This window comes from Marmota flaviventris, chromosome 12, assembly GCF_047511675.1.
Source record: "Marmota flaviventris isolate mMarFla1 chromosome 12, mMarFla1.hap1, whole genome shotgun sequence".
NCBI classification, from domain to species: Eukaryota; Metazoa; Chordata; class Mammalia; order Rodentia; family Sciuridae; genus Marmota; species Marmota flaviventris.
This window is the reverse complement of record NC_092509.1, coordinates 46365413-46509591: the sequence shown is the minus strand read 5'-3', so window position 1 is coordinate 46509591 and position 144179 is coordinate 46365413. Positions and strand designations below refer to the sequence as shown.

General features: G+C 35.9%; 1 protein-coding gene across 4 annotated transcripts; it reads left to right on the top strand.

Annotated features, from left to right (window-relative positions):
* Window positions 1-38640: 38640 nt before the first annotated feature.
* Wac (WW domain containing adaptor with coiled-coil) lies at window positions 38641-109004 on the top strand. 4 transcript variants are annotated; one of them, XM_027928434.3, is made up of 14 exons: window positions 38641-38725; window positions 39712-39748; window positions 41257-41452; window positions 74688-74794; window positions 81512-81627; window positions 82204-82316; window positions 86959-87267; window positions 97216-97461; window positions 98846-98968; window positions 99811-99959; window positions 101974-102092; window positions 103694-103880; window positions 104719-104846; window positions 107547-109004. In XM_027928434.3, the coding sequence occupies exons 3-14, from the start codon at window positions 41314-41316 to the stop codon at window positions 107614-107616; spliced, it is 1806 nt and encodes a 601-aa protein (XP_027784235.1). In that variant the 5' UTR covers window positions 38641-38725; window positions 39712-39748; window positions 41257-41313; the 3' UTR covers window positions 107617-109004. The 4 variants fall into 4 exon arrangements, with proteins under 4 accessions (XP_027784235.1, XP_027784234.1, XP_027784233.1 ...); XM_027928433.3 differs by lacking the exon at window positions 38641-38725 and adding an exon at window positions 39205-39329 and having other exon boundaries at window positions 103697-103880; XM_027928432.3 differs by lacking the exon at window positions 38641-38725 and adding an exon at window positions 39205-39329.
* The last annotated feature ends 35175 nt before the right edge of the window (window positions 109005-144179 follow it).

Genomic DNA, 144179 nt, shown 5'->3' with positions numbered 1-144179 from the left:
AGGGAGAAAGTTATGTGGTGACAAAGGCAGAGACTGGAATGGTGTGCCCACAAGCCAAGGATTGCTAGGTCTTTGTCAGATTTTTGTTGGCTAAATTGTGATAAAAACAACTTAGAGGAGGAAAAGTTTAGTTTGGCTCACTGTTTTGGAGTTTCAGTTATTTGTCAGCTAACTCCATAGCTCTGGTCCCCAAGCAATGCAGAATGTCATGGCAGAAGGGTGTGGCAAAGGAAAGCAACTCAGGACATGGCAACCAGAAAGCAGAGAAAGAACTCAGCTCACCAGGGACAAATTATAAACCCCAATGTCACACCCCCAGTAACCTATTTCCTCTGGCCACACCCTTCCTTCCTATAGTTACTGCCCAATTAATCCTTATCAATGGATTAATCCATTGAGTAGGCTATACTTCTCATTATCTAATTATTTCACCTCTGAAAATTCTTACATTGTCTCACATATGAGCTTTTTGGGGAACACCTCATATCTGAACCATAGCATTGGTCATCATCCAGAAGCTAAAATAGGCAAGGAATAATACTTCTGCAAAGCCTTCAGAAATATTATGGTCTGGCTGGGGATGTGGCTCAAGCCATAGCGAGCTTGCCTGGCATGCGCAGGGCGCTGGGTTCGGTCCTCAGCACCACATACAAATAAAATAAAGATGTTGTATTCACCGAAAACTAAAAAAAATAAAAAATAAAAATATTAAAAAAAAGAAAAGAAAAAAAGAAACATCATGGTCCTGAAGACACCTTGATTTCAGACCTCTGACCTCTAACAAATACATTCCTGTTGTTTTAAGCCAGTTCATAATAGTGTTCCTGCAGCTCTAGGAAATTACTACACCTTCCTAATTAGACTTTAAGCTCCTGAGGATGATTCAAAGGTCAGGATTACATCATATTCCTCTTTCCAAGCCTGCTGAACTTCTGGTGAGGTCCTTTCCCAACATTCAACTCAGTACTGTCCCTTAAGGAACTTTTAGTCTAGAGGTATTTGATCCTTATTGAGACCACCGAAATCAGAGGTCAGGGAAGAACTGGGAGCCAACCTCAGGCAGTTGCCTAATCTTTTCCATGATATTACTGTTTTAGTCTCCTCTCCACAAACATTATTGGAAAATACTTTTAAAAATTGCTACTTGTTTATCTTCTGCCTCTCCCACCAGAATATAAGAAGCAGGGGAGCAGATACCTTGTTCACTTTGCTCACTTTATGTCCAACATCTGGCCCACAGTAAGTGCTAGGGGAGGAGTTAGTTGTTGGATGGACAATATGAGTGGGAAGGAACTTGGCATTCTGGAGGAAGGAGAGAAGGCCAAGGGCCTACAGCAAGGCCAACAAGAGTGGTGCAATGTGGTGCCAAGGAGGTAGGCAGAAGCATCCTGCAGGGCCTCAGGGACCGCTTAAAACTCTGAATGGAGCTCCTTCACACCACTGTTTTCACTGTCGAATCAACCTTTGTGTCCTTCAGCTCCCCCTTTAAATGATTCTCCACCTGCCAAGCAGAATGGCGTACGTCCTGCTCTAGCCACCCAAGTCATTCATATCTCCGTTTTAGGACATATCACCAGCCTGTTTCCAAGCCTATCTTGCCCCATAGGCTTGAGCTTCTTAGGGTAACGCTCTTGTCTAACCTTTTTTACATCCAGGGCCCACCAGTGTGGGTACTCACTGGTCTTCAATGTATGGATGAGTGGACAGATAACAAAGGACAACCTATCTCTCAAAGCCTAATCACCTCTAGCCAAGCCCTGAGGCAGGGTTGTGGTTTCCAGATTGCACAGCCTGCTCTGCAAACTCATTGCACTCCACCTAGCATGGGAATTGGCTCATTCTACCTCTTTCTTTTTGGCTCTTCCAATAACTATTCCAAAATATAGGTCCTTGCTCTAGAGATGTTAAGTTATTCAGAAGTGAAATACTTTTCTACATGTGTAGATTGACAGAATTAATTGCTCAATAGAATGTGTGTGTGTATGTGTGTGTATAAAATACACATATATTCATTGTTAGTTCCTCCCCTTCCTAATGAATAACATTCTCCCCTGAATTCAGAAATGATGTTATTTGGTCCTAAACTACACATGCAAAATAGTTAAATAATTATTTAATTCAGGTTCTTTGAGAAGCAGCTGGTAAAAAGGGTTTAGATGTATAAGAGATCTTTTTTAAACATGTTTATTTTATTTGTAGATAGACACAATCCCTTTATTTAATTTTTTTATTTTATGTGATTCTAAAGATCGAGACCCAGTGCCACACACACAGTAGGCAAGTGCTTTATCACTGAGCTATAGCCCTAGCCCTTAAACCTTTTTTTTTTAATAACTTTTTTTAATGTCATGCCAAGGATGGAACCCAGTGCCTCACATGTGCTAGACAAGTGCTCTACCACTGAGTCACGACCCCAGCCCCGGTATAAGAGATTTATTGGGGAAATTCTCTGTGAGGGGTAATGTGGAGGAAGCAGGAGGAGGATGGGGGAGCCATTAGACTATGATGCAGGCCCGACTGGCCCCTGTGAAGGACATGGAAAGCAAGCAAGGAAGAGAGGAATGAAGGGAGTGAGGGAAAGAAGGAGGGAAGGAATAAAGGTCATAGACTGTAGTGTAGTTCTAAGAAAGTTTCAGCAAGGTCTAAAGGGAGTCCTGGAAATTAAGATACCCACTAGAGGAACCCTGTCTTCCAGGAGTGGCCCTCCTGCCATTGGCTGGAAGAGGCTATGGGAAGCAAGAGTGGCCTCAGTGCTGATACACCAGCAGCTAGGGCTGGACATCAATAATAGTTCCTGCAGCTTTTGTGGTGGCAAACACCTGTAATCCCAGCAGCTCCAGGGGCTGAGGCAGGAGGACTGCGAGTTCAAAGCCAGCCTCAGAAAAAGCAAGGTGCTAAGCAACTCAGTGAGATCTGTCTCTAAATAAAATACAAAACAGGGCTAGGGATGTGGCTCAGTGGTTGAGTGCCCCTGAGTTCAATCCACAATACCAAACAAACAAACAAAGACTTATCCTGCAGATAAGCACAGGAGATTGAAAAGCAGATTCCCAAGGCTGCTACAGATAAGGTTTGCATAATTTAGGTTTATCCATCCTCTGAATTTACCCAAAATAATGGTATGTGTGGGAGACCAACCTCACATGTGACTAAGTCACACTCCCTGGCTGGGTGCTGAGGCGCTCAGTCACAGAAATGTGGCAGAGCTTTCCCCACCCTTCTTGGGTCCGAGGGTCAGTGTCTCGTGCATGGGTGTGTCTTGCTACAGCCCATGGGTGAAGCTACACTCACCTGTTCCTTTGTAATATAACCCCTTGCCCTGTTTAGGATAGAATCTTCCATGGAAGTGCCTTGTGTGTGTCCCCTTCTCTTACTGTGCCCTTGGGTGTGGCCTACCCAGGTGTCAGTCAACCTGCTGACAGTGGACATCATGAAGATAGACTCAGCCCCCTGAAACCTGACCCCTTGCCTCATTTGAATAGCTTCTCCTCAATAAAAGGGGGTCAGTGCGTGCTGTCTCTCTCTCTTCCTGTGGACCCTTAAGGTCAGAGAAGCCGTCACAGTGACCCCAAAGAAAAAGGTATTTGTGTCTCTTGTGTGGTTATTTTGCGCAGCCCAGTCAGTCCAGTTAACCTGGAGTGACCCCTGAGCCTTTTAGTCGCGAGAACAGAAACCCCGGCAGGTATGATCAAAGGTAAGTTTGGGGTTTAGCTTCCAATCATCCTTCTGGACTCTCTTCTCAATTCTACTTAACTTGAGCAGGGAGTAGTAGGCAGAACAACCTAAACAAAGATTGAAAAAAGGGTTACATATTTTGCTAAAAATGTCAAGCTACAGCTCTGCAGCAAAATAACTTCTGCCTTCACTTTAAAATACAACAGGTACATTATTTTCCTTTGTCTCTGAAATACACTGACTCAAGATGCTGAGCATTGGTTGAATGGTTGATGCCCCTAATCTAGTAGCTATAAGTTTGAGATGTTCTTTTTTACAGGCTGATTTATGGAGCAAAAAAAAAAATCTTCACATTTCTCTGTGTTGCCAGATAAGAAAGTGACCTTATGGTGGGCCATCTTTAGCTCCCATGCTAGGGGAGAATATCTCATCTTGAGCAATAGCCCTTCAGTAACACCGACTTTGACTAGACCATGAGAGTTGGCTTTGCCCCTATACCATAACTGTTTAGGAAGTCAGTGTTCTCAAGAAGGCTATTTTTTTTTAAGTCCCCTGTGACAAGTCTCTTATTCAGAGAACCTTTCAAAAATGTCAGTATAGATAGTAGTAGGATGTAGTTCAGATAAGCACAGACTCTGGTGGTGATGAAATCTGGGCTTGAATCCTAGCTCTGTCACATTGTTGTCAGCAAAGGCAGGTGACTGGTAGACATCCAATACCAGGCCTTTGGAAAAACTCCAGAAAGAGATGGAAATACTGCCAGAGAAATTTTGGAGGAGCTCCTGGATATTTAATCACAGAAAGTGGCATTCAGAGGAGTAACTCACTCATCAGGGTAGATAAAATTGGGAAAATTTTATCTACCAATTCATCAATTCACAAGAGATAAGGGCCAGAGAGGCACAGAAAGAAAAGTAACAATTAGGTTCCTTATCTCCTTATATAGAAGACAAAGATGAAGACACAGAAGATAAATGAGGAATCAGTTTCCGGACAGATTGGATTAGACAAAGGATTAGATCCTATCAGTATTGAGTCTGACTAAAGGTTGAGCTGATGATCTTATCTACCATGTGCAGAGGATCTGAATTATCCCAGAGTCTGTGCTGGAACCATCCTACTTCACATATATAAGCTTTACAGATGTAAGATACAGCTATATTGCTAACTCTGGATAAAAACTCCTGGGAGTCAGAATTAGTGTGTCAGTCAGATTTCCATTAAATTTTTTTTGGGGGGGAGTACCAGGGATTGAATTTAGGGGCACTCAACCATGAGCCACATCCCTAGGCCTATTTTGTATTTTATTAGAGACAGGGTCTCACTGAGGTGCTTAGCACCTTGCTAAACTGCTGAGGCTGGCTTTGAACTTGTGATCCTCCTGCCTCAGCCTCCCGAGCCACTGGGATTACAGGTGTGTGCCACCATGCCTGGCCACATTAAGTTTAAAAATACCTGTGATAATTCAGTTAGAAAGAGAAAAGGTTGATTTTGGCTCACAGTTTTGAGTTTTTTAAGTTCCAAACTCAGTTTATGGCTGGTTGACCCATTGTTCTTGGGCCTGTATCAAGGTAAGTACAACATGGTGGGAGAACGTGGCACAAGATGTGACTTCCTTCATGGACAGCCAAAAAGCAAAGAGAGAGGAAAAGGAGGGAGCCAGGTTCCCATCCTCCTTTCAGGGCACACCCTAATGACATAATCTCTTCCAAGTAGGACCCACTCTTTAAAGTTCTACCACCTCCCAATAGCACCAAGCTTTTAATATGTGGGCCTTTGAGAGACATTTAAGTTCCAAACTCAAACGAGTAGCTCCTAGTCTCAAGGAGCTGCAAGTATAATTACATAAGTTCCTACTTTAAGATTTCAATCTTGGGGCTGGAGTTGTGGCTCAGTGGTACGGCGCTTGCCTAGCATGTATGAGGCACTGGGTTCAATCACCACATTAAATAAATAAATAAAAGTTATTATGTCCATCTACAACCAAAAATTTTTTTAAAAAAAGATTTTAATCTTTGTGATAATATTAAATGATAGAAGTAAAGAGCTAATAAATGTTAGTTTACTCAAAAGCATACTTTTAAAAGCAATAACACACTGGGGACTCCATTATGGAGTCATCATGGAATAACTATAAATTGGCCTGTACTTACCTGTCATTAATACAACTGAGAAATTTTCATTTTTCATTATCTTTGGACTACATGATGAACATGAATTGTTCTTTCAGGTTATTGATACATTGGTTACAACTGCCATGCCCAATCTAATTGCTAAGTTAATGCTATATCAAGATATGGGGTTACATACAGTGGTCCCCCTTAATCTATGAGGAACATATTCCAGTAGATGCCTGAAATCACTGATTGTACCTACATATCTTCTGTTATTTCCTATACATACATAACAATGATAAATTTAATTTATTTAATTTATAAGTGAGACATAGCAAGAAATTAACAAGAACTAGTAGTAAAATAGGACAACTATAACAATATATTGTAATAAAAGTAGTTCTCTCTCTCTGTCCCCCCATCATTGTATTATAGATCCTAGCAAACTCAGCATGTGATACCCCCTTTTCCTTATGAAGTTGAGAACTTTCACCTTTTCATTTAAAGGTAGTACTTAATGATTTATCTTTGGCATGTCCAAATTACCAACATTACTAATCTTGTGCTTTGGGAGTCATTATTAGGTAAAATAAGGTTTACTTGAACAAAAGCACTCAGATACAGCAACAATCAATTCGGTATCCAAAGATGAATGGATGGGTAATATATACAGCATGGATACACTGCACAAAGGAATGATCCGTGTTAGGAGTAACACAGAGATGATTTCATCACACTATGCAGAAAGTATGTAATTTAAAACTTATGAATTTTTTATTTCTGGAATTTTCTGTGTAACATGTTCAGACTACCGTTGACTACTGATAACTGAAACCACAGAAATTGAAGCCACAGATGAGTTGGCTGTTGTATTTATAAGAAAATACATAGTAGGAAAAGAAAGTAGAATTAGTATGATTCTGCTATTTTCTTATTTCTTTTCTTTTTAAACCTACATCTGGTAAGTTTACTGGATAACTTATTTAAATGTGTTTAATTCTCTACATAGCAAGTTTCATAGAGATGTACCTCTCTCTATATATATGTAATATATGTGATATGTACATATTACATATATATGATATTCAATGCTCCCTTCATTTTTCTTCAAGTTTTTTCCCCCAAAACATGGACCAACTAAGTGCATAGTGCAGCAACCCTACAATTTTTTTTTATACTTGGGATTGAATATAGGGGAGCTTAACTATTGAGCCACATCCCCAGCTCTTTTTAATTAATTAATTAATTAATTTATACAGGGTTTCGCCAAATTACTTAGGTCCTTGCTAAATTGCCGAAGCTGGCTTTGAACTCACAATTCTCCTGCTTCTGCCTCCCAAGTTGCTTCTATTCAGGGCTGGTGCCACCTGCCTGGCAAAAGACCTATGATTTTTTTTAAAGAAAATATTTTTAAATTATCCTTAAATATATAGGAAAAATTATTATATGGTTATACTTAAGACAGTCTAAGAATCAGGATTTAGAGCAAATTAGACTGCTTACGTATTTCCATATTTTTTACCCTTTTCTCTACCAGGTTAAAAAAAAAATTATGGTCACCAGGCACAGTGGTGCACTCCCGTAATCCCAGTGACTTGGGAGGCTAAGGCAGGAGGATTGCAAGTTCTTAGTAACTTAGTGAGACCCTGTCTCAAAATTAAAAAAAAAATTAATAAGAAGGGCTGGGGATGTGTCTCAGTAGCTAAGCAACCCTGGGTACAATCCCGAGTACCAAAAAAAAAAAAAAAAAAAAATTATGGCAGTATAATTTGGTTAACATAAGCTAACAATGGGGGTGGGGTTGTGGCTCAGCGGTAGAGCACTCGCCTTGCATGTGGGAGACCCTGGGTTCGATCCTCAGCACCACATAAAAATAAATAAGTGAAATAAAGATATTGTGTCCAACTACAATTCAAAATAAATAAATATTTTTAAAAAACATAAGCTAACAAGGGGAGCACTGGTGGGAAAACAAGATAGAGAAGGGAAAGAGGCTTGGAGATGTTAAATGAGTAAGAGAGAAGGGATGGCTTTGAAGTTCCTTTGTAGTAACAGTTTACATTGCTTTTCTTAGTTCACTACCTCTGAGTTCAACTTTTTGTATCTATGATAGATTGGGCCCTACAGTGTTCATAGTGATCACTTTGATGTGATTTATTGAGAAGCAGTTCTGTACACAAGTATTTTCTTTTCTAATAAGTCTGGCTTGCTACCAGGGCCACCTTTTACTGTCACCCATCACAAATCAAGCTGATGGTTAAGACAGCAAACTGTACTTTAATAAGGTAAGGATCAAGAAAACCTGTTCCTAGCTGTTATCTTAGACAAATCATTTAATTCTTGTGCTTCAGTTCTCTCATTATTAAAATGAAGAGATTGAACTAGATATCATGCAGTTTAAAATTTTGTCTATATGTACTTAATAGTTATCCTTTCTTGGTAAGGCATGTATTTGTTAGTAGTTATTTCCACCACTTGGAGCTAAGATAACGAAAATAATGCACAACAGTGAGTACATTAAAAGATACTAACCGATAGTAGTGGAAAGAGAAGTAAAATATACTTGTTAGAAATTGGTACTTCCATTTTGAAGTAGTCTTATAAGGATACTTAACATTATAGATTCATTTAGACCCAATTCAGAATTAATAGATTTTATTTCAACTCTGCCATTATTTTTGTTATTTATATGAGTCATTTATGAAATGATATCCAAAATAAGCTAACATCTTCAGATCATTTTTTTTTGATAGACAATTTCTATAAAATTTATGAAAATTGTTATATAATGTTTATTAATAAATAAGACTTAATTTCTGTTAGTGTATTTTAACTATGAAAAGAGAAATACCAAATAGTAAGCATATATATATATATATATGTATATATATATTTTTTTCAGAAATATTTAAAGATAATTTATTTTTATTTAGATCGTATTTGTGAATTGGAAATAACAGATCAGATCTGTAGGTTTGTGGGTTCAAATTTTGGACAAAGCATACTGACATAGTTAATTTGATGTGTCAGCTAAGGTGTGCCCAGATAACCGATAAAACATTATTTCTGAGTGTGTCTGTAAAAATATTTCTGGATATGTAAGTCAGTAAACCAGGTAAAGAAAATTGCCCTCACCAATGCTATTGAGTATCATCTAAATCCAATCCTCTGAAGACCCAAACAAAACAAAAAGGCAGAGGAAGAGTGAAATTCACTCTTTCTTCTTGAGCTGGGACATTCACCCTCCTCTACATTCAGATTATCAAAGCTCCTGATCCTCAGGTGTTTGGACTCTGGATCTTTCATCAGCAGAACCAACACTGTCCCTCCCAGGTCTTTGAACTAGAAAAGTGAGTTACCACATTGGCTCCTGTATTTCTCAGGTGTTTGGACTTGAACTGAATCATATCACTGGTTTCCTGTGTCTCCAGCTTACAGGTGGAAGATTGTGAGATTTCTCAGCCCCATAATCACATGTGTCAATTCCCATGATAAATTTCTTTTTATTTATATATCTATTGGTTCTGTTTCTCTGGGGAAATCCTGACTAATCCACATATATTTTTACTTTCTCTTCTTTTCCAGTCCTATGAAATAACACTAGAGATATAATAAAGGAATCAATCTGATCAGTAAAAAGAAAAGGAAGAACCCCAGACACTTAAACAAAATATTTGTAGGTGGAAACTTCATAGGTTTCTGGTGGCAAGTTAATCAGAGATCGAGTTGCACCTGAAAACAGCTACAAGAAAAGACAGCAGTGAAGTAGGACCTATCTGCTCTGTGGAGCTTGAGACAAGCTCCAAGTATTGAGTCAACAGATAACGAACCACAGGGGGCTGTGGTTCTGTTTTCATAGTATTTAACGAAATGACTCTCAGCAAACATCTGGGACAAATGATCCACTAACATATACCCCCACATCTAAACACAGCAATTACTCCTAGAATAAAAACAGGAATCTGCTGTCTAAAGAAAGCAAAAGATTTGCTAGAGTTCTAGGCACCCAAAATAAAGCCTTTAAAATATTTAGTCAGTCCTTACAGATAATGGTGAAGGAAACTCATGAAAGCTAGTTTAATCAACCCAATCATACATAAATTTAAATTAACAACCAAAGCTCACACATATTTTGATAAAATTAACAGGGGGCTGGAGATGTGGCTCAAGCGGTAGCATGCTCTCCTGGCATGAATGCGACCCGGGTTCGATCCTCAGCACCACATACAAACAAAGATGTTGGGTCTGCCAAAAATTAAAAAATAAATATTAAAATTCTCTCTCTCTTTAAAAAAATCATTCTTTCAAAAAAAATTAAAAAATAAAAAAAATAAAATTAACAGGACATGTGAGAAGGAGCAAGGTCAACTAACAAAATCCCAGAGGGAAGAGCTAATTCGGGATACTTTTAAATATTCTAAGTAGTGTCCTTGAATAGATTTTAGTATATATTAAATCTCAAAACCATGAACAAGATAATAAGAAAACAAGCAACATAAAATAAGAGAATTATTAGAAAATAAGAATGGGGTTGCCAAATTTAAAAAATGAAAAGACTAAAAGTTAAAATCAAGAAAATGTCCTAGGGCTGGGGTTATAGCTCAGTGGTAGAGTGCTTGCTCTGTGTGTGTGTGTGTGTGTGTGTGTGTGTGTGTGTGTGTGTTTTGCCCTGGGTTCGATTCTCAGCATTACATAAAATAAAATAAAGGTATTTTAAAAAAAACATATCTTAAAAAGAAAGGAAATTTTCCACACATCTTTTTCTATTTCAAAGATAGAAAAATGACCTATAAATTAAGAGTTATATAGGACTGTGATTCAAGAGAATTAATAAAGTTCCAGGAAGAAAAAAAAAGGGGTAAAAAAAGAGTAGTCTTATGTATTACCTTTAAAATATACAATAAATCAGCATAAAAATAATGTTACACTTATTTTAATATAAAAAAATCCTTGCCTTGGTCTGTTTTATACTGCATAACAGAATACCAAAGATGGGGTAATTTATAACGAACAGGAAATTATTGGCTCATGATTCCAGAGGCTGCAAGTCTAAGATCAAGGGGCTAGTATCTGACAAGGGCTTTCTGGCTTCATCACCCTTTAACAGAAGGGCAAGGAGAGGGCAAGAAAAAGTAGGAGAGTAGATTTGCAGCCTCAAGCCCCTTTATAATAGGCATTAATCCATTTGTAACAGTCTCCATTAGACTGTACCTCCAAACATTGTTGCATTAGGGATAAAGTTTCCAACTTAATGGTTCTTTGGGGGACACATTCAATCCACAGCAACCTCCCATTTCATGTAGGTTTGCTAAAGCCCTGTAGCAAAATTTTCTGTTTGAACAACAATAATAGTAGGTATCTACTCTTTAATAATGGTGTTTCACTTTGCTATGTAACAAATCACCCCCAAAATATAGTTGGTTCAAGCAGCAAGCAATCATTTGCTTCTAATTCTGTGAGTCAACGATTTGGATGGTCTGTATTCTACATGGGGTGAGTTGAGCTCACTCTGTAAGTATGGGCCTCATCTGGAGAGGCTGGATTGACTGGGATGGATCTTTCATCCCCTTGGAAACTAGTAGGAGTGGCTGAGTCCACAGCAGTGTGTGTGCATGCGTATTTATCAAGCCTCTGTTTACACTGTATTTGCTAAGGTCCCCTTACAGATAGCATGAATTGGTAGCCTTTTTTTTTTTTTATCAGCAAGATAGTAGGATAACTGCCAAAATGAAAAAGGGAGAGGGACAAATGAGCAGGAGCAACTCAAGGAGTTCTGGAGTTAGGTGGGGTTCATTCTTTCATTACCAAACTTATTGAGGACCTAGTGACCTGTGGAACTCACAATCTGTTTCTGGGAATTCTTGGAATCATGTCTTTTATTCTCTTCCATTCTAGATAAATTTCAGTGTCACCATTTAGGATGTATAAACAAGTTTGCTCTAGTCAAAGCCAATCGTTGGGTGCAAATTATGTACAAAGGAGGCAAAAAAAAAAAAAAAGTCACTTAAAGCCATTTAACTTATGTTCCCACACAGAACTGACTTTTAAATGGTTTCCGGTTTCCATTCTAGCTTACTTATTCCACTGCCAGGCCAACACCAGAGCCATTTATTTAGTTAGTTAGCTTAGATATATACGCTGCCTGCTACTGTGAAGAACTAAAGCAGCTGTGATATGTCTTCTTTCCAGTTCCCTTGAGTATTAATAAAATACATTCCTTTCCAATTGGGCCCTAAGTCTGACCTTTCAGTTTAAGTAAAGAGTGCATTCTTGACAGCCAAATAAACCCCTACCCACTTTAATTCTGATTTTTATTTTCAAATTTTCCTTTTTATTTTTATTTTCAAAGTTCCCTTTTTCTAGAAATTTAGAGCCAGACTTATCTCCCTTACACTGTTCCTGCTTTAAAGCCCTTACACCCATGCAAAAAAGAAAGCATGCTTGCTCTAAAGGTTAAAAAGGACTTTGATTCCTCTTCTCAAGTTTCACCGGCCCATCTCACTTATCACAAATCTCATGTTATGGTTTTCTTAGAAACCATTGTTTTCTGTGTTAAACTTTGCAATCAGCCTACTATACCCAATTACCAGGATATATTCCCAAATCCATTGCTAACGTTTCAAGTAGAATTTGCAAAGCCTACAGATCTCCTTTTAAAAATCTTGTTATTTCTAATAAATAGCCCAATTTTTTATCAAAAATATCTCCAAATACAGGATTGTTTATTTTGGTGCTGTTCTGTTTTTCAAAGAAACTACCTGCTATAAAATGAAGCCTAAATTGACTATTTTTATTCTTCCTTAAGTCTTTGTCCTGATAGTCATTTCCTTTTTTTAAATTTCCATGATTGCTATTTCTGATAGAAAGAAAATATCTTTTTGATTCACAGAATGGAGCAAAACTTGGCCATGGTTTAGACATTGTTTCACAGGGAAAGGGAATTAAAAGGGTGACTGCTAAAAAAAAGGAAAAGAAAAAATATTTTTTTGAGAATACATGAAGTGGGAAGATTTTATCATCATCTGATTTTTTTTCTATCTACCTCCTTTTAATTTTTAACTTTATCAAAATCTTAAGAGTTGTATGCAAATATCTAGGAGCATGTTACTCCTAGACTCTGCATATTTGTCTAATACAACTACCATTTTCAAAATAGACTATAATTTCCAGCTGTATGGACTTTTCAGGACTTTAGTAACCAGTGATTATGTTAATATAAGCTGTTGGTCAAGAGCAGTTCCTTTTGCTTAAGCTCATCCAAGAAAAATTTGAAAATGAAATAGCTAAACCTAAGATCCTGTTTCAGCTAAGCAAAAGGAAGAATGTAATAGATGGTCACAAAGTATTTCTCAACAGATGAGCTTTGCTGAATTTCCTGGTGGGCCCTAGGTGGGCCTTTGAGGTGGGGAACTCTGTTTTTTTTACTGGGTTCTGCTATAGGAGTTGCTTCCTTTTCTTTTGGAGATGTTTGGGTTACTAAAGAAAAAAAAAAAGGGTGGGACAGGTTCTTGGTCACGCCTGTGTCCACCAAGCTTCTGCCCAAACCCACCCTTGCTACTGCTGCCAGCACCACCTTCTGGAAGTTCTGATTTGATTATATTAGGGAAGCTGTATGTGGCAGGAATTTGTTCTGGTTTTCTGGGATCTGAATTAACCTTCAATCCCTATAAGGGGCTTGGAATAGTGTTTGCTTCTGGTTGGAGAGAAGAGAAGGGAACTGATCCAACAATGGTGAAGAGAAGGATGATCAGAGACACGTTAGCAAAAGGAGTGAGACTATCGTAGGGAGAAATGGCCAAAGACTTACCATCCATGTTTCTTACCAATTTCTTCTGTTCTTTTCTTCCACATTGTTTGTTCATCTCTGTTTTTTTCCCCTGTGTACCACTTCTTTTTATTACCTACTCACAATTTTTTGTTTCTTTTTCTTATTATGCCACTTTAGTATAATCAATCACATTCTTTGTAAAGACATGCCTCTACTCAATTTTTGTTTCTTTGATAAATATTGAGAATATAAGAGATAAGCGGTATTTCTAAGTTAATATATTAATTGTGTATTTAATTTACAATTTACTTTAGCATATGTAACTGAACTAATAAATTTGATTAAGACATTTGAGTTTTTAATTTCCTAATTATCCACAAAGAGCCTGAATTGCCAGTGAGATGATGGAAGGCCAATTAGAGTGTGAAAAGTTACTGTTGTTTGGCTGTCCTGTTTGGTATCCTAATCTCTTTTTTGGAGAACACTTCATTGTTTGTAATTTGGGGAGGAGTGGCTGCCCTCCCTTAGGGGAACTCGGGGTTTGGGGTGAGGAAGTAGCAAAGTTGGGGAGTCGAGCCTGAGATTTAGACTTGGACAGTTACACACTCTTTTGAATTTTGGATCAGTGAAGTGCTGTTATGAAAACACATCAATAAAAGGTTGTTACTGTCATATGAATTTTGCTGAGAACTTCTCTCCTGGGCTGGGGATGTGGCTCAAGCGGTAGCTCGCTTGCCTGGCATGTGTGCCGCCCGGGTTCGATCCTCAGCACCACATACAAACAAAGATGGTGTGTCTGCCGAGAACTAACTAACTAACTAACTAAATAAATAAAAGAACTTCTCTCCTGACCCTTGAGAACAACTTGTTTCCTGTTCTTTGTCCAGACTCAGTTTCTCCAACTTTCTAGATTTCTCTAAACTCTTGCAATCAATTCTATTTCATTTAATACAACCAGAGCTGATTTTTGTTGTTTGCAACAACAACAATGTACAAATTCCCACTTCTGATTCCCTTACAAAAAAATAAATGTAAAAAAAACCAATATCCTGGTAAAATTGCCAAGAATGCTCTGTGATGACGACTGCACAGTGTTCTCTTAAGTGCCCATATGAATCATTAATTGCTCTTGGTACTTTATGGAAATATTTAATGTTTTGAGTCAGTTTTACATCTGAGAAAAATTTTGGAAAATTCAGGAAAAAAATTAGAAAATATAAACAAAAATGGTTTCACTGAATAAATGCAACTATTGTGAAAATTATTTACAAAACTATTTCAAAATCAGTATAAGCAAATTTTTTTATTTATCAATTCATTTCTCTATCTGACCATGAATCCGAAGATTCTTCTTTGCTACTTGGTATTTTTCCATTTGTAGCCAGTTCTGTATGCAACAGATTTTCATCTATATTGTGGTCTGTTAATTCAACCACAGAAACCTCACATTTCGTTTGGTTAGTTCAGTCTGCAGGAGAAAAAAATCATAAATGTGCTCAGGCTGTATTGTTTTTCACATATCATTATTAGTGGATAATAAACACCTAATCTACCCAGTGTGATTAGGGAGATTTTGAAGCTAAAAAAGTCCTAGATTTACATTGTAGTTCCTCCCTTCTTCTAGTTGTGTAACCTGAGGCATTTTATGAGATCCTTAGGCTTCTTAGATTCCCTATTTGCACAAAGGGGATAAGAATATCTGCCTTTAAAGGCAATGTGAAGATTAAAGATAAGATGTGAAAAAAGAACACTTAGCCCAATGACTAAGCCATCCATTGTATGTGGAACTTCTACTACCCATATGTCATCTATATCAAATAGGCAGTAAACTAGCCAATATTAAATATAAGAGGAAGGATAACAACCACTTTCATAGTCCTCCCCCTTATCTTAAATCAGTAGTTCCTAGCTTTCATTTTTTCTCACTACCCTTTTAGGATAAAGAAAGCTATAGACCTTCTCCCTAGAAAAACAAACATCACAAAGAAGCCCAAATTTTGGAATAAAATTTTATGGGAGCCCCAGATATCTCAAAGCCATCCCATGGACTTCAAATTAAGAACTCCTTTTTTAAATAAAGTGACTTCCATTTAAGTGGCTGGTGTAAGAGGCAGTATTCACAAATACTCTGTATTACCCTGTAATTGAGATGGATTATTGAAGTAGTTCTGGCCAGAGGACTTGTGAGGGGAAGAACATATGATACCCTAAAGTCCAAAACTGTAGAGGGCATATGTAAGTTCCTCTGTTTTCTGTTTCCAATCTGCAGAGTTGGAAGCAAAGAATTTTTTTATCACATTTTAAAATTTTTATTTATGTTTTAGTTGTAGATGAACACAATGCCTTTCTTTTATTTATTTATTTTTATGTGGTGCTGAGGATCGAACATGCTAGGCAAGTGCTCTACCAATGAGCTACAACTCCAGCTCCTCAAAGAACTGCAAGATGACAAAATTGTAAGATGTAAGTATTTCTAGTCCCACAATTGAAGGAGAGCCACCAAGAATGGTCATTTGACACACTGGATTATGTTGAGGTAGAGGAATAAGTCTTTGTTGGGTTAAATCACTGAGAAGTCTGTGTGCTAAAGCAGATAACATTCATTAACCTCATTAATACATTCCTTATATAGATATATAATCACAAATAACTTGGATTAATCTGGACCATGTCCATATTAAATCAACTCTATATATTAATAACAGGTTTGTAAATGCTTGTTCAAAGGTCTTTCACATATCTCACTGCAGTTTTACAACTTTGTGAGGTAAGAGGGCAAAAATAATAACACATCTTTTATGGCATGAAGTAAAGCTAAAAAAGTATATGAACCTTGCTCAAGCATAGTAATGAAGATCAGAGCTTCTTTTACTATGTTATATTTCTTTTGGAAGATGTCTTAAAACCTTTCTGCAGCATTTTTTGTTTGGTACAAGGGATTGAACTCAGCAGCACTCAACCACTGAGCCACATCCCCAACACTATTTTGTATTTTATTTAGAGACAGGGTCTCACTGAGTTGCTTAGTACCTTGCTTTTGCTGAGGCTGGCTTGCAACTCAGGATCCTCCTGCCTCAGCCTCCTGAATTGCTGGGATTACAGGTGTGTGCCACCATGCCTCGATTTCGGCAGCTTTTTAAATTGGATCTATCCAACCCTGTATTCTAAACTTATTCTACAAAAGATTTGAGGTAGTTGTATTTCAACTAGATCCTGTATATTAATGGGTTTAACTAAAGTAGATGCTATATGTTGAATGTTGAATAATTTGATGGAATTATCTTTCGTTAAATTTACTTGATAAACTGATGTAGTGGTGCACACCTCTAATCCTCCACACTTGGGAGGTTGGGGCAGAGGATCACAAGTTAGAGACCAGCCTGGGAAATCTAGTGAGATCTTGTCTTAAAATAAAAAATAAAAAAGGACTAGGGATGTGGCTCACTGGTATTATTATTATTATCATCATCATCATTATTATTGATACTGGGGATTGAATCCTGGGTGCTTAACTACTGAGCTACACCTCAGCCCCCTTTTTATTATTTCTTCTAATTAGTTATACATGACAGCAGAATGCATTTCAATTCATTGTAAACAAATGGAGCACAACTTTTCATTTCTCTGGTGGTACATGATGCAGAGTCACACCATTCATGCAATCATACATGTACATAAATAATTTATGTACGTATATGTACATAAATTCCATCCATTTACCTGCAAATGCCATGATTTCATTCTTCTTTAAGACCCTCAGCCCCTTTCCCACCCTCAGACCCCCTCCTCTCCCCTCACTCCCCTCTGCCCAATCCAAAGTTCCTCCATTCTTCTCTTGCCAACTGCCCCCCCCAAAAAAAAACACACACATTATGGATCAGCATCCACTTATCAGAGAAAACAATTGGCCTTTGGGGATTGGCTTATTTTGCTTAGCATGATATTCTCCAATTTCATCCATTTACCTGCAAATGCCATAATTTCATTCTTCTTTAAGACCCTAAGCCCCTTTTTATTTTTTATTTTGAGACAGAGTCTCACTAAGTTGCTGAGGCTGGTCTCAAACTTGCAATCCTCCTGCCTCAGCCTCCTGAGTATCTGGGATTATAGATGTCTACCACCATGCCTGACTAATTAATTCATTTAATTTAATAGAAAGGGCTGGGGAGATAGCTCAGTGGTAGAGCTCTTGCCTAGATGCAGGAAGCTGTGAATTCAATCTTGAGTGCTGGAGAAAAAAAATCCTACTGGATGGCTTCAACAAAAATACCACATATATTTAATAAAATATAAATGTGTATTTTATATTTCAAAGTCAAAAACAAAATATTTTTTTCAAAACAAGTGATAGTTGTATTTTAAAAACACAAAATTCACTCCTTTATTATTCTGAGATGTATAATATAAAAAAGAACATAAATGCATGTAGAGTTTAATGAAAAATTACAGAATAAATGAAATTACCATTCAGGTCAACAAATAAAACATTATAACCCTCCAAAAGCAATCCTCCCCAATACAAAATATACTTTTTATTAACTCAACACTCAATCTTTTGAATTCATCAGAACACAAACTACTCACAACACTGATTTTTTCCCCCACAATTGAATTAGATATAAGAACTGAAAGTGAATACTGATTTGTATTAGCAAAACTTCTTTGGCAGGTTTGAATTAGCAAGCTATTTGTTTTTAATAACCTATTTCTATGTATCAAGGCATGCTGTTCTTTCAAAGGAAATGAACATCATATTGAGGTTGTCCTCAGCAAAAGAAATTAGAGTTGTTGTTGTTGTTATTATTGTTATTTATTTTTCAATATTTTTGTGGTGCTGGGGATTGAACCCAAGTCTTGTGCATGTAAGGCAAGGACTCTACAGACTGAGTACATTTCCATCCCCTGTTGTTGTTATTATTATTTGTTATGGTTTGAATGTGAGGTGTCCCCCCATATCTCACCAGTGAGAAAATTGGAGAAGGCTCAGAGTAGAAATGTTTGGTTGAAAGAGTCTTAATCCAATCAGTGAATTGATTCCCTGATAGGGATTAACTGAGTGATAACTGAAGCAGTAGGGTGTAGCTGGAGGAGTTGGGAATTGGGGCGTTACTTTGGGGTATATATTTCTGTTTGGCAAGTGGAGACCTCTCTTGCTGCTTCTTGATCACTATGTGAGCTGCTTCCCTCTGCCACACTCTCCCACCATGATTTTTGCCTGACCTTGAGCCCCAAGGAGTGGAGCCTGCTAAGACATCTGAAACAATGAGCCCTTAAATAAATTTTTCCTCCTCTGCAATTGTGCTGGTTGTGTCCTTTAACTACAACAGTGAAAAAGCTGACTAAAACATTATTATTATTATTATTAGTATTATTATTATTAGTAGTAGTAGTAGTAGTAATAGTACTACTACTACTAATAATACTTACTTACTATGGGGACATTATTCAGACTTGAATATTTTATTAAGTAGAGATGCCACAATTAGCCAAAGCTAAACAACTTAGAAAACAATATACATGTCTTCTTCCTCTTCCCCTTCCTCCTCTCCCTCTCCTCCTCCTCCTCCTCCCCCTTCTCCCCCTTCTTCTTCTTCTTCCTCTTCTTTGTATTTTTATTTTTTGGTACTGTAGATGTATATCCAGCCCTTTTAAAATTATTATTTTTTTATTTTGAGACAGAGTCTTGCTGAGTTGCTATGAGTCTCACTAAGTTGCTGAGACTGGCCTCAAACTTGCCATCCTCTTGCCTCAGCCTCCTGAGTCGCTGGGATTAAAAGTATGTACCACTATGCCCAGCAATATGGTATATTTTTAAAAGGAGATAAATTTTCAATGTATTTGAGAGCTTAATAATTTGAATTAGGTTCAATGAGTAACAGAAAATCCAAAATTACAGTGATGTAACAAAATAGCCCATTAGTTTATCCCTGACATTAAAAAAATCTGGAATTAGTCTTTCTAGAGCTGATATTCCATTCCATGGTGCTAAGAAACCAAGCTCCCACTTGTTGCTCTATCATTCTTGGCATATAGCTTCTGCTTTGTCGTCCAAGATGGCTCTTCAAGCACTAGTCATCATATTCACATTTTCTGATCACAAAAAAGAAAGTAGAATAGCCTTTTCCCTTTAAGCACATTCCCTGGCAATTTCATGTACTAATTCTGCTTATATCCTCTTGGACAGACATGGATATATCAAGTTACAGGAGAAGTGAAGAAGTACATTTTTTTTTTCAGCACAGAGGTAGGACCACAAAAAACCAAGTATTCTACTAAGAAGGAAAAGGAGAAAAGACACTAGGAGAAAACCTCTTTGTGAAAGGGCTTTTTCTATTTGTGGTATTCTACAGGTAAATTCATTCCCTATATAAACAGGTCAAAATTCTTTCAAAGGCAAAAATAATTTTCATATAGAAAAGCACCAAAACTTCATTTTAGAATTTTGCAAACAAAATTTAACTTTTAAAAGTATTAATTTAAAATGGCCTGGTTTTTACTAATATAGCTGATGAATATTCCTTTCTCCAGAGGTATACTTCGCGATTAAATGAAGTATGAAAAGCAGACATAAAACAACATTTCAAAAGGAAAGAATTCAGTACCACCACATACCACCTGGCAGGAAGACAATACTAATATAAATTTGGAGCCCAGCCAATAGAGTCATAAGCCCCTGCTGGGCTGGCTGCAAGGACACATGCAGCTTACATGTGCCCAGCAGACTCCTGGCTTCAAAGCTCTAAATGCAGCTGCCTAGAAGTATATAATATATTCCAAGGTTCGACTTGAAAGAATATTCTCAGATTGAGGTTGTGGCTCAGTGTTAGAGCAGTTGCTTAGCACGTGTGAGGCACTGGGTTTGATCCTCAGCACCACATAAAAATAAATAAATAAAGTTATTATGTCCCTCTACTGTTAAAATATTTTTTTAATCCTTGCAAAAGTCATGTATTCTAAAATGATAACAGCACTTGATTAATTAGAAACACTGGAGATTTTAATGGAATTATTATATTTCCTCTAACTCTGCATGAAAAACTGGGTAACTGGTAATTCTGTCCTAAGTTGGATTAACTATAGCCTATATAATTCCCTTGGTCTGACTACCAGGAATTCAAAGTATGAACAAAATATCTAAATATGCATGTTTGGAAGGTTTTGCAATGGATTCTATCTGATGGAGCTTTAAAGTCTGTAAAGAGAGAATGTTAACAAAGGTAATGGTTGCTAGCAGCAGGAGCCAGGAAAACCCTACTTTAACAAGACTTAATTGCAGCAAGTATTAGACCTCAAAGATTCTACACCACACTCTATGAGCAAATTTTGTTACAGCAAAGATATGTAAAAGTTAGCAGAAGACCAGCAGAAAAGGGCCCCAAGAAACCACTTTCAGGCTTTTATTTTGCTTTGGTTTAAACACAGATAATAGCTAAGGAGTAATTAAGATGACTTTAATAAGCAATTGGAAGCTGGAGAGTTTCCTGCAGTCCACCTAATAACACTATTCATTGGCAAAACAATAGCAAGAATAAGAAAGTTAGGGCTGGAGGTATAGCTCAGTGGCAGAGCACTTGCCTAGAGTGCATAGGGCCCTGTGTTAGATCCCCAACAAGAGGAGGAGGGTAACCTAATGTGAAGGGGCAACAATTCTCACTCATTAATTTGTACGTACCCTGATAATTTGCCCTTCTGCTACTATTTGATGCTGGGAAAGTTGCATGCTGCTCAGAGACTAAATCAAGGATGAAGTCTTCCTCAATGAATGTGGCATTTGGGACAGAAGACAGCATATAGGAAACCAGAGAGGAAAAAGCAAGAGTTATCACACCTAGAAAGGAAAATTAAAGAATGCTTTCATATCTTAACTATTTTTAAAGATAGTTTTAAAGAAAAAGTTGCCAGTTTATGTAATTCCCAATATTATAAAAAAAGTCAACAAAGATTGGTTCACAAGAAAGGGTGACTAATTGCAGTATCTTGGTAAAAAGTAGATAAAATTATAAAATTTTTTTTCAATATAAGAATCATCTTTCGTGAGTTAGGGGTGTAGCTCAGTGGTAGAGTATGTGCTTAGCATGCACAAAGCTGTGGTTTCAATCCAAAAAGAAAATTAAAGGGGGAAAAAAAGAAAAAAGTAAGAAAGGAAAAGAACGCCTTCTATTAACAAAAACAATTTTAAAAGTTGCTTATGTCGACTTAAGTTTTGTACATCACCAAGTACTCTTTGCAAAAAGGAAGCTTGCAGAGGAAATTTTGTATTGCACAGCAAAATGATCCTGATAAACCAGAAGTCTGAATAGGTAGGGCCTGAGCAACTGCCAAGACCGTAACTCTCTGGCCATGTGCAGTTGCATCATGCATTAGTTGGATAACTGGTATTCTGTTTGGGGACAACTTCCTAGCACAACAGGGCCTCAGAGCTTCCTTTTTGGCCCCAGCCTGCTCTCCTGTACTATTAACAGCATTGCAAAAGAAAAGCCTAAATGGGGACCCAGAAAAAATATTTAATCAGTCTAATTCTTAACATGTGCATAGCGTGAGTATGATGTGCAAATTACATTAACTATTGTGGTTTCCTGAGTGGCACCGGTTAGTGTTTTAGGTGTTATCTCTGCAATATCTGGTTATACATTTTACAGTGTGACATATAGTCAGATTATATTTTAAGCAATGTGACTAATAATTCCTCACAGTGTTTTCTTAAATTGTGGATATATACATACATATACATATGTATATATATAATATATATATATATGTGTGTATATATATATTATATATATATCATAAAGTTTACACTAAAACCATTTTAATCGTACAGTTCAGTGGCATTATGTATGTTACTATTGTTGTGAAAACATCTCTACCATTCATCTCTATAACGTTTCTCGTCATACCAAACTGAAATTTTGTACCCATTAAACAAGAACTCTTAATTCCTTCCCTCCCCTGGCAACCACCATTCTACTCTTGTCTTTATTGACACTGAGTACTTAAGGTACAAGTGGAATCATACAATGTTTTTCTTTCTCTGACTGGATTGTTTTACTTAGAATAATATTTTCAAAGTTCATCCATACTGTAGTATGTGTCAAAAAATTTTTCTTAATGCTGAATAATATTCTATTATATGTATCTATCACATTTTATTTATTCATTTATCCATCAATAGGCATTTGGATTGCTTCCACCTTTTGAATATTGTGAATAATATACTGCTATGAACATGGGTATACAGATATCTTTCAAGTTCCTGCTTTCCTTTAGGTATATACCCAGAAGTGGAATTGCTGGATCACATGATAATTCTATTTTAAATTTTTTGAAGAACTGTTTTCCATAGTGGCTGTCCATTTTACAATTCTCACCAGCAGAGCACAAGGGTTCCAGTTTCTTCACAATCTCACCAACATTAATTTTCTGTTTTTTTTTTAAACTTGTTTTTTTTAAATGTTTTTATTTGTTCTTTTTAGGTATATATGACACTAGAGTGTATTTTGACAAACCATACATACATGGAGCATAACTTCCCATTCTTGTGGTGGTACATGATGTGGACTTACACTGGGTGTGTATTCATATATGAACATAGGAAAGTTATGTCTCATTCATTTACTGACTTTCCTACTCCCATCCCCCAATTTTCGGGGTTTTTGTTTGTCTTACAAGAGCCACCTTGATGAAGTCATATCTCATTGTGGTTTTGATTGGTATTTCTTTGATGATTAGTGATGCTGATCATCTCATCATGTGTTTATCAGCCCTTTGTGTTGTTCATCTTTGGAGAAATGTCTACTTGAATCCTTTGCCATTTTTTAATTGGGTTGCTCTTTTGTTGTTGAGTAATAGAGAGTTCTTTATATATTCCAGCCACCAAGCTCTTATCAAATATATGATCACATCATGTTTCCAGGGGGGAAAGAAGTCTGTAATGTTGACTCAGACACTGTAGATTCCCCCCAACAACTACATCAAAGACCCATCCCAGTCAGATGAATGATTTGCTAAGCTCAGAGCAATGCTTCTTAGGCTTCCCTCACTTAATAATTTTTGCCATATTCAAATATTTAATATGTTTACGATACTTTTATTTAAATAAACTCAATTTTGAAAATTAAATTTATTTTTAGAAGAAACTTTAAAATCCGTATTGTAAATGTAAAACCAGAAACATTGTCTCACAAGGCACGGTAGATTACAAACATCAGTTACTCCTTTGTCATTTAGGACATCCATCTGTTGGCCCTAGATAAGCAAGCCCTCTCCTCAATGGGAAGAAGCCTCATTACATCTGAGGTACTGTTCAATGGACAATTCATATTTGTGCACAGGTTTGTGCCTAGGGAGTGCAGATGGGCTGATCTCTTTTTTATTTATTTATTTATTTAGTTTTTTAGTTTTTGGCGGACACAACATCTTTGTTTGTATGTGGTGCTGAGGCTCGAACCCGGGCCACACGCATGCCAGGCAAGCGGGCTACCGCTTGAGCCACATCCTGAGCCCCAAGGGCTGATCTCTTATATTCTTCCACACCAAATGTTCATACCAGCTCAAATGTTTTTCCAGACTACTTTGGGAAACATTGCTCTAGCCTAGAGGACCCTCCTTGAGATTTTATTCTTGTAGGAATAGCCCTAGATTCCCACAGCGTATGCTCTGTGTATGTGAAAGAAATGGAAAGGGAGATAGAGGCGTAACTGACCCAGCTGTCAGTTCTCTGAAGATAATTGTTTAATTCAGTATTTCACAAACTGTGTGGTCTCAGGACCTTTTTACCTTCTTAAAAATTATTGAGGATGACGAGGAGCAGAATAAAAGCATTTATTAAGCATCAGCTATAACCTTTATGATTTGGATATATCATAGTGATTCCTACCCTTGTGGAGCTTACATTAGTAGGCAGGAGATAGACAGTAAACATAGAAAGTAAATTATATAGCATGCTGGGGGGTGGTGAGTGTTATAGGTAAAACAAAAACAGAACAGAGAAAGGGGAACGACTGGTACAGGTGGAAGGGCTGCAGTTTTAAATATGGTGATCAAGGTAGGCACCTGAGCAGGTGAAATTTAAGCAGGACTTAAAGGAGGTGAGGGAGTTAGTCAAGTGGATATAACAGCTTGTGCAAAAGCCTTAGATTAGTGGTATGCCCAGAATCGCAAGGAGGGAAAATTGGATATGAGGTTGGAAAGGTAAGGGAAACCAGTTTATTTAGGGCTTTTGGACCATTGTTATGAATTTAGGCTTCACTGTGTGTTAAATGGGGAGCTATTGAAGAATTCTGAATTGATGAGTGACATGACTTGATGTACATTTTGAAAGTATCACTGTCTGATGCATTGAGTTTAGATTATCGGAAACCACAGTAGAAGCACAAAGTAGGAAGCAAACTGAGCAGTAGTCCAGGTGGGAGACGATGAGATCAAATTCTGGTTCTATTTTAGAGGTGAAACCAACAGAATTTCTTGATAGAATTGTATGAAAAAGGGATGTCAAGGATGTCTCCAAAATTTTTAGACTTAGCAACAAGAAGAATGAGTTAACATAGTGAAATGAGGATGATGACTTAACAGCTTTAGGGTTAAAGATCAGAAGTTTGTTTTGAATAAAAATTTGACACTTTTATTTGACATTCATGTGGAATGTTGAATAGATAGTTATATATAGGAATCAGAATTTCAAGAAAGAAGTTATGGATATGTATAAATTTGGGAGTTGACAGCAAATAAGTAGATTGAAAGTCATGAAATGATAAGATCCTTAAGATGTACAGATGGAGAAAGACAGACTGAGCCACACCAGTGAGGTTGTTGTAGAGACAGACCAAGCAGGACACCAGATAGGAAAACAGAACACGGGTTTATTTGGTTGCAACCAGGTTCAGAGGGCAAAGCTTTAGCTGTAATCAATCAATCCCCCTGAACCCCCAGTTCAGGCAGTTTCAGAACTTTATACCCAGTGTGTAGGGGGAGGGGCTCAGAACTTCACAATTTTCCACACAAAAGCAGCTCTTTCTTTCATTGTTCTGGGCAAGAGAACCCTTCAAGGACAGCACCTGAGAAGGGGAGAGCTTCTTCTGCCCTTTCTTTCCTCCCACTCTAGAGGTTACCATGGAGCCCAATTAGTAACATCTTCTCTTCTCTTTGAAATGTAAACATCTCTGTTAAACCCAAGGCCAGAGGCCTTGTTAAAGGGTCTTTGTCTTATCACACTTTGCATTTGCAAACACACTTCCTGCATGAAAACTTTTACAAACTATTATATATATTGTTACTATACTAGATATATTGTTACTATACTTGATAGTCATAAATGTTTGTGAAAAACTAGTAAAGGGATATTGGAGTGCTGATCTCTTTCAGGCCAAATTTAATTATTGTAAGAGAGCAACAGGAAATAGAAAGTTTAACTACATTGAACTCTTTTGCAGAGATCCTTTTGCGATAGTCCTAAGGTCAATTATGATGAAGATTTCTGGAGATGCAAAATTATTATTATTATTTTTTTTTTTTGTGGAGGAGGGAGTGCAAGGTAGAGAAAACAGTGTGGTGACCTAGAAATTAGGTGAAGAATTTATCAAGGAAGAGGGAGTGATTCATTTTTTCAAATGCTGCTGATAGGTCAAATAATAACAGACTCAAGACCATCCATTAGAACAAGCATATGGAAGCTATTAATGACCTTGACAAGGGCAATTGTTTTGGTAACAGGAGAGAAAGCCTGGTTGGAGTAGGTTCAAGTAAGAATTAGAAGGAATTCAAAACACCAAGTATAGACTATTATTTGAAGGTGCAGGGAAGCAAAGGGAAAACAAAGAAATGGAACGGTAATTACTAAGAGAACTGGTGCTGAATTTTTCAGTTTGATTTGAAGATGGGAGAGATAACAATGTTTGAGGGTAAAAATAGTCTAGTATGGAGAAAATGCTGGTTAAAGTTGGAGAAGAGAGAACTTCTGTGTCAATATTGTGTAGGCGAAAAGAGGTGGGATCTAGTGTAAAGATCAGTAGTTTTTTTTTTTTTTTCCTCTAAAAAGCTACATAGTGAATACTTTAGGCTTTGTGAACAACACATGGTCTCTGTTGTATATTTTTTCACCCAACAATTTAAAAATGTAAAGACCATTCTTGGCTCATAGGCCATTCAAAAACAAAGCAGGATTTGGTTCATAGGCTGTAGTTTGCAGACCCCTAATCTAGCAAACAAGCAAAAAGGCTGATTTTAGATGAGAACATGGAAAGCATGTATAGCTGGTGTATATCAGTAGGCTTGAAAGCATAGAGTTCAGATGTTGATAAGGAGATGAATAGGAGCAGGTTTCCTGATCACTCCATTTTTCCTGGGAAATAGAAAAGAGGGTTATCACTGAGGGTAAGATTGGAAGTAAAAACATCTGGGCTAGTTGGAGAGGAGAGTAAACTAAAATATTCCAAGTAAAGGTGAATAGTCTGAATGTTTTTGTCCCCCAAAATACATATGTTGAAATCCTACTCCCTAGGTGATGGTGTAAGAAGGTACAGCCTTTGGGAAGTAAGTAGGTCATGGTGATTAGGTCATGATCCCTTAAGATTAGGATAAGTGTCCTAGTAAAAAAAAAGTCTGAAAGAGATACCTCATCCCTTCTACCATGTGAGGACTCAGTAAGAAGGCACCATCTATAATCTAGAGAGTAGGCCCTCATCAAACACCCAGTCTGCTGGTGCCTTGACCATGAACTTTCTTGCCTTTACAACTATAAAAAATAAATTTCTATTGTTTATAAACTACACAGTTTATGGTTTTGTTTTGTTTTGTTTTGTTTTGTTATAGCAGCCCAAACAGATTAAAACAGGAAGAGTGAATAAACTAGGAGAAAATATAATTTGATTGTTTTGGCAGTATGCTGAGATTTGTGAGGTTTGTGTTTGTGAATTTAACATGCATTTTTCTTCCAGTCATGTTCAGCTATACAGGAGCAAAAGTGGAAGAGTAAACCCTGGTTAAAATTATGGTTTTGCTGTTTATGATGAATCAGGAGAAGAAAACATGGGGCGAAGATAGAAGGTGGGGTCAGAGAGAGGGATATAGTCAATTGAAATAGACGGCTTCTTAGTTACTAGTAATAAGAAAGTCTCACTATGGAATGACTTCAGGGAGAGTGAAAGAAGTGTCTAAGAAGCTGGAGGTCAGGTACTGGAAACATCACAGGTATGCATATTAAAATCACCAAGAAATGAAGGCAGCCTTGGAAAGACTGACAATGAACCCGCAGTTAAGAACATAGGGATAGATGGTGCGATTAGATGGACATCATTACTCTAAGAACATGCATCATTGCACATATGGTGTGATGATACATCATGTACAAACAGAGAAATGAAAACTTGTGCTGCAATTGAGTACCATGAATCAAAATGCATTCTGCTGTCATATATGCCTAATTAAAATAAAAATTAATTAAAAAAAGAACACAGGGTTAAAAGAGAATCAAGAAATAAAGGTAACCTTTGTTGACTTCAGGTTTTATCACACTGAAATCTAGAGTAGCTTTTACCAATTTCTCCTTTTTGAAATTCATTAAGGATTTCTATGTGGCCAACTTTATGATTAATATTTGAAAACATTCCTTGGGCATAAGAGAAGAATATGAATTCCCTACTTGTGAGATATAAAGTTACATTTAAGGTATTTTTATTAGGTTTTTCATAGTGAATATGGAGAACTTGGCTTAGAGGTCATTGTATAGACAAAAGATAGGGGCTTGGATAATAGTGAATAATAATATTCCAAGTAAATAGTAGCAACAAAAGGCTGGTAACCAGAACAACAAATAGAGTGAGTTACGTAGGAATCAAATCAATAGGGCCCAAGGAGGAATTGGTGTGTAAAGGAGCAAAGTGACAAGGATGACTTCCAGGTTTCTAAGTAAGGTGAATGATATAGCAACATCATCAAGAACATAGGCTCTGGGAAGTCAAGATGCTTTAGTTCAAAGTTAGTTTTACTTAACAAGGTGTGTGATTCTCACAAGTTGTTTTACCTTTCAATATACTCACTGCAAAAAGAAGATTAAAAACCTGGGGTTTTGTAAGAATTAAGTGAATAAATGGATGTAGCACTTATTAAGTCCCAACAAATAATAATTCCTCAATGAGTATCTTTAGCCTTTAGTGAATTAGGAAACATTTAAGATGACCGAGTCTGAAAGGCAAGGTTATGAGCCCAGTTTTGTATGTTTCAAAGATGCATTTGAATCATACATGTGAAGATGTTAGATAAGTAAGCAGTAGGATATTCAGGCCTGGAACTTAGATAAAAAGATGAGGGTTGTATATATGAACTGCCTCTAGTGAGGAAGACACGCATAGGCAGTAAACTATACACAAAAGCCATGGGAGTGAATGAGTGTATGGGAAGCATACACTCATGCATGAAGTGAAGAGAGTATATTTTCTTCTTTGAGGTAAAATTCATATAACATGAAATTTACAATTTTAATCATTTTAGTGTACAATTCTGTGATAGCCAGTGTATCTGTGATGTTTGCAACAATAACCACTACCTAAATATAAACATTTTCATCTCTATGAAAAGAAACTCTATACCCATGAAGTAGTAACTCTATCCCTACCTCTCCATAAGCCCTGGCAACCACTAATTATTTTCTGTCTCTATGGATTTGATTATTCTAGACATTTCACATAAATAGAATCATTCAATATGTGTCTTAGTATCTGCCATCTTTCACTTTAATGTTTTCAAGGTTGATCCATGTAGCAGAATGTATTAGTACTTTATTCTTATTTATAGCCGAGTAATATTCCATTATATGGATATATCACAATTTGTCCATTCTTCTGTTGATGGACATTCGGGTTTTACTTTTTGGCTCTTATAAATAATGATACCCTAAACATTATGTACAAGCTTTTGTATAAGTTTTTGTTTGAATGCCTCTTTTCTATTCTTTTGAGTAGATATTTAGAAGAACTGGGGGGGGGGCATAATTCCACGTTTAAAAGTTTGAGGGACCATCAAACTGTTTTGAAGGACCATCAAACTGTTTTTTTTTTTTTTTTACATATTTTTGTTTTTTAGTTGTAGTTGGATACAATACCTTTTATTTTTATGTGGTGCTGAGGATGGAACCCAGTGCCCCACACGTGTTAGGCAAGTGTTCTACTGTTGAGCCACAACCCCAGCCCCATCAAACTGTTTTTAATGGCAACCACATCTCTTTATATTTCCACTTGCAATTTAAGAAGCGATCAGTGTCTCCACATCCTTGCCAACACTTTGTGATTAATAGCCATCCCAGTGGGTAAGAAGTGGTATCTCATTGTGGTTTTGATTTGCATTTTCCTAGTAACTAAAAATGTTGTACACCTTTTTGAGTTTTTTTTTTTTGTGTGTATATATATATATATATATATATATATATATATATATTTAGATGTAGATGGACACAATACCTTTATTTATTTATTTTTTTAATGTGATTCTGGGATTGAACCCACTGCCTCACGCATGCTCAGCAAGTGCTCTACCACGGAGCCACAACCCTGGCACCCTTTCTGAGTTCTTGTTGTCCATTTAAATATCATGATCCCCAGCACACACCCAGCTCCACTGCCAAAAAAAGAAAGAAAAATATCTTCTTTGGAAAAATGTCCATCCAAGTTCTCTCAAGCACTCTACTACTAAGATAAGCTATGTTCTTAGCCCCCTTTGCTCAATTTTAAAGTGGGATGTCCTTTTTTTTTTTTTTTTCTTTTTGGTGCTAGGAATTGAACCTAGGGCTTTGCACATGCCAAGCACATGCTCCACCACTGAGCTACATCCTCAGCCCTAATTATTTTTAGACATTTGCAGATATTAATTTTTCTTTGAGAACTGCTTTCTGCATTGTGTAAGTTTTAGTGTGTTGTTTCCTTTTTTCATTCACCTCGAAGTATTTTCTAATTCCTTTCATAATTTCTTCTTTTACCAGTTGGTTAAGGGTATGCTAATTCTAGTTTCATTCCATTGTGGTCAGAGAAGATACCTGATATAATTTCAATCTTAAAAAAAATTATTGAGATTATTTTGTGGACTAACATGTTTTAGCTAGAAGAATGTTGCAGGTAGACTTGAGATATTTTGGAACATCTTTTTTGACTTCCTGTGATTTGAATGTTTGCCCACCAAAATTCAGGTGTTGAAATTTAATGGTAAATGTGATGGTACTAGCAGTGAGGGCTTCAAAAGGTGACTAGGTCATGAGGGCTTCTCCCCTCATGGATGAGATGAGGTGCCTTTATAGGGCTTGATAGAGTCCATCCTTTTTGTTTTTTCTTCCACCATATGATGATACAACATTCTTCCCCTCTGGAGGATGCAGTATAAAATCCATCTTGGAAGCAAAGAGAACCCTCACCAGACATCAAATCTGCCAGTGTCATGATCTTGGACTTCCCAGCCATTAAAACTGCGAGAAAATAAATTTATATTATTTATAAGTTATTTGATAGCAGTACAAATGGACAAAAACACCACACTTTTGCTTTCAAACCATCAGTATCTTTGGCTCCAAAGTGAGTCTCCTGTAGACAGGAACTAGTCAGAACACTTACAGGAAAAAAAAAAACAAAAAACAAAACAAAACAAAAAAAAAAAACATTCTGCCAATTTCTCTGCCTGTTAATTGGAGTTTAGTGCATTTACATTTAACATAACCAAGGAAGGACTTTATCATTTGCTATATGTTTTCCATATGTCTTCTTTTTAAATATTGCAGATGGACACAATATATTTATTTTTATGTGGTGCTGAGTTTTGAACTCAGTACCTCATACATGCTAGGCAGGTGCTATACCACTGAGCCACCATCCCAGCCCATCTTCTTTTTTATCTTTCAATTCCTTCATTATTGCCTTCAGTGTTGCCTTCTTTTATATTAGATATTTTCTATCATGCCATTTTGGTTCTCTTCTCCTAATTTTTAGCTATTTTCTTAGCAGTTGCCCTAGGGAATACAATCTTAACTTTTCTAGCTTCTTTTCTCCTACATTTTGTCCTCTCCCTCTAATGTTGCTATCATCACAAATTATATCTTTACATACTGTGTACTCACTGAGGTAGATTTAAAGATTTTTCTTTCTCAATTCACACAGAAAAAGTTTCTAGCAAAAAATACACCAATACTGACTGTGTAGTTAGTGTTATAAGTGTTCTTTATTTTTTTTTATTTCTTCACGTGTCCATTTGAGTTACTGTCTAATGTAAAGAACTTCCTTTAGTATCCCTGCCCTTGTAGGGCAGGTTTATTAGTGACATACTCTTTCATTTTTATTTATCTGAGAATGCTTGAATTTCTCCTTTACTTGTGAACAATAGTTTTGCTGGATATAAAATTCTTTATGTATTATTATTTTTTGCAGTGCTTGGGATTGAACCCAGGACCTCACACATGTTAGTTGAGTGCCTACATCCCTTGGCTGTTTCCAGCATATTTATTTATTTTTGGTACTGGGGATTGAACCCAGGGGCACTTTACCACTGAGCTATATACCTAGCCCTTTTTATTTCTTATTTTGAGACACAGCTTCACTAAGTACCTAAGGACCTTGCTAAATTGCAGAGGCTGACCTTCAACTTCAACCAGGCTCCTGAGTTGCTAGGATTAAAGGCATGTGCCACCACACTCAGCTTCTAGAATATTTTTAAAAGCTGATGGAAAGCCTTTCTTTATCTACTATGTCCAGTGTCTGTGCTTCTTCAGGAAGATTATCTGTTAATTTATTTATTTTCCCTGTGTATGGGCCTTGCTTTGTTTTCTTTGTTTGCCTTATAATTCCAGAAATTTTTACTATAATATAGTAACTCTTGAAGTCAAATTTTCCTCCCTGGGGTTTGCCATTGCTGCTTATGTGGTAGCTGTTATTTGTTTAGCAAATTTTCTAAACTCTGAAAATCTGTACTTCTTATTGTGTGTGGCCAGTGAAGTCTGTTCTTTTGGTAAATGGTCAGCTAATGATTCAACAGAGATTTCCTTAAATGCCTGGAACCAAAAAAAGAAATTTAATACTCCCATCTTTGCCAGTGAGCTTTGTGTATATGTTGGGGCATACCTTTAATATTCAGTTGAACTGTTTTTACAAGTCCACTTTAACTTTCACTTCCCCTTTGAACATAGCCTAAAAGTTAGCCAGAGGTAAGAGTTTAGGGTTTTCTCAGTTCTTTTCTGTACATATGGCCTTTTAGATTTCCAGGTATTTGTGAGTTTTCAGTCTTTATTTCCTAAAGTATTTTAGTCTACAGCTTTTCCTCTTAGGCTTTTTGATATATCTATTGTCTGTAATTCCTTGTCCCAGGTGGCAGCAGTTATTTTATTTCTAATATTTTTTTAAATATAATTTTTAGTTGTTGATGGACTTTTATTTCTTTATATGTGGTGCTGAGAATTGAACTCAGTGCCTCACACATGCTAGGCAAGCACTCTACCACTGAGCTCCAGCCCCAGCCCCTGCCTTGTTTTTTTCAGATGTATTCTCATCACAGAGTGGGTGCTTACTAAATAGAAGGATAAATGTAGGTAGATTTGAAGTTTTGGAGGCAGGAAGGAATTTTCATTTGATGATTTCAGATGGATTATCTTCTGAGAGTGAAGGAAAAGTAGTAAAGTGAGGGAGATAAGTTAGGAGAGAATGGAAGTGTGGAAAACTTGTTGGAGTGGTTGAGAAAAGTTGAAGAGAGAAATGTAAGATTGCCTGGCTATATGAAGGGACCATTTAATTTTGGGGGTCATGTGATTATAGTGGAATCAGTCTGATCTATTATTTTGGTCTTCAGCAGTGTCCCATTGCTCAAATTTACTGAGAAAGTGAATAGTTGGGTTAATCCATATTGAAGTTTTGCCAGAGAAAGGCAAAGAATTTAGGGTATAGAGCTTACTCTTGGCTAAATTTTAGGACCTGGAAGAACTCTAAAATAAGCAGCCACTTTGGTAAGACTAGCACTACAGGCAACACATTAGTCAATAAGTATTTTTCACGTGATCTCTTCATTACATTATTTACATTGTTCCTCCCTAGAAGGACATATCATATTCTGATATCATGTTGTACTGGAGATTTTTACTCCCCTTCTATAAATAGTAATTTTTGTTACAGTTGTCTTATTTTCCCTCATAATTGAATGAATAACATATACCCACAAAATCGAGAATCTAAAATCTCTCCTTTCAATTATATATTGTAACTGGTTAAAATATAAACTCCATGAAAGCAGAGACCAAGTGATATTGCTTAACACTATGTTCTTGATACACAGAAGCTCAAAACAAAACAAAACAAAACTTGAATGAATAATAACCACCAGTAGTAGAACATGTGTGTGACAGGTGCCTTTATTTACTTTATTTCATTTACCTTTCACAAACAGCACTAAACCTTATCAAGCCAAGTTTAGAGGTGAGGAAGCAAAACCTCTGATAATTTGCTCAAGTCACACTACTAACAAGTTGGTAATGTAGCCAGAGGTCTACATTATGCAATGATTCAACCCCCGAATCCTCGTCCTTGGTTCTGGAGATTGAACTCAAGGTCTCATACATGCTAGGCAAGTGCCCTGCCACAGAGCTATACTCCCAGCCGTGCAATTGCTTCTGTAACCCATACTTTTAATTAGTATACTGTGCTGAACTTGAGAGATGGCAAGGACAAAGGAGAGAAATGAAAGAGCTATGTGAAAATTCAGGAGGTATATCCTTATTTTTTGTGACACTTTTTAGAAATTGCAGCAAAGCTTTTTTAAAGTCCCTTTCACAATCAGAGGCTTGAGGTCTTCACTTTTTGATTCTCCTCCACCAACAGTATCACATTAAAACCATGGTCACTTATAACCTATGAGCTGATAGCTCTTTCCCTCTACAGGTTAATATATGCTAATCTACTAGTGGAAACGTGGGTCTTTTATTCACTTGCAAACTTGGTATCTCTCATAAGATAGCAATGCAAATGTCTGCTTAAAACTTGCTATGTACACAAATGTGTGTACACTTTCTAATGTTTTTCAATATTTTGCCTGTATTATGAACGATCCAGCTTTCCCATATCGTATTTTTTGAGAACAGGACTGGATTTATAACTCTTGCTTTTAGAATGTAAGCAGAAATAGAATCAAGTATTTTCTTTTTGAGAATTCTATTTTGCTATTTTCTTTTTGTAGTCAAATATCCATCATTGAACAAGTATTTACCTAATATGGAACTTTCATTCTAGTGGGAAACAACCAACAGACAAAACATAACATAGGGCCTTGGTGGATCATTAGAACTGACTTTTTTCACTAATGAGAAGCCATTAGTCAAAGTTAAGATAGGAATAATATTGACTTTTAAAGGGATCACTTAGTTGTGTGAGAGTAAACTATGTGGAAACAAGAAAAGTGAGAGATCAGTTAGGAGGAGTTTGGCATGGTCCAGGTGTAAGATGATGGAGATAGTAAATAAAGGTCAGGTTCTGGATATATTTGAAGGTAATGCTGGCATGATTTGCTGATGAAGTTGATGTGAAGTGTGAAAGATGATTCCAAAATTTTCAGCCTTACCTAGAGGAATGGGATTGACATTTAATGGAATAGGAATATCTAGGCAGGACTTATTTTGTGGTGTAGAGGGCACAAAATTTGATTTTGGGATACATTAAGTTTTTGATGCCTGCTAAACATTCAATGCTTAAGGGACTGGTGTGGGCTGGAGATTCAGATGTGGATTTCATTCAGCCAGGTCTGTGAATGGTATTGCCTAGGAAGAGAGAACAGAGCAGCACACATTTTAAGATTTAAATCCTAAGTCACTCCAGGACTGGGAAAATGGGGAGGGACCAGCAAGACTAATCAATAGTCATTTAGGAAGGAACAGATACAAGACAGTATTCTGGCAGGAAGATAAGGAACTTTGGGAATATTGCCACCAGCTGTGTCAAATGCAGACAAGTGAAGTGAGATGAAGACTGAGTAATAAAATCAGATTTAAGAACAGGGAGGATACTGATGATCTTGAGCAGGTTCAGGAGTGTGAGAATAAAGTCCAGTTGTATGGGTTCAGGAAGGGGTAGTAGAAGTGAAGATAAAGTATTTCTATAAAAGAGATCAGATTAAAGAGCAATGGATTAATATTTGGAGGGCAATACAGGTCAAAGGTCTTTTTCTCCCCTCAGATGATACCTAGTGCAGGTATGTTTGTAAATTGATAGAAGTGATATAGTTGAAAGAAAAAAAATATAAAGGAAGAGGACAATTCTATGAGTAAAATGCAACTCAATGCAAAAGTGACAAGTTTGGTCTCTGAGAACAACTTGTATAGTCTATTTAGTTGCCACAGTGTTGCACCCAAGTCAGAGGCAAAAAGGTTGGTAGGTACAATGCTGAGAAGAGTTACTGATTTCTAAATTTTTTTTTTTCCCAGAGGTAAGAAGATAATGACCTGAGGAAGTATTGGCAGGTTTAAAAGATATGAAACAGCTGGTTAAGAATCGAGGAGGTGGGTAAGGAACACAAACTAATTTCAAAGTTAGCATGGTTTTGTGGTTTTTCTCCAGCCAAATTCAACTGCTCTGAAGTTAACTAAGTACTGTAACTAAGTACTTAAGTACTGTAGTTAACTAAGGTTGTAGTTTAGGCAGGTGAGGAGAGGAAAAGATTGAGAATACTTTTCAAAGGACTTATCTAGACAGTTTTTAAAAATGAGTGTAACATTTGATATGCTCTGTATTAAATACAAATTGTTATTTTTGGTAGTTATGTTTAATAAAATCATCAGATAAATACAAGGTTAAGTTTCTGATTATATTTTCATTGTCCAATCAATGTTTGTTTTGTGTTTAAAAGATACCTTGTTTAGCTGGGCGTGGTGGTGAATGCCTGTAATCCCAGCAACTTGGAGGCTGAGGCAGGAGGATTGTGAGCTCAAAGCTAGCCTCAGCACCAGTGAGGCGATAAGCAACTCAGTGAGAGCCTATCTCAAAATAAAACACAAAATAGGGGTGGGGATGTGGTTCAGTGGTTGAGTGCCTGGCACCAAAAATTAATTTAAAAAATAAAAAGACCTTATTTTAAAATATAGTTGATTCACTAACATGGAACTCAAAGGGCCTAATTGAGACTTATCACATGTGTCTTTTTCCTTAAGGCTTGTCATTGTCTTCCTCATGTGTGCAGAAATACCAAACAGCATTCAAGCACTACTTTGAGGGTGGAGGGCTTTAAAAAAGAGCAAAATCACCAACTAAACACACACACACACACACACACACGAAAAACATGGCCCTAAATATGACAACTGTTTATAGTATGAGAGCTGGAATAAGGCAGTGTTGCCTTAATCTCAACTTTGACCACAGGTATCAGGCAAGTTAAATATCACCTCTTTGCCCACGGCAATGAATGCACAAAATATGTACTGATTCTAGTTTTCATTGATTTGTATTTTATTGAATAGGCAATTTGCAAATATGTAACGAGGCTTAATAGGACATTGTCTGGAAAGTACCCCCATAGCTTTGCCCAGTTTGCTGCTTTTGATCAAATGGGATAGGGCTATTTCAACAGATATCTTGTTATTAAATGAAAGTAATATTGTTGCCTATCTTCATAGTTTCTGCACAGGACTTACAGATTCCTTTTTGTACTCTTCTAATTTGATGAGGCCTGTGTGTCTCCGCTGGGGATTGGACCTTAGGCCTCTGGAATGCATGTGTTCTACCACTGACCTACATCCCATCACTCCAATCTGATATTTCTGGTCTCAAAAAAACAAACAAAAAAAGTTGTTAGAAATTACACATACCCACCCCCCTTCATTTTAGACACTGGCAATTTCTTAGTTATAGCTTAAGTGGGTCTTTAAAGCCAGTAATAATTGTTTGCAGGTGGAGGTGGCAAATAAAGCTATGATTTTTCAATCACTAGTGATTTCAGGGTCTCCCCCACCCTTCACCAGCATTCCAGCTCTTCATTAGTCCTAGCAATAATATAACTTGTTAAATACCAATTTCGGACAATTGTTTTTTGAAGACAATTTTTTTTTTTCCTGATTTGTACTATTTTGTCTTTTCTACGTTTTACACCGACTACAATCCTTCATTAAGTCACCGTCCCCTTACAGAGGCCACTCACTGGAATACCGCCACATTAACTGTTTGGTACGCTTGACGTTTGGCCTCCCAACCCGTCTACCGCAGGACAAAATGTTAAATTTGTAGCAACTTCACTCAGCACATCCCATGCCTTTATTCACATATTGAATCTCCAAAAGATTGTTCTTTTACCAAAGAACTTCAGTAAAGAGGAGGAACCATAAGGGAAAAATGAGAACTAAAGGGAGAGTGGGGAGGATTCGGCTGGGGATGGAAAATGACGGTCAGGCATCGGTTTTCAAGTGACCCATCCCCAACGTCTGCGGTCTTTTCCGCCGTTTTGATTCACGGCCAGAGCGGCGCTCCCTCCTTAATTCAGGGCTCGCTAGAGACCTAACAGCCACCCAGGCACTCGGCCTTCTCGCGTTCGGCACAGCACCCTCAAATCCTCCACCTTCGCCATTTCCTGCCTGGAAATCTCGCTTTCCTTCAGCTTCCTCAGCGCCGCGAGGGGAGCGCACTCCGGCCCGACGCATGCTAGGCGTCCGGAGAGCTGCAGGCGCCCCCGCCGCGGTTCCGGGTTCCGGGGCCGCGCCTCACCGCGCAGGAGCAAGCTTGCCACTTCCCCGAGGGCGATTTCTGCTGCGGCCCACGAGGCCGCTTCCGTGGTAACCGTCCGCCAGTCGCCCAATTAGGGGGTTTTCGACCACCACGTCTGAGCCCGAAGGGGCGGGGGCCGGCGGCCGGAGAGCTCGCCGAAGGGCACACCCCGCCCCCCGCCCCGCGCCGCCGTTGCGCCTCTGGGCGCACGCGCAGCCGCCGCAGCCTCCCTTATTTAGTCCGCGATGGCGTCCCTCGCGCCCCACGGTCCTCCTCCCAAAGGCAGCTCACACCCTACACAGCCCGGGGTCCCTGGGACCAGCCTCGAGCAGGTCGCCGAGCAGGACTATCCCTAAACTGGAACGGCAGCGACCAGATTTGCGCGTGAGGAAAAGAAGCGGCAACCGGAAAGGCCTGACGGGTCGTGAGGAGGCGAGCCAGGCCTCAGAGGAAGAGGAAGGCCGGAGCGAGCCGAGGTTTGCCGAAGGCGGCGTTCCGGAGCCGCGCGGGGTGGGGAGGGAGGCCGACTGTGGAAGAGGAGGGGCGCGGCGGAAACTGCCGAGGTTTGCCGAAGGCCGCAGCGTCCTAGTTGCCCGGATGTAGTTGGTGGAGCGGCAGCGGCGGCACCGGCGGCGGCGGCGGGAGGAGGAGGAGGAGAAGGACCAGGCAGCAGCGGCGGCGGCGGCGGCGGCGGGGGGAGGAGGGGAGGAGGCGGCGGAGCCGAAGGAGAGGAAGGCGGAGGCAGCAGTCGCTCTCCACAGAGCTGAGCCGGACGCGTCTTCTTACCCCCCTCCCCCCGGTTCGCGCTGCCGCCGTGTAGTTGGCGCCGCTGCCCGGGCTGAGAGTGAGCGTGGTGTCGACCGAGGGAGATGGCCCGGGAGCGCCGGCGCCAGTAACGGGGAGGTGCTGAGAGTCGCCAGGGCGCGCCTGGCCCTGGTGCCGGGGCTGCCGCCCGCCCGCCGCCGCCTGCGCGCCCGCCCGCCCGCCTTTCGCGGCCGCTCTCCCCCCTCCCCGACACACACTCACAGGCCGGGCATTGATGGTAATGTATGCGAGGAAACAGCAGAGACTCAGTGATGGGTAAATTGTCTTTTCGTTTCTGGCCGGGCCGCAGCGGAGGCGGGGGGCGGCGGCGGCGGTGGCGGGGGGGCTGTTCCTCCTTATCTGGAGCTGGCCGAGCCGCCATTTTTGTTGTTAACCCTGATCCGGATCGGGCTGGGGAGGAGGAGCGGCCGCTCGAGGGGCAGGGAAAGAGTGAGTCGCTGTGGAGGGGACCGAGGGGCCGGGTTCGCAGGGTTTCGCCCTCCCGGGAGTCCCGTGTGAGTACGCGGTGTGCGCGTGTGGGGGCTCCGCGCCGGTACGTTTGGTAGGTCTCCCGCGGGGAGGGGCGGTAAGCGGACCCGTTTTCTTCCTTCCCCTCCCCTCAAACTCTAATGTCGCTGTCTTTCTTCCTGTTTTTCAGCTGTCACGACCGGAGGGGGGACTCGCAGCCTTACCAGGTACCAGCCGAGGCCGGGGTGGAGGGATTGGAAGGGGACGGAGGGGGAAGGGAGGGACTACTCGAGCGCAGGCTTCAGAAGTCGCTACAGGCCCTTCGGTGCAACAAATGCGAAAACTAGCACCGCGGGCCACTTTAAAATTTGGAGTTGAGTTTCATTAGCGCTCACCAACAAGGTATAGTGACTTATTTTGACAGGTGATGGAGGAAGTTCCGTTTTTAAGGGGAAAAAATCGTTCGCAGCCAGGAAGATCTTACTTGCTTATTATTATTATTAAGTGAAGAATCCATGCGATGCAATGATAGGTGACTTCGGAGGCATACTTATGCGTTGGCATACTTATTTATTGCATTGAAAGTTAATGTAAAGAGATTAAAATTAGATAAGAGGCCAGGGAAGAATAGTTAAGTGATTTACAACTCTCAAATCAGTGGTAAACTAATTTCTTTTTTCATTTTAATTGTTTTTGGTGCAAATAATTGCCTTATAAGTGAAAGGTGATGCAGTTGTTTTAGTAAGAATTAAAATCTTTGGGTACTTGGGCAGTTCGTTCTAATGTAGATGGTTCTAGGCATGTAGGTTTCTTTTTTTGTCACTGTCAGTTGTTGAATGTAAAGTTTTACAGTAGACATGGTCCCAGTATGTATGTGTAGGGAAGCTTCATAAATGGTTGATAACTCTCAAATGACAATAGAATACTTTGTCTATAATCATTTTGATAAGAGAACAGGTTCCTAACCTCATAGTTCTGTTTTCTGGCATGAGTTAAAGCTCCAGTTTAAAACACTAGGTTCCCCTGCTGTTTAAAACATTGTCCATTACATTTGCATAAGTCGAAGATTAAATCCTACTGAATATGTCCCCAAAACACAATTACCCATCATAAAAGACTGGTATATCATGATTGTTTTAGGATACTTAGAATAAAACTGAACCATTATGTTGAGGTATTTTAATAAACTTTGTTAGCTTTCTTGAGAATGTTGCTCATATATTAATTCATTTTGAACAATATTTTTATAGCTTCAAATTTTATTTTCCACACCTGGAAGAGTAGGTGAGCAAGGTCTGAGAAAGTGATGCCCTTTAAAAATAAAGGTTTGCAGACTTAGCTGCTTTATATGTGTGCCTTTGTAAATCAATAATAGAGAAGAAATTGGTTATGGTGGTACTGTTTTCCATTTTCTTCTGATTAAACTTTCAAAAAGGGATTTCAGATATTTCAAATTTTTTGAGGAATCAGTGTGCCAAAATACTTGATTTCTTATTTTTAATGTGATAATGGAGGGGATTCCTTTCTTTTTTCTTAAATATGATATCAGGAGTCAAACCAGCTCTTAAGCATTTAGATTTTGATTAGAAAGAATTGAAAATGGACCTTTTAATTTTATTGGTATAAATTCATAAAACTGAATGAAGTAAATACATTAAAATTTGTGATTGAATTAGTTAATCGAGTTGTTTAAAGTTTCAATTCTTTCTTTTTTTGGGGGGGTGATGTTTTACAGGCACTTAAGTATTCATCGAAGAGTCACCCCAGTAGTGGTGATCACAGACATGAAAAGATGCGAGACGCCGCAGATCCTTCACCACCAAATAAAATGTTGCGGAGATCTGATAGTCCTGAAAACAAATATAGTGACAGCACAGGTCACAATAAGGCCAAAAATGTGCATACTCACAGAGTTAGAGAGAGGGAAGGTGGTGAGTAGCTTTCTTGTTGAAACTTTCACAGATATTTAACAAATCTAAGTAAAACAGTGAACATAGCTACTTCCTCACTTTGGAAATTTTACTGTAGGGTTATATGTTCTCATGTTTTGTCTTTTTTTGTTGTTGTTTAACAAACAAGTTACTATAGAAATAAGATGCTGACAGAGCATGGTTTCTTGTGTCTGAAAATAGGGAATGCATTTGTGAATAGAGTCTACCAAATGTTAATGATGGTAGAGATACAGGACATTTTTTTCAGGGAAAGAACTTCAAGTTTTCAAGTGAAGATTTCAGTTCACTTTTAAGAACCTTGTTTGCTCCTTCAGTGTATTTCCTAGGGAGTTCAAAATCTGTTTCCTAATGATACTGATAAATTATAAATTTTAAAAACTTAGGTTTAAAATGTTTTGTAATTCAGAAATTTATGTTTGTTTTTTGTTGTAAACATTTAAAATTTTATTTTTTGTATTCTCCAGGGTCTTGTTAAGTTTCTGTACAGTGTTCATTGAGAGTTAATGCCATTTCTTTGCTCAGTGCTAATACCCTTCAGTTATGACTTCAAGTATTTGTGATGAGTGTTGAGAATAAGTAAATTTTCAGACTGCTCAAAATTTCCTAAAGGAACAGATTTTATTTTTAAAATATATATAAAGGAACAAACTAATTTCATTAAGGTAATTAAAACATCCATGTTTTCTTTCACTGTAAGATCTCATATTGCTGAAGTACATAACATACATGGGTTAATTTTAAAATCTTAATTGAAAACTTCCAGGGACACTAAAGTGAAGTACCCTGTGGCTTTCTGCCCCTATTAATAAATAGCTTCCTAGTAGGCTTACTTAAAAAATCCTGCATCTTTTTGGTCTTTATAAATTTTGTCTTTTGGAATAGAACCAGCTTTACTCAAGTGAGAAACATTGGCCTCCTCTACATAATTTCAGAGTTGAGGAAATTATTAATGGTCAGAAGATTCTTTTGGGATGGAGTAATTTGGATGTTTGGGAGGAAAATAGTTCTCTTGAATATAGCTGTAGCTTTGTGCTACTTAGGCAGATAAACCACATTTGTGGGTTTATTAGTGTCAGGTTCTTTGCCAGGATTAAACTTTTTTTTTTTTTTTAAATTTTTTATTGTTGGTTGTTCAAAACATTACAAATTTCTTGACATATCATATTCCACACTTTGATTCAAGTGGGTTATGAACTCCCACCTTCACCCCATACACAGATTGCAGAATCACATCAGTTACACATCCATTGATTTACGTATTGCCAGGATTAAACTTAATGTTTGTAGTTTTGTATGTTAATTTTCCATATCTGTTATGTAGAACTCTTGATAATGTTTATCAGCCACTCTTCTATAGTGGATTTTATTTCAAATGGTAGCTCTTGGAAGAAAGGTACTACCTAGTTTTGCTACACTGTGCTGTATTTTGTACAATTTGGCAATTGTGACAGAATAGGATTTGGTACATCAACTCCTTGAAAGCATAGTCTTAAGTTCTTACATATTCTCAAGTTCTTATTTTAGAGTGACCCAGTTAATCTGTCCATCCCCAGATCCAGCAAGAAGTCAGTTTAGATACCCTAGGAAATGTCTATATAAATGCTTTGCATCAGTTTGTAGTGAACCAAGCCCAATCCTTTCACAGGTGATAGTCCCAAAACAGTCTGTTGCCTATTCATGCAACAAACATTGGGCATCTGGTGTGTGTCAACAATTGTGTGATACTCTGGGAAGTCAAGATAACATGACCCTGGTCCTTAAACCTGTTCTTAAATGCCCTGACTCTTGACAGCTAGTGGTTTAGTTGCTTATTTTTTCTCTATTTGTTTCTTCACTTTGATATTCATTTTCTTACTACATGTGAATTTCACATACTTTGTAGCTTTTAATTTTCTTCTTATTTGTGTTTTTGCTGATATTACTTTCACTCCATTTGTAAGAAACTTTCTACTTATTTTTCTAACTAGTCATTTCCTGAGTTAGACCCTACTTTGTAATTTACTTCTTCACTGCTTATCTTCCCTTTGGAGCCAAATACTAGTTCATTCTTGTCTACCCAACCTTTACTATACCTGGTTGCCATATTCCTTTATATGACACTAAGGAATAATACCACAAAATACCTGTTCATTCCAGAGGTCAGAGTAAATTTTTTTTTTTTTTTGGTACCAGGGATTAAACTCTGGGAGACTCAACTACTGAGCCACATCTCCAGCCCTATTTTGTATTTTTATTTAGAGACAGGGTCTCACTGACATTGCTGAGGCTGCCTTTGAACTCCTGCTTCAGCCTCCTGATCCTCTGGAATTACAGGCATGCACCACTGTGCCTGGCCAGAGTAAATTCTTCATGTTAATTCTGTTTTTTAAGGATATAAAATGGTGATTCTTATTTAATATTTAGTAATTAAAGTTTGACTTGAGGTAGATATGTATCCCATATTTTTTCTTTTATTGCTAATATGTGAAGTGTAATAAACTTTCTGAAGTATGATTTTATTATAGGCATTGTGAATTCCCTTAGATTCTTTAAGTACAAATTTAAATATATGTTAATAAGTGTTCATGTGTGTATACATAGGTGTATATGAATAAATTAAAATCCATTGTCAAAACCCAAATGCAAGTAGATGGGATTATTTGTGCTCTTGGGTATGTATAACAACTAAGAACAGTTACTGTTGAACTATTTATTTCAAATTTCTTTTCAGTTTATGAATTTTTAATCAGTTCTTTTCAGTTTATGATTTTTTAATCAGTGACTTTATTAAAAATATCTAATTTAAAAGCCTATATGCTATGATTTGTAAATTGCATTTAAACAGATAAGAAACTGGTTAAGTATGTTTTATTAGTTTTCCTTAGGCTTGAGCTTTATTGGCATTAGAATATTTTTTTTTTCAGTAATCTTTCTTAATATATTGGATTTTCTTGAAAATTATCAGTTCAGAAATAAGGCATAAAAGGACTTTAAGATACAATGTAAAAAAGCAGAGATTGAGGATGATTGTTTTTACTACTAAAAATCTTGGTTAAAATAAGACTGCAATTTAGAGTTTAGAGAGATCCTTTTTAGCATTTGTGATCTATTATAATTGCCTTTAATTATGTGAAGATAATTTTCTTGGTGAAACATTTTTTATGTACTTGGTTCTATATGTAACCAGAAACAAAAATCAATTTGATTTGTTTTTATAGTTTAGATATATTTTTAAAGATGCATCTGTCACCCAGACCTCAAAAAAAAAAAAAAAAAAGCAGAGTACAGGTTGCTCTATTTTCATTGGGTTCAAAAAGAAGGCAGAAGGAAGTCTTGAGAGGTTCCCTAGTTCACTCTTTTGTTTAATTCTTAAAAGTCCAGCTTTAAATATTTTACCAAGTAATTTTAAATTTGGGAATAATTGTACAAACTTTAGCTTCTTAGATACCACCCCCCATTATCCCTCTCAATTATTGTGAGAAACTTCTTAGAAGGTATATTTGGAACATTTGTTAGAAATATCTTTTCGGAGAGCTGGCTCAATTAGTTAATTGAAGGATATCCTTTTTTTTTTAAAAAATTTCTTACATGACAATATTGGAATGCATTACATTCATAATTTTTTTGCATTACAATTCTTAATATACCTTTATACCATAATTTATCAAATCTCTTTGTATATATGGTATGTTGACACAAAATTCACATCTTCATACATGAATTTTATATAATGATGATTGTCTCCTTTCACTATCCTTGCTATTCCCCTTCTCCCTCCCTTTCCCTTCCACCCCTATTCCCTATCTAGAGTTAATTTTCCACCCATGCACTCCCTCCCTACCTCACTTTGAGTCACCCCCCTTATATCAGAGAAAACATTTGGCATTTGTTTTTTGGGGATTGGCTAACTTCACTTAGCATAATCTTCTCTAATATCCATCCATTTCCCTGCAAATGCCATGATCTTATTCTTTTTTAGTGCAGAGTAATATTCCATTGTGTATAAATGCCACATTTCCTTTATGAAGGATATCCTTTACTGATTCCTGAATTTGGGATTTTAGTAAATTTACATGGCTTTTTAAAATTCTGCCTCTTTTTTTTTTTTTTTGTTAAAAGGAAAATTGCCTTTAGCCTTGTTTTTTGGAAGATTTGGAAGGTTAGAGCTACCTAGTGACATTTTTAAAAAATATTTTTTCTTATTAATTGTCAATGGACCTTTATTTCATTTATTTATATGTGGTGCTGAGGATTGAACCCAGTGTCTCACACATGCTAGGCAAGCACTCTGCCACTGAGCCACTGCCCCAACCCCCTAGTGCCATTTTTATCTTGCTTGGCAGCTAGCTTTAATTTGGTGAAATTTGAAAATGTATTTTTAAACAAACTTTATAACAGATTGAACCTCCTTAATCTGAAAATCTGAAATCATGTTGAGTGTCATGCAGAAATGCTCAAAGTTTCAGATACTGAATTTTCAGATGAGGAATGTCCAATTGGTAGTCTGTATATATTCCAACATGCAGAAAACTTGAGAATCTAAACAGTTTGATTTTAAGCATTTTGGATAACATTTGCATTAATGTTTTCAAGGAATTATTCAGTAAGGACCATTAAGAATAATTTACAGTTTTACGTACAGTTTAATGATGTTTGGATCTTTTCATATTGAAAACAAATTATATGTTTATCTCAAATAAGTACATTTTGAACAAAATGAAATGTGCGTTGTATTAGTAATGTTAGAAAGTATTATAATTTGATCCTCACATTGACACTGAAGGTAGGTAGTTCAATTTTTACAGATTTATAAATGAGGGAAAATTTGTTTTGTAAAATTGAACAAAAAGTGACAGTTTAGAAATTAGTTCTTTCTGCTCTGGTATATTGTATATGTTGTATATGTTAGAGATGAAACGGGTATATTGAAAGTTCACTTGATAGTGTTTACTACAGCACAAATTAAAGGTGCTTTTTTTTTAATCCTATTAATACTTTCAACCAACTTTCCTCAGTGGTTGGTTAAATCTTGCCTAATTATAGTACAATATCAGAATCTGCTTGTACACATGGGTACAATGTATGTGTGCATTTTTAGGCTATGTCTTCACAGGGTAGTGTTTTATTTTGGAAAAAGTTTAAATGCATGCCAAAAAATTTGCTAGGAAGAAGTCATCTTTCCTTAAGATAAGTTCTCAGATATTGTTTACAAAGAAACTTGGGAATTTTGCACAGAATTTAGTGCGTGAATTTCAGTTATACTACTAGTGATAAGTATTTTTCTGTTTAAATAGAAAAATATGGCCTTTATAATTTATTCATGCTTCCTAGTAAGATAGTTAACTAATCAGAAACATTTGAATTGGATTTACATAGGTCAGTTTTAAAAATTATAGGAAACATACTGCATTTCAAGAGAAATAGAATAGGTTAAAAGATTAAAGTCTTTGTTTCAATTGTTTGGTATTTTAATTTTAGAAAACAGTATATATGATCTAAACATCCAAGCATGTAAATTTGTGATATTTGAATACTCGGTATCAAGTTCTTTGTCTTAGTTTCTTATCACATCATTTCAATATTTTTGATATTTTTAGTTACTATATATTCTTTATGATTTAATGGTATTTGTTTTATAGTAATAAAAGTATTTTAGAGTGGTTCACTTTGATCCTTTAAGAGGGTCTTAATTTGAACCATTTTCTACTTGTGCTTGATGTAAAATTTTTGGTGTAACATACTTAGGATTTTTGGTCCATAATTCACAGAAAGTTATATATTCTAGTTTGTATCTTTGAAGAATCTGTTATGTTTTTCTGTTGAATGGTTTTGGAGTAGTGTGTGATTTTTGCTATGATACTAGAAAGAATGAATGCTAGGATGGGTTGGTATGTGGCACACTAGATCAAGTCCTCGAGATTATTTAGGGCTTAATATAGCCAATGGTCAGTCTCCTTTTTAAGGCATGCCTTTGTAATTTTCAAAGCCCTGTTGTATTGTTGCTCATCCAGTCCCATAACTACCTTTTGAAGTAGATCACTCAGTTATTCCTGGTGTATCGATAAAGTTCTAATTCATGTAAAGTCTCCAGTTTACTTTTATTGAAACTGGAAAGCCAATATCTTTACCTAAATTTCTATTTCAAATTGCCTAATTATAGTAGAATATCAAGTGTGTAACTTCTGTGTACATAAAGTACAATCATTTTAGTCCTAGCTACCACTTGCTGCTGGAATTGTGCAGTAGCCCCCCCAAATGGTGGTATTCCTGCTTCTTTTTTTTGCTTCATATGGTTTTCCTACACAGTAGCCATTGATCAGTTAAAATGCCAATCAGCTAATGTCAACTCCCAGGCTCACAGCCCTCCAGTGATTCCTTGTTACTTTTCAAGGCTTGTAATACCATGGTATTACAGTGTAGTTGGGTGTCTAGGTATTTCTTAACCATCTTCTACCACTCTTTCCCTTGTTTGTACTCTTTTGTTTATCCTTATAGGAAAACTTTGTTCGTCCTTATAGGAAAACTTTGTTCTTGCCTTAGTGGTTCTACACCTTATGTTTCTCCTTTTATGGATAATCTTTTTGTATGTTCTGGTGTGCTCTTTCAATTCAGTAATTTGTCTCGCTTGAATATTACCTGTTCTCAGAGGCCTTCTCTATCTTTTATGACTATTCTGAAACACCCATCCCCATTCTCATTTGTGTTTCCCTTGCTTTGTTTCTTCCTCTTACTTCACATGTTTACTTTTATTTTACTGTAACATTGACATGTATTCCTAAAAGTCACCATGCTATGCAAAATTGCACCACAGGGTTTTTGGGAAATGAGTTTTAGGAGTATTAGTCACTATTACTCAAAAAGTATTAGTGACAAATTACATTAAAAAAGAGGAACGTCATAAAAATTACAGCATGATTTTATTTTTATGAACTAATTAAAGATTATTAATACTATAATGAATGACACTTTGATAGAAATCTGAAGTTTTTTTGTGAAAGTGTACATCCAGTGGATGTAAAGCTCATGAGTTACTATAAAATAATGGATGGAGGATTATCTGGAAATCAGATGGAAAGTTGTAACACCATGTGAATGGATAGGACTCATGATTTATGTGATGAACTGAGCTTTTGGATGTTTGAAGTATGTGTATCTGTGTACTTTGTGAATTTCTGTGCAGCGTGGTTCTGGCTGAATGCAGCTGGTATTTCTCAATAAGGGGAAATTTATGTTGTTGTTCCCTGATAGATGATTAGTATTTGAACCAATTTTCACTTTTCAAAACATGTTATAACAGAAGTGACTGGACTTAGTTTTTGTTTGCTTGCCTTCTGTGGAATGTAGGCTCTCACCAGAACAGGGAGTAAGTTTATTTTTAAAGTTTTTATTTGCTTTATATTCCTAGAATGGTGCCTAACAGCTTGTAACATTTCAATTAATTACTATTATTGAAACTGGAAAGCCAATATCTTTACCTAAAACTAAAAGAATATTCAGATGGTTACGATTTAAGGGAAATGAAATCGCAGTTTCCTGGAATAGTGCTTCTCAAGTTTGAATGTGTATACCGTTAAAGTGCATATTCTGGTTCAGTTCTGGGGTACAGCCCAAGAGTGCCTTTTAATAAGAATCCAGGTGATGTCTGTGCTTCTGGCATTATGTGAGTAACAAGGTTCTAGAGCAGCACTCTCCAGTCCAGTAGAAAGCTTAGTTGCAGATGCAAACCATATGTGTAGGCTTATTTTAAAAAATAAAGTGAAATCAAATTTTGGTGTACTTTGTCTAATATTTTAAAAAAATTCTCATTGATACTTTATAGTCCTTATTTTGTACAAGGTCTTTGAGGTCTAGTGTGTGTTTTATGTATATAACACATTTCAGCTTGGACTAATAACATTTTGTGTCTGATTGCAACATGTGGTTGGTGGCTGCTGAACTGGACATTGAGGTTCTGGAGAATTGTTATGTTACAATGTGTTACAAATGTTTCTATATCTTATTTATTTATTTATTTTTTGGTGGTGCTGGGGATCAAACCCAGGAGTTTGTACATGTTAGTAGGCAAGCACTCTACTACTGAACTACACCTTTAGTCCTAAAGAACTTTTTTATGTGCTTGATTTCTGCCAAGCAAGGTTAGAATTATTAGATCCTTGAGGTATATAGTGCTTCTGTTACGAACATTTTTGTTATTACGCATTCATTGGAAAAATAATTAAATGCAGGGGTGTGGGAGTAAAATTGCTTCAAGTTAATCACTATGGCGACATCTTATGCCATAAAATAAGGTTGTATAAATGGTCTTTCCACAATTTTTGTAAAGATATTGTTATACTTTTTTTTTTTTTCTCTGAAGTTTCTCTTTAACATTTGCATAGTGGATTCAGTAGCTACTTAGTGCTGAAAGTACCAATCCAAAAGGAGTGATTAGTAATCCTTTTCAGTTCCTGCTCAGGGAGTTTAACCTATTTCTATCCTTAACTAATGAGTGAAGTTTTCAGTCACCTAAACTTTCAGTATTTTGAGGCCAGCTTTTGATACTTGTAGGTATGTGATCTTAAGCATGCTACTTATTCTCTTAAGTTTTTGGGTCCAGTCCTTCAAGATTGTTATAAAGTTAAATTATGTAAAAACACTTAGAGGTTAGTGTGGGCTGTAACAGTAGGCTTACTCTTACTCCTATGAATAATTAAAATTTGTGTCAGATTAGCAGCCCTGTGTCTCAGCTACTTTTTCCGTATTTAGAATTAGAAAAGAAAATGTTAGGTAGTTTGGCAGGTGAGAGGCATGTGAGGAAGGCCTTGGGGACATTATTTGGGCACAAATCCCTATCCAGGAGTTGGTAATGTTTTGGGACAGAGGAGTTAAACCAAAAACTGCAAAAGGCCTGAATAAGACTGCTTATTAGGATTATGTGAGAAGCTTGCTACAGTTCACTTACAGCCCGAATTACCTTGAATTGGAGTAATAGGGGATGGAGCTTAGATAACTATTTGAAAATAAAAATTGGTTTAAATTAGATATTTATAAATTGCATGTCTAGGAAGATTACACACAGCAGGAGAAACTCCGAATTTAACATCATTCAAAATCTGGATGTTAGAGGGATTATTTGCCAGTGGTGGTATGTTTTCTTGAGTTTTAAAGAATTTTACCTCAGGCTGGGTATGTGGCTCAAGCGATAGTGCGGGGCGCTGGGTTTGATCTTAAGCACCATGTAAAAATAAAATAAAGATGTGTGTCCATCGAAAACTAAAAAATATTAAAATATTCTCTCTCAAAAAAAAAAAAAAAAGAATTTTACTTAACTCTGGAGGCCCTGTTTCAAAACAAAATAAAAGGGTCTGGGAATGTAGCACAGTGGTAGAGTGTCCCTGAGTTCAGTCCCAGTACTGCAAAAAAAAAAATAATAATTTTCTTATCACTTTTTAGAGTCACAGATACTATGATTGATATGGTTTTTAAGTAGCTAACTTAATATCCTGCGCAGAGATGTTTGATGATCATCAGTGGAGCTGATACCCAGCAGTAGAGGAAGTTTTTAATTAGTATTAGCAACTGTATATTACTAGAATCTGCAGCCACTACTGTTCTTGAGATAAAATTGTCCTAGGCACTCTAGTCATCATGCTGTCCTGAGACAATTCAGTGGTAGACTTCACTGGTTTTGGGTTTACACAATAGCCTTTTCTCAAACCAGTGTACATATGCTGACTCTTGGTGTCAGTGATTAATTTATTTTTTATTATTTTTGAGAGAGGGGAGAATTTTTTAATATTTACTTTTCAGTTTTCGGTGGACACAACATTTTATTTTTATGTGGTGCTGAGGATCGAACCCAGCTCTCCGCACATGCCAGGCTAGCACGTTACCACTTGAGCCATATCCTCAGCTCCGTCACATTTATTTTTAGAAGTATTTACATTTTAAAAGAAACTTTGAATGAATGTGATATAAGTTAGATAGGGTTAGAATTTGTTTAATCTTCGATTACTTCTGAATTTGTATGATTGTCAGAAGATCATGACATAACACCATCTTCTGAAAGGTTTTGACCTGTTTTCATTCATAGAACTAGTCTGTTTTGGTAGCGCACACACATACAAACCATAAATTAAAAAAAAATTACAATGGGATATTTTGATTGTGGTGAAAAGAGAATGCATTTAATAATTGATCCCCAAAACTATTCTTCATCAAATAATTTTGCCAAATCTAATTTCATAGGAGTGTGTGCCTGTTGGTGAATAGATTTTCAGTATAATGGAGAGCTAGAGAAGTTGGAACACGGTGTGTGAGAGGCAACATTCTATTCATTAAACTTGTGAATTTTCTAAACTTTGCTGCTTTGTACATATTGCATAGGTTTTGATGCAGAGTGGTGTTTTTATTTTTTATTTAAGCCTAAAAGTAATTCAGTTCTGTTCTTTTTTTTTCTTTTAAGCTCGTAACTAAATGAATTGGCTTTGTGGATGAGACACAAGTGCTCTGCCACTGGGCTACTCTGCCATCCTCTATATATTTTTTGGATATTTGAAAAATTTTTTTGAGGTGGGGGTTTACAAAGGTCTCAGTAGATGAGGCTTTTAATTATGTAGCAAAGTGTTTGTGTTCTCAATTTTTACTTGATCTGCCTTTTTCTCACAAGTGAGATAGTTTTGAAATATAGTTGATGTGACTTATTTTTTAAAGCACTTTTTGCTTTATGTGTTCTATTTTTTAAGTTCGTACAAAGATTTGTAACTTTTTTGTGGATGATAATGAGACTTTTTGTATGTAAGGAAATGTTGTTTTGTCATACTTGAATCTTTTGGCTAGATTTAAAAAAAAATCCTTGAATTTTAAAATTTTCCTGAAGACACTTCTAAATTGAAGATTACCATTTATTGTTGCAAATGAGAAGTCTGATATCAAACCATACATGGGGGAATATTCGTAAATGGGGATTCTTTATGATGTATATCTCCTATTTACTCACCTGGCAACTTCAGAACCCTTAGGATAGTGTTTTCTTTCTCCTTCCATCTTTACCTCCCATTTTTTCTTTATGTATAACAGGTCTTTTTTCATTACTTCTGCTTTGGGCCTTATTTGTCTGAAGCTAGCCCTTCTCCCTTGTTCAGTGCCACTCTATTCCCTGTCCTTCTTTGTTTCTGACTCTTCTCCTATTGGAACTCCTGTTAGATGTGTTTTGGTTCTGTTCTCCTTATTTTTTGCCTGGTAAGTAGTAGGTACTTGGATGGTTTTTGAGCAAAAGAGTTTTACTATATTCTGAGGGAATTCCTTTGGCATGTGCTTCCAGAACACTTAACTAACTATATTGAAACCTGTATTCATTTCATGTACTTAGTGAAAGTATTCTATTTGATGCTTTACTTTTAATTTTTATAACTTCTTGTAATTTCAGGAATCTAATTTACCAGACTACCTAGGCATTCATTTTAGTTTTTTTGTGGGTGTGTCAGTTATATTTCCCAAGAAGATCTTCTGTTTGGCTTTGATACATCTCTTCTATGTTACTGGATTCCTCAGAAGTTTGCTGTTTGTAGTAATCTTTTCATATTTGGGAATGAGATCATAGGGTAAAGCTTACAGTGTTTGTGGGCTGAAAATGTTTAATGTCTGAGTTAATTGTGGTAGCTACTAGCCACATCTGTCTTTTCCAGTGTGGCTAGTGCAATTAAGAAACTCATTTTTAAATGTTGTTTAGCCTTTTGCTGTTGGCTTTCTCATTATGAGATTTCTCTTTGTAATTGCCGATGGTATTCTTGGTTACCAAGTCCACTGAAAAGCCTTAAATCCTTTGAAATTATTTTGCTTATTTTTTTTTTTTTTAAGAGAGAGAGGGAGAGGGGGAGGGAGGGAGGGAGAGAGAGAGAGAGAGAGAGAGAGAGAGAGAGAGAATTTTTTAATATTTATTTTTTAGTTCTCGGCGGACACAACATTTTTGTATGTGGTGCTGAGGATTGAACCCGGGCCACACGCATGCCAGGCGAGCGCGCTACCACTTGAGCCACATCCCCAGCCCTATTTTGCTTATTGATGGTTTTTTATTTTTTAGTTTTTCATGGTGTTGGTTCTTGTTTGTTTGCTTGCCACTGAGAAGTTAGCATTTCTTCCAGTGGAGATCTGTGGTCCACCCTTGGGCTCCTGTGTATGTGGCGCGCGCGCGCGCTCGCTCTCTCTCTCTCTTTCTCTGTACTGGGGATTAATTGAATTTACAGGCACTTTACCTCTGTGCTATATCCTTAGTCCTTTTTAATTTTTATTTTGATATGGTCTTGATAAATTACTGAGGCTGGCCTTGAATTGGTGACCCTCCTGATTTAGCCTCTTGAGTCCCAAATTACAGACATGCACACCAAGGCCAGCTGCTACTTCTGATTTTTCAAACTCTATCTGGGTATAGTCATTATTATCCCAAGACATTACCACTCTGATTTCCGGGTCCACATTCCTTTTTGCTTGTTAGGTAACCACCATCTTGATGTTCCATAGAAAATTTTCCCAAATCTGTGCCTGTGTATTTATGGAAAATTGTCTTAATACCTATTCTTTTTCTCACTGCCATTTTCTTAACTATTGTATCATACTCTTAGAAGATTTGTTACTTCATTTCCTTACCTGTTGCTGTCTGAGTAAAAATTTTAGGTTATAAATTTGAATGCATTGTTCCCTTCATTAACTTTTAAAACCTGAATTTTAGAACTCTTACGTTGTATTGACAGAATTGTCCAACTGATGTGTTTTCCTCTGTACTTCCTGGTATTCTTATCAGGGAAATCTTCCCATCAATGTACATAGAGGATACTGAAAAGAAAAAAGCATTGCTGGGTTCATGCCAGAAATGTTAGCATTTCAGACTGGATTTTCTGCCTATGAACTTGGCTTGAAATTTTGAATTTTAAAAAGTCTGATTAACATTGCCAAGAATCCAAACTTCTCACCTCCGCTTCTTTTCCCCAGTCACCCTCTCTTCCTTCTGTAATCTAGTCATGTAAAACGGCCTGGTCTTAGAATATCTTTCTTATGCTTGTCTCTTTGTATGTGCTTTCACAGATAGAACTGTCCCCTTCTACCTCACCTCTCTTTTCTTGGTAAACCTTTTATTCTAAGATTTCATCCTTTCTTGAATCTATTTCGGTTACAGCTCTTTTATAGTGATTTGTAATTATTTATACATATGGTTCCTGCTACACCATGAGTTTGTGAGTAAAATCAACAATTTATTACTCTAGAGTTCTTCTGCCATGTTTAGATTCAAGTTGCTTTTGTATTATTTATTTAAAAAGCAAATAGTTTATTCAGACTTACAGAAAAAGGCATAAATGATTAGTAAACTTTTAAGAAAATTTTGGATATAATGCTAATTGCAAGCTATTACCAATTACTTATGTAGCTTTCCTTTTTAGACTAGTATTAGTTACCTTATAATCCTATAAAATATAATTTGAATAATGAAATAACATTTAAAATTATTCAGTTCAAGGGCTGGGGATGTGGCTCAAGTGGTAGCGTGCTTGCCTGGCATGCGTACGGCCCAGGTTCGATCCTCAGCACCACATACAAACAAAGATGTTGTGTCCGCCGAAAACTAAAAAATAAATATTAAAAAAAAATCTCTCTCTTTATTAAAAAAAAAATTAAAAAAAAATAAAAATTTTTATTCAGTTCAAGCTTCTTACTAATTTTTTTACTGTTCCTTTCCTAAACCATCTTTTAAATTCCACTACAAAAAGTACAACCGTAGGGTCTGGGATCAGCACTACATAATAAAATAAGTAAATAAAATTAAAGGTATTGTGTCCATCTACAACTAAAAAAAAGAATTCCACTAGCTAAGGAGCTTAATAGGCCCATTTTTTTGTAGTATATTAGAATAATGGAATTTTTAGGGGGATGGTGGATGGTGGTCTGTTTTCCAGATATAACTGTATATTAGAATATTACATATCTTTAAAAATTCATATGTAGTGCTTCATTTTTTTTTCATTGATGGACATTGTTCTGATTATTTTGGACTAGTGATTTATTGTGTTGTGATTTTATTTCTAAGTGACTTAAAGGTAATCGGAAGTCATGTTGTATCAGGAAAAAAGAGAATACAGCTCTTGAGCTAACTTAGCTCTTGAACTTGTGCATTTTGATAGTAAACTATGACTTTGGAAAGTAAACCCATCGAAGGATAAAACCTATTCTGATTCCGTGGTAATGGCTCAGTTTTAAATTCTTGAAGGTTGAATTCGATAATCACATCTTATTTTTATCTGAAACTGTAAACCAGTTGCCTTATTTTCCAGTATTTTCATTGCATTTGGTTTCAATGGTTAAATCTGCCCTCAGTGATTAAAGAATAGCTTATAATGTTTGATTGAAAATGCTATAGGCTCTGAAATGGTTTCTAAGAGTAATAATATTTTGAGGATTGGTATCATTTTAGATTGCTTGTGGTGAATGTTTCCTGTGTACTTTTTTGAAGGTAATATTTTAGTGATGTTCACTTTTCAAAAATAACATTTGAAACCTTTCTAATTTTTTTTCCTTTCAGTGTTTACTTTGAAGATTGTGTGTGTGTGTGTGTGTGTGTGTGTGTGTGTGTGTTTCTTTTTTAAAGCCATCTTCTGGTTTAAAAAAAATTTTTTTAAGGTGCTAGAATGGTAATATCATTTACCTAATTGATTACATGAGGTGGAAAAACAGGCTTGTTGATTCATAATGAAAATTTTTTTGTTAGACCTTCTCCTTCATGGCATATTAGGTGTGTTGTCCCTCTTTAATCCTTTCAATATTATTCATGTTGGTTTTAATGGAGGAAGCCAGAAAATATTTAAAAAGTTTTTGATTTTTGTGCAGTGTTATTTCAGAAGACTTACTGGTTGTCATTTGGGTCTTTAATGTACTTGTCAAAGCATTGTGTTGTGGAACTAGGAAATAAAATATAAAATTTAAAAATGTTGTGGTTGAGTAGCATAAATGAGACTTGTGGAACTAGGAAATAAAATGTAAAACTTAAAAATGTTGCGGTTGAGTAGCATAAATGAGACCCTGGTTCATTTCCCAGCACTACAAAAAGAATAAATAAAAAAAATTTAATTACATAGCTAGAAGTTTTGTATATTCATTGGATTCTTTGGATTCTAAAGCTTATGAGAACATTCCTTTTGCTTTTGGATGTATGGATTGTATGCTTCTAGAGATTAACTTGATATTTCTCACTTTTAATATCAATTGGAAGAGCATTAGATTAGAGAACATCCAGACTTCAAAACTAGTTTGTTTTGCTAATTATTAGCATTGTGATTGTGAATAAATCCTATAACTGCACCCCCCCATGCCTGCTAAAGATCAAGGCTGAATTTGATAACTTCCAAGGTCCTTTCCAGATAAATGACTTGAGACCAATATATGAATTTTTTTTTTTTTTTTAAATCTGTTACCTTGCTAGCAATCATTCATCGGGAACATTTTCATCAATCAATCAATCCATCAGTCAGTCAGAATGAGATTGTGGCTCAGTGCTGAAGTGCCTCGGGTCAATCCCTGATGCCAGGAAAGAAAGTAGAACAGCAAAATAATTCTCTCTGAATTTACTAAGTTTAAAATTGGGAAAAGGGCTGAGTTTGGCAACAGTTCTCAAAGAGTTTTTGCTGTGCGTTTTTTTAATATATAAACACACACATACATATATAGATATATATATGCATACATACACACAGTAAAATATATATGTATGTACTTTCATTTAAACAAGTTTTGTTTGTATAAAAAGTGGTTTAGGTTATAAACTTGTGAATACAGTTTGCAATTTATTACATCGTAAGTTGTCTGCCCCAAACTCTTCATTTTCTGCATTGTCTGGAGCTATTCATTTTGACCCTTGAAATAATTGGGTATTAATTGGTCAAATACTTAATTTCTATTTCTGGTGGATTTATTTTAGTACTTTTTTCTTTTTTTTAAATTTCATATTCCAGAAATTCTTGTGAATTATTTGTATTTTAAGTACCTTTTCCCCCCTGGTGCTTATTGAAAAAAATATTAATGGTACCATAGAAAAAGATATATAGTTTTATAGTGCCATTTAAGATTGAAGGAGAAATAACTGCACTTTTTAGGTTTAGTATGTAAGTAGAGTATAACTTTTAATGCCTAAATGTCATTATTTACTTGTGGGAATTTTTCAAAATACCAATAGCTAGAATGAGTAAATATTTATAAAGTTGTAGGATTCTGTAGCTGGGGAATAGAAGGAGCACTGAGGTTTGATGAAACTTGTTTTGTTTGTATTTTGATTTTAACTTTGCTTAGTTATTGATTTTTAATGTCATTTCCCCCCCTTATCCTCAGTATTCATTGTGTCTTTTAGATCCTCCTTTTGAAGTAGCTCATGAATCTTGTGTTCCATTTCTAGCTCAGAAGATGATTCTCCTTGGCCTGAATTAAAGAAGTGGCATACTATTCCCTCCACATTACAAACCTGAATCTCCTTTTAAGAAAAGCACATTGGCTTATTCTTTATGTAAAACCTATTTTAGTGCCTTCCTCTTGCCCTGAAGATACAGTACAATTTCAAGGCGTAGCTGGCTACATATTATTTTTACTTGTCCAGCCTTTGTACCTAATTCAGTTTTCTAAACACATTTTGGGTATCTTATATATGCTATTTCCTTCTCCCAGAATACTGTTTCTCTTTCAGCCCATTTTAAGTATTAATTCCTTCCTACTTCCTACTCTTCTTGCTTCAGTGTAGAAGTTACTTTCTCTAACCTCTCAATCACAGCTTAGGCTATTTAGGACATCTGTTTATCACATGTAACACTTTATTATTTTTGGTGATTATATTGTAATGTCTAAAAGTTTTCCTTTCCCAAACTTTGTTTTCTCAGTTTTTCTGCCTTTTGTTAAATAGAAACTACAACCTTCCAGTGGCGAAGGGCAGTAATCTTCCTACTTTTTTACCTTCTGCTTTTTTGCCTCTTGACCCTTCAGTGTATATAGCAGCATTCAGATCAAGTTACTCCTCTTCCCAAAACATTCTCAGATATCCTTATTATAGTCAACAAGGCCCTGTGCTGTTTGTTACTCCCCTTATTATTTACATCTCTGACCTCTTGTCTTTGGGTTATTCACTTGGTGAGCTTTAACCATCTGATCTATGCCTGGAGCATTTCTAGAATGTTCCTGCCTTCTAATCTTTCTTACTGGATATTTAAGATATAGTCTTGTCATTCAGGAATTTTGAAAATGATAATATGAAATCTGTGACTAAGAATAATTATCAGAGAGCAATAACAAATTAATTGAAATGGAATAATCAAAGGGTGACATAACCATATTTTTAATTCAGTGCAGGAACAGACTAGTCAAATGTTTGGTTTTTCCTTAATCTTTTCCTTACCAGAGGACTTAGGTACCTTAGAGACTTAAGTACAAATAATTTTGGGGTCTATAGAAGGTGTGTGTGTGTGTGTGTGTGTTTAATAAAAAGTGAATACATACTATAAAATGAATTGCCAGTGATCCTAAGTTCTGTCAGTTTTTCAGTGCTGTTAGAAACATACTTTCAGTTTACTCATAACAAGAAAACAATTCTGACATTTTTGTGTGGTTAGAAACATTATACCATTTGTTTTTCAAAGTTTAATGTAGGGACTGCTTCCCTTAGAATCACTTGAGGTGTTTAGGGATGCTGCAGCGTCCCACTTAATACCAAATGAATGAGAACCTCCGCACATTTAACATGCTTGTAAAACTCGGATTGATAATGACATTTCAAACTTTGGTAACCACTTGGTGCTACTATATGACTGAATTATAATGGAATTTAGGGACTAAGAATTGAATTCTGTGGTATGATTAGTGGTAGGAGGTCTGGGGTAGACATATAATTAAGTTAAAAATTTGAAAATATATTTAAATGTGTTTAAAAACTAGTTTGAGGGCTGGGGATGTGGCTCAAGTGGTAGCGCGCTCGCCTGGCATGCGTGCAGCCTGGGTTCAATCCTCAGCACCACATACAAACAAAGATGTTGTGTCCGCCGAAAACTAAAAAAAAAAAATTAAAAAAAAAAAAAAACCTAGTTTGAGGCCTTGATGGTAAGAAACATGGCCCTTTAAAGTCTGGAGAAGTACAGTCATCTCTGTATTTGGGGGTTGGTTCAAGGACCCTCCCATACATGTGCATCTGCTCATTTCAAGTTCCTTATATAAAATGGCATAAAATTGCATAGTATTTGCATATAACATACATCCTTCCATGTACTTCAGATCATCTCTACATTACTTGTCAGACTTTTCTGCCGTGTTTTCAGTGAAGATGTAGACCACTCTGCCCCAATTTTTTCCTTGATTGGTTGGATCCTCAGGTATGGAACTCATGGATCCAGGGGGCTGACTGTTGCCTCTTCCTTTTTTTCTTCTAAACTGAAATTTTGGATAAGATCCTTTTGACATTTCCAGTACCCTTTGATTCAAACAAAGGAAACACACATGATACTATAAAGATTTCTAGGAACGCCTGCTTTCTAGAGATGTATCTCTTCAAGGCCTTGGTTTCATTAGAATTTTTTACAATGCTTGTGAACTATTTTACATTAGCATTCAGTTTTTAGCATAGATGATTCACGCTATGTTGTGGTATGGAATGCTGTCCACCCCCCTCCCCCCCCCAACAGTCCTTTTACTCAGTAAAAACTTTGCCTGTTTAATCCATTTAATGTATTCTAATTTTGAGTGGAGATTGTTTCAGATGTTAGATAATAGTAATTTGCATACTAATACACTTCTGAAAAGGGTAAGCCAGTACTACTTTTGTGGGGGTTTTGGGAGGAGCTGGAAACTTTAGTTTTATTATTTGAATAGTGAGATATTTTTCCCATCTTGTTTAAAAAGCTTAAAGGTTTATAATAACCTGTAGATTTTTTAAAATTTTAAAATATTTAATTGAAAAAGATTGCATACATTGAAGGTGTTCACTGTGATGATTTGGTAAGTGTGCACTTTGTTTAGTTTAACAAATTAACAGCATTATTTCCAGAAGGTGGTTTGTCTTATAACTGAAAGTTTGTATGCTTTGACCAACAACTCCTCAACCCAATCCCCAGTCACCATTTTCATTATCTGCTTCAGTAAATTCAACATTAGATTCCATATATAAGTGAGATCATACAGTATTCATTTTTCTGTGTTATTTGATATAATGACCTACAGGTCATTACTGTAGGTTCAACTTTGTTGAAAATGGCAGGGTATCCTTTGTATGGCTGAATAGTACACCATTATATATACACCAGTTTTTTTTTTTTTTAAACTGGGGATGGAACCCGGGGGTGCTTTACCACGGAGTTACATCCCCAGACCCTTTTATTTTATCTGTTTACCCATTGACGAATACTTGGGTTGTTTCCATATTTTGACAGTTGTGAATAATGCTTCAATGAACATGGGGTGCAGATATCTCTTAGAGATGCCAATTTATTTTCCTTTTGAGATGTATGTATGTATATATACACACTTATATTGAAGTGGGATTATTAGATGGTGTGGTAGTTCCATTTGAATTTTTTGAGGAACTTTCATGCTGTTTTCTATAATGACTGTACCAGCTTATATATTAACTAACAGTGTACAGAGGTTCTTTTTTTTTTTTTTCTATGCCCTCACCAACATCTGTCTCTTTTTCATCATAGCTATCCATATATTGTGGCTTTGATTTGCATTTCTCAAGTGTTGAGTGATGCCAGGCATTTTTTCATGTATCTGCTGGCCATTCTTAATGTGTTTAGAAAAATGTTTGTTCAGGTTGTTTGCCTGTTTTTTAATTGGAGGGTTTTCTTTTTCTCTTTCTTTTTTTTTCTGTTGGTGCATTCCCTATATATTTTGGATATTAACACTTTATTATATATTGTCTTGGAAGTATTCTTTCCATTGTATAGGTTGCCTTTTCATTTTGTGGTTTCCTTTACTGCATAACTTGTTGGTTTAATATAGTTTCACTTATTTTTGCTTTTGTTGTTCCTGCTTTTCTTATCCACAAAATTAATTTACCTCCATGGGTTTTTTTTTTAAAAAAGGACTTTACGGTTTCTGACCATACATTTAAGTCTTTAATCCATGATCCAGTTTAAGTTAATTTGTGGGTTTATTTATAGATGCTTATTCTGTTCAGTTAATAGGTGTCTGTTTTTATAATATCACACTGTTTTGATTACTGTAGCTTAAGAGTTTTAAGTAAGAACATGCACTACCTCTTTTTCTTTTTCAGAATGGTTATTTGGCATCTGTGGTTCAATACACATTTAGAATTGTTTTATGTTGAAATGGCTTTTTAAAAATAAGAACAGGTAATGTAGGTGCTCTGGCTAGGTTTCTTATGCTAGGTCATGCCTGTCTCCCCCCACCCAAAGTCTGTTTGTACTCTTATCACCCGTTTCTCTGAAGTCAGATTGTGCCATGGTTGTGTCATCATTAAAAGTTCTACAGAGCTGATTTGAGCATACAACAATTTGACTAGACCACAAACAATTTGGGGACTCCCCATCGGAGGTTGTTGAAGGTACAGCACAAAGACATTAATTTGCTAAAGGTTGAGTGGTTGCCTTATTTGGACTATCCCTGTGGAAAGTTCAAGACAATATAACTAATACTCAGTTGGCTGCCTGTGATTAGCTGAGCTTAAGTTCAATTTTGCTTGCATAGGAAGCCAGAGTACTAGAACTGCCTCAATCTAATGGCCTCCAGTTTAATTATTTTGTTATGAGTAGCAATTCAAAAAAGTTTTATGCAAGCAAACCAATCTGTGTATTTTCAGAATTATCACATTGTCCTGTGTTATTGCACTTTAATATATCAAACTAAAATCATTGTATTAACAAAAAAGCTAATACAATTGCTTGCTTTATAATCAAAATCTGCACTCAGGAAGTTTCAGGAATAAGGATATTCTGAAAAGATTAGATCATAGTTTGTTTACACTACACTTGCAAGCGCTGCTTTAGGTACTGTTGACAAGTTGGAAGATAACCAGAAAATCCTAGAATGACAGATGTGATTATTGTATTTGGTACAAAACAACTCAGCTGAATTTGTTAATTAAAAAAGTGGAATGTATAAGGTAAAGCTTTAGTGGGATTGTAGTGGTTTCTGAGATACTGATGTAACATAATACAGTACATACAGATGTCTATATTAAGCACCTGTTGTATGCTAGATAACTGTGGGTATTGTAGACAATTCTGCTCTCAAGAAAGTTTATTATTATTTTTTTAAAGAAACAGATGTTCTCTTGGGAAAGACAACAACATGTAATAAAGGAGTTGGAGATAAGTGCTGCTGTATAGGAAAAATTAAGCTGAATAAGGGAAATAAGATGCATGGGAAGTAAGTTGTTATTAAGAAATGAGGAAACTGGGAATTGTGGATGAGGGGTGAGGGAAATGTATTCTAAGCAGAGAATGGTAAATGTGTCAAGGTCTTCTGGTCAGAGAATTTTTGAAACAAGATCACCTCCACCAGCGTGTTTTAGAGTGAGGAAATGATAAAAGCATTAGGACAAGGACTCCAGCCTATCTTGTCTTCCACTTACTAATTCTGAACTAGGGATTGTTAAAATTTTTGGTATTGTGGTTTTCCTTATTCTCTGTTCTGTGTCTTTTGCCCAAGTTGTGGATGTTTCAGTTTTCAAATTCTTAGATTCGAGAATGTTTTCCTATTGCTGTATACCCTTTCAGTGTACAGATTCAGAACTTACTTTCAGGGAAGTTTTATTTCATTATACCCTTGAGTGTCCTTCCTGCTTTCTGTTCCTTTTTTTTAAACCGTGTCCCTCCCGTCCAGTTTTGCCTTCATTGCCTTCATTTTTCAATATCTGGAATCTTTGTGCTTTCATCTTTGTGCTACTGTCCTACATGCTTTATGATATTTCTCTGATATTTGTTCCTTATGGCTGTTTCAGCAATGTTGATTCTTGTTACTTCTAACACGGTTTTAATTTCTTTGATTTTTATCCCTTAAGATCCGCTTATTTTAGTTTCCCCCTTTATTTTGCACTGTCTTTATGCCTTGTTTCATAGCTTGTTTTTGTTACTCTCTGATTTATGTTGTGCTCATTTGACGGTTGTATAGGTTTTGCATGGGAGGTTTCTATGTATTTGTCTTGAGTAAAGTGATTCTTCTGGGCTTTGTGTGAATAAATTCTTATTGATTCTGACTATTCACCTGGACACTTAGAATTGTACCCTTAAAAATTGGAGGTTTATAATCTGAGAACTTCATCAGTGAAAGTTGTGTATTTAGAGAAGAGTGATAAAGTGAAGTGTTATGTTTTCTCTTTGAACTTTCACTATATTTGATGAATTCTTTCAAGTGAAATTCCACATCTAGAGGTCCAGGAAAAGGTTTAGACAGGCTTTTCTCTGATTCATGCAGATCTCTACTTCATTAGGCAAAAAGAAAAGCCAATCTGATGGGACAGGTGACCCTTCTTTTCTCTCTTTTGCCTACCACATTTTCAAAATATATAGATTTTAGAGGAACTGGAATTTTAGTACTTCCATGCACTTTGGTATGGATTTCATTGTCTCTTGAAATTATGTGACAGTGTTGGTTGGGTTGTAGCTATTCTCTTCGGTTTTGATTGCATGTCCTTTTTAAAAAATTTTTTTAGTTGTAGCTGGACACAATACCTTTATTTATTTATTTTGTGTTGCTGAGAATCGAACCCAGGGCCTCCCACATGTTAGGTGAGTGCTCTATTGCTGAACCACAACCCCAGCCCTGATTGCATGTCCTTTTATGTTTTGTTTTGTTTTTTGGAGGGGGGGGGGTGCAGATGAAGTACTAAAGATTGAATCTAGTGGTGCTATATCCTCAACCCTTTTTGTGTTTTTGTTTTTTAAGATTGGCAAGTTGCTTAGGGCCTTGCTAAGTTGCTGAGGCTGTTGATTTTAGTTACTTTTAATAGTTACTGTAGGGGCCAAATACAGAAACATGGTGTCAAACTGTCATCTTAAAGTCTGCTTTTAGTGTAATTTTTAATATAAATTGTGCTGTATGGTTTCCTGTCAGTAATTTTACTTTAATCATTGAACTAATGGCTTTTTAATTTTTTTTTTTTTTTTTTTTTTACTTTTTGCTCTAATTAGTTATACATGACAGCAGAGTGCATTTTAATTCATTGTACACAAATGGAGCACAACTTTTCATTTCTCTGGTTGTACACTATGTAGAGTTGTACCATATGTGCAATCATACAAATACCTAGGGTCATGATGATGATCTCATTCCACCTTTCCTGCCCCTATGCCCCTTCTCTTCGCCCAATCCAGAGTTCCTCCATTCTTCCCTTACCCCCAACCCCCTATGGAATAGCACCCACTTAACAGAAAGTTTGGTCTTTGGTTTTTGGGGGTTCGCTTAATTTCGCTTAGCATAATGTTCTCCAACTCCATTCATTTACCTGCAAATGCCATAATTTTGTTCTCTTTTAATGCTGAATAATATACTGTTGTATATATAACAGTTTCTTTATCCATCCATCTGTTGAAGGGCATCTAGGTTGGTTCTACAGTTTAGCTATTGTGGATTGAGGTGCTATTAATATTGATGTGGCTGCATTACTATAGTATGCTGATTTTTAAGTCCTTTGGGTATAGACTGAGGATTGGGATAGCTGGGTCAAATGGTGGTTCCATCCCAAGTTTTCTAAGGAATCTCCATACTGCTTTACAGATTGGTTGCACCATTTTGCAGTCCCTCCAGCAATGTATGAGTGTGCCTTTTTCTCCACATCCTCACCAACACTTATTATTGCTTGTATTTTTAATAGCTGCCATTCTGACTGGGTGAGATGAAATCTTCGTTTTGATTTTCATTTTTCTCATTACTAAAGAAGCTGAATATTTTTTTTCATATTTGTTGATGGCTTGTATATCTTCTGAGAAGTGTCTGTTCAGTTCCTTAGCCCATTTATTGATTGGGTTATTTATTATTTTTTTTGTGTTAAGTTTTTTTGAGTTCATCATATATACTAGAGATTAGTGCTCTGATATTCATGTAATAAATATGTTCTCATATTCTGTGGGCTCTGTTTTCATATTATTGTTTGCTGAGAAGCTTTTTAGTTTGAATCTGTCCCATTTATTGATTCTTGATTTTATTTCTTGTGCTTTAGGAGTCTGGTTAAAGAAGTCAGCACCTAATATGACACGATGAAGATTTGGGCCTACTTTTTCTTCTGTTAGGTGCAGGGTCTCTGGCCTAATTCCTAGGTCCTTGATCCTCTTTTCAGTTGAGCTTTGTGCATGGTGAGAGATAGTAGTTTAATTTCATTTTGCTGCATATGGATTTCCATGAACTAATGGCTTTTAAAGTCAATTTGGAAGTAGTCTTTTAAGATAAGTTTTTATGATTACTTTGATATTGTTAATTTCTTCTTACCTGAATTTGGAATTCCAACAGTTAAATAAATGGTGGAACACATAATTGTCTCTCATATACACATGCACACGTAGAAGACGATAATGTCATTAAAAATGACACAGTTGTTTTTATTGATAAGTGAAGATGTCTGGATATTACATAGAAAAAAAAATCACAAAATATCACTTTTATCTTTCGGGATAAGTTCTTTATGTAGAAAAAGAGCCTACAGGGATAGAATTGTTTGCTAATGCTTTTTCTGTTCTGATTATTTTGATACCTATTGTGTATTTTTAAAAAATAGTATTGCAATTGAAAAAATTTGTAGAAATAGACTTTTGAGAATGTTGTTGTTGACAATGTTCTTGCTGTTAAAATACCTGTTGGTAAATTACCATGTAAAAATCATCTCTGTTAGAAGTTGATTATTTTCATGGAAAGGAAATATTTGTCTATTCCTATCGCTGTTATTGTTTAATTCTGTTTGATTTTTCTCACATTCTCTCTGTTGGTACATACACACATACTCTTACTTTTTTTTTGGCACTGGGGATTGAACTCAAGGGCACTCAGCCACTGAACTCGGGAACTCAAACCACTGAGCCACATCTCCAGCCCTTTTTGTATTTTATTTAGAGACAGGGTCTTACTGAGTTGCTTAGTGCCTTGCTGTTGCTTAAGCTAGCTTTGAACTCTTGATCCTCCTGAGCTGCTGGGATTACAGGCATGTGCCACTGTGCCTGACTATTGATAGCATTTTTTTTTTTTTTTTTTAAAGATAACATTCAAGAATATGGATAACATCCATATCTTTCCATTGTGTATTTTTCTACTAAGGCATATATAGTAGTGAATTCTCTTAATCCTTATTATATTGCTCTGTTTTCTTTCTTTCCTTTCCTTTCTTTCTTTTCTTTCCTTCTCTTCTCTTCTCTTCATTTCAGTGCTGGAATAGAACCCACGGCCTTGTGTATGCTAGGCAAGAGCTCTACCTCTGAACGTTGCCCCCAGTCTGATTCTTGTTTTGTCAGAATTTGTAGTTGGTTGCTTTAGATTGAATCTATCTATTTCTGGAACCGATTATAGGAATTACTTAATCCTTGAAAATGTGAAACATCTCTTCATTAAACCTTTTCATATGTAATCTGTGCCTGCCTGTAGCTGTTACTGGACTTACCTTATAGTAAGTAACATTTACATTTGCCTCTTAATGAGTATCAAGTTGTTTTGAAAAATGTGGTAATGTTTTCTTTCCCCTTTAATATATAAGTATATCACAGTTAGAGAACAACTATAAAAGGTGTCCAGTGTTAGAGTTTTCAGTTAGCTATATCCAAAAGTTCAGTCTTTATTTCCTCAAAAACATGATGACTAAACAGCAAAAGCAGATGGAGTTTTAAAATAAATGCTTTCTGGTGTGCCCATGTCTCTATTGAGATACATGTGAGCAATATTGAAAACGTAACTTTTCTGTATAATATGTTGCCTTTTTCTCTTTTAATACTTCATATTTTTTGGGGACAGCACTGTTCAGTTTGTTACATCTGTAATGGAATGGAGGCTAAAGCAGTTTTTAATCAGTAGCAAGTGATTTATTTTCAGTGGGTATTGCAGGTACTGTTCATCTTAAAACTTTTTTGCCTTGCCATAGTAATTATAATTAACTGTTGATGTTGATGTGCCTGCATGTGAAACATAGGATTTGTCCCCAATACCCAAAATAAGGGCAGCTCCCTTTTTACTGATGGGTTTGTTTTTAGAATCTATTAACAAATGCAGGCAATATTGTACTCAGTTTATATTCATGAATATATTCAAGGAGTTTTCTTACAGTGGACATGTGAAGTACATAAACAGGAAAACATAACATTGTAATTTATTCTATAAAGGAAATAGTTGAAATGTTATGGGCTTAATATATGCTTTGGTCAAGGAAAGGCTTTTATAGAGGTTAACTAATGTATAAATACCTAAGGATAGCCCACTCTATAAAGAAAGAATTCTGTGGCTTTAGAAAGGTGGGAGAAATTAAGAAGCCATTTCTCTAGGGGAAAAAAAAATTCTCTTTCGTTTCTTGTGTTGTCTTTAAAAATATTCTTTAGCATGCTTTTTCATGATCTCAACATTTTACACAAGCATGAGAAATATACTCAAAAGTGAAAGGTGGGTTCTTAAGTAATTTTGAGGGTTCCTTGCTGAGAACATGAGGTTCATTTTTCATTAATTTAGCATTCAGGGCCCCTGAGTAGTCATTGGCTTAACTTGGCTTTACACCCTTTACACCCTATTGTCTCTGCATAGGAACTTCATATTCTTATCAAACTACTTTTACTCTTTGTCACCCTCTATCTTTCTACTTTCATGCTGTTGCTTATATTATTTCCCTTAATTAAAGTTTGCTATTTCATTGAACCCAGTTGAAATGTCTTCCATTTGATGGTCATAGTTTTTCATACTGTCTTAATATAATAGCTTAAGTGTGAGATATAAGGAGAGGATAAAATACTTGAAGATTTCTTTATGTTCATTTTCACCCCTTCTCATTTTGCTTTATTTAATAGATTCATGAGGTGAAATTACTTGGAGACACCTACAGACATGTCAGGGCTTGCTGTTCTCTTTGTTGTACTGTACTTTAAAAGGCATCACTTGATTCCAAATCAATTTTAGAACATTACTAAAAAGAAATCATTTAGGGCTGGGGTTGTGGCTCAAAGGTAGAGCGCTTGCCTACCATGCGTGAGGCACTGGGTTTGATCCTCAACACCACATAAAAATAAATTAAACATTGTGTCCACCTAGAACTGAAAAATACATATTATTTTAAAAAAGGGCATCAGCTTGCAAAAGGCTAATTCTTGGTTTCTCAACTTCATTGCTTGCTCATCTTTTTTAGATTGTAATTTGATAAATTTTCCTAAAATGTTTAACTTTTAAAATACTTTATTCTTTTCTCTCAGCAATACGTTGCTGCTGCTGCTGTTTCATCATCATCATCATCATCATCATCATTTTGTAGTGAGGTCTCAATGTGTTCCCTAGGCTGGTCTCCCAACTTGTGTACTAAATGATCTCTGGTGTGGCAGAGAAAAACATTCCTTCTTTAGACTAATCACTTAATTCTTAAAAACAGGAAAACATAAGAATTAATGTAGAATGTAGTCTTAATACATAAAAATATCTGTTCAGCAGGGGTGTGTTATGAGGGCTTACTTTAAATTGGGCGGTCAGAAAGGTGATTTTGAAGATGTGGCATTTTAAGAGACCTACAGATTAACCAAGAAATGGGCAGAATAGAAAATAGAGCAGAGGGAATGGACTGTCTGAAAAGTCAGCAGGGATCAAAAGACTTTGTGGTCTTTGCAATCCTGCACATTGTCAAGCAGTATCTTAATTTGACAAGTGTCAATGACCATAGGTTAGATGCCTTCATTTTTATTTAGTTAAATGCAAAATCTGAACTGAAGCCTACATTGCCTGACTTCTGTTCACTAAATCAGTGGTTCTCAATCTGATTAGACCTGGCTAACCCTTTTAAAAATACTTTACCATGGCTGTTTCAAAAATTTGAGCTATGACATATTATGAATTTTACCATTTCCTCCAAAAGACCTCCATACCCATTCAGCAGTCCCTCTTCATTTTTTCCTTCAACTCCCAACTTCCCAGTTACTGATCTACTTTGTGTCAGTGGGGGGGGTAAGGTTCTTTGCCTCACCTCTGTTGGCCCCCAAATTTTAGGCCATCACAAGCAGAAAGGGAGGAGGATGCAAAATGCCATGGCACCAAGCCAAATGACAGTTCTTTTTGGAAAAATGGTACCACCAATGACACCATCAGCAAAGATACCCCAGCAATACCACAATTCCCTGCACCAACAGATAGTTCACAATGCATGCAAGTGATACATAGTCCAGGCAAGTTCTGCAAACAGTTCAAAGCAGAGGAATCCATTAATATGTCCATTTCTTCCCAAAGTAAATCGACTCCTTGATTGAGCATCACTTGTTGAGTTATTACTCATTGGTGCATCAGTTTATACAGTTTACTGTGATAGCTATCGAAGAAGCTGTAGTTTAGTTTTATCTTTGTCTTCACCGGCACTGGGATGAAGATAGGAATTCTGCCAATGATGGCTAAAAAAAATATTATGTAACATTCCAGCAGACACTAAGAAAACAACTTTCTGAAAAATTTACATTATCCTGAACAGAATTATTAAATATAATTAAAAGGAAAGGTGAAAGTAAACAGATCTTTTAACCACAATCCTTAACAGCTGTTTACCCAATTTAAATTAAACCATTTAAATCACGTGAATAAAAAAATATTCTGATCCATTTTTTTCATGAGCGCTCCTCATATATATGGACATACGCACATACAGACATACAACACATAACATAATAGTAAAGGCCTTGTAACTTTTCACAGGTGAAATCTCCATTGCAATGTTTAAAAACTCCACAGTCAAAAAATAGAACTGATCAGCAAAACATTAACCTAGGTCTGTATGAGCTCAAAAAATAAAATAAAACTTCATGATGTGGGAAAAGGCAATAATAAAACAGATATTGAAAAAAAAGCATCCTGGTTACCACCTGGGTTTGACTCTTCTTATGATATCCCATCCTTCTTCCTGTAACTTGCATATGAGTCTGAAGGTATTCCCACAAGTAAGCCCCAAGGTTTCTTACATTTGAAATAAGCCTTAATGGTGTTCATTATTCATTAGCCTCCAGGTGTGGGAGAATCACTGTCGCAGATGTAAGAATAGCCAAACTGGAGTTCTGAATATCAGCTGTTATGGATTTGAGCCAAATCATCTTTTTTTTTTTGGTCTGTAGAAATCGCTTTACTTAATCTCTCTGGAATCCAAATCGGCTGCTGTTCTCCCTGTGGAAAGTACTATTAATATATAATTCAGTGTGGCAGTACTATTTTTCAAGCTTTATTAATGTAATTCAGTGAGAGCAATATTTTTGAGTTATCTCTGCCACTTTAATGTTTGGTTCTAACTCCCGTTAACAAAGGAATCCTGGTAACATTTATTTATGATGTATACAGTACAGATGTATTTTTTGCATTACTGTCAGAGATGATATTTTTTCCGAGTTGTAAACATTCTGGTAAAAGTTCCAAACAATTTTAAGTGCTATACCTTACAATTTGCATAGCACTTATGTTTCTAGAAAATTCAGCATACTGTCTTAAGGTGGAATGGGTTCTAAACTCATCTGATTACAGATTTTTCTGACAGACATAGGATAGTTCTTTGAATGTCCTGTGCACAGTGGACATCCCTATCCCCTTTCTACTTTATGTCAGTGGGTGCCTTCATCTAGAGCATTTGCTGTCCAATGAGCTAGGTACACAATTTAAATTTTCTAGTAGGCACTATTTAAAATTAGTTTTGATTTTGTGTACTATTAATCAAATATATCCAAAGTAATAATGCAGTCGGTATGAAAAGTGTTACTGAGAGTTTGCATTCTCTTGTATTGAGTCTTTGAATCTGGTGTGTATTTTATACATACAGCAAATCTCAATTCTTAAGCCTTGTTTCAAGTGTTCAGTAGCTATGTGTGACCAGTGGCTACCACTGAATAGAGCACACATCTAAAAGTAACTCCAATAGCTGAATGTCAAATGCAAGTCTATGGTTGACACATCAAATCTGTTCTCTTCTCTCCCAGAGACATTGTCTTGTTATTGTACTTGTTGCTGCCCAGGCAAGGCACCTAAAGAAAATTCAAGTTTGCTTCTTTATCTTTTCATGACTCTGTGTGTCAAATTGCATTTTTTCCTTTGTCCACTGTAACAATAGCTTCAATGCTAAGAGCTTCACTTCCACCTCCATGTCCTCAGCCCCAGCAAGCTGCATTTCTATCCTAATGCTTTTTTGCATTTTTAATATCCCTTGAAGCAGTCTATAACCACTTGGAGCTGTTTGCCTCAAGTTTTCTAGTGCTCTGGTTGCATAATGCAGTGGTTTGCTCCTATTCTTTCACAAGACTTACTTTTACTGTACCATATTGCAGAATTTCAAAAGTTTTTCAAAGAAAACATCATATCAGAAATACCTGTTACACGTGTGTGGCTTTCTTGGCTAAATCCCCTAAGTAGCCTAGGTAAATTTGTTCTGTAGGATGTAGAATCTGGTCCCTATCTTGGAACCTCCCCTCTCTGAAAATGTATTCTCTTTAACAGTGGATTCAGTTTTCTTCTTAAGTTCTGGGGCTAGTGTTCCTGTTGCTTCCGATGGTGGTGATGATGCTGATGCTGCTGTTGCTGCCGCTACCGCCACCGCCACCATGCCCACTGAAAACCCACATATTAGACATTTAGCTAACTGATGTCTTCTGTCAGGCTGATGGAAGACTTTCTGTTTTTTTCAGAGGAAAAAGCTTACTTATTGGGATCTCATTTGAATTTTCATTGATATCACTAAGGGAGTAGATTCCTGGATCTTAACCTTGTGAGAGATCATTAAACTTAAAATCTTATGTTCACAGAGCACTTTACCTATTATGTCTGGACACTTAATTTTCCCCCTTTTGTAGATTTAAGCATAGACCATTATGTTAAGACTGTGTGCAAATAAGTATCAGAGAAGGGTATCTAATCTAGGCGGCTTTAGTAGATTACTTAGGGGTCATTTTAGTCAGTAACATTGACTTTTCTTCCATTCTTGACATTATTTTATGGAAGTTTCCATGAAAATATCAACATGCAGAGTATAAAAGATATTCTAGTAGTCCTTATTATTTCTGAATATTTCTTATTATGATGTAAAACTAATTTTTAAAAAACTGAGTTATAGCTGAAAAGCAGAAAGTTTAGCATAGAGCCAAGATTTTATTGAGAACTTGAGGCAGTAATTTTTGTTACTAAGCATTGGGGATCCTAAGACCAGTCCCATGTTCAATGATTGTCTGAAGGCTCACAGGACCAAGACAGTAGTCATTGTCATGGCTGTGGCTTAATTATAGTATAAAATGAAAAGGGAAAGGCATATGGGGACAAAGTGGAGGAATATAGATGTAGGCTTCCTAAGTTATCTATCTCCTTGTAGCCTGGGACAAGTGATGCACTTCATTTCTTTCAGCAGCAGATTGTGATGATACTAAATGTTTTCTGTTTTAAAATTTGGATTTGGCTAGTTTGTAGGTACCCTCTGCTTAATACACACAAACAGTTTAGATTTCTGTTTATAAAGCAAGTACTTAACAGACTATTTTAGGCACAAACAGCGTAGGTACAAGGAACAGTTAAAACTTTACTGAAATCCTGGTCCCCACATGACTGCCAAGGGCCTGTACTATGCAAGCAGGCCTTTGAAAGGGAAAGTAGTCTTACATCTGTTCTGTTAATTTTGACTGATAGCTTTGTGTTCATTCATAAAGCGTTTATTGCCTTCTATATTAAAAAGGGGGTTTAGGATGTTTTACATAAGTAGATAACATACAGTAAAACAAGTGGGTGAAGAAATCATCAGCCTCTCTCCAGCATCAAGCTTCTTGATAAAATTTCTCCATCCTTACATTGTCCTTAAGTAACCATTGTATGTATTTAAAGTAATTCTCTTTTTGTCTTTTATGACATCTGTAATTTTGTGGGGTATTTGAATCTGCTTATAGCTTCCCTTTATGAAGAGTATCCTTATCCAGGATTAAATCATGGCCATTGCCATTTCTCTTGCCATATATTCTTCCACATGTTTATTGTAAGGCAGTTGGTCTTCTTTTGACCTCTAATGGAGAAGACTTGGGAAGCTAAGTATACCCTTTTTTTCCCCCAAGTTCTAGTTTTATATAGATCTGCTCTTTTATTTTGAGTACCTGAAACCTTACAGTCGTCGTCATCTGTCTCAGTTCAGTTTTCCTTTTAGCCATTTATTTTTTTCTAATGAAAGTAGTTACTTCTTAACTCCTTTCTACTCTTACCTGCTGTGATTCTGACTGCTAATTCATAGCTCACTGGACCATTTAAATACACTCCTCCCACCTTCAGTTGTGTATCATTAACAAGTTTTTTTAAGTTTGGATTTTTATACCCTGGTTTTTCTTATAATACTAGAGAAACCATCATCCTTGACAGTTGTTGAGATGTGTAGATTATTCATAAGATTCAAGAGTTTTTCTGAAACAATTGTTAAATGGAGTTGGTCCTGTTAGAAAATACTGAGTGTCCCTCTCTTGAGGGACAGCTTGAAAACTTTCATGCTATTTCATTTTAAAAATTGGCAAGACTATTAGTAAGCAAGTTAGAATTATTTATAAGAAATTAAAATATGTAAGAACAGTGATAATGGTAACTTTTAGTTTCGTCAGTTGAATTTTTATAAATTTCTGTGTATATTGTGTGTTTCTTTTTTTAAGAAATATTTATTTTTTAGTTGTAGTTGGACAACAACATCTTTATTTTGTTTATTTATTTTTATGTGCTGAATATCCAACTCAGGGCCTCGCATGTGCTAGGCGAGCGCTCTATTGCTGAGCCACAATCCCAGCCCCTGTGTTTTTTTTCAGTAAATTTTTCTTTTTAAAAAATCTAAATTGCTAGCAGTGATATAGATTTTTGTTCATCTAATTGTAAAAAAGCATTGTTTCATATATGTTATCAGCTATGTAACATATTTTTAGTGCACATTCATGATAGGGTTATAAATACTTGATATAGCATGAGAAGTGTAAATTATCTCTATTCCTAATGGTCATATGAAGTGTTGATTTAAAGATATAAAATGATCTCTGGTATGATAAAAACCAGATGAAATAAAGTTCTAATTCTCTTTGTTCTTTATTTTTTTTTTAAGGGACCAGTTACTCTCCACAAGAAAATTCACACAACCATAGTGCTCTTCATAGTTCAAATTCACATTCTTCTAATCCAAGCAATAATCCAAGCAAAACTTCAGATGCAGTAAGTATTATGTTAATTTCCAAATTAAAAAAAAAATTACTGAAACATAAATTCTATAGCAGGTCATTTTTAGATCTAATGTTTTGGTTTTTTAAAAATGTTTTAATCAAAGTTTACCCCCCCCCCCCTTTTTGTACTGAGGATTAAGACTCAAGGGCACTTAACTTTTTGTATTTTATTTAGAGAGAGGGTCTCACTGAGTTTTTTAGGGCCTCACTAAGTTGCTGACACTGCTTCAGCCTCCTGAGAAGGTTGACCTTTTCCTAATATATTTACTTGATACTAATTTTATGAGTATTTCTATACAAAATAAAATATTGCCTTTGTATTATCTGAAAACTTCTAGTTAATAATAAAGTGGTTTAACTTAAGATTGCTCTCTTTCCATAGTATGTGAATTTATTACAGCATGTGTTTATTACTATCATGTACTATACATACTCTATCAGACTGTTGGGGATAAAAGGTCCCTGTTTTCAGGGGCATGAAACCTGTGAAGAATTTCCATTATTTGCAAAAGTTTAGGAAAATGAAGCAGCTATTAACTACTTTTGAATTTTTTAGTGTCACAGGTTCAAATGAAATTTCTAATATATTCATTTGATAGAAGATTAGTAAATTTCAATTTACTAGGCTAGATAATATACATAGGACTAAGATAATGTAGCCCATTGTAAAGGAAATTTTTGACCTATAGTGGAGACAGAGAAGTAAACATTGCAGTGGGTGTTTAAGTTGCTTTGGAGAGCACTCAAGACGGGGATTCCTAGCTTCAATTAGGAAGAAACAAGTAATGCTTGCTGACAGGTTAAATATAACTTGGCCAGTTGAAGACTTTAGTGTTTTGTCTACAAAGGATAACACCAATGTGTGGGGCAGAACAGCATGCTTGGAAATCTACAAAAGTTTTGTGGAAAAATGACAGGAATTTGGTTATAGAGATGGGGCCAGATCATTAAAAAATGATGTTTCTTACTAAAGAATATGAATTATATACAAAGGCAGTGGAGAGCTAGTGAAAGGTAAAGTAACATTTGATTAGCAATTTAAAAAAATGGCATGTATCAAGGTGGAAAAATACATTATAGGAAGGAAAGAACAGTTAGAAAAAAAGGCTATGGACAACACATTTTGCCTTGGATATTTTGCTGATAACCATACCTTAAGTAGTGTTGAAAGAATTTTGGTTCTACTGTTTTGCCACTTGTTGAAGTGGGGTAGTGTAGAACTGAAAACTAGAACGTGTTGATGCTAGGGTTTCCTCCTGCCTTTCAGTCATCTGTGGTACATCTAACAGGAATTCATCTGTGAAATATAAGTATATTTTGCATTTTTCCATCCTTAACCCTCACAGAGCAGACAATAGAAGGGTGGAATTGTGGCTGAGACAACAGCTTGATATACTTTTGTAGGTACATCAAGCTACTTGAGAATAGTCGTGTTTAGTAAGCCGCAAGCTCAAAGATTTTAGAGAATTTCTTGGTTTTCATGAAAAATGGCCCATTAATTTATAAACATTAACATACAGTCCTATTTATCACTGGAAATTTAGATATGGTATTTGTCTTCTGTTATTAAAGTGGCAGCTCATGTAGATTGTGCTTTTTTAAAAAAAATTTTAGGAATAAAACCAAAACCACTTATTCAGGGAAAACATTTTTATTATTTGGGTTATTAACTTGGTGAAATTAGGAAGAATAAATAATGGCATCAGATATGTTTGAAAGATAAACCATTGGGATACCAGGGATTTAACTGTGAGTGGAAACTGAAAGCCATTATCAGAATAGAATGAACATTTTGTTGTTTTCAGAAGGTTCCTCTTTTCTTAGATTTCAACTGTAGGTATGTAAATTACCTTAGAGTTCTTTTAATTTTTGTTTGGTTGTTTGGTTTTTGACATTAATTATCCAGTGGGCATGACAAGAATAGTATTTACAAATTGTTTGATTTACTCTTAACTGAGAAGTTAGCATTTGAACATTTATGACTTTGATTACTTGTTGACTGATATTTTTGTTCTAAAGATCAAGTTTTTGAGTGACTAGTAAACATAAAAATTTTTTACCGAATACTTCAATAACGAACAGCATACACTAACACAATTATGTTTTTCGTATTTCTATGGGTGTGTTGTAACTATACATAATGGTGGGATTTATTGTTACATATTTGTACATGTACCCATTATAACAATATAATTTGGCCAATATTGTTCCTCAATATTTTCCCCTTCTTTTCCTTGCCCTGTCCCCTGGTCTCTTCTACTCTGCTGGTCTCTTTCATTTTCATAAATTATCCCCTCATACACATGTGTTTTTTCCTTCTTCTCTCTAGCTTCTACATATGAGAGAAAACATGACTCTTGACTTTCTTAACATAATGTTCTTAAGTTCCATCTGTTTTCCTGCAGATGACATAATTTCATTCTTTATGGTTGGGGTAAAATTCCATTGTGTATATACCACAGTTTCTTTAGCCAGCCATACATTGATGGACACCTAGGCTGGTACCATAGTTTGGCTGTTGTGAATTGTGCTGCTATAAACATGGTTATGCATGTTATCACTATACTATGCTGACCTTAATTCTTTAGGAATGGTATGGTTGGGTCATATGGTGGTTCCATTTCTAGTTTTTTGAGGCACTGCCATATTGATTTCCATAGTGGTTGTATTAATTTATAGTCTTGCCAACAGTATAGAGTTCCTTTTTCTAAACATCCTCTTCAGCATTTACTATTGTTTGTATGAATAACTGCTATTCTAACTGGTGTGGGATGAAATTTCAGTGTAGTTTTGATTTGTTCTTCCCTGATTGCTAAAGATGTTGAACTTGTTCTCGATATTTGTTAGCCATTTTGAGAAGTTGTCTGTTTAGTTTGTTTGACTGTTTATTAATTGGATTTTTTTTTTTTTTGGTGGGGGTGGGGGGTGGGGAAGTGAGTTCTTTTTATGTTCTAGATATAATCTTCTGTCAGAAGAGTATCCAGAAAGCTTTTCATCTATTTTGTAGATTCTGTCTTTACAGTCTTAATTGTTTCCTCTGCTTTGCTATGTAGAACCTATATGATTTCCATCCCTTTTATGATTCTACGTATTTTTTCCTGAGATTTTGAAATCCTATTGAGAAAGTCAATACCTGTGCCTATATGTTGGAGTTAACACATTATTTTAATCTGGGTTAAAATATACTATAGCTTAAACAAAATTGGGGTGTTTTTCTCTTTGAGGATTTCAGGCTTTAAATCAATAACAATATTATTAAAAATCATTAATAATATTATTTAGTTACTTACACAGACTTGCTTGTGTGGATGAGTTTTTCTTTTTTTTTTTTTTGGTGAAGTTTAACTGTTGAAAATCAAGGTAAAAATCTTTCTTCCATTATTAGATTAAGATATTATATGCAGGTCCTTCCTCAGTGCTATTGTAAACATTTATGTTTAAGATGAGAGCTTGTCTCATGACAAATCTTGAGGAAAAGCTTGTTGAATGCCTCTTTTCAATTAAAATAATGTCAGGCTTATAGACAGATAATCTGTTTTAGATTCATAATGCTTATTTGATTTCTTTAAGATTTCTGAATTTCTTCACTTAGGAAAAAAAAATTGTTCCTGCTTAAAACCACTCTAATGGAACTTCCCTAAATATCCTCTGCCAGTTTGAAGTTGTGGGAAGTGCTTTAAACTCAATTCTGTGTGACTTTGTATTCATATTCCAGTCCCTCTTTATTAGCAGTTAAGTATTCTATGTATTTCAGAGTTTTTATGTTTGAGTTTCCTGAGATCTAATCTCTAACTAATCTGACCTAGAAGTATTAAGACATCAGAGAATTCTTAGAATATCATGAAGTTGTTATAAGAAATACCACCATCATTATTACTACTACTACTACTACTATTGTATTACTATTATTATTATTATTTTGGTACTGGGGATTGAACCCAGGGGCACTCAACCACTAAGCCACATTCCCAGCGCTTTTCATATTTTATTTAGAAACAGGGTCTCAGTAAGTTGTTAAGGGCCTTGCTAATTTGCTGAGGCTGGCTTTGAACTCACAGTCCTCCTGCCTCGGCCTCCAAAGGTCCTGGGGTTACAGATGTGCATGACCATGCCTGGCTACATTTAATATTATTTAATAAGCTGTTATTAACAATTAATAAGATTAATTCGTGAATTATAAGATTAACATCCATCTTCCCTAGTTTTAGAGAAGTGGTAGTGTGACTGAATTTAGGAGAATAGAAGAGAAAAAGGTGTATTCACTTGAGATATTTTGAATTTAGGGAGAGATTTGATATGTGCCTTAACTTTTTTTTTTTTTTAAGAGCATCCATTTTCAGTTTTTTCCCCAAGAAACTTACTTATGTTGTTCACTCCTCACCAGTATTTGCCACATTAAAAATCAAAATGTATTAAGGAAACAATTCATTTTAAATATCATAAACACAATGTTAATGTGTATAACATTTTTATGAAAAAATAACTTTTCTTAAAAAAAAAAGACATTGAACCATCTCTTAATGCCTAACAGTAGAAGACAATTAGATTTATTTTGGTAATATTCTGAAAATAGTTTCAGTCTTGCAAAAGATGTCAGGATTCCCAGTGTTTCCTGGATGACACTTGGAGAATGCTTATGTTGGCCTCCACCTCAAGCCTAATTTAGAAAAGCCTTTTAAGTTTAGTTCTCAGTGTTTTTTTTTTTTTTTTTGTTGTTGTTGTTTGTTTGTTTTGTAAAATAAAGAAGTTAGAAACCTGCCATTGCTCACGAGTATTTTTTAAATTCATTACTTGGAGCATTTTCTTTTTCCTTAACCTATTTGAGTATGGAAATTGGGTAAAGATGAGATAAAGTTATTTAGTTTGTGATTACAATGTAGTACCCTAATACATGTTTTGTTAGGTAAGATATTAGGATTTGACAGTGTAGTTGACCAGAGTTCTTCAGGGTTCTGGTTTGTGAACTTTTTTGGTACTGGGGATTGAACTCTGAGGCACTTAACCACTGAGCATCAATCTCTAGCCCTTTTTTTGTGTTTTATTTAGAGACTGGGTCTCATTGAGTTCCTTATTGGGGCCTTGCTAAATTGCTGGCTTTGATCCTTCTGCCTCAGCCTCCTGAGCCACCAGAGGACAGTGCCCCTTGATGTGAATTTTTTACTGTCCTTGAGATTGTGCATGAATGTAAATGAACTGTTATTTAGTTTACACTCCTTATCTCCTTTAGGACAGGTGACAATTTGCAAACTATGGCTTTAAAGAATGCTGGTGTAGAAATACTATTGTATTCTCTTGTTAGTCTTAAATCTGTCTCTGACCAATCCAGTAACTCTATATAAGTCTTCCTGGGCAATATTTATAAAAGGGATCATTTTGTGTAACTCAGATGTAGGTAGAATTTTTGAATTTGGCCTTTTGTGATTGGTTTCCTAAAACTTGGTTATAGCTTACTTTTGGAAACTAGGGATCAAGAATTAACTCTTTTGCTTTTCTTTAGAGGTCTGGCAGCACAGGGCTGATGTTAAGGACCCTCCTCATTTGAACTACATACCTGAGAGTATAAATGTATAGCAGAATCACCATTGTCCTCAAAATTAACATAGGTTTTGATATTGATTTAGTGGGAGGAAAAATCAATATGGAAATCAGAATTTTTGAGCCTTTCTTGAAATCATCAGTCAGTGTTGTGACCTGTGGGTAACTCCGAAATTCTCTAAGCTTGTTTTCTAGTTGGTAAAATTAAAGCTAGGTGAAGGCACAACAATAAATGGGTTTTTCCCTCAAACATTAAAATTGTATTGTTCTGTGGGTGGTGAACTGAGGATATGTATAATATTATTTCATTTTAATATCAAGCTGCTCTGAAAAAAAAAAGTTAAGAAATTCAACTAGAAGAGTACTTGAGATTTTGCCAGATTTTTCTGGGGTCTTTAGGCACTTAAATGTTATTGGAGTTCCTGGAAACTGGACCTTTCAGATTTTTCTAATTTTATTCTGATTTTACATTGCCTTTAAAACATCTGTAAGAGACTGTATCTGAGAAGTTTTCAAAGACCGGTTTTAGTTATGGGAAAATGAGTGATAACTGCTAGTAAGAGACTGTATCTGAGAAGTTTTCAAAGACCGGTTTTAGTTATGGGAAAATGAGTGCTAACTGCTGGTCTTATATAATATATTAGACCTGATTTTAGTATATACTTGACCCATCTTATGGATTTTGGAGATTTATAGCTTTTAATTATCTTGTATTTAATATTTCTATAAATTTAGTACCATTTTTCATTAACATAAACACAGGCAGGCTGTTATCTATTGTACTATGTATGATTGCTCCTGTTTAGAACTACAGATCTCATGCCATCAGTCATTTGAGAAAGGGTTCTGCACCCATTATTGGATTTTAGCAGTTAAAATTATGATAAGGGGGAACTTTTGTATGATGCTTTGATGTTTTGAATTTTTCATTTTTCTTCCTGTGCCTAATAAACTAATATTTATTAATGTTTACTTTTGATCCTTTATAGGGTTTTCTTATATTTAAAGGTTTTCATAGACTAACTCTTTTAAAATACATATGCAGTTAATTAGATTATAGATCAGGGTACAAGTAAATTTTCTCATGTATGCTTTGAAAACCATTGACATTCTTGATATTTCATATCAAGTGATTAATATTAACATTTTCTAATTTTAAAAATGTATTTTTAAGCCTTATGATTCTGCAGATGACTGGTCTGAGCACATTAGCTCGTCTGGGAAAAAATATTACTACAATTGTCGAACAGAAGTTTCACAATGGGAAAAACCAAAAGAATGGCTTGAAAGGTATTTGTTTTAATCTAATTAAGTAATATTATTCTTAATTCTTCAGTTTAATATCTTACCATTAAATATTCTAATTTTAGTTTCCTTATAGTGTCATTCTCCTTAATTTCAGTGATTGGCCCATTGTCATTGTTATTTCCATAATTTCTCTTTCCTTAAAAAAAAAATTGGGATACATGGGCATCTGTTACTGAGGGGAACAGAGGGGCTTGGAAGCAATCGATAAACTTAATAAAATACTTATATTATTAATCTGCATGTATGCATCATTCTTATAATTTGTAATAGATTCTTTCATATACTAATAGGTTTCTTAATCTTACGTAGAATTTGTAGAGTTTTCACTATAGTGTTGATGGTATGAATAATTGGTATAGTTTTGCCATCAGAGAGACATTTGAGTATGCTGTTTGCTCCATCCATTTCACTGTAGGCCATGTTCAATTCTTTTGTTTTTTCATTTGTTAACAGTGGCAGCTCATGAGGATTGTGCTTGTCTGTCTTTAAAAGAAAGATCTAATCATTGAACATTCAGGCCCTCAATGTGATTTTTATGAGTTTATTTTTTACTTTTAGAGAGCAGAGACAAAAAGAAGCAAATAAGGTGGCAGTTAATAGCTTCCCAAAAGATAGGGATTACAGAAGAGAGGTGATGCAAGCAACAGCTACTAGTGGGTTTGCCAGTGGAAGTAAGTATTAATTTTTTTTTATTTGAAACGGGGTAATTCATCCCTATTGTTCATTTTACAAGTGTTTATATGTGTTGTCATAATACGTGTATAAATTAAGATAAATAGGAACATATACGTGATTTCTTTTTATGTTGACTCTTTCTCCTCGACCTCTACTAGTTTGTTTCCTGAATAGGGAACAAAGATAAAGATGCACAGTAGACTAATACATGAATATATTTCCTACTACTAATATTGGCTACAGTGCCGTTGAATTGGTAAACAATAAGATTTTGTGTTTTAGATCAACTTTTTAAAAAATTAATTAAAAAAAAAAAACAAAACACATGGTGACCCCTGGCTTTTCACTGATAAAGAACAACTTTATTATTTTTTGGCTTACAGCTTTACAGGTTTAGTTCATGATTAGCTGAATCCATTGCTTAGAGCCTGGGGCAAGGCAGATTGCAAAAGGGCATGGTGGTGTAAACCTCCTCAGCTCTTGAAAGCCAGCAAGCAGAAAGGGATTTGAGGCACTAGGGCCAAGATAAAAATTGCAAAGGTATGCCCCCCAGGGATCTACCTTCTAGCCATGCCCCACCAACATTATCACCCAGTGCAGTGGTCATTTTAAATTAATCCATCAAAAGGAATGATCCACTGATTAGGTCACAGCCCTCATAATCTAATTATTTCACCAATTAACATTCCTGAGTTGTCTCATGAGCTTTCAGAGGACACCTCATGTCCAGATTATAACAACCCTTGAGAAACTATTTATCTGCACATAGATGTTCCCTAACTTATGCTCTTTGTACTGCAAAGTTAAGAAATCCTATCAATACAAACATTGTTTTTCATTTTCAGTACCAGTATTCAATAAATTTCATATGCAGTTCAGCACATGTTATAAAACAGACTGTGTTAAGTGATTTTTGCCCGATTGTAGGCTAATACAAGTATGCTGAGCATGTATAAGGTAGGCAAGGTTAGTATCTGATTTTCAGTAGGTTTGGTATATCAAGTGTATTTTTGGCATATTTTTAACTTTCAGTTGGTTTATTGGAATGTAACACCCTTCGTGACTCTAGAATTATAGACCTGTAGTATAGCTCTGAACTAAGTTTCCACAAAACGATTCCCAGAGTGTTTACTATAATACTATTCTAGAACATTTGTTGTAAAGTGCTCCTGTATATAAATCAAATTATGAGCTTACTTTAGTATTCTTTTGAGGCCAAATTTTGTGCAAGTGGGACAGGTTTTTGTTTTTAATGTATTTTTTAATTGGACATTTTACTAAAGGTTTTATTCTTAATGACTTTCCCTTCCTCAAATAAATGTTGAGATTTTGAGATGAATATTTAAGATGGTGTGTTCTGGGAATCTTAAATTTAAGCGTTTGAATACTATTTCTGTAACTCAAAACTCAAAGTACTGGTGTATTTGGTCTCAGCAAGAGACTTTGAATTTTTGAGGGGAAAATTTAAGATGAACCAGTAACATGAATTTCCATGGCTGAGTGTTGCAGTCTCTGAAACATCAAAACTTTAAGTTTATTAGTGAAATTGTACAGAAAGCAGTGGTACCAAGTACTAAAGGTAGGAAGCACATTGTATTTTGAGATGACTTGGGTTCTAGTCACATTTCACTTCTTAAGTGACTGTGACTTTGGTCAAACAATTAAAAATGAAACAGAATTGTTGAAGGAAGTAAATAGCACCCAGCTTATGGGACCCCTGAGCAAATAGAGGATGGGGAAGCAAAGAAGAAGAATGACAGATGAGTATAAAAATAATCTGTTTTAGTTAAAAAAAAAAAAAAAAGTTTCAGGGATGCAGTGTTCTGTTCATGCTAAGTAGTTCCTGGGATTAGGCAGCATTAGATTGGACCAGTTGTCTCTACTTATGCTGATGTTTCCAGTGTTTTCCAAAGAGGAAAAAGAACAAAGCTTTTTATGCCTAGTGTATTCTTTCCAAAATAACCTCTCATTTAAGTCATTCTTCCCTCAGGGTAGAGTAAGAGGAGAAATTAAAGACCTGATTTAGGAAAATTAATGGGAGAGGGAATTTTGTGTGTGTATACAGTGTTTTCTTTCAAAGCTTAAAATTTTTTGATCTTCATGATTTCAAAAATTAAGACATGTTTATTAAGAAATTGGAAGAGAGGTCAAGTTTTTTTATCCTATGACCCAGGATCATTTTAAAACTTATACTTTCTTTCTGGGCGCATATATAAATGTATGTAGAAATTGCATGTGTGTGTATTTTACTCTAAAAAAGGGATTATCTGTTACTGGCTTTAGTCTGTTTCTTTAATACTATTTTAGGGATTTATTTCCATGTCAGCTTGTAATTCTACATTTGTTTTATTGCCTACACAATATTCCAGCGTTTGGATGTACCTTTATAAATAACTCCCATTCATGAACACTTGGGTAGTTTTTAGCCTTTTTCTCCTATAAACAAGATTTTTATATTTGCCCTCTTACCTGAAGCTGAATTCCTACATGTGCAGATTATGGGTAGTGGGGCTATGGCTGTGTTGAAATGTAGTTTTGTATCATGCTTTCTTTTTTTTTTTCTTTTTAATAGATCAGCCAAGCTGGAAACTATGTGGTAGTAACCAGTTGATGTTGTATAACATTGCCTATCCAAAAAATTTTGGCAGTTTTCCTATGTGTTCAGCATATTGGTGTTCATGTAGAGTAATACTTAAAGCTTGATAAAAGAAACAAGAAGGGGGTAGGATTGGAAAGATTTTTACATGTTCTTCACAACTTGATATTAAGAATTATATGGATAAAATTTTTAAAATGATTCTATTACTGGATCTTTTTCTAATCCATCTGACGAGGTGATCTCTTTAAGTTTAAAGAAATTTCTGTTGGGATTTGTCATTGCACTATTGATATATTGGATCAAGTGTTTCATTGTTTTGGATGACTGTCCTTTGTTATAGATTGTTGAGCTTCATACTTATCAGGTGCCATTTGCACATCTCCCCTCCAGTCATGATAATGCACGAATGTCCTAGGGAGAGGGTATGTGCAAATAATCATTTCTTTAACAGTGTTCTCTTTAGAGCTGTAATACAAGGCTTTTGCACCTGTAGTTTCTTAGTTCCTATAATGTTTTTTTTTGTTGTTATTTGAAATATCATTTTTAGTTTTCATTGGTATACATTTACTTGACATATTTTGATGGTAGCTATATAGAAATGAAAGGGAATTTTCTTTGTCAAGAAAATAAAAATTCTAGGCAATCAAGTGGTAGAGGTAGGCCTAGTATTACTCCTTTTCTTTCTATTCTTCAAGGGTTTGTGATAGAATTTCTAATAGCAAAGAGAATACTAGAATTGTAGTTTTATGTCCATGAAAGTTGATAATTTATTAATGTGCCCATGCACAGAAGTTTATTCTGGTGTGATAGTTCAATCTATTTTTTGTTCAATTTTCTAAGGTAACATAGTATATTATAACTTTGGACCCTAAATTTTATACATTAAATCATTGTCAAAAGACCTTGTATTTTTATATGATTGAAATTATTTTTTGGGGATATAGCATATAGTAATGTGTGGTGATAACTTTAAAATGACTTGTAGTTTGAGAGCATTTCTTTGCTGTCTTGGTCTGTGAATAAGGAGTATGAATCGAAAAAAAATTCAATATTAAATGGAGAAGGCATCCTTTGGTAAAATTGTGATTCCTGTCACATGTTTGAATCTTAGGGTTTTTACTTGGAGGTTAGTTTAATTTTTCCGTTCCATAGATTGGAATATTGTTAGGTTAGAGACCTTTTCGATTAGTAATAAATGTGGTTAATGTGATTGTTGACATTTTCTTTCCTTCATTCTGTTTTTTGGAAGCATAGTGCTAGGATTTAAATTGTTAATAGAGGTTATTTTCAGTACTTCCCCGTGTGTTTATAGTATTTTTGTACTTTTAAATTGAAAGATCGGTTTTTACTTTAACTGTTAAGTATGTTGTTCATGATGCAGATGTAGGACTTCTATTTTCAGGTAGCATGTATCATTTTTATTAACTTACTGTCAGCATTATTAAAAATATTGGTTTACTTATTGCACATTTCATGATGAGCTCCAACATCTTAAAATGATGTCATTTAAGCCCTTGCATAAATTACTTCAGAACCCACTACTTTAGTATTCAGAAAAATCAAGCTAATAATAAGCTTAATATTTCTTTGCAGTTGGACCACTGTGAATAACTCATTTGATTAGAATCTATGATCCATATTTTAAAGGAATGGAACATTTCCTTTTTTATTTTTGAAACATTAAATTTTTTTAATAAAATATTTTTAGTAAAATATTATATATCCATGTATTGAATCTTTTTTTCCAAGTGTTTTGTTTGAACTACAGTGTGGTTCTAAGAATCCTAAGAAATTAGTAGCCCACTTGAAACCTGAATATAGATTAATATTTATAGTCAGGTTAAACTCCTCTTCTAGTATTTGAATATTTATGTCAGTGGTAAAACTGCACACACTAATTGGGCTTGCAGTTTTATACAGAGATAAATTAGTACAAGTATGTTGCTAAATTAGCTGATGTTAAAGACAGGATTCTAACGTAATCTTTTTTCTTCCCCCTTCTGTCATTCCAACATCTTTTTTCGAACTGTGAACTAAAGTGGAAGACAAGCATTCCAGTGATGCCAGTAGTTTGCTCCCACAGAATATTTTGTCTCAAACAAGCAGACACAATGACAGAGACTACAGACTGCCAAGAGCAGAGACTCACAGTAGTTCTACGCCAGTACAGCACCCCATCAAACCAGTGGTTCATCCAACTGCTACCCCAAGCACTGTTCCTTCTAGTCCATTTTCGCTACAGTCTGATCACCAGCCAAAGAAATCATTTGATGCTAATGGAGCATCTACTTTATCAAAACTGCCTACACCCACATCTTCTGTCCCTGCACAGAAAACAGAAAGAAAAGGTATGCCATTATTACTAGATGCTGCACGTTGAACTCTAGTTTCTGATATTTACATTATTTCCTTTGGCTTAAGTAAGGCTCAAATTCATTTAAGTCTTTCATAATGTTACTGCATAGACTTAGGTCTAGAGTTAGTCATATTTTAGCCTTTAAATTTTTAATATCTAGACTCAACTGTTTTTTGCTTTAGATACCGAGGTCAAATCCTTGATTTGTAATTTTTGGCAATGGTTCAAACAACTTATCAGAGTCAAATGGCTGACTGTCCTTTTATATTTGATATTTTAAAATTTTTATTATTATCTTGTTAATAGTTTAGAAATTGTGTCAATTTTTGTGAATAGAAACATTTTGAAACATTTCTCTATAACATGTAATTACTGGTTTCAATTTGTGAATTAGAAAACTTTTGAGTTGTGAGGGCCACAAAATAAGCCCTAATTCAGATATTAACACTTCTTAAGTTTGAAAAGTATAAGTGAACATTATAACCCAAATTGTATTTATAAGACTAGGTGTTAATAAGCATAGCATGTTCAAAAAAGTCTGAAAAGTTAACTACAGCTGCTTGGGAGATGACACACAAAAGAAATAGCAGTGTGATAAGTATATTTTGCATAGAGCTTTCACAATCCCAAACCTGAACTTTATAGTATATATATGTATTTAAGAATCTAAGAAAATTAAAAGGCAGTGAAGAAACAAATTACGGGTAGTCCCATTAGCAAACTATTTTAAGTGTTGAGAAACTTTTCCATGCTTGGTGGGTTTAGGTGAAGATAATTCTTTAAGTCAAATCTATTGCTTGATCCATTGCTTCATATTGATTTAATTTGTTGTTGAGGGGTTTAAATAATTGGATTTCTTTTACTTCTAGTTTCCCCTCTTCTTTTTGTGCATATAATTTAAATGTCTCTTGTTACTGTGGCATTTGTGTTAGATGTTACTAAACCATATGCTTTTATCATACAGTTAAAAAATACATTAAACAGGTTAATGCTTGTTCCAAATACTATAAAACTTCTTAATGATGGTTTGCACCAAATTTATTGCATACATATCAGATTTACCTGTTGTAGAATAAGTTTGCGAAAAAACTTGATGAAATATGAATTAATGCATTAATTATTAATTAATTTCTGAAGAATGTTTTGGTTTTTTAGTTACTGTAATTTCCTTTATTTGGTCACAGAAAAAATTTGTTTAAAAACCCTTGCAGTTAAAAAAAAAAGTGACCTAGGTACAGTGGCATCGCCCCATTACGGGGAGGCTGTGAGTGAGAGGATCACTTCAGCCCAGGTATTCACTAGACTACCCTTGGCTAAACATAGCAAGATACTTGTCTCAAAGCAAAATCTCAACCTTGTAGAAGTCTTTATCTCATTTTACCTTTACTTTTTAGCTCTTCTCTTTTTTGAAATTTTTCTCTTTTATATGATATGGTTTATATGATACTACTCTCCTCCAATTTCCTAAGTATTTTCACTTTGCACTTCTTATTGGTATCATCTACTTTTTTTTTTCCTGTTTTGTCCTTTTTTCTTGCTTAAAATGTCTTCTTTTTCCTTGTGACCATCTTGACACCCACATCTTTAATTCCACTTCACAATAATTTTTCTACTTCTTTCTTGGTATTTGTTACATTTTCTCACATACAGTGTTCAAAATTTTCTCCCTGTTCCATAATTTAGATTGTTAGTACTTGACAGCATTTTCCCCAAAACTTTTCCTTCCTTGTTCTTCAGCATTCTCACTACTTCTACCCATCCTTTCACAAATCTTAAGACTCTTTCTAGATCTCATTTAGGTATATCCTTTCTGCTGTTATTTACCACCAGCATTTTTGAAACTGGGATTGAATGACCTTCTTATTTCGTTCATTTTAGTCTGTCCTTAAAGTGGCATTGTTATAAAATTTAGATTAGATCGAGCCATTTCCTTGCTTAAAAACTTTCTATGTAGTGATTTTATCTTAGCTAAAAGCAATCAGAACTTAGTAAGATTGTAATAAGTACTGAACAGCCTGGTTGCATTCTCTTACTACCTTGATCTCTAACCGTTTCACTCTTGCATCCACTTCATCTGTTGTGAACATGTGTATTTCTTAGAGCATGTTATGTTCTTTCATGTTCTGAGCCTTGTTAAATTAGATTTTTTTTTTTTCACTACATATTGAACTCTGCTGTTTTTTAGGGCTGAACTCTGATGTCATGATAGTTTTTGTATTACTTCTCCCACTGTTTCCCAAATGATTTCTACTTTTTTCTAAAATTGTATTTATAAATTTAGTTTTTTCAATAATATATTCTCTCTCGGGTTAGTCTGTTTTACTGCATTTTTTACTTTGTTCACCTTCTACCCTCTCTTTCCGTGCTTTTAGCACCATTCCTGATAAACTTAACACAATTAAAATTTATAGTAACTTTAAGCTTATAAGCTTAAAGAAGAAACACAATTGCCTTTGAAATTATCAAATTTTTTCCTGCATGTTAATTGAAGACAATATTAACTGTCTTAAAGAAATTATAATAGTTTTGATATTTTCTCGTCATCCTTCAGTTAGTTTAAATTTGTGAAGTGTCCATTAATTTTAAATGCATTTCTAATTGAAAGTCAGTGTTATTTAAATTAAATTTCCTGTTGAATCTTTGTCAACATCCTGATTTTCTTCAACAGTTAAATAATTTAGGATTTGGGGGTTTAGTTCCGTGGTAGAGCACTTGCCTAACATGAGTGAAACTTTGGGTTCAATCTCTAACAGAAAAATTTTAAAAAATTTATATGATGACATAATTTATGTTAAAAGATTGATGGTTCAAATAAGGTTGTTGTTGGTCTTAAGTGATAATATGACTAAGTATTTTTATAATATTTTTAATAATATGTCTAAGGGTGTTACTTGTAGTTTGCTGTATCAAATAATACAAGAGCAGAATCTTACCTGCTGCTCTCTTCCTAGTGCTTGACATAGTAATAAGCACTGTGTAAATATTTGTTGCAGATGAGTAAACAACTCTAACACTGTTAATGAATGTGTTGTGGGTTGAAGAGCACCTGTATTGGTCACGGCAATGTAAGAAAAGTTTACTAATTTAGAATTATAACAGGTAAATTTATAAATAAAGTAGTCACAAAAGCAGACCTAAGTGAAGTCAAGCTCTCAGAATTAGTATATCTACATGATCAGATCATTAACATACTTGTTTCTCAGTGGGAGAGGGAAGAGAAATCAGTCGTTTATTAATATGCGGTGACATTCATTTGGAATAGAATTCCCCTGTGTGTTTTTATGGTATCTGCAGACTAAGTAAAATTTGAATAAACTCTTAAGATTTTAGTAATGCATTAAGACAGCTGACACAGAAGGTTATTTACTGTCCAGGTGGACCAACTTCAGCTGTCAATTGCTTTGTTTTTGAAAGTTTTTAGGGTTACTAAATATTGAGGAAAAATAGGTTGGCCATAGTTACTCAAATGTTTGAATAGCTGAATACATAAATTAGAGGAATTTAGTCTTAGTAAATAAGTTTAAATTTAGTCCAGTGGCTAAAAATGGTATTTCAAACCGTAGAACAGGAGAATCAACTATGACAAAAAGAATATTAGGAAATATTATTGTTAATAATTTGTGAATAAGGGTGACCTTTTAAAATCAAGACCCAGAATGCATTTAGCTTTTAAAAAGTTGATAAATTTAGCTAGGTGTGATGGTGCATGTTTTTAGTAATCCCAGCAACTCAGGAAGCTGAGACAAGAGGATCCCAAGTTTAAGACTAGCCTTAGCAACTTGGTGAGTTCTAAGCAACTTGGCATGACCCTGTCTCAAAATAAATACAAAGGGTTGGGGATGTGGTAAAGCATCCAAGGGTTCAGTCCCCAGTACCAAAAATAAAACGTTGACATATTGACCACTGAGATATTTAAAATTTCTGGGACAAATATAATAATCAAGATTAAAAAAACAAATAATGTTAGGAGAAAATATTTACAACATACATAGCAGTGGGATACATTAAGAAACCATGCAAAGAATGTGAACAGGCTATTAGAAAAAAGGAATTTTAAGTTGTCATCAGACTTTATATTTCATACAAAATTAATTTTAAAAATGAACTAAAGATCACATTTCAATAGCTAAAATAAGATTTTAAAGGAAAAAACGGGCTGGGGATATAGCTCAGTTGGTGGAGTTTTTGCCTTGCATGCACAAGGCCTTGGGTTCAATCCCCAACATCATAAAACAAAAAACAGGAGGAAATCTTCAATGTTGAAGTTGTCAGTGACACCAAAAACTCAGGCAGTGAAATAAAAAATAGATATTGGACTTCATTAGTGTTAAAAGATTTTATAAAGAAAACTACCAAGTGTCTATACAATTAGAGAAAATATTTATAAATTTCATATATTATAAGGAATTGATACTGAGAACATCCAATTTAGCAATAACAAAAAATCCAACTCAAAAATGGACAAAGGGCTTGAATACATTTCTCCAGAGATGATATTTTGATTGCCAATAAGCACATGTAGAGATGCTCAACATCAATTCATTAGTCACGAGGGAAATACAAATCTAAACCACAATTAAATAACATTTCACACCCATTAGGATGACTTGTGACCTTTAAAAAAAATCATACTTTTGAAGTTGTGAAGAAATTGGAATTCTTATACTTGCTGGTAGGATTGTAAAATGGTGTAGCCACTAGGGGTTGGTTAGTTCCTTTAAAAGTCTTGCAGAGAATTACCTGCAGCATCCAACAGTTTGTCTTCTATATATACACCACAAAATATTGAAAGCCAAGGATTCAAGATTTTTCTGTTCCTAGCAGTTAATTATTCATTGTAGACAAACATGAAAAACAGTAAGTGTTCATCAACAGATTAAAGACTAAAATGTGATGCATATTTACATACAGTGCAGTATTATCAACCTACAAAAGGAATGAAAATTCTGGCATGTGCTGTAGAATGAGGATGAAATGAGAACATTAAGACGTAGTAAGACTTCATTTATGGATTGATTCATGAAGACAGAAAATAGAATTGTGGTCCTAGGGGCTGGTGGGAGTATTTGAGGAGTTGCTTAATGAGTAATTTGTAAGATGAAAAAGTTTTAGAGATGAATGATTATGAAAGTTGCAGAGATGTGAATGTCCTTAATGCTGCTGCATCATACACTTAAAATGGTAAATTTTATGTATAACATATTGAGTATTAAGATGAAGTTGTGAGTTCATTTTTTCAATTTTTAGGTTGGACAGCAATTGGATATGGGGAAATGTGGTTGGTGAATGGGTTAGTGTTAGTGTTGGTCAGTTTAACAACATCTGTTAAAAATTGAAAAACATACTTTTGTAGTAGAGTGAAGATTCTCTTAGTTGAATAAAAAAGCAAGTTGCAAACTACTTATAAACATACATGAATGTTGATGTTTTCTAACTGCATAGAAGTTTTAGAAGGATATGTGATTAAAAATATAATACATAATTCAAAGCAAATTGATAGTCATAGTAATATTTTTAATAGGTATCATTGCCTTACAACCATGTGGTTTTTTTCTGTTATACCTGTATACTGTGTTTTCTTTTATAAACTACTTCATGTACCACCACTATTACAAAGTGGAAAAAGCAGATTGTCTTTGATATAGTAGTTGTTTGAGATACGTGTGTTCATATCCCTCTTCGTATTAACAGCAGTTGTCAAAACGCCATAGGAAATTGAATAGAAATGCAGTTATTATCAGTATCTTTAAAAATCCTAAGTGTATATCAAAAAGAGTTATTTGCTATCCTAGAAAAATTTACTTTGGTGTATGCCCTAGGTGACTTGGAAGGTTGGGTTAGAAAAGTTGCCTGATAAAACAATTTTTTCTTAATTTTCGTTAAGTTACTCCCCCTTCAGGAAAAGAAGTGTAAATACAAATCAATAACTCATAAGTATAAAGAGAAGGAAGGTTGTTTTATCTTAAGGCAGAGAGACTATTTAAAAACGAAATTTTTATGAACTTATTTATGGTTCATATTAAATAATTAAATAATAAACACTTCTACAAGTTGTAGAAGTGTAGGGAAGTGAATAGAGTTTGAAATAGCTTAGGGTAAAGATCTGGATATCTCTAAGTCAAAGTACTAACAGTTTAAAAGTGTATACCATTCCTTTGACAGAAGAATGTTTAAGGTAGCCATGATTTATTAGCCTCATATCCTAACAAATTAGATTCTAGCTTAAAAGGTTTCAAAGACTGTTAATTAAAATTACATTTGTGTGAACAGCACAATAAGTAATTGTTAAGGTATTCTTAATATGTTACCCTTTTTAATGAAAAAAGTAGTTTAGTTTTTCAAGTATTCAAAATAAGCCTAAGAAAGTGAATATAGCACGGAATAAACGGTTTATTAACTCCTTTAGCTATTTATTATATTGTTGAAAACAGACTTCATCCTCCCAGCATCATCATTTTTTTAGGCCAATTCAAAAGATTGTCCTAGAAGTAAAGAGAGAATGTGCATCTTTGCTTATATTGCATCCTGTTCACAAATATATGTTGATGAGGCCTAGTCCCATTTTACTCTAAGGCTGTGAGATACATCACACAAAAATTTCTCTTCTGATAGAGCTCTTATTTGAGTAGAACATTATTGTATAATAGAAGATGCTTGGTACTATGAAGAAAGAGGAGGGGGGCATAAGAGAAACCCCTCAAATGTAAAACTTATACATTTGTAAAATGGAGATTACTCAGAATAGCATTTGTAGTAATTATTAAACTCAAATTAGTTATTAGTTTCCAGTTACACAGGTAGACTGAGGTGCATAATATTCAGATATATGAATACGCTATCATATGGTTTGGAAAGGCATTTGTGTCTTGGAAGGGGGAAGGGCTAGTAAAAGAAGAGTATAAAAATGGGATAGTGAAGGCCTTCCTGGAAAACAGTTTTAGCTTTTCTGTCTTTGGTCTTATTCTCACTCCACTCAAAGTCATAAGGAACCTTCAAGATTCTCCAGTCTGTATTTTTCGTTACCAGCAGGGGGTGCAGAACATTTACAAGTTGTACATATGTGTAAGTCTCCCAGGTTCAGTATTTCTAAGTTGGAGCCCAAGTATCTATTTTTTTAAAATATCTTTTTTTAGTTGTCAATGGGCCTTTAATTTGTTTATTTATATGTGGTGCTGAGAATCCTACCCAGTGCCTCTCACATACTAGGCAAGCACTCTACCACTGTATTGTATTAGAAAAGAGGAATTTTAAGTTGTCATCAGACTTTATATTGCATACAAAATTAATTCTAAATATTAATTTTAAATTAATGAGGCACAACCCCAGCTGCAAGTATCTGTATATTTTTAAGCTTCAGAAATGATTATATTCCTTTAAGCAGTGTATTGAGAACTAATACTAAAAGTCAAGGCTTTGTAATAGAGAAATTCTGACCTTTAGAGATGTCACTTGCCTGGGGGGTCCTAATAGGATTAACTGGTTTTTATGCTGCTCATCTCTCACAACTCTGCAAAGGCAAAAAAGGGAAATAAACCTATTTAAATTAGAAATCAAGAATGTTTAGTTTTTGTCATTCTTTATGGTGATGTGTATTAGTATTCTGTTTTATAGTGTTTCTTTTGATTGGCTTAAATCTAGGACAACATTGAAGAACTATTAATCTCTTAATAGAAGACTTCCAAGTCTGGGGGCTGGGGATGTGGCTCAAGCGGTAGCGCGTTTGCCTGGCATTCGTGCGACCCGGGTTCGATCCTCAGCACCACATACAAACAAAGATGTTGTGTCTGCCGAAAACTAAAATACATGTATATATATATATAAATTCTCTCTCTTTAAAAAAAAAAAAAAAGACTTCCAAGTTTGAATGGATTTTGCAGCACCAAACAGAAATGAAAATACCTCATAGTTTCTTTTCCAACTTGATTCTGCCTGTCATTAAGAGCAGAAGGAGGGCTGGGGATGTGGCTCAGTGGTAGAGCACTTATCTCACAAGTGTGGAAGTTGTAGTTGCCCCTTAAAATAGAATGACTGATGGATTTTTCCAAAGGGGGAAAAGTCAGTCATTTCAATCAAGTTTCTTTGCTAGTCTGGATTAATGGATAAATAAAGTGGGAAATGATAGTCTGTCAAACTCAAGTATTTTGCATTATAAAAATAAAAAATCTTAGGCCTTCTGAGTTGGTTGCAGTTTTAATCAACATATCCTTGAAATGGACTTAAAGCAGCTATGAGATTCCTACTTAAAAGAGGTTCTACCCCTGGTTCTTTGACAATTATAGTAGTGTAAACAAACTGAAAGACTGCTGGTAATTCCCAGCTTCTCTGGGACCATGAAGGTTAGTGAATGCTTTGTTCTAGAGTTAAAGATGAAGATTTACAATGATTAGATTATAAAATTGAAATGCAGTTGTCCTGAAATGTATGTGTGACTTCATAACAGCAATTTTTAATTCAGTCGTATGACATATATATAATCTTGAAAATCTTGAAGTGGATATGCATGGGAAATTAAAGGTGCTTTCCCAAATGCCCATATTTAGTCTTTAGATCAAAATTACAAATGTATGAATGTTGTTAACCTTTGGATTCATGTTTCTAATATTCTTTCCTGCTTTGAAGTCACTATATTAATACAATCTCATGGTATGTAAAAACCACAGTTGTTTATTTTCTTGTTGGTGGACGTCATTTAATTCTACTTTTAAGCTAAAATAAAGGCAACACAGTGCTGTTGTTGAGTGTTTCCACAGTTTCACTGGGGGCAGTTCACCTAAGGGCAATTACTGGGTTATTAAGTGTATTTATCCTCACCTTTTTAAGATAACACTGAATTATTTTCCAGAATGGTTGTATCAGTGTAGTTTCAACCAGAAATGTTAAGTAAATATTTTCATTACTCCTTACCAACATTTAGTATTTATTATCAAACTTAAATTTTTGCCAATGCAGTGTGAGTAAATGGATTCTTGTTTTATTTTACACGTTTCTGATGATCAGTGAATAGAATTAAATATCTTTTCTTGAGTTTTTAGACTTCAGATTTCTTCTGTGAAATCTTTTTATATCTTCCTCCAGTTTTCCTTTGGATAGTTTTTTTTTAAATTCATAGAAATTCTTTAAAATATAATGCTTGCTAATATTTTGAATTAGTTATCTTGCTTTTTGTAATTTTAGAAATCTACTTATGTCGATGATACCTTTTTATGTTTTCTTCTAATAGTTTTAAAAACTTATAAATATACTTACAAAATTTGGTCTATCTTAAATTATTTATCTGACAGGGCATCTCATGTGTTGCATTTTTCTTCAGGAATCTTCAGAATTTTTATTAGCAATTTATCAAATGCTGTAAAGATACCATTTGGGTCTTGATTACAATTGAATTTATATTAATAATTTGAATAGTAGCTTTGCATACTTTTTTCATGCATCTTTTATTTAAATACTGAGTCTGGGCTTTAGTTTTTAGGATTTGAAAGAGTCCTTTTTATTGGTAATATTTACTATGTTATCCTAAAGAGTCTTTCCTCATTCATCACATCCTTAGCCCATCTTTGAGGGTGAACACCATGGTGCCCATCCTGTTATGTATTAAGGCCTTGTCTTAGGTTATTACTATGGTCATAAATTTTTTTTACCTTATTTTATAGGGCCTATAAATTAAGGTGTATAATATTGTTCCTTTTTTCTAATGGAAGCTGTTTGTGTGGTTAATATATAACCATGTTGGAGACAGCATTACTTAGTGTGGTACTTTAAAAAAAAAACAGATATGAATATGGCTTATTAGCTTTTTTAACTTGCCATTTCATTATTCTAGTCAGGCAGATATTTACTGAGCAATCTTGTGAACACTAAATGGGAAGTGCTTTTCTGATTTTTGTTCATGTTCCAACATTCAGGTAATTTTTTTCGGTTTTATCATCATCTTTTTATTTAGAGTCTACATCAGGAGACAAATTGGTATCACATTCTTGCACAACTCCTTCCACTTCTTCTGCCTCTGGACTGAATCCCACATCAGCACCTCCAACATCTGCATCGGCAGTCCCTGTTTCTCCTGTTCCACAGTCACCAATACCTCCATTACTTCAGGACCCAAATCTGCTTAGACAGTTGCTTCCTGCTTTGCAAGCCACGCTGCAGCTCAATAATTCTAATGTGGACATATCCAAAATCAATGAAGGTAAATTTTTTATAGCAATAATTTAAAAAAACATTTGTTTGCATTGTGCAAAATTATGTTATCAATGAAATTCCCAACTAAGGGATGGTCTGTTGTTTCCTTTTGAAACTAATGTTTAAATTTCTTCTTTTTGGAGTTTAAAATTTATTCTCTTTCATAGTTTAAAGGCATTGTTAGTAAAATTGAGTTAGTAATACTTCTATATAGATTTTTTTTTCTTTATTGTTTTGTGGTGTTGGAAATCAAACCCAGGGCCTCAAGAATGCTAGGCAAACATTCTACCATTGAGCTATAACCTCAACCTATTTCTATATATTTTTTAAAGCTTCTGTGTGTCTGGTAGTTACTGGAGATGAGCTCTTCTGTGTGTTAAGTATAGAAACAAAATATGAAATATTTGTTAAAATTCATATAAAAACTCAGCATTTTAAAAATATTTAAATATGTTAAGTACTAGAAGATTAAAAATTCAGGTTGTAACTTAAAATACTTGTAAAAGATTCTCAGAAGGGAGGGAGGTACTGAATAAAATTTTTCCCCTCCCTTCCTGTCCGATTAAGCACAGTAATTCTAGCTTTTCTTTTCAGTATGCTACTGAAGTGAAGTGTTCAGGCAATCAACTTGAAGAAATCTGAATAAAAGTGGTTGTGGTTTTAATTTGGAAATCATTCAGATTCAGACATTAATTCTAAGAGCATTACATAATTTTCTGATAAGAATCATCAATTTACATTTACACATAATATATTTAATAATAGTAGTTAATTCTAAAAAGAGCTAGACATGAGTTTTCTATTGCTTTCTTCAACTTTATTTTTGTTGTCTGAAATTTGATTTTGTAGGTAAATGCAAAGTAAGCTTTGAATAGTTTGAGGTAATAGCATAAAATGTGTAAATTATGTCTTACGCAGCAAAAATACATGGTATTCCTAAGTACTGGCTTTTTAATTTTCATTGTTAAATGTTTATTGGTGGATGTTGATGTATAGTGGTCAGCTTTTTTAAAAAAGCAATCAATGAAATAACAACCATTTATTCAGTTAACTCCAAGTAATTAACTGAGCATTCTACTTATATATGGATAGTCTTCTGACACAGAAGCTCCAGTGAATGTTTTTTGGTGCTTTAAAAAAGTCTAATTGAGGGGTCTTGTTTTTGTAAAAGAGACAATTGTTTACCTTTAGTGTAAATCTATTTTCTTTTTCTCTTAGATCATTTTAGTCTTAGACCTGTTATAGTATTCATTTTCTCCAGGTTGTATTTTGAGAGTTGTGACTTGAAACACTTGCTTTTTTTCTGAGTTCTCTTTGAGTTTTCAAATTGTTGCCAATGCCACATAAACCTCATTGTTTTTATTTGAATTTAGTGGATGATGTGTTTTTAGTTCTTACAGCAGCTGTGACACAAGCTTCACTGCAGTCTATAATTCATAAGTTTCTTACTGCTGGACCATCTGCTTTCAACATAACATCTCTGATTTCTCAAGCTGCTCAGCTCTCTACTCAAGGTATTCATTTATATTCTTAGATATTTCTAAAATTTGTTTCTTGGTTTTGTTTTGGAATTAAGGGCAATTTTTTTTGTGTGTGTGGGGGTATTTTTAATTTTGCCATAAAATGGTGATTTTATTTGCATATACCATTTTATTTCGTTTTATTTAAATGAAGCGTGCTTTGACATTTATTTTAGGTATTGCCATCAGACCTATAACATAGTTATATTTAATTCAGAATTAAGTTGCTAATAAGATATTTTACTCCAAAGCTGAAAGTTAACTTTGGTATATCTTCTGTTTCTGTGAAACAAGTTTGGTTGAGATTGCTGTTGGCTGATTTTTGTCTAGAGATGCAGAAATGCCCAATTTCTGCTTGAATTTGATACCTCTTCATCATGATGGTATTGAAATAGAGAAAGACAAGAGCAAAAAGGATTGCTTTGTCAGAAAATGATAAACTGAACAGTAATACCTGAACTGAAATGGAAGTATAGTGATGCAGAGACACCTGAAACACTCTGTCTAGCCTTATGAGGCAGGGGACTGTGAGATGCCTGGGTCTAAACAAAGAATAGTAAAAAAGAAATGAGACCCTGTGAGAATAGGTTCAGGCTTATCTTCCTTGTCCAGTCTCAGGGAGAGTGGACCTTGCACCGAGTATGATACTATTTAACAGTGCATTTAGTTAGCATGGCATCCAGTGAAGATGTCACATTTTTTCTTTTTCAGAAAAATGTTCTTTGGGGGAATGTGAGGTATGGGTTATATTATGGATTATGTAGAGTGATGCTGAGATCTTCATGTATATTACAAAGGTTTTGGCTTATTTAAGTTATTTCTTCACTCTTTTCCAGCCCAGCCATCTAATCAGTCTCCAATGTCTTTAACGTCCGATGCTTCATCCCCAAGATCCTATGTGTCTCCAAGAATAAGCACACCTCAAACTAACACAGTCCCTATCAAACCTTTGATTAGTACTCCTCCAGTTTCATCACAGCCAAAGGTATGTCACCTTTGACGGAAATTGCTTGCTTTGGAAAATCAATAATATTTTAGAACCTATATTGTAGAAAATGGCCCAGGAGGTGTAGTGGAATGAATGAGAGGTGACTGATAGTAGATGCAGAAAGGGGTGCTTGAATCTGTGCTAATTATATACACCATCTGATTCTGTTTCCTCTGTTGATGTTGGGATTTGTGGCATGGAGAGTGTGATAAAGATGATGTACTAAGTGAATCTAAGTATCTGTAGAGTTTCAAATTATAAAAGATGAGAGAATGTTTTTCAGTGTCCTTTTCTCATTTTATTTTAAAAATGAATTCATTTCTCTAAGAGCTTCACATATATACATTTAATTTTCACATCATGAGACTCATAGTGTTTATTTCATTTACTAAGTAAAATTAAATTTTCAGAAAAAGGATAGTTTTGTGGTAGATTAAGAATTTGAAACCTAGGGCTTTGTGAATACAGAACACATTTGGCTAGGCAGTATGCCTGTGTGTGTCTAATGCAGAATCTTATGTAGATGATGCTTTAGAACCACCGTTAGAAAACTTGCTTTTCTGTTCCTACCAGAACCTAGCAGAACCATCCTAGTGGTACAAAACCATAAAGTTTTGTACCACAGCATGAGTACTGGCTGCAGTTCAGAAGTAAAAGGCAATTGTACTCATTCTATACTCTATAAACAGGCCATCAGTAAAATACTGAGTTTTGTATAATTTTTTTTTCTAAACTCTATCTGATAAATGTAGGTAGAAATTGAAATTCTTTCTAGTAGTTGAAGATGGTGGTAGCCATCATTCCCTTCCACAGCGAGCGATTGATGTATGTTTTAGGATCTAGTTGAACTTTTAAAATTCCAGGTTATAATTAGTTTATTATGTAGTTACTAAATGCCTGAATTTTGAGGGGGTAAAAATTATGAATTTCAACAAAATAGAACTTAATATCCTTAGAGCTTTAGTTTTTTAAAAGTGCAATAGTGGCATAAAGGTGTATTAAGAATTCTGATGCAAAAAAAAAAAAGCTCGTGTATAATGGCATAATTTGGCGTGAACATACTGTATACAGAGTTACAAAAAATTGTACTGTGAATGGATAATTATGAATATTAGTAATGCACTCCACTATTGCCATGCATGTAATAAATAAATAAATAAAGTGCAGTAGTGGCTAAAAGTAATAGTATTGAGTTTCTAGTCACTTTAAAATGAGCATTTCAAATTCCATAAGCAAATAGCTGCCCTTTTGTTTTGTTTTGTTTTGTTTGCATTGTCTACCTTTCTGTCTGAATTTGGGGCTTATGTTTTAAACTGCCTTGTTTTTTTCTATGACATCTGAATATAAATAGCATATTTATCCCCATTGGCAATTATGGACTTCTTGATCTGTCTCTAAAAGGTAACATCTCTTTTGAAGACCTCTCAGGTTGAATTATATGTATATAACTTATTCTTTGTGTGTGTGTACACTCAATATGTGGTGGAAATTTTGGCATCAGTATTTGTGTAATGTAATATAGATAATTACTTTTATTGATAACAGATATAATAATAAATCAAGAGGGATATTGCAGTTTATTGGAACGAAAACTGCTGAAAACCTGGAGAACTAGTTTCTTCTGCTGGTGTTAGTAATACTGTTATGGTCTTAGGCCATTTTATGAAGAAATGAGATCTGTTTCAAAACTTGACTGTCTTCTTGTTGTGTGAATTTGGCAGGCCCTCTGATTCCTCTTTGTGAAAAATCCAGATTTTATAGTGTTTGAGATTATTAACTAGATTTGAAGGGAAAGGTATGATTGGATTTGAGAACCCAATCAGTAATTTACAGTATTAAATATCACTAGTATTAATATTATGGAACAAAAATTAAGATAACCATTTTCTTAATCACTGGAGAATAGAAATAATAGGAAAATTGCATTGATAATAGAAATTTTGTGCTTCTCTACTTTCTGTGCTATATGCCTATGTGCTGGAAACTGTCTCACCAGATTTTAACATTTCAGGTTAGTACTCCAGTAGTTAAGCAAGGACCAGTGTCACAATCAGCCACACAGCAGCCTGTACCTGCTGACAAGCAGCCAGGTCATGAACCTGTTTCTCCTCGAAGTCTGCAGCGCTCAAGGTAAATTGATCTTGTGTATTAGACTGCGTTTTTGTTTTCTTTAATATGAGGTGCTACTATATTAATATTTATATGTATAATAAAACAATTTTGGAAGAATCCATGGAGAACCTAGTATAATTTTATGGGTTATAAAATTTGTAAAGATAAAAAGGGTGTAGTGGCACATACCTGTCATTCCAGTAGCTTGGTGGGTCTGGGGCAGGAAGATCACAAGTTTTAGGCCAGCCTGGCCAATTAATTAGACCCTATCTCAAAATGAAATTAAAAGGGCTGGGAAAGTAAAATAGCTCAGTGATAGAGCAACCTTGGGTTCAATCCCCATTACTACAAAATATGTAATAAATAAATAAACAAAATGCAAAGACAAATCTTTTTGAAGTGAAACTTGGTTATTTTGAAGAAAATGGCTCTTTAAAATTTTACTTAAGTATATGAACTAAAAATATGGAATAATTGTACCAAAAGGGCAGATGCTTTTACAATATTTTATTGATTGCATCACCTCATGATTCAAGTGTTTTGGTGAAGCCAAAAATACAAAACTTGGACCACTGTTTTCCACTGGAATATATCAGAGTTTACTAATAGCTTCAATTCTGACCTTATACACATTGCATTTCATATAATTATGTAGCACTGTGTTGTGTTTTCACTTTCCTTGGATCATAGCAATACAACCTTAAATGAAACTTGTTGAATGAATGGTTTTCATTTAATTGATTTTTTTTTTCCTATTTTTATTTCATGCTACAAGGTGGCAAAATAATTCAACTGTTGTTTTTATTGTTGTTTTCTAAACAAGCATTTCAGAACTTATACATCCAAATGAGAGTTGTTCCCTTCAAAATAATCACCTTTGGATGCTGTCTACTTACTCCAGCAATGTTGCCATTGCTCAGAACATTTTTGGGAAATTCTTCTTTTAAATTGTCTTTAGAGGCTGCAGTGTTATTTTAAATATCCTCAGTGATGAAAACTCTTCATCCTTTGGGAGATTTAGTTTTTGGAAATAACTGAAATTCATTCAGAGCCAAGTCTGGTGAAGCAGGTAGGAAATCAACTTGGGTGATTAAATTTTTGGTTCTCACACCATATCCCCAAACCCTGGCCCAAATCATTCAGCTTTAAAAGAAGATAACTAATTTTAGAGTAATTTTTTTTGTGTGTTATTTTGCCACTATGTTTATTTCAGTGCTGTCTGATAAAATGCCCTTATTTTGCTTCAAATTATTTTATCCTCCGATTCAACTTTGTTCTGATGTTGAACAAAGACCCTTCCCTCTAAAGAGGGATATATGAGACACAATATTCAGATGTGCCTTTTATGTACACCTATAAAATATGACCATTTCTTATTTATATTAGTGTTTGTGGTATACAAAGTCAACAGGTTCTGCTGTTGAATTTGAAAAATACAATTACTTTCAATTTGATTTTGACAGTAGTTTTCTTTCCCTGAAGTGTATTGAGGAATATATGATATACTTGGGTTGCCAAAGTATATTTAGGAATTTGGATATCTTTAAATTAATAGACTATATTAACAGGAAGTTTCTATGATACCACTTTTAATTATACATTCTACATTTTTCTTCCAGTAGCCAGAGAAGTCCATCACCTGGTCCAAATCATACTTCTAGTAGTAATGCATCAAATGCAGCAGTTGTACCACAGAATTCATCTGCCCGACCTGCGTGTTCATTAACACCTACACTAGCAGCACACTTCAATGAAAATCTCATAAAACATGTTCAAGGATGGCCTGCAGATCATGCAGAGAAGCAGGTATGTTACATGATTCACAGTAAATATTTTATTACACTGGCAAAAAACACATTCTGATTGTAGGAAATCCAATCTGGACCACTGAGTTTGAGCTATATTTATAATAACTTATTTTAAATTATATCATCTATAATTTTTAAAATATTTGATCTGTATGAGCTCTTTGGTTTCACAAAATACTTTAACACAGGTACTCAGTGTTCAATGCTATGCTAATAAGTGCCTTGTGTTTGTTTTCTTCATTGCTTTTATTAGGATTTGCTAGCGTGTAGATAAGTGTTTTCCCATTTTGGCCATTGAAGCCCCTATGTTTGTGGCCAAATAAGTTATTCCAAGGTCAATGATGTGGCTCAATTTTATGTCCTTTTTCCACTCAGTGACTTGACTCTGATTGTTTAAGAATCTGTTAGAATTTTGAATTTCATGAGTGACTCACTAGACTAACAGAAGTTAACGAAACATTTTTGCTTAAAGGTTTAAAACCTTAGGATATTCCAGTCACTGCCATTTTCCTCTCCCTTAACTAACAATAGTGAGGTTCTTCTGCAGGATGACAGTCTCTGGTTGACTTGGTGTCCTTTATGAACCTCAAATTATGAGCTCTTCCAACTTATTACAATCCAGAGGTTGGAAATGCTATTCTGGTAAGAAACCTGAAGGGGAATTCAAAGTAACTTCCATTAGAGATGGTTTCTTTAATTGCCAGCATTTTTGTGCATTGAAAGGAAATGGATTAGTCTGTGATCTTGGTCTAAAGTTCTTGGAAATCAGCATGTTTTATTTTGTGTATGTTAATATTATTTACAGTATGTTTAATGGAATCTATATTTCTTTAAAGGCATCAAGATTGCGTGAAGAAGCTCATAACATGGGGAGCGTTCACATGTCAGAAATTTGTACTGAATTAAAAAATTTAAGATCTTTAGTCCGAGTATGTGAAATTCAAGCAACTTTGCGAGAGCAAAGGTAAGATTTTCACTGGAATAAATATTTATTTTTCTTAGAACTATGTACAGCAATAATCCCCTTTTCTCTGGGAGTATATTTCAGGATCTCCAATGAATGCCTTAAATTGTGTATAATACCAAATCCTATAGTTTATTGCCTTTTTCATCCTAATTGTGTATCATACACCATGGCCATAACTTTTCTAGTTTGAGGTGCAACATCAAAATTAGCATGAGTGTCTTTTCCTTCATAGTTTCACAGTTAAAAAATTCACTCTTATTATAGATCTTTGCAGCCTCAGCATACATTTTTTTTCTTATTAAGTTGAGAATTTTTGCCTTTTTACTTTACGGCCTTTTCTTTTTTTGATGGACCTTTACTCATTTGTTTAGATGTGGTGCTGAGACGTGAACCCGGTGTCTCACACATGCTAGGCAAGCACTCTACCACTGAGCCACAACCCCACCCCCACTTTATGGCTTCTTTTTGGCATATTGGAATTGTCAGCACTGCTACTCTTATGCTTTGTGACCATTGTATAATAAACTAAGGATTACTTGAACATAAGCATTGTTTTACTATAAAGGTCAATCTGATAACCAGGATAACTACTAAGTGATTAACAGGCAGGTAGCATATGAAGCATGTTGATACTGAATAAAGGGATGATTCACATCTTGGGCAGGATGGAGTGGACAATGAGAGATATCATTATGCCACTCAGAACAGGGCACATTTTAAAATTTACCAATTGTTTCTGGAATTTTTCATTTGATATATTTGGCCTGCAAGTAACTGAAACCACAGAACGAGAAATAGTAGATAAAGGAGCACTACTATAAACTTTTTATAATTTAATAATATTCCTGATAAATAGCATCTTGGTTTCTCTTAACCCATGATAAATTAGGCTTTTTTTCCTTTTACATTTAAAAAGTGAAATGTCAACAGTAGCTATCATGGTGTCTCTTCCTGATTTGAGGTTAGCACTTTTTTTTAATATTTATTTTTTAATTATAGGTGGACATAATATCTTTATTTTATTTTTATGTGATACTGAGGATTGAACCCAGTGTCTCTCGAGTAGGCGAGCACTCTACCTCTGAGTCACAACCCCAGCCTGAGGCTAACACTTTTTTTGCTGAGGATATTTGTTTCATTTGAAATTTTTTATTACTATTTACATTATCCTTGCATCACCTATATATCCCTTGGAAATTTCAGAAGGAATTTTGTCTAGCAAATTTAATAATATCTAATAGTGTCTACTATCTTAATTGTTTTTCTACATTAATTCTTATCCTCCATTACTCTGGTATTTCACTTAAGTACAGTAAGTCACATTAAATAATATGTTTGTTTTTAAATGCATTGTCACAAAATCGAGGACAAATTTTTAGTTGCTTTACGTTCTGTCTATATAAGTCACTAGCTCAGAGGGAAGAGTTAATCTTGTTGTAAAACCATAAATATTTTAAAAATACCAAATTAAAGCTGAGTGTGGTGGTGCACGCCTATAATCCTCGCAGCTTGGGAGGCTGAGGCAGGAGGATCGTGAGTTCAAAGCCAGCCTCAGCAATGATGAGACGTTAAATGACTCAGTGAGACCCTATCTCTAAATAAAATCCAAATTCTGGGATGTGGCTCAGTAGTCGAGTGCCCCTGAATTCAATTCCTGGTACCCTCCCCACAATTCCTACCCCCTCCCCCTACAAAAATCAAGATTTATAGTAAACTTGGAAGATTTGCATTTTTATCCGTTTCAGTTACTAAAATATCTGGAGGTACTTTTCTGAATATTAACTGGGGTTCTTTCACTCTAATAATTTGCTCTGGAAGTAGTTCTAATGTAAAAAACCTCATTTTGGCTTGCTAGATAGACTGTCTGACTTGTAGAAAATTATACATTTATACATGGCTAGATATGCCAATGTATGAATGCTTAGTTCACCAGTAGTACAGGCAGTAAATAACAGAGTTTGTGGGAGAAAGATTTCATGAAATCTGTGGGAATCTAATTAACTGGGGGGTTTGTGAAATTTGTTTTATCTTTTATTTTAAATATACAACATATGAGTAGGAGTTTGATTTGGTCCTGAGGTGGGGTTTGCTGTGGTGTACCCACTCTACCACTGAACTATGCCTGCAGCCCCATTTTTCTTTTTTTCCAATATACATGTTTAATGGGGCATAGTGTGACATTTTAATTCACATGTACAGTATATAATGATCAGATTAGGGTAATTAACCACAAACTTTTCTTTGCGTAGGAAAAGTTCAAAATCCTCCTAGCTATTTTAAAATACATAATTCATAATTATTTTGAATATTCATAATTATTTTGGCTCTATTTATATGTGTCTACATCAAATATTGCTCCTCAGATTAGCCCCTCAAACCTAGAGGTTTATTTCACATTCAGTATGCACTGCCATTCTTAATATATAGAATAATAAAATTTAAATCAAAATTTAAATCAGTCTTTATTTTCAGAATTATTGAGAAATTGTTAGAAAATTTAAAAAAACATTCTAACTGTGGCATCCTGATACTCTTATGCACAACATACATCAAATGGTTAATTTGTTTTAACCATACAAACTATACAAATTTGAATTGTATAATGTTGGTTATAATTTTATAAGTTGCTTCCATAGTTTGGTTTGTCTTCAACACTACATGTACACACAGATTCTAATATTTGTTTTTATTTTTCAGGATACTATTTTTGAGACAACAAATTAAGGAACTCGAAAAGCTAAAAAATCAGAATTCCTTCATGGTGTGAAGATGTGAATATAATTGCACATGGTTTTGAGTACAGGAACTGTAAATCTGTTGCCCAGTCTTAACATTTTTGAGCTGCATTTAAGTAGACTTTGGACCGTTAAGCTGGGCAAAGGAAATGACAAGGGGACGGGGTCTGTGAGAGTCAATTCAGGGGAAAGATACAAGATTGATTTGTAAAACCCTTGAAATGTAGATTTCTTGTAGATGTATTCTTCACGTTGTAAATATGTTTTGTAGAGTGAAGCCATGGGAAGCCATGTGTAACAGAGCTTAGACATCCAAAACTAATCAATGCTAAGGTGGCTAAATACCTAGCCTTTTACATGTAAACCTGTCTGCAAAATTAGCTTTTTTAAAAAAAAAAAAAATTGGGGGGGTTAATTTATCATTCAGAAATCTTGCATTTTCAAAAATTCAGTGCAAGCGCCAGGCGATCTGTGTCTAAGGATACGATTTTGAACCATATGGGCAGTGTACAAAATATCATGAAACAACTGTTTCCACACTTGCACCTGATCAAGAGCAGTGCTTCTCCATTTGTTTTGCAGAGAAATGTTTTTCATTTCCCATGTGTTCCATTTCCCTCTGAAATCCTTGATCTGATTTTATCCATTTTTTTAAGGCTCCTCTTTTTCTCCTTTCTTAAGGCACTGTTGCTATGGCACTTTTCTATAACCTTTTCATTCCTGTGTACAGTAGCTTAAAATTGCAGTGATTGAGCATAACCCACTTGTTTGTATAAATTATTGAAATCCATTTTGCACCCTGTAAGAATGGACTTAAAAGTACTGCTGGGCATGTGTGCTGAAAGTACATTGATTGCTCAAATATAAGGAAATGGCCCAATGAACATGGTTGTGGGAGGGGAAAGAGGAAACAAAGCTAGTCAGATGTGAATTGTAACTGTTGTAATAAACATGTTGAAACAAACAAAAAATTGTTATTTTTCTTTTCCTTCGGTCAATGCATATTAGAATTTGAACTACCTGGGGATTCTTTATCAGAACTATTCTTGTTGACTATTTATACTTAATTGATATAATTCCTTAAGGGAAGTTTTGTTTAAAACATTAACAAATTGTGTATAAGATATTTAATGAAATATGAAATTCAACAAGAAATGATTAAGTCACTTCCCCAGTGGTTGTCTTTTGTTAAACCCTGGTTTACCTGTCTTGCTATTATGACATTTCATTTTGAAGGATGTTTGTGTTGTAGCTAACTGTTCAAGTCTGGTGCTGACTGCTGTTCTTAGCCATCACAAAACGCTAAATTTGTGTAATTGGAGCTTCCTGCTGTTACCTGGAAATGGTGGGAAAGCTCAGCTTTGTATATTGTTTCCTAAAGTATATTAAAATAAAAAAAGAAACTATTGCTACTATAAAATTACCTTGGCTTTTTTTTCTTTGCTAAAAATATTAGTCACATGGCCTTAGCATGACACTGCCAGATTGTATCAAATGACAAAGAGTTTCTGTATGCAGAAAAATCTTTTTTGACTTCAATTTTTTTAATTACTTTTTTTTATGTGGTGCTGAGGATCGAACCCAGTGCCTCACGCTTGCAAGGCAAGCTCTCTACCACTGGCTACAACCCCAGCCCGACTTCAAAATTTTTAACATCTTAGAGGGTTTTTGTTGAGACAGATATGTGCTTCCAGAACTGCCAGCACCAAGGGCTTATTTTTGATCTTTTACATCAACATCAATGTTATTATTTTCTGAGATAAAATTTCAAAATTGCTCTTGTGCTTTAATCATATTTCAACTATAGAAATGAACATTCAAAATTTTCAGTAAATATAAAAAGTGAAATGTAAGCAATAGTATTGTTTTCTGAAATACACAAAAATGTTCCAGTGTTACTGAGAGGAATTAAAATCTTATACTGGAAGCTGACTCTTTTTTCTTGTAACTTAATACTTTTAAATGTAAGAAAAGATAAATGTCATGAATCATATTGTCATGAAATGTGAGATTGTTACCATTTGCTGAACTTCATTAGTGCATGTAAACGAAACCCTGAAGAGCTATGTTAAGCTAGAACTCTTACTGTATCTTTTCTGGGGGAAAAAAAATGAGCAATGTGTAATGTTATAGGAAAATGTTTTCTGATCAGATGGCAACTTGTGGTTTAGGTGAAATTGAGTTTTGTTTGCAAATAGTTTGTCACTCTGTCCCTTTGTTTTAAAAGTTGCTTACATTCTTAAATAGTCACACATTCAGGACAAAATGCCTAATTTGAAACTTCTTAGTGGTAAACTTTTAAACAAAATTTTTCTTGTGGAAATATTTTTATAATATTTGATCCACTTAAGATTCTGTAGTAAATTATTTTAAATATTGCACTTTAATACAGACATGATGTCCAGCTCCTAACCTACTTGAGGTAACTAGGGAATATCCACTAGAATAGGCACAATACTCTGGAATATTTATCTAGTTGGCCTGTTATGAATTTGAACATGTACTTTCGTTCAGATAATGTGAAAATAGGGATACTGAATAGCTCTAGGTAACCTTAGAGGTTCCCCCCATTCTAAAAGACAAGTAGTTTATATTCAAATCTTAAGAACTGCAATTGTAATAAGTATGATGGTGGGCCTGTTAATCTTTACCTTGAAGAACCAGCTTTCACCTGTTTCCCTTCTCTTTAACCTAACTTTTCTTTAAAACTTGGACTGTGATTTCAAATTTTAAGCACACTGAACTCTATTTGCCACCATTTTTTCAAGACTTCTTTTAATAGCTAGAGTGGCTTTTTCTTAAAAAATATACTTAGATTTTTTTCCCCCATGCTTGTAAAAATCTTAGAAGGGAATCAAAATCTTGAAAAGAGTCACTCCATTTCAAAACTTTAATGTTCTGTTTGAACACAACTTAGCTTTAAAGGGACTACTTCAAAGGGGAGAGTGAAGGGCAGCCCGTAATTTCAGTGCATATTAGACTTGTAGTTCAGGACTTGAAGCTACTGTATTTAGATGTTGGGTTTGAATATACAGATTTCTTTTCGATACCTGTAAATATGCCTATATTCTTGTATTTGTACGGGAGTGTACAAAATGACACTAAAAAGTAATAAATATGTTTTGATTATATTGTGCAGTTATTTCAGAACTGTGTTTGGGAAGTTGATGGAAAATTTGCATTTGTGTAAGAATTTAAACTACCAGATTACACTAAAATGTAATAGTTTTATTTCAGTAGTCTGTAACTTGTTAATTGAACTATTTTAATGAAAATTCTGAGGGCTGGGAAGTAGCACTTGCCTAGTGTGTGAGGCCCATTTTTGCTGTATTCCCCTTTTACCTGATCCCTGAACTTTGGGAGTGTTCTAAGGCAGTCTGCCTTGGTGATCTCATTCAGGTTTGCCTGTAAAAATCCCATTCATGTCAGTTACACCTGGATTAACCCTCATCTTCATTCCCAGCAATGGTCATTTTTGATACTCTGCAACAGGCAGGTTCTCTTAAACACTCATGATGGTTGTTAAAACCTGGTTCTCTAGTGTTCCTGTTTCCAGTAGTTGATAACCATCATTCCCTCAGTTGTTCAAGACCCAAGTCAATTTTTTTCCAACACCCCACATTTAATCCATTTGCAGGTTGCCTTCAAAAATATTCAGATCTAATAGTTTCTCACTACAATATTGACCACTGGGATCCAATTCAAGTCATCTTTCAGAAAACCACTGCCACAATCTAATCTTGCTCCCAGGCTGTCCACCCCACCACCTATCCCTGCACATACACAGCCAATTCTCCATGGCAGCTGACAAAGTAAAATGTAAACCTCCTTGTCATTCTATTAATAATCCTTAATGACTTTAGGTTCAGGACAAGACTCATAGCACCTACCATGGCTTTCATGTTCAAGCCTCTGAATACTACCATGTTCCTGGCTCACCCACCATTTATTCCATTGTTCATTGCAGTCCCTCCAGAGATTGTACTTTTTTTGCCTTGAAAGTTCTGTTTAGAAATCTTTAATTTGCTACACTCTCATTGTCATATTAGAGGCTTATCTTCATTGTCTAAAAGCACTTTCTATCACTTCTTCACTCTGATTTTCTCTAAACAGCTCCTGCTATGTAATAAATATTCCATAAATAGTTTTGAATAACAAATATCAAAGGGCTTTGGACAGAACCTGAATTAATTTTTTTTGTTTTGTTTTGCTTTGTGGCCTTGTAGGGTTAGGGTTAGGGTGCCGCAAATGGCTTTTTTAATAAAAATGATTACACTTGACTATCAGTTGACGAAATCTAAACCTGTCTTGTTTCCATTATGAAATGTGATGAGATCAAGAGTAATCCACTGAACCAGTTAAACTGTTTTGAAATGGGTATGATTACCATTGAACAGTCTCATGAAACCCTTACATATATGCATAAATGGCAACTGTCACAAAGTTTTCAAAGATACAATATGAGAAATGAAATTGTAGAAGATAGCAGAAGAAACATTCTGTTTTAGAGCTGGAATACTACTACACAATCAAAATGAAGAGCACACAATCTTGTAATCAAAAGTGGTGGCCAGAGAGAAAGGAGGATAGGAAATGTGGGGTATAGTGTTTCCTTTAACTAGTTTAACACATCTAATCACCTCTGAGTTAGGGTCTAGTCAGGAAATGAAAGTTCCTATAGGTATTTCAAAAGGAATATGAGGGAGTGAAGCTCGTGATGGATAGAAACAAGACAGGCCTGACTGAAAGAAATGACAAAGAGAGCTGAGACTATGGACAAAGGGGCTTTGTGGAGGAAGCTGGATCTGAGGAAAAGGCAAGGAGCAGGAAGCCAGCAGAAGCCAAGATAGGGAGAATTCCAGGCGTTGCCCTTCCTCTTAGTCTTCTGAGAGTGCCTACGTTGGCAGACTACCTAGAAACATTGGGACTTTCCTGCAATGCTGAGAAGGGAGAAGAATGAAAGCAAACAGACAAATAATGAGCACACCTTGATTCCACTAGCAGAACAAGAGAAGTGAGAGAGTACATCAGTTTGAGCAACTCTTTTAAAAAAAAAAAAAATTTTTTTTTTTGTAGTTGTAATGGACAGAATGCCTTTATTTTTTCTGTTCATTTTTATGTGGTGCTAAGGTTTGAACCCAATGCTGCACATAGGGTAGGCAAGCGCTCTGCCACTGAGCCACAACCCCAGCCCAAGCAACAACTCTTGACAAAAGAAAATGAAGCAATGTCCTTAAAGTTCTAAGAAATGCCTAATGAAAGGGCCAGAGGCTATTATTGCACCTATGAGACCTTGAAGATTACAATAGCACTGTTGGTAATATTGAAGCAATTTAAATATCCAGACTAGGGATATGAAAGTGTAGTAAAATATGGCAATGTTGAAATAATATTAAAATGGAAGGCAGTGAAAAAGTGAGAGGAAATATGAATGCATTCATTTTTCTTTCCTAGATGGGAGGTACACTGACCAAGAAATAGAAAGATACTATGTTACTAGATAGACCAGGTTCTTGTTCCAGTGGATCTTATATTTAAGCGAAGGTAAAAGAAAAAAGTAACCATAACAAAATTAATTAAGGTTTCAATATGTAATACAATAAATACTGTAGTTAGTGCAGTGAAGAAAATAAAGTAATAATTTAGAGTTTAACAAAGAAATGGGGATGAGGGATGTTGGATCATGAATCTATTAGATCATGTATTTTAGATCAGTGTCCCTGATGACAACCTTTGGGCTGAAACCTGAGGAATGGGGACAAAGTAGCTATGTGAAGCTTAACATTTTTTCATGTTTAATGAAACACTAGAAGCTGTTTCATAAAATTTAAGAGCAAGAAAGCACAACTACTATTCCCACTGTTATTTTCAATATACTGGGAAATACTAGCCAATGCAATCAGACAGGAAAATGAAGTGAACTTCTTCTAAATAAGGAGAAGAAAGAAAATTATGATTCTTTTCAATAATGTCTCTTAGAAAATAATAAATATTAAAGGAATTTAATTAGGGGGCTAATTATAAGTTTAATTTACAAACAAGCAATAGCTTTTTCAAGTAAAAGTAGGGATTTATTATGGCAATAGAATTAGGAGACATGGATAGTATCTGAAAAAATCTATGAAAAACAGTTTTTCTGTAAGATATAGAAAACAAGGTCTGGACATACAGCTCAGTTGGTACAGTGTTTGCCTTACGTGCACAAGGCCCTGGGTTCAATCCCCAGCACCACCTGCCCCACCCAAAAAAAAGGGTTGGAAGTATAATTCAGTGATAAAGTACATAAAGTGCATAGCATGTTTGTGGTCCTGGGTTTAATCCCCAATACCCACCCACACACACACAAAAAAAGAGATACAGAGAACATGCATTTAAAAAAAATAGTATTATTTGTACATTATAATTATATATAATACTGTTATTTATTGTTACATTTTCATACATGCATACAATATAACAATATAATTTGACTCCCCAGGACCTCTCTTTTCTTTTCCCTCCTTGCTCTCCTTGGCCCACTTCCCCTACTCTATTGGTCTTCCATTTATTTTTATGAGAACATGCATATCCTGTTTTTTTTTTTTTTTTTTTTTTTGGCAGCTGTAGATGGACAACATGCCTTTATTTTATATGTTTATTTTTATGTGGTGCTGAGTATTGAACCCAGTACCTCATACTTGCTAGGCAAGTGCTCTGCAACTGAGTTACAGCCCCAGCCCCTGCAAATTCTTTTTTTTTTTTTTTAATTTTTTTTCCCTGCAAATTCTTGAAAGGAAAAAAATAAACTATCAAAATCCTTAATAAATTCAATCCTCAAAAAATATCATTAAGATAATTTGGGGGAAATTTTATAGAGTTATACCTATGTTCATCTAGAGAAATGTACAGATTATTAGGAACATTCTTTAAAAAACTTAATAAAATGTATCTTAAACATGAACCAAAACATTGTAATGTTTTGTGTATATATACATTAATACTACATAAAATGTACAAATTATATAAGTAGATAATGTAATAGAACATAATAAGCAGCACAGAAGTGACTGAAGATGGAAATGTGGATTTAGAAAGGAATAAAGGTAACATTTCAAATGGATGTAGAAGTAGTAAATATTCAAAATGGGAAAACTGAGCATCAATTTTGAAAGTTATAAATCTGGATCTCAGTCTTTCTTGTAATAAATTCTAAATGAATCAAACATTTAAATGTTGAAAATTTAAATGTAAAAATAGTAGAAGAATTCATGGGTGTATTAATTTATAATTTTGGATGGGAAAGATATTCCTAAGTCAGATACAAAACCTGGTTTCCAGAAATAGAGATATATTACTTTCTACTATATAGAAAATAAACATTTCTCTATAGAAAAACAAACTCGAAAAATTCCAAATTCAGCATGCCAAAAATAAATTAGGGGAAAATTGCAATGTGTGTGGAAAGTAGTAGATGCCTTCACAAATAGAACCTACAAATCTGAAAAAGGAATAAGAACAACCTAATAGAAAATTGCAGCAGGATATAAATAGTCCCTAGAAGAAGATATATAAATAGCTTATTAAAACTAAGATTTAATATGAAAGACTGCACAAGTGTCTGGCACACAGTGAGCACTCAAAAAATATTTCTAGATTGAACAAGTGAATGAAATGCAGATCAAAGTGTTGAGACACCAATTTTCAACTTCTGTAAATTAATTTTGATTGGTAAGTCAAATTTTACAAAAATCAAATCAGAAACTTGCTAAAACCTAATATTGGTAAATATATGTGAAATATATTTGGTTATATCTTCAAATGTGCACATTCCATGATCCAGCGAATTCACTGCTATGAATGTATTCACAAAAGTACTTCAAGATGTACTAAAATGATCATTGTGGCATTATTTATGTTAATGAAAGAGAATGAGAGAAATAAACCAAATGTCCATCACACTGGTACTTCCACAGACGGAATGCTGTTGGAGACATTAGAGAAGTGTAGATCTGTGTGTCCTATCAAAGACCTCTAAGATTTTTGATAAGGGAAAGATATGCAAGATACAGAACAGAGGGTAGGGTATGAATGCTGTGCAATTATAGAGCAAACACAAGAGATGTACACATACTTACATAGAAGCATGTGCACAAATTATATTTGAATATATACACAAAGAACCATTAATAGTGGCTAACTTTGAGAAGAATGACTAGCAAGAAGGAAGAGACTTTGATTTTATGTAATTCCACATGGTTTGTATTTTATACTGTGGTTTACAATGGTGTGCAAGAGCAAAGCTCAAGAGAGTTGATTGTGCAATTGTGCACATCTATTTTTGACTCTGTGCTTAGTGGCCTCATTTGGCATCTTGAAATTGATCACAGTGTTAATATTTGCACCATGGAAATAGACTCACTCTTGATCAGAGCTTCACTCCCCAGAACCATGAATGTTTGATGCTACATTCAAAGTTGTTGGCTGGAATTCAGTCCCAGATCGTCCCGTTTGCCCAATAGGGTGCAGTCCCTAGAAGTCCTACCTATATGGAAGGGCATGAATGGTCTGCATTTCTGAGTTTCCATATTTGACATTCAGACCACACTATCTTCTCTCTTCACACCTCATTGGTGCTTATGACTGTTGACTTTGAAAAAATATTAAGCACATAAAATTTTGCAAGAACTGTACAATAAGTACCTGTATATTACCCATCTGGATTCAATAATTAACATTCTCTTTCTCTCCCACACTCTCTTAACCTCATTTTCCTTGTTTCCTCCAAACCTAGAAGGTCAACTGCAAGCATTGTAGCACGACTTTCCTATGAATAGAGGACACTATCCTATATAACTATGATACTGTTATCAAAATAACAGATATCCTTTGATGGTTTCAGAGTAAGGACAGTATTCATATGGCAGTCAAAGCAGGACAAACTTGACTTTCCGCTTGCATAAGTGGACTTTTAGAATCACTCTTTACAACAAGCACACTTAAAAATTTTATAATGAGCTAGACCTATGGGGCACACCTGTAATCCCAGTTACTGCAGGAGGGTGAGGCAATAGTATCATGAGTTTGAAGCTAGCTTGGGCAACCCAGCGAGATCCTGTCTCAAATAAAGTTTTACAATGAGCATGTTGTTTTGCAATCAGAAGCAAAATACAATGTTTTTTAAGTTGAGTCTCAAGTCTCAACCCATGCTTGTGGCTAGAAGGCCCTTCATGAATCTGCGCCATCCAGGTCCAGACACCAGGTGGTGCTGTGGGGCTAAACGCAGAAAGCTGATCCAAAGAATAGCAACCTCCAAGATTTTACTAGGGAGGGAACAGGGGAAGGGTGGTTCCACTTTCAAAGTAAATGTCAAAACTTGGAGCAGATCCATGAAAAGATAGGAATGGGTAAATTACAGATAGTTTATTTTAAAGAGCATAATTCTTTTGGGGGGATAGGTAGAACATTTTTTTCATGGATTCACTGAATCCAAACCCTGTTTCTGCCCTCTCACAGCTGACTTGCTAGTGACAGTTACCTGGATCCAGAGAAGGCTTGGTTTTGTTTCATCATATGTAGGACTACAGGCAGGGATAAGTAAGGATGCATGGAAAACCCTCAGCTCAAAGCTAGATGTATGGCAAGTACGTACAGCATGTTGATTATAGATTTTTGGGGGGCCGGGTACCGGGGATTGAACTCAGGAGCACTCAACCACTGAGCATCACATCCCCAGCCCTGTTTTGTATTTTATTTAAAGACAGGGTCTCACTGAGTTGTTTAGTGCCTGGATTTTGCTGAGGCTGGCTTTGAACTTGCAATCCTCTGGCCTCAGCCTCCCTAGCTGCTGGGATTATAGGTGTGTACCACCACAACCAGTCGATTCTAGTTCTGATTATTCATTTTCCTCCACAACTGAGTCCTATTGGCTGTATCCTAAAGCCTCCTCTGCCTCTGTCCCAGTCAGCCAGATTTGCAGAGTTACTTGTTGGTTGCACAGTGGCTCCTTTGGTAAAGTTAGTTAGGTGGCCAGACTGTACCAGGCCACAAAACTCAGAGACTTCTGCATCAACCTGGGCCTTGTGGAGCCTGTCCTTGGTATAAATGTATTCATATTGGCACAAAGGCATCCTAGAATAAACTGACTGCAAGCACCTAAGCCTCAGCCTGCTTCAGCCAATTGCCTCCTGGGCATACACACCAGCATTTTGTGTGTCTTCTAAGGGTGTGTGTGTGTGCAAGGACTCAGGGCTGTTCAAGGTGTCCTGGAGCCTCCCCAACAGCACTCTGCACTGCCTACCTCAGCCCCACCTTCTGGCCTCTCGCTGGTGACATGATATGTGTCCTCCCCTGCTTGGCCCTATCTTTCCCCAGGCTTTCTTCTGGGGATGCACACTCTTTCCTTCCTGAATCTACCCAGCATTCTTCAAGAGCAACGCAAATACTGCTGCTGACGCCCCAATCCTGTCTATTATTCTTAGCTCCTTCCTCTGCCTCTGGATTTCTTCACACTAATTCTAGGTCTGGCTTAATTGGCACCCTCAGGGTGTCATTCATCATCTTATCACTCTAGATATTTTCCTCCTGGCACTTATCATTCTCTAAGCTTACAATCATTTATGCATGAGAGCCAGAAAAGTTCATGTTATTGTATTTTAAATATGTTTGGGGCTTCTCTCCCACTGCTTGAGTAATCAGCTCCACAGGCGCAGGGACTTTATCTTGTATGTTGATGGCTTTGTCTTGTTTGTTGAAACAAAGTCTAGTTCAACAACCTGGAATAGGACCTGGCACATAATATATGCTCAATGAAAATTATTGACTGCATGGAGTTCCCTATTTCCAATCTGAAAGCAATCATCTTTTCTGGAAAATTCCCTTAACTCTTTCTCAGAACCTCTCTGATCATTGTACTTAAACTGACGGTTTGGAAACTGTCTTTATCTTTACCCCGAATGATTAATGAGCAATGTCTACCACCACTCTTGGGTTCAGATCCTTTGGAGCGCCTACCTTGGGGTATAGTACTGCATGGTTGGTTTTGGCTATTTCTTTGGCTTCATGTTTGTCATTTAGCATGGTATGAAATCAGAGCTTAAGAACTGGAAATGCTCCTCAAGGTCACTAATTTGATCACTCTACAGACATGCCACTTAGATGTGCACTTATCAATAAACAGTCTAGAATGGTGCCTGGGACCTAGGGAAGGAGGAGCACATTGTTTTGGCAACAAGGAACCTGCAGGAAGATGTGCTGAGCTGCTGCAGGAAGCTGCCTGACCACCCTATTCTAACCACCCATAAAGATCCAAAGGCCTGTGACTGGAGGGGCTATTTCCCACTCACTTTAATCCCGCAGGCAGCCTTGGCTGCAGGATGTGTTGATGCCACCATGGCTCAGGCTGGCTTGGAGAATGCTATGGTTTTAATGTGTCCCCCCAAAGTTCATGTGTTGGAAACTTAATGCCAAATTCATATGTCGATGGCAACTGAAAGTGGGGGCTCTGGGAAATGGTCATGAGGGTAGGGTACCCATGATGACATTAGGATCTTCATAGGAAGCAGAAAAGGGACCCCGCTGACATTTTGGCTCTGTCTCACCATGTGATGCCCTCCCCCATGTGACAATACAGCAGGAAGGCCCTCGCCTGGGTCTGAGCAGATACCAGTGCCATCCTTTTGGACTTCCCAGCCTCCAGAACCGTGAGACAAGTAAATTTCTATTTGTTACAAATGACCCAGTCACGAGTACTTGTTATAGCAACAGAAAATGGACTAGGACAATGGCAAAGGGAAGTGGGCTATTGGGAAATAAGAAAAACAGCAGGATTAGCACTGCAGGAGATCATCAGCCCAAAGTGGGCCTCGATCCATCTCTACAGGAAGATGCCAGTCAGAGGCTGAGAGCCAGGCTGTTCCTCAGGGTGGGAGTTTCTAGGTGAGGCAGGAGGTCTCCAGCTCCCAAGAAGGGTCTGGGATGGAAGGCAGAGAAACTAAGGCAGGCCACCAATGCAGCAGGACTGGGGACAAGCTGAAACACCTGGGCTTTCCTATACATTATGAAGGTATGATTCAGAGCAAGATGGGCTTAATCTCTTCTGTGAAGGCTGCGTGGCCACCAGGACCATCAATGAAAAAAAAAAATGCAGATGAACCCAAATTCAAATCTCAGGCTACTGATTTCTAGCCATGAGACTGTCTCCAAACCTCCTCTGGATGTACATTTTTCCTCATCTGTAATGTGGGGGTTGAGTGACCCTCCGTGGATACTAGTTGCAAAAATTAAATCAGACGATGTATATAAAGCCCTAGCCTAATGAATGACACATCGAAGGTACTCAATTAATGTTATCTATTATAATTTGGTGAAAAGCAGACATTAATACAAGAACAGAGCCCCGATTTCTAGGAAGTTGGCAAGAAATTAAAAGGGAGAAAGACCCTGAAGAAGGCTGATGATGGTGCAATGGGTCTGCTAAACCCTGATCTTGCTATTTTACTCGGATCACAGAGAGGACAAGAGGAAGTAGAATTCAACTGGGAAATATCAAATTAGTAATCGATACTATAATTAGCAGCAGTATCAGTGTCTGTTCTATAAACAAAACAGGGTGCTTTCTTCTTTCTTCTTTTTTTTTTATTCTTAGGAGAAAGTTGAAAAATCTTCCTGAAAAGAAAAAGAATATGAATGAGATTCAGCAGTTCACACTTGTAACCTGGATGTGTGTGTATATGTGTTGCATGCGTGTGTGCACGCGCATGTGAGCTGGGCTCTCTATTGTAGCTTCATTTATGTCCTTCCTACAATTAGAAAGCACCGAGAGAATCAGCGTAAGGAACTAGATGGTATTTTTGTATCAGTGACTTTTTCCTGCGTTGCGTTTCTCCTTTGAGCTTTCTTTTCCAGAGCAGTTAGTTTATACAGAACCTGGTCTACTAGACATTGGAAGGGATGGCCACCATTGAGCTGGTGGAGCCAGCCAATGATAATGAGTCTTAGAAATGTGGAACCATATTGTAATGGCAAATATGACTATGATTCTTGGGCTAAAAGGGCAGATAATAAAGTTCAATTATTTATCAAATATCTACCATATACTAGGTAATTGCACAAAATAGTTTGTACAATCAATGTGGCAATCGTGAGGAGTCAAAGATGACCCCAAGGTTTCCAGAAGGCTCAAGTTGCAGAAAAGTGGGGTGGGAGGTTCTGCCAGTTGTATGGAAGGTACGCACAATTTTGTTGGGTTGAAGGCTGTGAATGACAGTGTCACTTTGGGCACCTTGCCACACCAGGAATGGTGGGAGGCTGCATCCGGGAAGGGGCCTCTTGGTCAAATGGAAGGATCTCACATCTGCCACCTACCCCATAGCTCTCAGGTGGTTGGAAGGAGCAACTTTTAGTGCAGTTTCACCAGAAAATGGCCAGATAAGCTTTGAGGGAGGAAGATCTTGTCTTAGATAGATGAGGGCTGATGCCAATGAAATCCCTGCAGTGACCACCAGAACCTGCCTCATCTGTACCTACAACCTGTGAGAACTGAGGGACAACCATGTGACAAGTTGTATATGGAGCAGGGGCACTCTTCCAGGTGTGCTACATACCTGCCAAGCAGGTAAGACGTGGTTTGTTTAATAAGGTAAAATAGAAACCCACCTTTGTTTTTGTGAGCTGTTTATCAGTCCTCACTTAATCAGGCTAAAACCAACCAATAATCCGGTTAGAATGAGGGCCCATTTGGGAATTCCTGAGTAGGCAGGGGCGGTGGGGGGCACTGTGCTTCTTTCTGTGCCAACCGCATTCCTCCATTTCAGCTTAAAGGCAGGCAACGACCACCGTTGGCTTGGCCGGGGGGTGCCCGTGCATCCCGGTTTGCCCTGCACAGCTTCTTTTTACGTTTGTTGTCTTCGCTCCTAAGTAACCCTGACTTTCACTCTCAGAAGAGTTCTAGTTTGAGCTGGGCGTGGTGGCTACTGCCTGTAATTTCAGCTACTTGGGAGGCTGAATTGGGAGAATCACAAGTCTGAGGCTGGCCTGGCAACTTAGCAAGACTCCGTCTCAATATCAAAAATAAAAAGGGCTGGAGCACCCCTGGATTCAATTCCCAGGACTGGGAAGGAAAACAAAACAAAACAAGAGTGTTCCAGCTTGGATGGTACATTACACGGCCACCGTTAGATGACTGAGCACCGTGTGCCACTGGCCCAGTATCCAGGGTCCTGACCCCAACTCCTGTTTCCCAAGTCCTTAGGGCACTGGCTTGGATCAATGTTGTCTCCATGGTATGAGAATTTTGCTGATTGGAAGAAGGTCTGAATTAAGCTAGGTTTTGATCTTGTTTCCAGTGAAATTAGTTTAGATAGTAGATAAAGTAGTTTTTTTTTTTTTTTCTCCGAACCTTCTACTGTAGTGACTTAGCTTAGAGTCTAACTTGTTGATTGTTTTTTAGGTTGAACAGTGCCACCTCTTTGGAAGGGTCAGGGAGGCATCAGGGTAAAAGGATCCAAGAGAAGACGACTCTTCTTGGTTGCTGTGGACAAAGAACATTTTGTCTGGGGGGTAAAGTGCAAAGCCCAGAACTGGATGTTCAGCAGTTTCTCAGTAATTTATTGTAATAAGAATACAATAATTTTATTATGTTTCCATAAAATCTTTTTTTTCAAAGTGAAAAGTTACCACCACTACCATAGCCACCCCCTCATTTTTAAGTAAATGACATTATTCATTAAAAAAAAGATTTGAAAAATATTGAAGTAATAAAGAAGAAAATAAAACCTCCTATAATCACACCACTCGAAGGTAACCACTGTTCATCTTTATCTTTTTCTAAGTTAATATAAACAAACAAAATACATGTTTACAAACATGGAATCATGCCAGCCATATTGTTTTGTCTTTTCAAATGCATGGCTGGATATCCTTGCATATAAAGGACATAGAATCTCATTTTGATTTTCTTACTGCCTGAATATTATTTTAAGTACCCCCATTTCACCATTTATTTTCTAACAACACTCTTCTGTTGTTAAACAATTAAATTTTTCTTAATTTGTATAGGGCTTTAGGTGATATCCTTGTATGTGCTTACAGATGTAATTTTACTTGTTTTATATTAGGAGAAATTCTAAGATGTAAAATTGCTTGGTCAAAAGGAATTTAAGGATGTTGACATGCCGATCCCACCTCCAGGAAGACCACGCAGTCTCCCAGTGCTGGTCAGCAGCATTGAGGAGAATGCCCTTACTGTACCGTTTCTGGCTAAGACATTATGGTTCCTAATACATGTGAGGTAATCTGGTAGGGGAAAAGGCTCATTAAAAAAAATTGATTCGAGAAAGCTCTCTGTGTAAGGGAAGATACTCTTTTTGATTGCTGTGTGCATTATAAACATCACTTCACTCTTTACCACTTCTTACATTTGTTTTGTTTTCCATGATATTTAGCAACATAGAGAGAATTACTTATGAATCAAAATCAAGGGGAAAAGGATAAAAATGAGATGTTCAAGCCTATTGTAATATTCTTTTTTTAATTAATTTATTTATTTTAATTAGGTATATATGATAGCAGAATGCATTTTGATTCATTGAACACAATTGCAGCACATATGTGCAGTCATACATGTACCCAGGGTAATGATGTCCATCTCATTCCACCATCTTTCCTGCCCCCATGCACCCTCACTCCCCTCCCTCCCTTTTGCCCAAAGTTCCTCCATTTTTTCCATGCCTCCCCGCTCTCCATTACGGATCAGCTTCCACTTATCAGAGAGACATTCTGCCTTTGTTTTTTAGGGATTGGCTTACTTTGCTTAGCATGATATTCTCCAACTCCATCCATTTACCTGCAAATGCCATAATTTTATTCTCTTCTAATGCTGAGTAATATTCCATGTGTATATATGCCACAGTTTCTTTATCCATTCATCTACTGAAGGGCATCTAGGTAAGTGGCTTCCACAGTTTAGCTATTGTGAATTGAGCTGCTATGAACATTGATGGGTTAGTGGCTGGGTTACTACAGTATGCTGATTTTAAGTCCTTTGGGCAGAGACTGAGGAATGGGATAGCAGGGTCAAATGGTGGTTCTAATTCCAAGTTTTCTAAGGAATCTCTGTACTACTTTCCAAAGTGGTTGCATCAATTTGCAGTCCCTCCGGCAATGTATGAGTGTGCCTTTTCCCTCACATCCTCACCAACATTTATTGTTGTCTGTTTTCTTTTTTAATTAAATTAAAACAAGCTTGTATTTGTGTACACTGGAGCTGGCCAGGACTGTCTCTCCCAAAAACCTTGGGCTAGAGATCAGATCCCCTGCTCTCCAGGAAAAAATTTTTATAGCACAAAAAGTTACAAAAGGGGGGTATCTTGGGGACTTACAGCTAACAAGATTTTTTTTTAAAATTTTTTATTGTTGGTTGTTCAAAACGTTACAAATTTCTTGATATATCATATTTCACACTTTGATTCAAGTGGGTTATGAACTCCCATTTTTACCCCATATACAGATTGCAGAATTACATCAGTTACACATCCATTGATTTACATATTGCCATACTAGTGTCTGTTGTGTTCTGCCGTTGTCTGTTTTCTTGATAACTGCCATTCTGACTGATGTGAGATGAAATCTTAGAGTACTTTTGATTTGCATTTCTCTAATTACTAGAGATGTTGAACATTTTTTATATATTTGTTGATCAAATGTATATCTTCTTCTGAGAAGTGTCTGTTCAGCTCTTTAGCCCATTTATTGATTGGGTTTTTTTTTTTTTTTTTTTTTGGTGTTAAGTTTTTTAGTTCTTTATATATCCTGGAGATTAGTGCTCTATCTGACATGTGTGTGGCAAAAATTTGCTCCCAAAATGTAGGCTCTCTGTTCACCTCATTGTTTCTTTTGCTGAGGAGAAGCTTTTTAGTTTGAGTTCATCCCATTTATTGATTCTTGATTTTATTTCTTGTGCTTTAAGAAAGTTGAGGCCTAATCTGACATGATAAAGATTTGGGCCTACTTTTTCCTTTATTAGGCACAGGGTCTCTGGACTAATTCCTAGGTCCTTGATCCACTTTGAGTTTTGTGCATGGTGACAGATAAGGGTTTATTTTCATTTCATTGCATATGAATTTTCAATTTTCCCAGCACCATTTGTTGAAGAGACTATTGTTTCTCCATTGTATGGTTTTGGCACCTTTGTCTAGTATGAGATAACTGTATTTATGTGGATTTGTCTCTGTGTCTTCTATTCTGTGCCATTGGTCTACATATCTACTTTGGTGCCAATACAATGCTGTTTTTGTTATTATTGCTCTATAGTATAGTTTAAGGTCTGGTATTGTGATGCCTCCTGCTTCACTTATTCACTTTTCTTTTATTCTTCTTAAAAGAGAATCAAATTATGGCATTTGCATGTAAATGGATGGATATCATTTTGTGTATGGTTTGAGGGTTCAATTTCTTTCTTTTTCATGTAGCTACCTAGGTTTTCTTGCACGATTTATTAAAGAAATTGTCGTCACGTAGTCATAGTGCCTGTGTGTATGTGTGAGAGTGTGTGTGTGTGTGTTGGCAGTACTAGAGGCTGAACCTATAGATTCTCTACCACTGATTTACTTCCCTGTTCAATAGTTCCCCTTCTGATTTTTCTCTTCTTTTTTTTTGTACTGGAAGTTTAATCCAGGGGCACTTAACCACTGAGTCACATCTCCAGTCCTTTTCATTCTTCATTTTGAGACAGGGTCTTGATAAGTTGCTTAGGGCCTCACTAAGCTACTGAGGCTGGTCTCAAAATTGCAATCTTCCTGCCTCAGCCTCCTGAGCTGCTGGGATTATATGCAGCATGCACCACCACACTCAACATGGCACCCTGGTCAAAGATTCTTTAACCATATATAGGTAGGTTTATTTCTGGGTTCTCTGTTCTGTTCCATGGTCTGTACATCTGTCTTTTTAGGGGCAAATCTATGTCATTACTTCAAATAATGAATAGTTGCATGTATGTGCAGTCCAACTATTATAACTGCATGCTAGAGGAAAATTTTAATTATATTTTCTATCCCTGCTATGGGAAATACTACAAAATAATTTCCCTAAAAATAAATGATCAAAAATATGCAGCCAAAAAGTGTTGGAGAAAATATTGTTAATAGGAAATTAATTTATTAAAAATATATTTTGGGGATTTGTGATGCTGTGGTATTTGTTAGTTTTTTAAAATTTTTATAGCTTTACCTTACCTCATTTAAAAATTAAGTCTTTGCGTCTGGGGGTATAGCTCAGTGGTACAATGCATTCTTAGCACATGTGAGGGCTTGGGTTTGATCCCCAGTACCAATAATGATTTTGTACATAATTTTGTATTTATATTATTATATAATTTATATTATTATATAATGGGGGTACCAGGGATTGAATTCAGGGGCACTTGACCACTGAGCCATATCCCTAGCCCTATTTTGTATTTTATTTAGAAACAGGGTCTCACTGAGTTGCTTAGGGCCTTGTTTTTGCTGAAGCTGGCTTTGGACTCACGATCCTCTTGCCTTAGCCTCCTGACCCAATGGGATTACAGACATGCACCACTGCACCTGACTTGTTATATTATTTTTGTTAGAAACCTCCACAAAACCTGGATATGCCTCTGGGTGTGGTACATTGATATAAGTGGCAGAGTAAAATTTGGTAGTTTGTAAAACTTAATAAAGATGAAAGTACAGTGAAAACATTGATATGAATTCTTGTCTGCTATAGTTTGGATCTGGAATGTCTCCCAAATGCTCATGTGTGGAGAACTGGGTCCTCAGCTGGTGGCACTGTTTTTTTTAAATCTTAATTTGTTCATTGTAGTTATACATGACCATAGAACCTATTTTGATACATTTACAAACATGGAATGTATCTTGTTCTAGAATCCCAGTATTGTGGATGTACAAGATATTGAGATTCACTGTGGTACATGGTGGCACTATGGGAAGGTGGTAAACACGTCAGGAAGTGGAGTCTAGTTAGAGGAAGTAGGTCACTGAAAGTGTTGCTTTGAAGGCTTTATTCTGTCCCCATCCTTACCCACCCCTCCCTCTCTCCTTCCTACCACCATGAGGTGAACAGTTCCACCACACAACACAGTCCCATAGTGATGGGGGCAAATAAGTATAGTGTGAAATGGAGCCAAAACACATCTTTCCTCCTTGAAGTTGTTTTTCTCGGGTATTTTGTCACAGGAATGAAAAGCTTACTAACACAAGGTACAAAAAAAGAGGAAGGGAAGTTGTGGGATGACTAAAGAACTAGAGGATGAGGAGAGATGTGGACCCTACTGATAACACCTCTCTCCCCACTTCCACTACTCTGCCATGTGCAACTGCTGCTTTCTTTTTCCTTTTCCCATTAACTTGCTTCTATGGATTGGTGAGACAATAATTCATGCAATTAGCACTGAACTGTGAAAAACTGACAGCTATGTCCATAACCCAAATTACATTATTTATAATTCTAAAAATATATTATTATAGAGTGCTCTAGGGAACTATTTTGAACTCAGGGCTTTGTGCCCCTGTTAGCTGCTAGGCAGGTACTTTTAGAGGTAACTACCTATGGGGAGTGGGGGCGGGAACTGCTGCTCCTTTAAATGACTGTTACATTCCATTGAAGTTGTTTTGTTTCAAGGTCCTCCAGAGAGGCAAAGACCCAGCCAAAATCACTGAGTCAGTCTGACTCACTCTTCTGAGGTAAATTTGCTGGTTAGAATACTAAATTCTCTGCCCAGGAGGTTTCTTGGTCTACCATTAAAATTTTTATTATCATAATTATTAACACATTAATCATACAAATTAATGGAATTCACTATGATATTTCCACACATAGGGACATGGTGCATGGATTGTGCCCATTCACACTTCTACCTTTCCCCTACCCCTGACACACTTCCCATTCCCTAGTAATCCCTCTTCTTCTTACAGGTTATCTTTTGTCTTTCCCCAGTTTTCACATATGAAAGAGAACATGTGATAATTGTCTTTCTGTGTCTGGCTTATTTTACTTAATGTAATGTCCTTCAGTTCCAGCCATTTTGTTGCAAATGACAAGGTTTCATTCTTTTTTATGAATGAATAATACTCCATTGTGTATATATCATATTTTCTTTATACATTCATCTATTGACAGGCACCTAGGCTGCTTTCATATTTTAGCTATGGAAAATAGTGCTGCAGTAAACATGGGTATGCAGGTATCTCTTTTGTGTGCTCACTTAATTTCCTTTGGATATATACTCAGGAGTGGGATAGCTGGATCCTATGGTAATTCTATTTTTAGTTTTTTTTTGAGGAACCTTCTTACTGCTTTCCATAGTGGCTGTACTAATTTACTTTCCCACCAAGAGTGTGTAAGAGATCCTTTTACCTGCATCTTTGCCAGCATTTATTGTTATTTATATTTGTATTTATTTATTTGATACTGGGGATTGAATCCATGGATGCTTTACTACTTAGCTACATCCCCAGTCCTATTTTGAGACAGGTTTTCCCTAAGTTGCTGAGGCTGACCTTGAACTTGTGATCCTTCTGCCTCATCCTCCCTAGTTTCTGGGATTACAAATGTGTACCACCAAGCACAACTATTTTTTATTCTTGATGATCTCTATTCTGACTGGACTGCAATGGTATCTCATTGCAATTTTAATTTGCATTTCCCTAATAGCTGAAGATATTGAACATTAAGAAAAGTATTGGCCATTTGTATTTCTTCTTTTGAGAAGTGTCTATTCATATCATTTGCCCATTTTTAAATTGCATCACTTGGTTTTAGAGTATCTGAGTTCTTTATATATTCTGGATATTGTCTGTCAGATGAATAGCTGGCAAAAAAATCTCTCTCATTCTGTAGCATGTCTTTCACTCCATTAATTGTTTTTCTGCTATGCAGAAGCTTTTAATTTTGTATAATTCATTTATCAATTCTTGCTTTTATTTCCTGAGCTATTAAGAGTCCTATTCAGGAAATCATTGCCTGTGACAATGTATTAAAGTGTTACCCTACGTTTTCTTCTAGTAGTTTCAAAGTTTCAGGTTTTACATTAAGGTTTTGATCCATTTTAAGTTGATTTTTATACATGGTTAGAGATAGGAATTGTTATGATTTGAATATCAGGTGTTCCTCAAAAGCTCATGTGGGAGACAATGCAAGAATATTCAGAGGTGAAATGATTGGGCTGTGAGGCCTTAACCCAATTAATCCTCTAGTGGGATTAACTGAGCAGTAAACATGGCCAGGTGGGTTATGGCTGGAGGAGGCGGGTCATTGGGGTGTGTCTTTGGGGTATATATGTTGTATCTGGCGAGTGGAGTCTCTCTGCTTTTTGATTATCATGTGGAGCTGCTTCTTTTCAGCACACTCTTCCACCATGATGTTCTGCCTCACCTTGAGCCCCAAGGAATGGAGCTGGCTCTCTGTGGACTGAGACTCTGAAACTGTGATCCCCAAGTAAACTTTCCCTCCTTAAAATTGTTCTTGTCAGGTCTTTTAGTCACAGCAGCAAAAAAGCTGACTAAAACAGGGGTTCAGCCTTCTACATGTGGATATCTAGGTTTCCTAGCATCATTAAAAAAAGGCTATCTGTTCTCTGATGTGTGTTTTTGGCACTTTCCCAAGAATCATTTGACTCTAGATGCATGGATTTATTTCTGGTTTATATATTCTGTTCCGTTGATCTATAATGTCAATCTATAATGCTCTTTTTGTTACTATGGCTCTGTAGTGTGTCTTGAAATCAAATATTTGTTCTCTTTTTGCTCACAACTGCTTGGGTTTTCGGAGTCTTTTGTGCTTCCATATAAATTTTATGATTTTTTTTAGTTCTGTGAAGAATTTCATGGGTATTCTGGCGGGGATTGCATTGACTGTACAGCTTATTTTGGGCAGAATAGACAGTTTAACAATATTAATTCTTCCAATCCATGAACATGGGAGGTCTTTCCACCTTTTCATGTCTTCTTCAATTTCTTTCTTCAGAATCTTGTAATTTTCATTGTAGAGGTCTTCCATTTCCTTAGTTAAGTGCAATCCTCATTCATGTGTACTCATCATTGTGTCTGTGTATATGTACGGCTATTGTGAATGGGATTGTTTCTGTGATTTCTTTCTCTCTCTTCCAGAAACAATTTTAAGGTTTGCAGGGTTGTGTGTGGATCAGTTTGATTAAAGAAGTTTAAACCTTTAGGTCATGGAAGAAATTACTGTGAATTATCATAGCTGATACTGAATCTGTGCCTAATGACATGGCATAAGCAATATAGACACACTATTAATGTCTTTGTTTCTAGACAATCATATACTCAATTGTTGAGATCTGAGGTGAAGACTGAGTGTGAAAGTTTTCCAGAAAATTGGATTCATCTTGGAATTCTTTGGGGAAGTAAATTTTGAGAGGTGGAATTTGGGGAAAGTTGTTTTGTAATTTCCTAAAGTCAAATTTGACCATGGCTTGTTGAGAATTACTCATAATTAAGTACTCATGGATTTCAGATATTTGAAGATTAAGCATTCCTCTAGTGGCTTGGAAGATGGTGTTTGTTTACAAGTAATACATGTTCAAGTTTCCCCAGTTAATGGATTGTCCAGCAAGATCACAGTTTCTGTGCTAGTAGCAGAAGATGTCCAGGGAAGAGTTAGCAGCAGCAGCAGCAGCAGCCGGCATCCTATTTATAATGGAGGCAGAGACAGCATAGAACACAAAATAATCAGGCTGCTGCCCCATCATAAGGTAAAGATTTAATGCTTCAGCCACCTTGGGGTTTAACACTTTCTCAAATCAAGGGATGTTGAGGGCTTCAAGGGGCCCATGATCCAAGACTGCAGTACTATGAAATATACTTCAATTTCACCCTCTGGAAAGACACTTCCTATTGAATTGATTGCCTTTTCCACATTGGAACTAAAACTGATATTACACTGTGGGCTGATAATTCTGCAGGATGAAAGCATTCTGACTTTCCAGCAACCACATTTCTTTTGAATGCTCAGAATTTGGATTATACTGTGAAAAAATTACAGCAGAACCACCTCCTCTCACCTCAACAAACTTCATGGTTTCAAATCCAAGGCCAGAAAATGTTCCTGACCTGAGACACATCCATTTGCCTTGAAGAATTCCCTCCATGCTCTATGACATAGACATTAGTGAATGCTGACATTACGGAACATGGACTTCCACAGAAAGAAGGGCCCAATGTGTGCACCATGAAGTAGGATTGGCCAGCTCAGTTTCTTGAAAGACAGCAAGACAAATTTAACTTTTTTTCAAACCCACTGATATTGCCTCTAACAGACAGATCTGTTAGGCCATTAGGAAGGATTTCTGTAAAACCTGGGTAAGATTTAGAATGCGGTCCTGAAAATGACCACTATGCAATAATTGCTGTAAAAAATCAGGTTGGAGTTGACTTCATATGACACCTTGCAGGTGGGGACAGGCAGAGAAGTTTTCTTCAAAGAGTTCTTCTAAAAGTGGCAGTCACAAAAGTGATGGCGGCATTCTACTTTTTGCCATAGATGGCAGAGAGAAAAAAGTTGGGCTGCCCAGCCCTCTTCCTTAGCAGCCAAGGTCAGCACCTCACTTAGAGCCAGTCCTGGCAGTAGAGAGATGGCAGCAAGTGTAGAGAGGTGATTGGCATTTGGTAATCTGGGTGAGAGTTTTCCAGGCTATTATTGGCATTTGGTAATCTGGGTGAGAGTTTTCCAGGCTATTATAAAGTACGATGCACAAGGTACATTTCTAAATACTGAAAGCATTTTGCTGTGAATGTACATTGTGCCACCAATTAAAGCCTTTGGTGATACCACAGCAGGATGCCAGGCAGCAATGTGATCACCGATCATCAGGACTTTAATGGACTTACTGATGAGTGGTACAGTACCACCAAAGTCCAAAGCCAGTAATTTATGTTTACCCCGTGTTACCAGCTCAATACAAACTAATTTCAAAATTGCAGCTGGAGGTGTTAACAGGAGAATAATCTTCTGAGTGGATGATTATTTTATCAGTCTCAAGTTATACAGATTGGTCATTGAGTAGTATAAGTCTGTGCCTTTCTAACTGGGCTGCCACCTCTGTTACAGTGTAGATTTCTGAGGTATACAAGAATGAATTGTTGCCATAAATCCTTTCAAAGAAAATACACCTAATTTCAGGAATGTTGTGTCCTGATTAATACAGAGCTCTGTGTAATCCTTCCTTCACATTTTTAATTTTTATAAGTTGTTAATAGACCAATCAGGCCCTGGTCAATTTTGTGAATTGCTACATCTTAACATATAATGAAAGAGTTATTGTTTCAAGCTACTAAATTTGATTTTTTTTTTACCAAGTTTTGAGAACTAGAATACACTTTACTTCTTTTTTTTATTTTTTATTTTTTTAGTTGTAAATGGACACAGTATCTTTATTTTTATGTGGTGCTGAGGATTGAACCTAGGGTCTTATACATGCAAGGCAAGCACTCTACTACTGAGCTACAACCTCAGCCCCTTTACTTACCTTTTGATAATACTCTTTTGAAGATACTTTTTTTTTTCTTTCTATAATATGAACACCACTCATAGAGGCCTAGAAATTCAGGAACACCATAATTCACCTATTAAGTTAAATAACAAAGGTGATATCTTTTGTTGATTTGAAATCTCAAATATCTAGAGATAAGATTTTCTTGAAGAATGGAGAATTTTGTGAATATAAGGCTTGTGAGGTTCTGCACTGAAAGGAATTCTGAAGTTACTCTTCCTGTAGATGAAAGGAAGAAAGAGAGAGGGGAGTGGGGGAGGGAGGGAGGGAAGAAGGAAGGAAGGAAGAAAAAGTGAAAGCTAATTTCTATGACTGATCCTCTATGCTAGGACTTTAATTATAACATTCCTAAGAAAACATGATTTTCAATTAAAAATAAATATGACATTTAAAATTCTATTCCCAAATTCAAATCCAGGGCAATTTCCCCCAAAATCAGCACAGCTTTAGTGGAGCCAGAGCCCTGTGAGTGTGGGTACATGTGGAGCAGGCTCCTGGACTTGAATCTCAGCTACTCATTACCAGGGGCCATCCTGGGTAAGTTACTGAATTGCTCTTTTTACCTTCATCATTCATAAAATGAGGATTATTGAAATACATATGTCAGTGTAGAGTAATTTAAATTATCATCATTTATAAAGAGAACTATTAAAGTGTGCATCTCAAGGTGTATAGAGATTAAATTAGCTATTCCATGCAAAATGCTATGAACAGAACCTGGCATGTGGCGGAAAACATTGTTATCACTAGATTCCAAATGAAACACAGCCTGTGTCCATCTAGGCTGCTGAGAAATTGCTTCTGTGTATTATGGTGACAATAATAGCTATCACAGGAGTTTAGAGGAAGGAAAAGTTATTTTGGAGTCGGGGAAATTGGAAAGATGGACATCCTTGAAGAGTTTTGTTAACTAACTTGGATTAGTTAACAGAATATTTTGGCACATGTGATAGGGAAGATAGATAGGCTGTCCAGGAAAAGGCTCAGTCAAAAGTTCACACCCTGGAATGAAAAGTTGTATTGGGGGCAACAACACACAAAATTAGTTTGGTTGAAGCAGAATTTACATAGGCCAGATGTGGGAGAAGAAGTTAGGGAGAAGTTTAAAGTGTATGTTACATGCACTTAGTCTTGAACAATAACAACAACAACAATTGACACTCATATTGTGCTTACTACATCCTAGGCAACTTTCAAAGTGCCTTTTAGTATTAATTTACTTAATTCTCTGTACAAACCTACTAGTTGTGTACCACTATTGCCATCTCTATTTAAATGAACCCAAAAACAGAGACATAAAGAGATTGTCATTTGCCCAAAGTCACTTAGACAGGAGGTGACAGAGTCTACAAGAATTATTACAAGAACTAATTTCCAGAAACTTCTTTAAGCCCACAGCCACTCCTCCTCCTGTTTCACATCATCCTGTCTCAGGCCTGCCTGTTTTTGAGATTGTTTTTCCATTTACCTAATAAACCCTTATTTCCTTAACAGTCACCCATCACTCTCTTCTGCAAATTTGACTTAACCTTGAAAACTCATTTTCTCCAAAGTGATTTGAGTAACCATCCATGTGTAATATAAATCTGTCACACTGTAGGGTAAGCAAGAATTTCCTTGAATGTCCCTCCCTACCAGATTGTAAATTTCAATCTGCATAGGAATTTCCTTGCTACAATGTAGTGTGTTTGGAGTGGTACCCAGGATTCTACATTCTAACAAGCACATGGAAAAATGCTGATGATGCCATCATGTTGCTGGAGAGCACTTTGAGCACCAAAGTCTTAGAGAGTACCTTGTCAAGTTAGCACATGGCTCCACACTCAGTAATTGCTTAGTGTACCACTCTGTGAATGGTTTTAAAATGGAAAAACCTTCCTTAAAGTTTCAGAGGCTAGGGGCACACATCTTACCTTCCTCCATATCCATATCTGTCTGCATTTATTTATTTCTTCATTGAGACAGGGTTTCATTAAATTTCTAAGGCTGGCCTTGAACTTGCCTCAGTCTCACAAATAGCTGTGATTACAGGCGTGCACCACCGCACCTGGCTTCTGTCAGCCCCTTTAGAGAACGGTTTGCTCATGCCACCTGGAGATGACACCCTGTTGGAATCACTCAACCTGGCATTAACGGCTGGGGATGACATGCAGCTCACACGGCTACAGAGAGCTGTTTCGCAGTCTCCTGCAACTGAGCAACAAGTAGCAAGTCCAGTTAGAAGAAATAGCATTTGATTTACCCACAAGTGGCTTCTCACCCCATCAGAGTGAGGGTAAAGCTAGCTTTTGGAAGATTAGTAGCCTGCCAATAAGTCGATTCCTGAATTCTCCTGATGGGTGTTCTCATTCGTCTGAGCAAGCTTTCCCGTGAGTTGTCTGAGCTTGTAAGACTTGGAATGACTTTGTGGACATTTGGAGCCTCACAGTATGATGTGAGCTATGCATTCAGTCTCTTTTCTTTCCTGTGGGGACACAGTGACCATGGGAGGCTATGACTGAGGCTATTGTGCTTCTCTCTTTACTTCTGAGTACTTTATTTATGTTAATTGCCTCATTAGTTAAGAGCCAAGACAATTTTCTTTCTTTCTTTCTTTTTTCTTTTATTTTGTGCTATTGGGGAATGAGACCAGAGGTACTCCACCTCTGGGTTACAGCCCCAGGTTTTTTTAATTTTAATTTTTTTATTTTGAGACAGGGTCTCACTAAGTTGCTGAGGCTGGCCTTAAACTCACGATCCTCCTGCCTCAGACTCCCAAGTCACTGGGATTACAGATGTGATAGTTTTCTTTTGCATATCCTTTGGTTGTCAAAGTCATGCTCTTTGTTAAAACTGAATTGGTCACATTAGATTGGATAGAGAGAAGTGATGGGAAGGGGGGATAGGAAGGGCAGCAGAATAAAATAGACATTATGATTGCTGTATGTATATAGGTGACTATATGACCAATGTGATTCTGCAACCTGAACAATCAGAAAAATGAGAAATTATTCCCCATTTGATTCAAATGTATGAATTGTCAAGATCATTATATTGTCATGTGTAACTAATTAAAAAAAACTGAATTTGGAAGCTTTTCCTCCTGGAGAAGTAATCAGTTTGTCTCCTATAAAAATTATTGCTCTTCTGAAGAGTTGACAGGATATTCTGTGAAATTAGATGATGCCATGACAAGGTTCTTCATTTTTTTTTCTCATCAATACACTTCTTATCTTTTCTGTCATCAATTTTGGTTATATTTTTCTATAAATCATCTATTTCATTTAGTTTTAAAATGTTTATTTATTTGTGATTTTTAAGCCTTTTTACTTGCATTTTTGGGTCTCCCTCCTGTTTTTTTTTTTTTCCTTTAATTAAGTTGATTAGAGGTTTGTCTTTTAAATAGGAATTCTTAGGAACCCTTGTTTTATTTTGATCTAACTTGTTAGGTTTTGCTTCCATTTTTATTATTCAGTTCTGTAGTTCTCTTCCTAATTTTTTCAATTTTGAATTTTTTTATACTTTAAATATTTAAACTTTTGTATTTTAAATGTTGAAAAAATTTTTAAATATATAATTTTTGTGTGGAATACTTAGTTCTTTTTGACTTATTTCTTCTTACTTGACTAGTGGCTTAATGTGCCAATTTTCCTTTGAGTACCACTATACAAATTGTTATTTCATGATTAGAATTTTCAATATATTCTTTAATTTCAGTTTTGATTTCCTCTGATACAAAAAGTATTAAAAGTAAAAATGTAAACATTTCTGCTTTTCATTAGTTTTGTTTTGATTTGTACTTATTTGTAAATTTATAATCATAACTAGAGAATATAGGTTGTGTTTTATTAAAATTTTTTATTAAGGTTTTGTCTTAATGTGTGTGCATGTTTTTACATGGTAGCTACTTGAAGGTGTATTCTCAGCTAACTGTATAGAGCATGATAAACAATTATACTTGCCTTCTTAACTATATTATTTTTGTCTTTTTTAAAAACATTTTTTTTAGTTGTAGATAGACACACAATTTCTTTATTTATTTTTATGTGGTGCTGAGGATCGAACCCAGTGCCTCACACGGGCGGGGCAAATGCTTTACCACTGAGCTCCAGTCCAGCCCCTGAGTTTGTCTCCTATAAAAATTCTTGTCTTTATATCAATGTGTTCTTTAGATTGCTCAGCTGACATGGGCAGAGAGCTGACTTAAAGTCTCCTGCTACAATTGTTTTGTATTTTTCTTTGATTTCTTACAGGTTTTACTTTATAAAATTTTATTATATTTCATTTGATTCACAATAACTCCAGATAGTTATATATTCACGGAAACTGGATTCTATAACCTCAAAATGCTCCCATTTTATCTTGAATATTCTTTGTATCACAGCACAAAGCCAACACCTCCCTTCTTTGTTGTTTTTAGTTGTCTGGCATATTGTTGCCCATTCTTGTTTGAACCTTTCTGGATCATTTCATTTTCAACATTCCTCTTGTATATACCATACAATTTTTTTATTGTTATTGATTTATTCCAAATATTTAGGAAAAAAAGATAAACTTAACTCATTGTAATCAAAGTAAAAATAAGGGCTTAGTTGTCCCATTGCACTTTATGCTTTTTCTCCCTAAACTTTCTTTTCTTATAAAATTTCCCCACTGAAAGGTCTATGTTTGGATTTTTTATTTTCATTGTGAATGTATTTTGCTTCTGTAATTTTGTAAGGATTATAGACTTTTAAAAATTCTGCTGAAGTTTCTTTAACATTTCATACAATATAATTGCACTTCTATTTGTAAAAGATTTTGTGCAGTGCATGCGTCTGCTATTCTTAAAAAAAAATGATCTATCCTAATTATAAGCCAGTGTAAATTTTTAGTCGTGGATGGAGACATTCTTCTGTATCAGTAAATGCTACTCAGGTAAAGAAATTGAACAGTGCTTGAATTACTACCTTAACCCACAGTATGATGTTTTTGGCAAGTGCTATTTTGGGAGAAATTCATGTAGAGTAGTTTCTGGGGCACTTGCAGGGCAGCCTCATTGTCCTGGTCTAGAGGGCAGCGTTCACTTGCCTAGAGGTCTTTGTAAAAGGTACAATTCCCACTGGACTCCCTTGGGAAAACAGTCTAAATGTGCCCTTCTCAAGGAACACATTGTGAATGGTATCCCTGTGGTTGTATAACGTAGGGACACAGGACCAGAAACTGAAATGGACTGGGAATTAAGAAAATTGGGCTCTGCTTAAGAACCATGGGCTCTGCTGAAAATCATGTAAATTAAAGCTCAGAAAAATTCAAGAAATTAGTTCAAGATCATTTGATTATATAAAGGGATGTGTCAGGATTCTAGTTCAATGTTTTGGATTCAGGACTCTGAGTTGAATTCACTTTCTTTAAAAGTCGTGCTGTCGTATCTTTTCATACCATGATCTTTTTCTTCTTCTTTCTTGCTTTCCTGACTCTCCCTGGGAAGTCTCTTCATTCCTTTGGCTTCAATTACCCCAGTATTGATGACGTTTAATCTTCTCTCTAGCCCAATATCTTCCCATGTTCTCAAAACCTGTTTCTAAGTCATACTCAACTTCTCTTCTTGGATAGTCTACAGGCCTCTAAAACTCAAGTAACCTACTCAGGTTAATCTGCAAGAATCTCAGACTCAACATACCCCAAACTGAGCTCAACTTCTCTCTCTCCTGTCAAGCCCAGGCTTGTGTGTTCTGCCTGTAAGTGCGAATGACTTGGCCAAGCTACCAACCTTGGAGGAGTGCTTGACTCCTCCTTATTCATAATATCCTACATGGAATTATCCACTATATTCTGCCCATTATGCCTTTGTTTCTTGCAAATCTACAAACTCTTCTACCTTAGTTCAGGTTATCTTCCTCTCATCCCTGAATTGCTACTTCAGTCTCCAACCTGGTGCTTCTGCTTCTAGTCTTGCCAGCTGCCGGCTACTTTTCAATCTGTGATCAGATTAACCTTTGAAACTGGAAATTCATCATGACTTCTGGGTCAGCTTTTCTCCTACTTTCATATATTTCAAGGTCTCTCCATTATTTTTAAGGTTTAAAAAAATGGTTTTTTACCTGTTTGTTTGCAGTGGTGGAGATTGAACCCATAACCTTGTGCATTACTCTAAGTACCCTACCACTGAGCAATACCCTCAGCCCTCCCATTGTCATCAAGAAAAGTCCAACTCCTTAGCAGATCTCCAAGTCATCTGCCATTAACCTCTCTACTTGAGATCACCCCTTGTACTCTAGGACTGAACTCAAAGTGGGCTCTGTATTTTCTCACCTCTGACAAACTGTCCCTACATGTCCCTGTTTCTGGATGCTCTTCCTTCCATTCTCTCTCCACTTCATGGGTAATTCCTGTGCTTCTTTAGGTTTCAGTGAAAATATGGGCTTTCTTATGCTGCTTTCCCTGACTTACCAACATTGAGTTGGAGCTCTCTCCCTACTGATTCACAGTTCCCATAACCCTGTGAGCACAGTCCTTACTACTCAATATAAAAATTGTCTCCCTCCATCTAACTTTTTGGTGACCTTACTATGATTCCCCCAAGTGTATATTCCCAGTAGACACTGATGGACCAGCCCAACTCACAGAGTCTTCATATATAATCATGGCTTAATTACAAGAAGAAGAATTTCAACTTTATTTACCAGTGGCATGAATAGTGCAGGGGAAGCACATTCCAAGGAGATGAAGAATCAACTAGGGAAACATGGAGGCTGAGTTTGATGAGTTTCTTGGTAAAGAAAGGAAAAATGCTTAGAATGGTCTTGAATCGATAAGCTTGGTAAACTTTAGCTAAAGGCAGTCCACACTAGGTTGCTTTTTTTTTTTTAATAGAACAAATATTACTCTAATACCTTTTAATTTTGCTGACAAAAATGAAACTAAGCCAGTGTGTTATTTGGACCTGGGAATAAAGTTTGAGAACAAGCCAGGTCTGAATCCTAAGGTACAGCTATCTAGAAGGGTGCCTGTCTACATTTGGAATTAATTTCAAGATCCAGATCAAGAGAGATCTGGGAGTGGGAAATATCAGGTTCCTGCTGATTCCCAGAAACTTCTTGGGGATCCAGACCCTGTTTAGACCCTAAAATTCAGAACCTCAAAGTTGGCCTGATATATACTCTTGAGTCTTTTTGGTTTATACCAACGCATCAGGGATGATAAAGTCCTGAATCTCTGCAATCTATCGGGAGGTCTGTCATGTGGTTCCTATGTCCCTGGAGCCTGGCAATGTCCATGACCCTCATTCCTGGCCAAGACAGGAAATGTCTCTATCCTCCCACCACTTGTCACTGTGGAGAGAGACTGCTAGTCCAAGTTGTCACCTGGGGGAATACTGAGAGGAGAACTATGGGTGATAGCCACAGCCTTTTAAAATGAGAACTATATTTGTGGCAGGATTGGAAGAGGCAACTATTTGGTGGTCATAGTTGAAATCACATTTCAACTGCTTTGCTAAACTGGGTAGACCTGAGTGGATGTTGTTCTGTGGTTATTTATTTATTTTGGTGCTTGTCTCCAACGTCTCACACATGCTAAGCATGTGCTCTACCACTGAGTTATACCCCGCGCTCTGTTTTAATTTTTGCTACATTACTTTCTTACCCATGAAGACACCCATCTCGGAGCCAGCCACCCACTCAGTAAGACCCCAGCATACTTCAGAGCTCTGTAGGCACGCACCAGCAGCTATTTCTGTTGAGGAGCCAAGAAGCTTGGCTTACGAATCACTAATTCCAAACAAACTGCAGTCAAGCTCATTCAATTTATAAAGAACAAAATGACATCAAAAGGCTTCTAAAGAAGTATGAAAATTAACATCTATGTTTTTCTCTATATGATGTGGTTGGCAGACAGGTGTGGTGGTGCACACCTACAATCCCAGTGACTAGGAGGCTGAGGCAAGAGGATTGTAAGTTCAAGGTGAGCCTCAGCAATTTATCGAGGTCTTAAGCAACTTAGTGAGACTCTGCCTCAAAAAACAAATGTGGTTGCCAGAATTTGATTATGCCGGTTCATACCATGTAATCATAGTTTCTATTGCTTTTTATTTTGTTTACACTAATTTAAAAATGTATCATAAAGCAAGTGTTTTGGGCTTGCTTAACTCTCTTCTGCCTCAGTAACAACATTGGATATAGTTAAAGTGATATGACTGAGCCAAATATTAGATTTAAAGCAACTTCCAACAAATAAAATAAAAAGAGAGAATAAAAATGAACAAACATAAAAAACATAAAAATAAATTTTAAAAAAAGAAGCTTCCATATTTACTCATCTGTTTCAATTGGTTTCCACTGAGTATAGAGCCAATGCCTTGGTTTTCTAAGAAAGATAATGAGGACTAAGAAAACAGGAGCTGCAGATTGATATGAAAAGAAGCAAGGGGAAACAATCACTCAGGCTTCAATGTGGATGACCAGGAGAAATGCAGGACAAGTGAGGACAAGAAAATCTTCATAGAGTGGAAATTATAGGACCACCAGGATTAGATGTAGAAGGGAATGGACTTGGGTGCATAAAGTAAAGGAACAGAGAGAATGCGAAGAGGGAATTAAAAAGCTAGCGGGTCCTACTAAGAAGTCCTTGAAGAATTTGATTAACAGGATTTAAGAGAAATAATTAAATTATATATCTTTGAAATGGCAGCAGCAATCAGTCCTTCAGTGAGAGCGTCTCTTCTTGCCTGGCTTGTGTTCATCTGCATCACACCATTCCTTGATATCAAACCTTTCTGGTAAAATCTCTGTTGTGAAGTTCCTGCCTTCAATGAACAAACACCAGAAATTGCTATTACATTTGTTATTACAAAACTGCAGTTGAAAAAATTATTCATTGTGCTCATGAAACAAATACATAGAAATCAAAACTTTTCCTACATTAAACCAATAATAAATCAGAAATTATAACTGAAATATAATTATATATATATATATATATATATATACACACACACACATATATATATATTATAATTGAACCTAGGAATAAATGCATTGAGAAATATGCATGATTTCTGTACAGAGAAAAATACCAAAGATAAAGGGGGACATAAAACAAACCTTGAAGAAATGAGAAATATTACCACTTCCTTGCTACATGCTTATTTAATATGACAATTACAATCTATCATTCATTGATTTCTTCATAACTTGACAAAGTGATTCTTAATAATTCAGAGAGAAGAGCACCAAGAAAATATTTAGTGAAGAAGAATAAAAATGGGATCTTCCAAATATTAAATACAGATATTAAAATATATACTACAGACAAAGTAGTTAAAACAGACTATACTGAAGTAAACAGAAGCAGATGATTGAATGCAACAGAATATAAAACCCCAAATCTTGGGGGAAAATCCTACATATGTATTAAATGGTTACTTGGAAAAAGATGATCCAGGACAAGCGTATAATCATTTTGGGAAAATAAAGTTCTTAAATGTTATACCATGCACCCAAAGAAATGCTAGATTTATTAATATTTAAGTTGGGAAATTAAGACTATGTAATATAAATTATAATTTATATTATCTTGGGATAGGAAAGACCTTTGGAAGCAGGAAAAAACAGAAACCATATTATTGCTATATCTGATTACAAAAATTTTTGTTGCCGGAGGATGCAGTAGCACACACCTGTAATCTCAGTTACTTGAGAGACAGAAACAGGAAGATCACAAATTCAAGGGCAGCCTGGGTAATTTAGCAAGATCCTGTTTCAAAATAAAAGAAAAAGGACTGGGGGTGTATAGTTCAGTGGTGGAGTACTTGAGTAGCATGTGTAAAGCCCTGGGTTCAATCCACAGTACTGGAAACAAAATTAATTTTCAATGCATATACAACAAATTTAGAGATAAAAAAAAAAGTTGATGGGGGAAAATATAACCCTAATGAATGTCCTGTATATGAAAGAGAAGTGTAGAATTCTTAAATGAAATCACCCTAACAGGAGAGCAACACAAGTAATTCAGACAGACACATACACAAAGAAGAAATATATGTGAAATATAACCAGCACCATAAAAAATATATCTATATGTAAAACCTCATTTGTAAATGAAGTGCAAGTTGACATGCAAATTGAAACAATGATGGCATGTCTTTTTTTATATTGGGATTACAAAGATTTAAATAATTACACGTGTCTTTGAAGACTGGGGAAACAGGAATTTTACTTAAATTTTGGTAGGTATGTGTAAGATCGGGGTGGGGGGTGTTGGCTATCAAGAGCCTTAAAAGATGTCTATCTTTCGACTTGGGATCTGTTATGGTTTGGATCTTACAGGCCCCCTAAGGTCCATGTGCTAAAGGCTTGGTGCTAGCCTGTGGAGCAGCCTGTGGGAGGTGAGGGAACCTCAGGAGGTGGGGCCTAGTGGTGGGAAGCTGGGTTACTGGCAGTTCGCCCTTGAAGGGGATATTGGCACCCCAGCCTCCTTCTTCCTCTCCTCTCTCTTTGCTTCCCAGCTACCAACAAATTCACCATCATGTGTTTCTGCCATGATGTACTGGGTCACAACAGGGTCACACAACCATGGACTGAAACCTCTGAAATTGTGAACCAATTAAATAGCTTTTAACTTCCTTATAAGTTATTTATCTCAGGTATTGTCACAGTGATGGAAAGCTGACTAATGCAGCACCATTACTTAGCTTTTTTATTTTTTCTTACAGAATTAATGTTGAAAATTATCACGGTAAGGTTTATCGCATTGATATAATCCAATATCATATAACAATGAAAGCTATAGAGGAGTGTTGTAGTCAGCATTTTTTTGCTGCTGTGACTAAAGGACCCGACAAGAACAATTATAGAGGAGGAAAAGTTTATTTAGGGGCTCACAGGTTCAGAGGTCTCAACCATAGACAGCCAGCGGGGCTCGAGGTGAGGCAGGAGATCTTGATGGAAGAATGTGGCTGAGGGAGGCAGCTCACATGGTAATCAAGAAAACAGAGAAAGGTCTCTCCTCTGCCAGATACAAATATATACACCAAAGTCACTCCCCAATTCCCACCTCCTCCAGCCACATCCTACCACTTCAGTTACCACTCAGTTAATCCCTATTAGGGGACTAATTCACTGATTGGGTTGACTATTACCCAATCATTTCTCTTCTGAACCTTCTTGTATTGTCTTACATGTGAGATTTTGGGGGACACCACATCTAAATCATAACAAGGAGCAAATTATTTTATGTAGAAAGACGTTAATTATAGTGTGACTAAAAAAAAGAAATTACATAATATGTATTATGTAATCCATTCTTGACATATTGGTATTTATGTCCAAAAATCTAAAATAATATAAACCTGAATGTTCAAAAATAGTATCCTTGTGTGTAGTATCCATGATTAATTAGTTGAATCATTTTCTTTTTGCTTAACTGAATTTTTCCAATTTTTCAAAATAAATCCCTTTCATAAGTAGATTTGGGGCAGGAAATTGTTGGAAAGTTAGGGTTACAACAACTGATAAGCCAGTTGATTTTCTCTAAGATAAATTTTTATTAATGAAATCAAGCTGCTTTTTAGTAACTTCTTGTTCACTACTTTAGATTCACTACTTGTTGTGATGGGCAAAGGTGCAACTCATGCAGTCGAGGGGGACAAATAGAGAATGTCCACGCACTTCTGTCCTTTTCAATGCTTTATTCACTCAAGTCACTCAATACAATTTCACTCTATAGGTTCTTAATCAAGAAAATGACAGTCCTTAATCTAAGCATGCAATATAATCAATTCACGTAGAATCGAATCAAGCCTTTATTGAAGCACACCGGTGGCGGCTGACCAGAACATAAAGCTGTTCCCCTCATCATCCCGGAACAATTGCAAAGGCACTCCTTATAAGCCTGAAAACCACAAAAGGGATGTTTCGGGGGTCTAGCCAATGCAAGCAAGCCAGGTTACAGAAGCGGGACAGTGCAGTCAAGTGGAGGGAAGCCTAACCAATCACAGTTAGCCCAGTCATCCCAGTTACAGAAACAGAGCCCCGTTACCCTAGTTACAGAAACAATACCCCATTAGGTAGTTCCGTGTTCTTAAAGATTTCTATAGCAAAAGGAAAAGAA

What these genes read in the sequence shown, in the direction of transcription:
- Wac (XM_027928432.3), top strand. Translation starts at nt 39,289, where the DNA reads ATGGTAATGTATGCGAGGAAACAGCAGAGACTCAGTGATGG. An exon ending in GGGACTCGCAGCCTTACCAG is followed by an intron (nt 39,749 to 41,256) that starts GTACCAGCCGAG and finishes GATGTTTTACAG; the next exon opens with GCACTTAAGTATTCATCGAA. An exon ending in CATATCCAAAATCAATGAAG is followed by an intron (nt 97,462 to 98,845) that starts GTAAATTTTTTA and finishes ATGTGTTTTTAG; the next exon opens with TTCTTACAGCAGCTGTGACA.